The 144,179-nt window shown below is 39.2% G+C and overlaps 2 protein-coding genes across 9 annotated transcripts; both read left to right on the forward strand.

The window, feature by feature from the left end:
• Positions 1-19,924: 19,924 nt before the first annotated feature.
• LOC113589082 (uncharacterized) lies at positions 19,925-25,041 on the forward strand. Its single transcript, XM_035530024.1, has 8 exons — positions 19,925-20,441; positions 20,553-20,685; positions 21,614-21,748; positions 22,047-22,921; positions 23,177-23,302; positions 24,370-24,499; positions 24,609-24,728; positions 24,861-25,041. The coding sequence occupies exons 1-8, from the start codon at positions 19,925-19,927 to the stop codon at positions 25,039-25,041; spliced, it is 2,217 nt and encodes a 738-aa protein (XP_035385917.1).
• Positions 25,042-32,734: 7,693 nt separating this feature from the next.
• Positions 32,735-120,230, forward strand: hectd4 (HECT domain E3 ubiquitin protein ligase 4). 8 transcript variants are annotated; one of them, XM_035530083.2, is made up of 76 exons: positions 32,738-33,341; positions 35,994-36,604; positions 39,031-39,120; positions 39,415-39,542; positions 44,750-44,858; positions 45,246-45,384; positions 45,741-45,911; positions 46,286-46,478; positions 47,139-47,300; positions 49,422-49,535; positions 49,696-49,836; positions 50,872-51,107; positions 51,213-51,355; positions 54,284-54,354; positions 54,537-54,642; positions 54,777-54,897; positions 55,325-55,453; positions 57,031-57,155; positions 57,937-58,090; positions 58,188-58,291; positions 59,307-59,511; positions 60,157-60,276; positions 67,348-67,452; positions 75,729-75,892; positions 75,993-76,238; positions 77,277-77,469; positions 77,689-77,793; positions 78,043-78,131; positions 79,109-79,278; positions 79,543-79,678; positions 79,969-80,113; positions 86,615-86,781; positions 87,333-87,479; positions 87,821-88,005; positions 88,497-88,650; positions 88,935-89,215; positions 89,686-89,875; positions 93,330-93,411; positions 93,667-93,869; positions 94,686-94,821; positions 96,294-96,476; positions 96,592-96,756; positions 97,137-97,306; positions 97,419-97,534; positions 98,045-98,148; positions 98,456-98,617; positions 98,919-99,067; positions 99,200-99,279; positions 99,414-99,577; positions 99,843-100,080; positions 100,514-100,650; positions 100,738-100,864; positions 101,115-101,252; positions 101,778-101,914; positions 102,903-103,063; positions 103,231-103,412; positions 104,399-104,604; positions 104,906-105,036; positions 105,235-105,440; positions 105,755-105,934; positions 106,031-107,415; positions 107,496-107,703; positions 107,982-108,205; positions 108,371-108,516; positions 111,737-111,840; positions 112,094-112,223; positions 112,587-112,777; positions 112,958-113,104; positions 113,317-113,436; positions 113,518-113,673; positions 113,788-113,891; positions 114,000-114,221; positions 116,052-116,218; positions 117,029-117,224; positions 117,467-117,689; positions 118,306-120,230. In XM_035530083.2, exons 1-76 carry the CDS (start codon positions 33,195-33,197, stop codon positions 118,440-118,442), a joined length of 13,413 nt encoding a protein of 4,470 aa, XP_035385976.2. In that variant the 5' UTR covers positions 32,738-33,194; the 3' UTR covers positions 118,443-120,230. The 8 variants fall into 8 exon arrangements, with proteins under 8 accessions (XP_081570297.1, XP_035385976.2, XP_035385978.2 ...); XM_035530085.2 differs by having other exon boundaries at positions 93,333-93,411; XM_035530086.2 differs by having other exon boundaries at positions 55,325-55,447.
• The last annotated feature ends 23,949 nt before the right edge of the window (positions 120,231-144,179 follow it).

Consider the following 144,179-nt stretch of genomic DNA (forward strand, 5'->3'; position numbering starts at 1 on the left):
TTAAAGAGGCAGCACCTTGAATGTGAAGATGGCTCACACTCCCAGAGCTCCAGATACCTCAGCACAGGCTGGACCTCAGTGCGGGCCAAAGCCAGAAGTTCCTCACCCTCGGTGTGACTCATCGGTGGTGAACCACTGCTTATCAGGAGGGTGGCCTTGCATAAGAGAGAGAGCAGCACTGTGTGCTTGGCTCCGCCTCACTTCGCCCGGTTGCCGCAGATCAGCCAGGACCGTATGCTCCTGGTCTGCCAGGCTGAAGGTCAACCCAGGAGGCAAAAAGGTTTTGCCTGTCTCTGGAGGGTTGCTCCCATCACGGAGGAAGGTCTTCTTTGTATTAGAAGCTTTCCTCATGATGATAACATTTTCCATGGATTGCTGGAGCCTCTATGAAGAATTGTGAATCCCCACACTTCCTTGTTATAGGACAGTGCTGCACCTTAAGTGTTAAAGAGGCAGCTTGCAAGAGCAGCACCTTGAATGTGAAGATGGCTCACACTCCCAGAGCTCCAGTCATCTCAGCACAGGCTGGACCTCAGTGCGGGCCAAAGCCGGAAGTTCCTCACCCTCAGTGTGACCTCACCATCGGTGGTGAGCCACTGCTTATCAGGAGGGCGGCCTTGCATAAAACAGAGAACAGAGCTGTGTGCTTGGCTCCGCCTCGCCTCGCCTGGTTGCCGCAAATCAGCCAGGACTGTATGCTTCTGGTCTGCCAGGCTGAGGGTCAACCCAGGAAGCAGGACAACAGTCAGGCTGGCAATGCTGCTTCCAAGCACCCTGGAGCCAGAAGAGCATATGGCATGAAGGTCATCACTCTGGAATTGCCCTTCCAAGCTCCGCTTCACTTTGCCTTCAAGGTGCACAGAAAAATCTTTGAATAAAGATTTTTTGAATAAAGATCTTTGAATAAAGATGTTAAATATATGCAAAGAAGTCAGCCTGAGATATTGTTTTTTCTGTCCTATTCTATCCACCTCAGTTTCCTGTAGGATGACTAAAGAGAGGGCCCCCAGTACAAATGCAAAAATGTGTTATTTGATCTTTTTCTTAACAACTGCTCTTACACACATGGACACATGTTCTTATTGTTTTATTTCTTTCTACTGGACAAATTGGTAACTTGCTATGTTCTTCTAGTTATCCAGCCAGTTATGTTTTGCAGTGTCAGATACAAGGACAAACATAACTTTCATGATTGAATAGACAGCAGAATGTGGCCAGTATCTTTGAATAGGATAATTAACCAAAGACTGCAGGAATACAGCTGCATTTAAAGACTGTATACCCCTACAGCTCATGTTGTGTAAATGACCACATTCCTTACAGCCAGTATATGAAGAACAGTAAAATACGCAGAATAAGAAAGGAATTGATTACTTTAAAAAAAAGTAAATATTCTCTTGAGACTCTTTGTGTGAGACTGGAACTGGCATTCATGCCTGATTCTTTGTCATTGTTGTCGGCATCAGGCGATTCACAGAATATTTCTCCCTCATTGAATACAGCCCACCTGAAACATGGCCACACCCACATTCCCCCATGGGGTCTGTTAAACGTGCACATGTGCAGTGTTCTGATGTTTCTGAGACAGCTCGCTGTGAGATACTGCTCCTAGCATTGTACGCCTTATGGTCTAAAGCAAGCAGTGACATATGGTCCTCAACTACATTTCAAATTAAATGTAAGAGAAAAATGAAAGTAAGAGAAAAATAATGGTTTTGGAAAGCTCCTAGTCACTTAATCTGGGACAGAGCATTTTTCCCTCACCTTTTAATGAATCTTTGAACTTCAGTGGGCACATGATCATTATAGAACAAATCAAGCATTGACACAGTGATTCAAAGCAACTAATGTCATTTTTTGACACATGCCTCGAAGCTTCAGTTTCAAGGGTGACACCATTATAAGATTTCCCAAGAGACAACATTTTTAACTTGACATTAATTCACATAATGTAAGCCTTTTATCATCATTAAATGCATTCTGATATTAGGATGTACTTCCTCCTTTCCATCAAAGGTAATTTAATTCTGTCGATGAGTGAAACCCTGTTCTCTTCCTTTTATGATGCAATTCTAAAATGTGAAGATTCTAAAAGCCCGTTGCTAGAAGATTAGTGGTTGAGTGACAAATACAAGTGAACACCTAAAATATGTAATAATATTCTCACATTGTTTCATGTAGTTTGGTTAGTTAATCTTATTTACTGCCAAATGACTGCACAGATGTTTCTACAGCATCCTCAGGACAAATTTCCTGGATTCTGCCATAATACTATGGACAAGTTTGATTCATTGTGAAATTGATCACATTCCAGTGGACATTTCACCAACCATGAACTGCATGGATATCCTTTGTACTGTTCAGGGCAATGGCAGAAGCCCCAGGCTGATGACACAGATGGGAATTGAGGTACCAAGAGAACCAGCCGGTGGCAGCACCACCAAGAATGCACTGAGCAAGCTTGCGTCAATGGAAAAAAAGGTGTGTTCAAAAGCCCACAGAACTTGGGTGTAAATACATTGATCAGCAGAATATGGTTCTCCCATTGGTTTTCTCTTCAACAAGCTTAGACCACAAAGAGAGGCTCCCTCTGCCCTTTCTCTGGTTCTTTCTTCATTAAGTACCATGTCAATATTTGGAGAGCTAACAGCAAGCAGATGAAAAGCATATTTTCTAATTTGGTTGAGTAATTACCCAAAGTAATAGTGGAATCCAAAACTAATGTCTGGTCACATCTCCTGAAACAAAGGCAATCAGTTCCTCATGTTACATTTATGGCATTTAGTTGACGCTTTTATCCAAAGCGACTTACAATTATGACTGAGTACAAGCTGAGCAATTGAGGGTTAAGGGCCTTGCTTAGGGGCCCAAGAGTGGCAGCTTGGCAGTGGTGGGGCTCGAAGTCAGGTACCATAACCACTGAGCTACCACTGCCCATTGTTAACTTGTGAATTAAACAAAACTACCACTCCTGGATTGTAGTGCCAAAGGAATGATTCCCAGTACACCTGGATGACTTTGGGTTTTGTCACCAATCAACCAGCAGTGAAAATTCCCTCTTAAGTTCTAGAGGACTTCAGCATTGACAATAAGCTTAGACAATCAGCAAAATCAGCAAAATGTAAGACTTAACATCTGGGCATAGTTCATATCAAGAGCATAGTCATTTAAAGTGTAACTAAACAGTTTCATTAATAAACATGGTTTGAATAGTTAAATGCTATTTTGTATGTATTTGTGCTTTGTGTTCAAATAATTTTTGTTTAGAGCTTAACTTTGAAGAACTTTCTGTTACTTCATGTTAATGTTTATTTGCATCAAATCTACTATTTTAGTTTTTATTTTTGTTTGGTTTTTATTTTATTTCATTATTGGGGTTTTTTTGGAAAACATGATTTTCGATATTCTCAATTATAATGTATTCTATAAAAGCGCAAACTACAATAGCAATTAAATTTTGCATGTAACATAATGTCAATGCAGCATGTGTCACGTCTACAGACCGGCGCATTCCCCGTTTCCCAGGCAACCTAGTAACTTCTGGGTTTTCATCATTCTCTATTGTTCTCTAGAGTTTTCATTTATACTCTCCCTCTGTTTGCTGTCTACGCTGCCTTTCCCATTAATGTTTACCCGTTATTGCTGTCTGTCTTTGATTCTGTTCAGTGTTTGTTTGTTTGTTATTAAAACTAAGTATTTATTTATTCTATTTGTCACGCTCGTTATGTTCGTTTCACGTAACATCCAAGGTGTCAGCACTTCGCAAATGTGTTCGTCCTTGTTCACCACCCCTTCCGCGTTACAGAATAACCAAGCCACTAAGAACACAGCGAGTGCACACCTCTCCGGTTCATGGTTCACGTTGCTGTGATGACGAGTTCTCTCGGCAGGACCACCCCGGGCAGAATAATAACCCTGGCACTATGGGGACACGGAGTTTTCAACATAAGTCCAAGAAGTCTGCCAAGGGTAAGAAAACATCAGACGCTAAGGCAGTCAAGACTCCAGGTAAGTGCTCACAGCCTACCAATCACCCCACTAGCATTACAGATACACTTACTATAGAAGGTTCTAGCAGTGTTCAGGTTTCCTGCAAGGTAGGTGCCATTCAAGTAATGGACAGTGGAGCCACGGATTTAAAGACAATTTCTTGGGACTTGTTGGACAAGCTAAAGAGTGGTGAGCCTTGGTCTCTCCCTTTTCAGATGGGTCCACCACATGAGTACAATCGGTAGGGTTACTTGGAGGGGTTCATACTGCAGAGTAGGAATTATTTTAAATACCTCCTCTGTCCAGATCCACCACAATTCCTCAAAGTTTGATTTTTGTTAGTTTTTAGAAGGGAGAGCATTGCAATGAGCGGATCTTCTAATGATTCATAGAACTGAAGAGATGGGTACTTTTTTGGTCTATTAAGGGAGAGGGTTTCAAGGTCAAGACTCCCAAAATCCCCTGCCATCACTGACCATCTCCATACTCCATCAACCATCATTACAACCTCCCAGCCAATTCCAGGACCTCGTTGCAGTGCCACTGACCGGCATAGCTACGCCTCCAGACTTGTCCCCGGTCCCTCCGCTGGCCACTGCAGACCCGCCAGTGACTGCTATGATTCCCGACCCACTGCTGCTGAACGCCACAGTCATGCCTCCGGACACACCCCCGACCACCGCAGCCACACCCTCGGACCCGCCGGTGACTGCTGTGCTCCCGGACCCATCGCCGCTCACTGCAGCCGCACCCACACTGCAGCTGCACCCATGGACCCCCCGGTGACTGCTGCGCTCCCGGGCCCTTCGCCGCTCACTGCAGCTGCAACCACATACCCTCCAGTGACTGCTGCACTCCCGGGCCTGTCGCCGGTCACCGCAGCCGCACCCACGGACCCCCCGGTGACTGCTGCGCTCCCGGCTGCATCACCGGGCGCCGCAGTCCCATCCAAGGATCCATCACTGGCTGCTGCGCTCCCAGACCTATCGCTGGTCACCGTAGATGCACCCACGGACCCCCTGGTGACTGCTGTGCCTCCGGATCCTCCACCACCGCTGATGGCTGCTGCCGTGCCATCCGGACCCACCTCCACCGCTGATGGCCGCTGCCACGCCTCCGGACCCACAGCCACCAAATGCCATAGCCACGCCCCTGGATTCCCCACTGCTGAACGCTGCAGCTGCACCTCTGGGCCTGCCTATTCCTGGAGTAAAAGAAGCCACTCCACAACTCCCCATGGCTCATGCCAGACCTATCCCTGGGGTTTCCACTATTGACTCTCCTGGGCCCAAGAAGGCCGCCGCAGGTGGGCTCCTTGAGACGCTTAGGACTCCTTTGGTGGCCCCTCTGCTTCCTGAGACTGCTGTGCCAACCCCAAGTTCTGCCCCAGTGACTCCTTCATCTGTGTCTCCAGTTCCGGTTTTGCCAGCTTCTTTTCCTGCAATTATCCTCATGCCTGTCCAAGTGTCTGTGCCTGTTTATGTAAGCTCCATGAGATTTGTGACCCTGCCTTGTGGCCTCAGTGTTACCCTGCTTGTGTCTGTTCCTGTGTCCATACTTGTTGTGTATTTTGTTCCTGTGCCCATGTCAGGCGTAGTTCACGCTATTTCTCCTGTCTTTGCCTCTGTCCCGGTACCCAGTTCCTCAGCTATTCCCCAGACCAGCAATTCTCCTCTCCTTTCTTCTCGTGTCTCAGTACCTGTCTATAGTCCCAGCCATGTCTCCAGTTCTACTCTTTTTTCCAATCTGGCCCCTGTTCTCCCGCTTGCCATGACCTATGTTCCTGTCCAGGGTTTGGTCCTGAGTCCTGTGTGTGCCCCTAATTTCAGCACGAACCCTGCTTATAGTCTTGCGCCTGGATCCGTCCCTACTCCTGTGTCTGCCTCTCGTTTTGCCTCTGCCCCTGTGTCTACTGCTGGTGTTGGTCCTTTGTCTGGCCCCTCCTCTTGGGTTGGTTCCGCGCTTGTGAAGTCGCACGTTAAAGGTGGGGTACTGTTACGTCTACAGAGCGGACCATTCCCCATTTCCCAGGCAACCTAGTAACTTCTGGGATTTCATCATTCTCTATGGTTCCCTTTGTCTCCAGCTGTTTCTAATTTATCTCTGATTGTAGTCTTATAAAAGCCTCGTCCTTACATATCTTGATTGTCCGTTATTGTTTCTCATCGTTTCTGGTTAGTTTTCGTTTGTCCTCGCGCCTTCGCTGATATGTTTCGTAATATGTCTCTCATGGTTGTTGGTTAGTTCTCGCCGGTCTTAGTCTCGCTTTGTTTTGGTGAGTGTTTCTGTCTTTCATTGTGTTTGTGGTAAGAACTCGTGTTACACCTAGCTCCTTGCTCCTATTTTGTTTGTTTAGTTTTCATTTGTACTCTCTTTCTGTGTCTACGCTGCCTTTCCCATTAATGTTTACCCGTTATTGCTGTCTGTCTTTGATTCTGTTCAGTGTTTGTTTGTTTGTTATTAAAACTAAGTATTTATTCTATTTGTCACACTCGTTATGGTTTCCCTCGTTAGTTCCATTTCACGTAACATCCAAGGCATCGGCACTTCGCACGTGTGTTCACCCACACTCACCACCCCTTCCGCGTTACTGCATGTAGATATAGTGGAACTAACATTTCGAATTAGAACAGGGCGAATAAAAACTAAACTTTTTGATCAACGCCTATAAAGGTCCATGTACTGACGCAACGCATATAGTAGGCTATAATGTTGGTCGTCATTTTTTCTGGTTTCTTTTGATTACATTGGGAGTAGTCTAAACAAGTTGAAAGATATATTTTTACAGATCTTGAGACATAAGAAAAGAAACTTTCAATCATTTTTGTTTTTCTTGCTGCAGATATGTTTCTGCATACAAATCTAACTAGCGTACATGACCTTTCTAACAACATGACCAATCTAAGTCTTCATTGTTTTAGAGGTCAGCTCTCTGAGTGCCGCCTTTTTCACCAGTGCTGTTTGTCACGAATGCCTGTGTTTGGGCCCGTTTGTACTGACACCGAGTTTGCTGGAGCATAAGGCTGTAATGTATCACATGTAATGAGTAACGTGTCTGCCACAGTGGATGGAAAATTCGCCTCCACACCCTCAGAGTCTTCTCCCCTCCCCTCGCTCACGGAGAAGCTCGAGCACACTGCCCAACCTACCAGCACTGCCCTTCCTCCTGTAAAGGTGAATGACTACCCTGAACAGTACATACTCAAAATTATTTAGGGAAACGTAATGGAATTTGCATGTCACTACTTTCTGTTTTCTTTTCATCTTCACTTTTGTCCAATGCCTGAACCACAAACCTGCTCATGCAAATCAGGAGCCAATCAAAGAGCTTAAACACATCCACATATAACATCAGCAAAGGTGAGTGCATGTAATGGCTTCAGTTTTAAAACTAGTTGGCCCAGCAGAAGGCCGAGGGCAAGAGGGAGCACCGAGGAAAGCTCGAAGGTGAAGATCTGTCCATTCCAAACAACCTTTACAGAAACCTAGAAAAAAACTAGTGAAAGAGACTCATGATCCAGATAAGAAAAAAAAAGCAAAAAAAACAAAGGAATATTTAAGAACACTTCAAGTCGAATGACTTGGGCATCAAGGTACAGAAACATTCAGTAATCTATTTGGTTGACTTATTGAACAGACTCAAGATTCAGTCATGCATTTTACTTCTAACACATGTAAACTTATATTATTGCTCTTTTATATTTGCAGACACCATACTCATGAAGTTCCAGAGTTTCTAAGGGGGAGCAGACCTGAAAGGAAAAAAACAGAAAATGTAGTTCAATCAAGGAGTTATGTCATTAAATTTTTTAAACTCCATGTGGAACAAAACAAAAGAAATTGTCAGAGACCTCTCCTTCATAGGAAATGAAAGACTTAAGCTATAAATCCTTCCGTTATTACTTAAAGATTTTTGGCAGCTTAGTATGTCCTGTTTGTGTACATCAGCCAAGCTTATTCCCACTACAGATGCAAAGGGACAAATCCACAACCACTCAGAAGCACTGTATATTTAGCATACAAAAATTAATTCAGTACATATGAGAATACGACACCAGCAAATGTGTCCACCTCAACCAAGCAGCCTCCGAATTTGTCCTTTCTACACTGTCCATGGAGCTCAAATCACTGGACAAAGAAATCGCAGTTCACCAGCAGACCGTGCACGAGGAGAAATGGGGTATGCTCTCTACCTAAAGTAACACTTGTTAATTTAGCTCTTTGAAAACTGAAAATGCTGGAATGTGTGTTTTATTTTCCAAAGGGAAGCATCTAATGCCATTCCCAAAATTTTGGGTGAGTAGATCATATTACTAACATGAACCCATTTTCTTTAACATTCTGTGAATGTTATGTAAGTGTATTGGAAAACAATGTATATTCTCTGTAAGGACATAAAAATATTCTATAAAGGTTCTCAATGGGGGGGGGGGGATTTTCTACAATGCCATATAAAGGTTCTGCAAAGTTTCTGTAATACACGTCTGGTCTTTACCAGAGTTCTCCAGTGGGGTAGGTCAGACAAATTGATCCTCCCCTCATCTTAAAAAATAGGCTTAGGGTTACACAGTACAGAAAACATATTCTCTATAAGGAAATAGAAAGATTCTGTAACATTTCTTACAGTGTATAGTAAAATATGCATATTCTGTATAAGGACAAAGATTCTATAAACATTCAGTCTATAGGTAAAATATGTAAATTCTCTATAAGGACATAACGCTTTTACAGAATTTTTCTATCAATGCATAGAAAAAAAATATGCAAATTCGCTACTACAGTTCCATAAAACGATTCTGTAAACATTCAGTAATACAAGTCCAGAATTAGGGCAACACCTCTTCACAGCATTAACATGTCACTGATCCCATCCATGAACCTCCTGAAAATATCCAAGAAGAGATGCAACTGGTATGCCTGAAACACTAAACCCAATTACATTTTATTCATCCATAACTACATTTTCTTTAAGTTCACAGCTGTATTCACCCATACTGAAAATTCCCCCTGGGCCCAAAAAGGTACAGTTAACTCATCTTCATGGCAACAACAATTAACACACACACGTATGCAAACTACTCCATGAAACCACTAATATACGTACTTATCTTCCTACATGTATGATTCCAGATCCACACTTACCTAAAGAGAATGTACTTTATTCAGGTGCAGTGAGACCCGGAAAATAATAAAAAGAGAACTGATTTGGGAACTAAATTAGGCTTACTAAAAAGTCCATTACACAAATACATGTATGGATGCTTCTAGCTAAACTGCAAATGAATGATGATGACGACAACTTCAAGAGAACAATCAGGATTGCCTTCATGGACAAATGGAACGAGAACATCACTCATGGTTTGGTACGAACACGAATAATTGAAGACTTTATATTAACTTCACACCCAGAACTGTTAAGAGTGCAAAGAGAGAGGAAGGACCATTTACAATTTTGTGAGACTTATGAAAGCAATCCTAAAGTTAGTATATGCTTCAAACATTACAATGTCATATTGTTACATGCCCCCAGTTGGTGGCAAAATTGGCAGGGCTGTAACAGTCCTAAGAAGAGTGTGTGTGTGAGAGTGTAAACTAGCCAAGGATGAGACCAACACCAATAACCGTTTTTGGGGTTTTTTTGTATTTTCTTGTACCAGTAAAAGTCAAGGCCAAGAGCACATAGTTCAAAGCATAAGAACGATTCTGGTAACTGAACACAACGTACGGGTGGACGTTGTGGACGTTGTGGACGGTGCCAAAGAAATGAAAATAATAAACCAGCTTCCCTGCCTACCGCATGCCTTTCCTGATCAACAATGCAACAGAGTGGCACCCGCCCCTAATCTACCGCCTATAAATTGAAGTCACCTGTAACCATGTTACCTGACAGACAGCGGAAACGTAACAGCAATCTCGTAAGTAAACTGTCACAAGATCCCTTTAGTGATAACTCTCAAGCATGCCCCCAAATCAATGCCACGCCGCATGCTCTAGCAGGAGCTCCGCCTTTAAAGCAGTAGCCCCGCCTCCGTCTCGGCCCACAAGGCTTCTTATTGGTTTACCTGTAACAGGGATACGCAACCGATACAAAAAACACAAACGTGCACGCCTGGCACGTAACACATATTTACATGGGAAAAGTTCATTATCCACCAGAACAATAATGAATTCATTTTTAGCCTTACAGTGAAATGGATGAAGAGATCAGTGAGGAATGAGCAATTAAGGTTTTGTTGTTTTTTGCATCAGTTGTAATCTACATGTCTTGTAGATGTTCAAAAAGTAAAAGGTCAAAGTCCTTCAATATTGAAAGACTCCTGTGTCACCAATTACAGAGTATCCCTACAGGATACAGGAAAAATATGTATCTATAAGGAAAAAGATTATGCAAAAGTTCTGTCAGTGAATAGAAAAATATTTAAATTCTCTAGACCTGCTTAGAAACATTCTATAAAATTTCTGTAATACAAGTCTGTTCTTTACCTAAACCCCAGAGATCTCCAGTGGGGCAATCAGGCCATCTGGCTCCTCCCTGTGTATTGGATACTAGGGTTAGGGTTACAGAACATAGAAAACATGTATATTTTATCTGTAAGGAAATAGAGAGATTCTGTAAAAGTTAAGACAGCATATAGAAAAAATATATAGATTCTCTTTTAGGACACAGAAAAATTCTGTAAAGGTCCTGCCAGTGTGCAGGGAAAAAAAAGTATTTTATCTACAAGGACACAAAAAGATTTTGTAAATGTAAAAAAAATTATTTCTAACCCTGACCTTAAACTGTTTAATTTCTTCATTTCAACACTTGCACTTGTGGAGGTAAGACATTTTTTGTATTGCTTGAGAAATTAGGTTTTTTTTTCCCATAGTCTCAGCAAACATATGTAACCATTCTATTTTTTCCAAAAAGTATGTAATTTCTCTACTAAAGGTGATTTTTAAAAGCAGAAACATTATGTCATTCCCTAGTTGTTCGCTAATTTGTTCCCTAAACATTACCAGAGTTCTGATGCTGAAAATGTTTAGATTTTTGCCTTTTTTAGGTTTCTCAGGCATAAACATATTACAGAATGGGCTGGTACTGGTGAGGGTGGTGTTCCTTATGCTGCTGTCAACAGTAGCACTGAAAATCTTTCCAAGTGGTCCCACAACTGGTTCTAGGGCAGTTGGAAGCAGGGCTATTTATTCTTGGATGACATTTTACCTTGAAATGTATGGATCACGGACCTCTGGAGATAGACAATTAATAGACCTTCATAAGGAAGATCCTACCATACTTCTTTATACCTCTGATAAATTATATTCGAACTTCTATTACCCCTTGATGGACAGAGTTTACTTTAACTCTTCAGATCCATGTCAAGCAGATGCATCAGTTATCATTGAGGGGCTCATGTGGTCAGACACAGGGACCTACCAGTGTCAGGTGAAGAAGGTTCCAGGTATTGAATGCCAGAGACAATTCTCCTCAATTAATTCCAGAGTCTGCATCTTTATTTCTATTTAGTGAGTAAACAGTCCTGAAATTAGGAAGATCTAGGAACGACATCAGCAAAACCAAATGATAGGGGAACAGATGCAGAGGCACAGTGAAGAACTTAGCAGGCAAGCACATCTGCATTCTTAAACTACATGTTACACAAGCCAAGAACATTTAAAACATTGTGTTACCATGTGCTGTTGGAGGATCTTTGGCCTTGATTCTGTTTACAGGGCTCTTATTCAACTGTTGCCACAAAAGAAACAAAAATAGCACACAAGATATGGGCAGTGATATTTTGGAGGATGCATTGCCTCCAAAAAAAAAGTCTGTGACCCTCAACATTGAAGAGGATGACATATACTGCTCAATACGGGACATTCGGTTGTGAGACGTGGACGGTGTGACAAATCCCCCTGTATATACTGTATAATTGTTCTGCACGAGTCTGTTCCTGCACATTACATATCCGTGATTCCCTGTGATTAATTCACTATACAGCAATTTACATTCTACCTCACAATATTCCAAATCAACCCTGAAAAAAGGAGAAAAATTGCAGAAAATTGTATGTGATGTAAATTTCATTAAACTTACAAAACCTTTATGTTGACTAAATATGAGAAAAATTACAATGGTTACTCATCATATAAAATGTTTGAATATTCTCTATAAAAAAACAAATAAATATTCTGTAAAAATTCAGATTATATAAAAAATTTAAATTCTCTAGAACTCCATAGAAAGATTCTGTAAACGTTCTGCAATACAAATCTGGTCTTTATCTGAGATCTAAGGACAAAATACTACATAACGCTCCCATCTGGTGGTGAAAATGAGTCCTACAACAAAAAAAGTATTAATTTTAAAAAGAAGAAATGTGTAATTGTTATATGTTTGTTGTAGAAATATTACATCATTTTCAATTATGTTGATGTCATTTATTTCATGCAATGCTTGAGGAGCTTTCTCGTGATTATGTAAGTGTTCAAAATTACATTAAAAATAAAAAATGCCACAAAAAAAAAACACTAATTGCCTGACTGGTCAGATCGGACAATAGTCAATTTTTAGTCCCTGTTTTAAAGGCTGATATTATCTATGCAGTCAGCCCATTACTTACGCGTCCCATTAGGGTCTCTGGCCTGCCAAAGCCAACCAGGCTGTCAGGACGGCCAAACCTCACACAGTGTATCACGAACATATCCTGGTTAAGAGGGTGTGGTCAGATCTGACTCTCGTCCATTTTTAAACCATTTTTGAAAGGCTGATATTACCTGTGTGGTCAGCCTATTACTTACATGTTGTATTAAGGTTTGTAGACAAGACCAAATGTCATGCTACGTCAACCAAATTTGACACAGTGGGTCATCAGGCCATGCTGGATGAGTAGGTGTAGGTACCTCTGATATTGGACTGTTTTTGGCAGATTTGGGGCCAGTTATTACCAATGAGTTCCAGGTATTAACACAACCTCTAACCCTAGACATGCCAAGTCTCCACAGGGTCTGTTTCAAATAAAGCCATTGAAAGTGAATACAGTGGATGAAATCTTTTGTATTTCTGTTCTCCAGGTTGATAATATGCTACTAATCCTGTTCCCTTAATCACTACCAGTGTGCATATAAAGAGCACAATCTGGACCCTTGAGTTGACAGGTGGCCCCTGCATGCTTGTATTAAATAGCTACATGCAAAACCATCTTGCCTGAAGAGTTATTGGACTAAGCTGTACAATTCCAAAATGTGTAAAATGGGTAAATTCATTTACATACAAAGATGATAGCCGCTGGACATGGTGACGCTGTTATAAAATACAACATTGCGCAAATTTGACCGATGTGATTAAATGACTAGAATATTAAGATGGATACACAGACTACGAGGTTGTGTAGCATCACAAGCTACTGGACAACTATTAGCACTGAGACTACATATTGAATACATGCTGCAGTGTAGCTCATACTGAAATCAAAGAGGCTTTGTTAATGTCTTCACCATTTCCTGAACTCATCAGTTCAAACAGTCAGCTTGTCCTTCACAAAGTGGGTTGAAGGAAACTGCTTGTACCTTGAATGCAAAACAAAATAAACATTAATCATTTATAATCTTTCCTGCCCCATTTTGGCCAGAAGTGTTATTATATTAAGGGGTTATCAAAACATACAGATGCAGAAATACATTACACACCCACACCCATCTATTATGCACAAAATACATAAAAGAGTGTCTGTCTCTGAAACCAGTGTCTGCACATATCAAGGCAGTGCTTGGAGGTTTAACTAGACAGTCCTCACCACAGTCCAGCATTGTTTTAGTAACCACAGTTGTTTGTCAGATAGATTAAGGACCGCAGGTATAATAGCCAAATGGGTGAACAAGGTCTTTGAAGTTGGTTTGAGTCACACAGGTGAAGGGTTTGGGGTCAAGTCATTGCCTTGGGTCACTGTAGTCCTTAGATGCTTCCAGTCAGACCACACAACAAAGGATTGAACAAAAAAAAAACTGTAGACATAAACATATATAACAAACAGCACCAAAGTCACACATTCTTCTATTAACCTTCATCTGGTACCACATTGGTTTGAAGAGAATATTGTAATATTATGAACTTGTAATATTACAAAACAGCCATTCCAAACAGTAAAAAATATGATAAATCATGCAACCCTGAACAAACATTAACCAAATGTAAACCTACACCAAGCAGTAGAACAAACAAGGAGATTTTCACCAAAAAGGAAGCCATTCCTATTTTGTACTTTGCCTCGTTTCAATATGTACAGAGACATCCTGAGCTAATGTAACAGTGTTAAAAATTATATATTTATGAAATCCCTGCAAAGTGGTATCAGCGCCACCTATTGGTCAGAAACTCTCCAGCCTATATAAAGAAGAGTGAACTGTGGGTAGGTTCATCTGCCAGTCATGTTCCAAAGTTTGTCGTATTACTTATTATGCTCCGTCTCACCGTTTTTGGCAGATTTCACCACGTTATTAGGAACGTGGATACGTTAACTTACACTCAGTCTGAGATGTAAAGTTAAGTGAATTACACGTGGAGAATTTCTAACAAATAGCCTGTTTTGTATAGACTGGCTAGCTGGTTTCTCACTGAAATTAAATGTGGTTGCTAAACTTGTTGCAGGTGGGGCAATTTCATTTGTTTTCATTGTGTTTAATTTTTTAACTCAGCTGTTTGCCATGAGACACAAGTTAATCTGAGCATTTTTGTTCTAGCTGCGAGCTAGCGTTGACTTATTCTAGTTATGTTTTATAGTTAGCTTGAAATAATTAAGGTTCATCGCTAGAGGGTGCTGTTCTTTTTTTGTATTATTGATCAGGAAAAAACTATCAAATGGATGATGTGGACGTTTCCTGTGTATGATATGGAATTTGAGTATATGAGTGAATGTTACTATGTAAATGTATGATTATATGTAGATAAGATTATTATGAGATCATAATTTATAATCAAGCAACTACACTATACGATCACAGCTTCATTTTATTTAGATATATTTATTATATTGTTATAATGTTATAATACCTGCTGTGAGCTGGCTAGCTGACCCCTCAGTGAAATTAAATGTGGTTGCTGAACTTGTAAAAGGAAACCCCTTTCATCCACAATCTGGTGTGCATCATTGAGTGGGATGTAACACAGAGGTCACACTGGCTACTATTTTACAGTCCCATTCCACCTAATGAGATATTGTATAATACAACTCTGGTTTTTGACTAAACACCTACAATTACATTGCTATTAATTTCAAATCACATTTGGTATGCATGTAGCTATAAACATCACACTTCAGGTAAGATAAGAACAAGATAGTTGACCAGCATTACCAATGACCAAAGTGGTCACCCAGTATAATCAGATTGACATTTCACCAGTATGACCATGTTGCTCGATCATACTGGTTGGATAGCTTGGCCAAGTTGCTTATGCTTCTGGACCCTCTGTCTAGTTGGTATTTGTAGTGTATCAGCTAAGCCATCCAACTTGAACCAAAACGTAGCTTTTGCTGGTCTACCAGTTTAATCAGTTGGTTTAACAGCATAAGATGTGTGTGTGCGTGTGTGTGTCTGTGTGTGTGTGTGTGTGTGTGTGTGTGTGTGTGTGTGTGTATACATACATACACACACACACACACACACACACACACATAAACACACACACACACACTGCCTGGCCAAAAAAAAAAAAAAAGGTCACACACTCTAATATTTAGTTGGACCGCCTTTAGCTTTGATTACCGCACAAATTCGTTTCCACAAGCTTCTGCAATGTCACAACATTTATCTGTCCAGAGTTGCATTAATTTTTCCCCAAGATCTTATATTGAGATTCGGACCACTGCGCAAAGTCTTCTCCAGCACATCCCAAAGATTCTAAATGGGGTTCAGGTCTGGACTCTGTTGTGGCCAATCCATGTGTGAAAATGATGTCTCAAGCTCCCTGAACGCTTTCACAATTTGAGCCTGATGAATGCTGGCATTGTCATCTTGCAATATGCCCGTGCCATCAGGGAAGAAAAAATCCATTGATGGAATAACCTGGTTGTTCAGTATATTCAGTAGGCACTAGGCATGATGGGTGCATCACTTCAGCCGCCTCTCTTCTTACCTTGATGCAACCATCACTGTGGAACAGGGTAAATCTGGACTCATCAGACCACATGACCTTCTTCCATTGCTCCAGAGTCCAAGCTTTATGCTCCCTAGCAAACTGAAGCCATTTTTGCCGGTTAGCCTCACTGACGTGGTTTTCTTAAGGCTGCACAGCTGTTTATTCCCAATCCACTGAGCTTTGCATTGTGTGTGTGGAAATGCTCTTACTTTCACTATTAAACATATCCCTGAGTTCTACTGTTGTTTTTCTACTATTTGATTTCACCACACGTTTAAGTGATTGCCAATCATGATTATTCAAGATTTTTTTCCGACCACGTTCCATCCTCAAAGATGATGTTTCCCCACTGTCCTTCAACTTTTTAATAATGCGTTGAACAGTTCTTAACCTGATTTTAGTAGTTTCAGCAATCTCCTTAGATGTTTTCTCTGCTTGATGCATGGTAGTAATTTGACAGGGGACTGATAGTAGTGTTTATTGTAGGGTATTGTTTATTGCACTGATTGTTGTCTGAGATAGAGCTTATGTACTTTGCACTTCTAGGCATCAGTATTGATCCCTGATTTTCAACAGTATTCTAGTTCAATGGTACCTTGGACTCTAACCTACTGTACTGGTTAGGATTTATTCTTTGAGTAAATGAGGAAGCACTTTTGTAAGTCGCTCTGGATAAGAGCGTCTGTCAGGTACCGTAAATGTAAATGTAAATGTTGGGCGAGAGTCTTGCTACCTTATTCCTCCAATGTGCATGAGGATTAGTGTTTGCTGAACCAATCTCACGATGATGTGCGAAAGAGTCAGAGAAGCAGAGTAAAGTCATTATAAGAACCCAACCGAGGAAGATCTCTACAGTGGCAGAGCAGCTTTTAAAGTATTGCCATGCAAATGTTTCCTCTAGAGTGTTGTTGCTGCCTTCCTGTTTTGAATGCATAATGATGTACTCACAGCATGCTTGCTCTGGAATAGTAATGATTAGACATGTACCAAATCTGAATTGTTCTTTTGAGAACATGCACAAATTATCATATTTAAGTAGTCAAGTAATACTTGGAACCCTACATTTGACACTCCACTAAAATGCTCTGCTGTAAAATGCTCTGCTGGTGGCAAATCAAAAGAAATCAATCATTCAGTAAGTACATGAGTGGTTCTTAAATCGACTGCCACAAGACAATACAAGAAATAAGGTATTGAACAAGTTTAGGTAGCTAAATGGTAATTCCATTAAATTTATGTATGTTCAAATTGTACCTTCCACCAGACCTGAATACAACCCTGATCACCTTAATCATGTTATACCCTTTGAGATTACTTGAGTTGCTTTGTACTTCTTTGAAGTGTTTAGAATGAAAATCCAGATCATTTAGCCTCCTCTCAATGTTTCTTCCTCATGCTCTATGGGGTTTTCCTTGCCACTATCACCCTTGCTCACTGTGGGCTTGGACTTGGACATTTGTAAACAGTGACACCATCTGTTATAAAAAGCGCTATATAAATAAATTTAGAATTTTTTTTTTTTTTAATTTTGAGAAAATGACACCAGCCTCAGTCTTCTTTCCTTTTTGTCACTGAGTCCAGAAACAATGTCAGTGTATTGCTCCTGAATCATGAATCCTGCCAGGTTTGCTGAATAGTTGGCCAAGAAGATAATAGCAAAGAAGGTCCACACCAGTACCATGATCTTGCTCGTGGTGCCTTTGTGGTTCTCAGTGGAAACTGAATTATTGAAGACATTTCCCCACAACAGCCACACTGACTTCCCAATGGTGAACGTCGGCCCGCCTGGATCTTAAATGAAGTTTATTTTACACGTATGTTTCCATACGTATCAGTCTATAGGATATCAGTAAAACATAAACAATCCCATTTTCATTTTTTTATTACGTTCCATAAGCATTTAGTTATTTGTTCTTAGCACTTAGCTAAATTTTAATTTGGTATAGGCCCGATTACTACTGTTTTTCTACTGATTTTGTGTTTCTCAGACAAAAGGTTCCGTTTCTTAAATTCCAAAATGACAAGTTTTTCTGTCTCACACCCAAACCATTAATAAGAGGAAAATAGCGAAAATCTACAAGAGCTAACCACTTGAGCACTACCACATGAGCACTACCACATGAGCACTACCTCATGAGCACTACCACATGAGCACTACCTCATGAGCACTACCACTTGAACACTACCACATGAGCACTACCACTTGAGCACTACCACATGAGCACTACCATTTGAGCACTACCACATGAGCACTACCTTTTCAGCCAGACTACAGGCACTTGTTTTGTCAGGCCAGTCATTAGAGAGTGATGCAGCTCTTTTAGGGTGAGTCTTTGACTATCTGTCTCTGTTAGACAGAGGAAAAGCTCACCTTTGACACTCTCCAGGCTGCGGTTGTACCCTGTGAGACTGAAATACTCAAACATGCAGTCACTGCCACCACAGTCAAACACATCACAAAGATCATCACCCACAAGACAGGGCTCTGTCACAGAAAAAGAGAAGAACCTCATGAACTGATGCAATTTAGACTTGGGGCAGATTCTGCACTATATGGGTAGAGCATCGGGCTATCAATCAGAGGGTTGTTGGTTTGAATCATAGCTCTGCCATGCAGCCACTGTTGGGCCTTTAAACAAGGCCCTTAACACTCTTAGCTCCAGGAAGATACATTGGGAAGCCATTTAGTGCTGTACAATGGCTGACCCTGCACTCTGACACCAGTTTCCAAAAAAACTGGAATATGTGAAGACTACATTTCCTTACCTTGTAGTTCTTCTGAGTGAAGACAGTAAATTGAATCTGAATCTTATCTTAGTGCTATGATATGAGTTTAGCCTCCAGTTTCATGACTGCAATTCCAGGCACACTTATAATGATTTGTATTGAGACTAAAGCAATGTGACTGGTTGCAAGCTTAATTTATAACTAGAATACCAGAACATTTCATCAAGAGTAAGTAAAACAATGTTACTTCTAGGCAATGATATGCAAATCAGAAGCAAGCACTAATGCCTATGGTATATCTGTGGAATACAAGCTTCATACCTAGAAAGGCTGAGGGAGAGACTATTCTATTGTTCCTGGACACCATCACACTGATCCCTGTCTCGATGAAGGGCACAGTGATTTCAGAGCGCTGTAAATTTTAATTATGAATTAGCAATCTGCATATTAGAATCTATTAGCATTAGAATCTAACCATAAACATCTTTTCATCTGAGTAGTGATCTTTTCATAAGGTTATGAACTCATTAAGGAACCTTGCTAGCAATGCACTTATGTAATTATGTACAAATAAATTGATATTCTAGGCTAAGAACATCAAAAAGACACTGACATGAGCAGAGCTGCACACCTCTCATTGGTAGATTGGTGTGCATACACCCACAGGCCACACCCATTTGATCCTATGTTGAAGGTGGGTGAAAACTTGTCCAGTCCGTTGGGAAGTTTAGTGCACGTCTACGTTGTGCTAAAAGTGGGCAAATCTGCGTTCCGCTAACTTGTCATTATGTGATCCATGTGTTTGGCTCTAGAATATAAAATAAAAGCAGTTTAATCCTTGCTTTGGCGTTTTAGGTATGCATTTTGTGGCTAATTTTGGACTTATTACCGTACCGTTGCTGGGACTATATCTTCTGTACGCGCTCTCAAAGCCCGCTGCTAGATCAGTGGGTGAGTGACTAAAATACTGTGGAGTGATTAAAAAGTATCGCGCGCTTGTTAACACACGTTTTTGTTTGTTTGTTTGTTTTGTTTTGTTTTGTTTTTTTTAATGTCCGTTGCTCTATTATTTATTTAACAGATCGTTATAATATGAAAATCGGAATTCATTGTCGTTTACTGCAAATTGTGGTGATGCTCTCTTATTTCAGAGCTGTAATTCCAGATGCCAGGAACAAATATCACGAGCCTTTCTGTCTTCGCACGAAATCAGCTTTTGGGCAAACTCATTGTAGTTTTCTTAGAAGATCAGCGGCGTTAGCGCCTCTTCTTTTTTACTGGACTATTTGGACAACAGACAAACACATTGAAAAGTGTTCGATAAGCGCCGAGCCAGGTTTAATTGAAAATTACTTTACTTTGTGTCGTGAAAGGCGCACCTGGGATTTAAAGGAAACGCAGTATCTGAATCTTAATATAAGTCAGCTTTTGGAGCCTAATAGTCCATGTGAATTTCTACCGAATACGCTTAGACACTTGAGGTGGAATAGGAGGGACTTGGACCTGCTCCATCATTCTGGAGGCAAAATTCGACAGAAGCGGGCTTGGATATTACCAGGGACATTGTGGTGCGGCCTCGGAAGCAGGGCTGGGGACTACGAGCAGTTGGGTGAGTAGATTTGAGACTACTGTATGACTTTATCTAAATTAATTCTGACGAATGTCTGTCAAAAGCAGTTAAAATGGTTCATTATTGTCATATTTATTTACTCTCACCTAGGGATGTTTGAGCCTGTAGACAGATGCTGCAGAGAGCATGATCACTGCAACCACATCATTCAGCCCTTCACTCTTAATTTTGGGGTGTTCAATCCTACCTTATTCACCATTTCACATTGCGACTGTGACCACAGGTGATTGCTGCTAGCTGGAAGGCATGGACTTGCATTCCATTCCTATATGATATGTGTTTGTACCCTACAGGAAGACTCTTGAGAATCATAATTTATCCTCTTACTTGTATATATTCAGTCTTTCTCTCATTGGAGGAGCTAGGAACATGGGAGAGAGCAAAGATTACACATTAAAAACTTATTTTAATAGTAAAACAATTAACAGCAAACTGTACATTGCAGGGATCTCACAGACCAACTGGGGAAACAACACAATGCTGCCAATTGTCTTTAATTGGTACCTATAAGAATATTCTCTGTGTGCATATATTGAAAAAAGTTACAGAAAAAGAATAACAAATAGAGATAGTGAAAATATTTTTTTAATTGTGTCATTGCAGCACTGAATTATAATCTTTACAGCATAATTGCCAGTTACTTACTATAAAGCAACGACTTATATTACAAAATATGAGCATTGCATTGCATTGTTTTTACAGTGTTGAATCTCCTATTAATTGCTGTTGAATTTACAGTTTTGGGGTGGAAGTTTTTATGTTCAAGTAGTAATATATATTGTAGCTTGCTGATATATTTGCTGCCACTGTATTACTGTGTATTATTTAGCAGGATCCTTTTTTACAGTGTGTGTAAACCTCTTTTGCCACATTGAGTATTGGTATATGCATGAATAGCCTGAAGATGAATATTTGTTGAACTATGTTTTGGCATGTACAAAGTGCAAATATACATGAAGGAGTTAATTATATGTTACATGAAGTGCTACCAGTCTGGGTGGCATTATTAATTCTGTTTTGTTCTCATTTCAGGAGAAGAGCACATTTTTAACAGCACCAAATGTCTCTCTCTCTCTCTCTCTCTCTCTCTCTCGCTCGCTCTCTCTCTCTCTCTCTCTCTCTCTCTCTCTCTCTCTCTCTCATACATTTAGGTTTAAGCAATGTCTTCTAGATATTAATGGCACAGTATCAAACATGGTGGGATACACTTTTTTCAATATCCTTAAGATCCGCTGCTTTGATCTTATCAAGAAGAAAGGGTGCACAAAGATAAACTGGTTTGGAATGTGAGTGTTGAAAATACAGAATGCCAACAATTAATCAGTCCACTCTGTTCTGCAAGGAATTTTCTATGTAGATGTATATATACTGATGTCAGACTTTTAGTATCTTTAGTTGAACTGCATGTGTTAACTTGTCTTACACCCTTGTCTGTCTTTACCTCCGGTGGCAACACAAAACACACCTCTGTTCCATTCCCACAAACTGTGCCTTTCTGAGTTTTGGCAGTGGTATCTTTTGGCATAACTATTTCTAATGAGCCATGAATGTGTGTTGCTTCAAGTCTTCACTCTTCTCTTTCAGGTGCACATCAGTTGAGGTTGCCCCCTTTGCAATCCTCAAATATCCCACACCATACAATGTTGTGAGTTCAAACCATGAGAAAATTGTCATTACTGAGCAATCAGTTTATCATGCAAAATCATCAATTAATAGCAAGAAAATAAATATCAAACCTAAACAAAGAAAACGACCAGAATCTCAAGGGAGATATGTTCATCTAACACATTTAAGACGGGATGCATTGAAGTTGAGTGAAAAGTTGAAGCACCAATATGGTACAAGCAAGACAGCCTTAACGAGAACTACAACTCTGTCTTCAGTTTGGAATACCACAACACACCTCAGCTCTCTCACAACCCATAATTCCAAGTTGGTTCATCAGAAGACGCAAACAGTTAATCAGAACAGATCTGAACTATGCCCAACAATTTCCACTCATGAACGCATGACAGGATCACAGCGATGCCATGATCAAAAACCACTTATAAATCAATTTTCAAAGAAAAAGTCTACACATAGGAGAAAGATGTCCGCATCTCAAAGCCACACCACTGCAAAACAAAATGACACAATCCAAAGTTCTAAACCTCTGAGGGCAAAGATCAATTGTCTTTCTATTGGGCCTCCAAGAGGTGATAACCTCAAGCTAAAACAACAAAGAGGAAAATATTGCAAGGGATACAGTGCATCGAAACATAAATTAAATACAACTATATCTCCAAAGTTTTCAACCTCATCTCTGGCAAAAATCAGAGGGAAGAAATCAAAGGAAAAAAATCAGAAGCAAAAAATTAAAGTGAGCTATCCATTTAACATTAGCACATTTGTAGAAATAAAAAACAAACTAACGTACGTCACCAAAGTTTCTAAAACCAGGAAGCCATCTTCGGCAAAACGTATGCCATTTATCAAACTTAGAAACACATTCTGGAGGAACATTACTTCACACCCAAAGATTAATGAAATATCATTACTCCAAGGAACTTCATGGCCAACTTCTAGGTTTAAGAATTCTTCATCTACAAAACAGGAATCAATGTCACCAATAAGGAAAAACACTTTGTTAAAGGAAATGTATAAATCTCCAAATAAAAACTCCGCAGTGATGAATAATGCTTGTGAGACCAAAACCACATTGTCTGGATCTGCAGCTCTAGTGCAGAAGTCCATGTCCATTCTAAAAGAAAACATGGTATTTGCAACTGAAACAACAGGAACACCAAACTCCTCTGTTTGGAATATCACCATCTTCACTTCTGAAGATTTTAAACCAACAGGTAATTAGTTTCATGTTCTCAATCATGTTCTTGTGCATACTCTTATTTATTACATTTTTATAAAGCATCAATCAAATACAGTATTGGAGCTACATTACTTGACAACATTTATTGTGCAATTAAAACAATTGTGCAAAAAATATGACATCCGTTTTTGTTTAGATCGTATTGTAAGTCGCATTGGATAAAAGCCTCAGCTAATTGTCATAAATGTAAGTGTAAATGTAGCTCTTGTGAGAACCGTTTAGCATGACCTAATTTTGGCAACAGCATACTGTAGCTTTCATATATTAGTAACAACAGTACGATTTATGAGTGAAGTTTTGCTTTAATGCCGCTTCAACCAGAAAGTGCAATGTAACAAGGCATTTGTGTAAAAATGAAAGAAATGCCTTTAGGCCTATAACTGCTTCAACTACAGCTGCTGTGACCAAAGGTTACATTCATTATGTATCTGAGATTCCTGAGATACCACTGAAGTGTTGAGGCAACTGAAGAATGTCCATATACTAATCCCTGGAGAGAAAAATTAAATATATACTCCTAAAAGGTGAACCATTTTGGGCTTAATTAGCATTTACCTGTAAGGTAAATTCAGTGTTATATAGAGCCCCTGTGTGTCTGCAGAGAACTATCAATAAAGACATTTTCTGAAATAAAATGAATCTTTGACTTTTGCTGTAGCACTGCCAGCTGCTTTCAACATTCTTTATTGCACAATCCTATTAATAATCATTTAATGATAATAATTGTAATTTAATTATTTTATCGAAGAATGTATATATGGTGGATCAAAGCTTACCAAAATCATCAATTTAACTGGTGATCAATTCTAAAATTACATAAAATGCAAGACTTTGTTTCTATAACATTGTTACTCTAGATGAAGCTGAATATGCATACATTTATTTTATTTCCTAGAGCTTCAGCACAAAGATTCCAGTACTGCTCATATTTAGGTTTCAACAGATACTAGTGAAATAAACACTGTTTTAACCTGTTGTTGTGTTTACAATAGTGTATTTTTTGTGAAAAAAATCTGTAAGGTGGACTTGCACGTTTTCCAGAATCTCCATCAATATGTGATGCAGCTAGATACTTGGATGACTGCAAGTGCAGAATCCGTCCCATGGAGAAGATATATGGACATTATAACACAGAGTCAAGAACAATTTATCATTGTGACTGCATACACAAGTAAATAAATACATAGTTATTGCAGCCAAACATTCCAGGACATTCCTATGTGCCCATTTATGTATATTTTTTTATCCACTCTTCTTGTGTGTTTCTCATTTTCTTCCAGATTGACCAGTCATTTAAAACAACTTAAGAAAATCAAGAAAGTCAAGTTTTTTCTTGCAAAATTTGTATCCCTGTCTTGCATTGAAATACCAAATATCAAAGAATGCAACAAACACACAGGGTTTGTAATAATGCATAAACCAATACACAAATATTCTGCCAAAGTTTAAATAACAAGAAAGATTTTAAAATATCAAAATTTTGCTTTTATTTTGAGAGTAATGTATAATTGGTTTTTTTTCTTTATACATAGTTGTCCTGCTGTCCTCACCAAGGTGACAGAACTAGAGTCAACGTTTGTGAATAAAGAAGATGAAGTTACAGCAAAAGATGAAAGAAAGTCTGCAACTAAAAGAGCTTCTGATCAACTTTACAAACATTGCCTTGGGATTTTTTATCCTAGAAACCCACTTGTTGGAAATGGTCTATCTTGATGACTACAAATACTGACAGGAAAATGCAAAATTCCAGTATCTGTATTCTTCTGGTATATTTGCAGTTATCAGAACACCCAGAGCCTAATGATAAACTGAGATTGTGCCTTATTGCCTCAGAAATGAAAAATATATTGACTACCCACCAAGGATTAGCAGAACAAATGACAAATTAAACAACTTTATTAAATATATGCTTCTAAAGGCAATTGCTTGGATAAATGTACAGTAAAGGTGGTATATATTGTAGCTTTAAGTAGACAAACATTACCAAATTCAATAATGTATTCATCTTGTCTGGGTGCTCTCTTTGTCATAATGTTGATGAGTACAGTTCATTTAAAGCTTCAATAAGAGTTTATTGTACTGCATAAGAAAAGTTATAAATACATTTGTTGCAATTTTTGAATAAAGATACATTTTGTCTGTCAGCTTCTAGAGTGCATACTTTTGCATAAAAGTCCTTATAACAATTAACAATCATAGTCTAGTAATTTTCCTTCAATATTGAACTTTTGTGTGTGTTTGTGTCATTATTAAAAAATTTTCTTGTGTTCTGTATAGGCATGTTTATTAATGTTTATCTAATTTTATCCACAAATACAAAATTGTTACTTTACAGTTCTGTTTACAGTTCTGTTTACAGTTTTCATGTGTAAGAGACAATGTTTTTTTTAATGCAATTCTGGAAACAAGGAACAGTGTTTAATGAGCAATAGACAAAAAGGAAAGAGCTGGCAGAATGCTCAGACAGAAGAGCGGCAGCATCGACAGAAGGATGAGTATACGGCTATGGGGGCTCAAATGCAAAGCGCTGGAGAGAGGTGCCCATGGGATTTAAATAAGGAGAGCAGGCGATGAGGAACAGGTATAAGTAATAAATAATAAGCAGGTGATTGTGACGTGTGATTAGTGGATTCCTGGCATGTTCCCAGGATGCTTACTGAGGCTGTCCCTGTCTCTACTTTTATTCCTAGCTGTACAAATTAAAATTGGGTTCCCTGGTAGACAAGCTTTCACTGTTTCTCAATTGTTTCATTTAATAGTATAGTTCAATTCCTTTAGTTTAGCTGAGAGGCATTTAGTTACTGGAGTGTATGTGGGTGCAGTGTTCTCAGATTTAACAGGCTGTGTTTGAAATGGCTTTCACAGGAATAAAGGAATGGAAGTAGACACAGGTGAGGCTGATATAAAAGTGATAGTCAAACAACGAGGAGATCATGACAACACAAGAGGAGGCATGTACACATAAAAGCTGACAGTAACAGGAGGACAATAACAAAACAAAATGCTGGCAAGGGGGCTGTTACACAGTCAAGAATAGTTTTAGACTTATATTTGGAAATGGAGTCCAACTTCAGTACAGTTTTTTAAAGAAAGAAATTAAGGAAAATTGCAAAAATTACAGTCCTTAGTCAAAGAAAAGGTTTCACACTGTGAATAAATGCCTTTTTACCTTGGGTATTGTGGGAAAAAAATCAATCAATTAATTAATTAGATATATATTTCCTCTGCACAACCATTTATAATGATTATGAAGGCTAGGCTCTCCTGTCTACTCAGGATAATGTGGTTCTACTATAGTCCACTAGTGATTAAGCCTACTATCTAATTATCTCGTTTCCCTCACACTCCAAGCTTTAGTAAAATTATCCCCTGAAAACAATAGATATCCAGCAAGCTATCCCACACAGTGAAATCAAAAAGAAAAGGGTATAGTACTTTTTTCACCAATTAACATATTTACTGCTTAAACCACACATATTCTTTAGTATAAATGCATTCGCGAGAACTCACATTTCAACAAAGGAAAAAGAAAAAGGCCCTAGGCCTTACCAACTGCGTCTCCCCAAAATTAGATATACATAAACATTCAAATCATATATGTCTAGCAATGAAGTGTGTGCCCACCTCTATGTGCTCTGGAAACTGGAAAATGGCAATATAAAGGGATATCATGAATAAACTCTGGACTATAGTTTATTATTTTGTCCTACGTTGCGTGCCCGAAGCGTTGCCTGGGTGCATGAAGGCCGGAAAAAAACTAAAATGGCCGATCCACTCCTCACGGAGCACCACAAACAATTTACTATAACTCACATGTGTAGAGGTGTGGGGAATCCAGGTCAAGGGTGCGTATGGAGTTTCAGTATGTAGGAAAGAAAGGTGAATGTCCCTGGAAACCCAGAACTCAGTCCAGATATTCGTATCTCCTTTCGTCGTTTTCTACACTACCTAGCCAGCTATTACGCTACCTATTCCAGGCAACTCCACCTAGGTTAGCTTATTAGCCTGTGCAGTAACCTCTTGAGCATTGATTAGCTCATATTGCAAGCCCTCAGCCTGAGACATTCGCTGAAAGTGACAGTCCGTGCTGGAGTTTTCTTCAGCTCTCCGGTGTCCTCAGCAGTGGGTGGCCAAGACTCTCTATCTGACCATCCAATTCCACTCTATAGTTCAGACATTTACCATGTTCTCCACGTTATAGCCGCTGCAAGCTTTTCTACCTACTCTTCTTTACCGTTTCCTCTCTCTTTCCTTTCCCACTCTTTTTCCTTCCTTTCCCCAATCCCCCTGATTGGCTCATCCCAACCCGCAATGCTGCAATCAATAATGCTCATAAATCAAGTATACAAATGGAAAATCAAACAATTTCACCATTTCTCCTTCAAACACCGAGAAGAAAGGAAAGAAATATATTGTGATGGCCCGAGTGCTGCAGGGTGCGGAACAGGATGCACAGACTCCCTCAACATGGTGAAACATTTAATAACACAACATGTAACAGACAACGGTGGCACTCACACATGACATTAACAGAGAACATAAACACACAACACTAAAAACAAAGATTGTAACATGAGCACAGGCTAGACAAAAATGGATATGCTTTGACTGACAAACAAACAATGACCCACAGTGAAAGGCGCACTGACCGGGGTTTAAATAGCCTAGCGAACGTTAACGCTTGTACAGCCTCACGGGGGTGTGGCTACAAGCAAGAGTGACACCCCCCCACCCCCCGTACCACATGACTTGGGGGGGGGGGGAGCGTCCCATGGCATATATACATACACATGTAACATCATACACACATTCCTTTCCCCAGCTTTTTTCAGATTGTAGATCTGGTGCCAGCATTCCTCATCTTTTTTGACCTTTTGACCTTGACTCCACTTCACTCCTCTCCAGGTCTACCAGTGCACTGGCACCTCTTATATAAAGACAACTCCCAGTGGCAGAAGAGGAGAAGGAGGTAGTTAGGCAGGAAGGCAGTTGTTGATGGCTATTGCAGCAATTGGTTTTGGCTGGTGTTTGTATTTGAATTTGTATAATTTGTGTCTATGACCTTGTTTTCCCCATTTCTATATTCACATTAACATTCACAATAAACTGGAGATTTTCTACCTCACCATTGCACCCCAGTAAAGTAAATGCACTCTGCTAAGTTTTTTCTACTCTCATAAATGAAAAAATATTTATGGTCTTTATCTTTAATGTTCTTAACAAGTTACGGGTTTTACTAGGTTTCTCAGGTGTATACCAGAGATTTGTCTGAGACTGCTAAAATAGCCAGACCCGTGAATGATTTATTGAAGGAGAATTTTCTACAAGAAAAAAATTGCTTTGAGAAGTAGAGGAGGATGCTGTTGAGGGAGCCATTACCATTACAGTATCCCCCCCCCCCCCCACACACACACACACACACATAGCTCCAGCCACGCATCCAGGCTGGTGAGTGCATCCAATGTCACGAGGCCGGTGTCATCAAGCAGGGACAGGAACCTTGATAGACTGGAGAGGGTGCTGGACTTGGACATGTGGAACAGGAGAGAACTGGACTCAAGAATGAGTTACAGTACAGACAAGTAATTAGACAGGAGGAGTAGGCTGGAGCAGGAATGCTTCGTACCTGTCCAATAGCACAGAGAGGTCTGCAGGAAAGAAAGCCAAATCGTGTTATCTTAAACCAGTGGTATCTGTACCAGTGATCTGATCCACCAAACTGTGTGCCATGAGTAGTTTTGACTCGCAAGCCTGCCCTGAATCGGCGGGTAGGTCTGGTGTTTCTGCCTCCTTAATAACAGCTATCGTGTCTCTGTTTTGACGTTTCCGGGTTTAGTTCCTTGTTTCGTTTCTAGTCTCTGCCACTAATTAGTTCCAGCTGTTCCTTGTTTGTAGCCTGTTTAGCTGTGTATTTAAACCCAGTGTTTGATGTGTCTTTTTTTTTAATTAAAATAAATATATAGCCAGTTCGTTTTTTCTCTCGGTTTTTGTGTGTTACTTTCTTTTGTAGTCATGCATCTCAGTAGTGTTAATATTAGCTGTATGAACCTGGACCGCTGTATGTATTTCTGTACAGTATCTCGGTATAGCCAAGAATCATTTTCCTGCAGTGCACTGAGGATTTGTTTCAATAAAAGAAGCCACATTTTTGCCACCATTTTAAAACATGTATACTGTTGTGATTCTCATTGCATAATACTGATTCTTTCTAAAGTAAAAACGTTTATCATACCATATGAGCCACATGGGGGGGGGGGGGTATAAACTTAGTTTTATCAGCCTTTATAACTTATTTAGCATTCTGAATGTAATGAAGGAAATGCTTACACAGTGGTAGGGTTCATGTACATGTTCATTTTACTGAATCATATCTGGTAGGGCCAGAGGTAAAGGTTGATAACCAAAATGTACAGCAGGTAGGCAGCAGTACAACAGCAAGACAAAACCCCTTTAAACAAGGAACAGGCAAAGAGTCATAAACCAGAGACAAACAGACTGAGATAAAACTGGCAATAAGTACTGTTTCTTCTGTTGAGCTCTGTTGTTTTGAATCTCATCTGTTTAGGTTTCTCTTAGTTGTGCTCAGGTTGTTTGTTCTTGATTTTGTTTTGCACCTTTTAATAACTTAAACTTGAAATTGCACCTCACCTTCACTGCAAGACAAGACCTGTTATAATATATGCAGTGAGACCTCAACAGCAACATAATTATGAAAGATTGGTAGTAGAATGGTATGTAGAATGACTAAACAAATGACCAGCAGGTAAGATGGGACTTGAATTAAATAAAGAATTGTGAACATGGATATATACTGATTAGAGCTTCAGGAGTGATTTGAATGCCAACATAACAAACAAAACCCACACTACAAAAGAAACACCTACACTACAATCCTGCACTAAATCTCTGACAATAAACAGAAAATAACACTGATCCCAAACAAACAGACACCACTCCCTACAATCAGTAACTATATACATATGAATAGACCAGATTATGAGATTATCCATGACTCACCATTTTACCAAGGTGGCTAATTATGCTTTTTACAAATTCTCACTTCTTTAAGAGAATTGCACCTTGTAATCTAGAGAATATAATCTCAAATGGTGTTCTCATATCTCTGAATATACAACTTGGTCATCAAGATACGTTTCACAATTCCGTACCGCTTTCAACACAATAGTCATAAGCCTTTGGAGTGTATATACCATATATTGTACAAAATTGTCCGGTGTGGAGATTTCTGATGCACAAGCAGTAAGAGGGACCTGTCAGTAACCTTTTAGTAAATCTAATGCACTGACAAACTTTGCAGAACCCACTCTATCAACACAATCTTCCATTCTGGGAAGAGGGAATGAATCTAGTATTGTCATTTACTTTCTGGTAGTCCATACAATATTGGAAAGTACCGTTAGGCATACAGTATATGGTATACATATGGTGTACATATTATACCATACAGTATATTGTATAATACAATATAATACCTATTACAATGTAAAAAAGCAGATTTACAGAAATTCTAGATCCAGTCCCCTCATGAGCAATCAAGGAGACAATGGTAACACAGCAAGACGAAGAAACCTTAAGAGAACACAAGGCTCAGATGGGGAATCCATCCTCCTCTACTTGGCAAACTAATAGCACAAAATGAATAAAGTTGCTTTTACTTTAGATTTTAACTTCCTATAAAACTTCTATGAGCATTTTTAAGCCTTAAGATACTATACAAATATTTGGCATACAATGACAATCAAATTAGGGTCTGCAGAATAAGTAAATAAACACAGTGTAGTAGGAGAGTCGATGGCAGTGATGATGGGTTTTTTGGTAAAGTTTCCATGGCACCCAAGATCTATTTTTGATCTCTTCAGGAGAATAGGTGTAACATGCAGATTGACAGCTCAGGTTCAGTTGGAGAGTGCCTGATGGTCAGCTGGTCTGAAGGAAGAAGTCTCCTTTACATCCTTTAAGTTCCTGTCACTGGCATGAAGGATGCCATTCAGTTTGTTCCTGTGGCAATGCCTCCAGACCTCCTGGACCTGCCAGTGAACACCGCAGCCACACCCCCGGACCTTCCGGACCTTCCAGACCTTCCGGACCTTCCGGACCCGCTGCTGAACCCTGCAGCTGCACCCCCAGACTCCCCATATCCTTCGCCGGTCACCTCAACACCCTCAGACTTGTCTCCTGACTCGCAGGCTCCGTGTTCCCTGCCCGTCTCACCCAGCCTGTGTCTCCTGCCGCCTCTGACCTGTGGTTCCCACCCGTCTCACCCAGCCTGTGTCTCCTGCCGCCTCTGACCTGTGGTTCCCGCCCGTCTCACCCAGCCTGTGTCTCCTGCCGCCTCTGACCTGTGGTTCCTGCCCGTCTCACCCAGCCTGTGTCTCCTGCCGCCTCTGATCTGTGGTTCCCGCCCGTCTCACCCAGCCTGTGTCTCCTGCCGCCTCTGACCTGTGGTTCCTGCCCGTCTCACCCAGCCTGTGTCTCCTGTTCCCTGTGGGCCTCCAGTGTCTCGGTTGTTGCCTGCTCCTGCTGTTCCTTTGTTTTTGCCTTCACCTATGCCTGGTTTTGTTTTTGCCCCTGCTGTGGTGTCTGTCCCTGCGCTTGTTTCTGTGCCCGTTACAGTTCCTGTGTGTCTCTTTGTTTCTGTCTGTCCCCGTCCGTGTGTTTATTCCAGTGCCCATGTCTGTTTTTGTTCCTGTCCTGTTGTCCCTTGCCTGGTCTGTGATGTGTTTTTGTTTTCCTGGTACTTTTGTGCCTCCAATTGTCCCTCATTGTTTGTCATGTCTCCTCGTCCTCCCTTTTGTCATCCTCAGTCTTCTGTTCAGTGTTCTGTTCCTGCTCCTGCTTCCGCATCTGTTCCTGGTTCTTGTGCTGTTCTGTCTTCTTCTATTGCTTCGCTGGTTTTGTGTCTGTTCCCGCATCTCTTTACATACATTTGTAAACCTGCTTTGTGACAACAACAGTTGTAAAAAGCGCTATATAAATACATTTGACTTGACTTGATTATGTAGTGCCTGAATGATTTCACATGGCGCTGTCCATTAATTTACCATTTATTTTGTAAATGTGCAGTTTAATTGGTGTTATCGCCAATCTTCCACATGATGGAGCTACTGTTTCATCAGAAACCGTAGAATACTATTGCATATACCATTACCTAGTTTGGTATTAGAGACTACGACATCGTTATTCAAACGTATGCAGTGATCTTAGAGGCAGAAAATGTTTCAGATTACTAAAATAAATCTGAAATTCTGAATTTTCGTACACTCAGTAAAACGCATACTCAAACTACACAAAGTTTGTCTGCATTTGATCTTGGTTATCCTGATTTCTCATTGGCACAGTGTGCTGTGTTTGTCCAAAACCGCGTTGTACACTGGGAGCACTTGGCTTTGGAAAATATGGCGTCTCACTGAAAGCGGTGCAGTTTCATTATCTATCTAGTTGCCTCCTAATAAACTAGGTTTGATAATTCAGTGAGTGTAAGGCAGTGGCAATTTAAATTGCTTGCCCGGAGTTAGATCTAAACTGAAAATGGCTTTACTGACATAGGTGTGGAAGTAAAGAACATTTGCTATCTGTCACGCCCACCTTTACGAAAATACGAAAGCATAGCCTGAGCAGAAGAGCTATTCTGCAGTGCCAAGTGAACGCTAGACAGCTTCTAGAAGCTAACGTTTATTCTAGCTGCTTTAGCTAGCTAGCTAACGGGCGTTGTTCAGCTAACACTGGTGTCGCGTTTTTGCTGACGGATAGTATTATGTACACTGTCGGATAGAACTTGGTTGAAACGTCGAATACATCATTTTAATGTTCGTCAACTTCTTCAGTTTCCGAAGGGGGAGAGAGAGATGGGATCTGGTTCTGTGGATTCGTCTCAGTGGTTATCCGTGAAGGAAGAGACTATTTTCCTTCACGATGGGCTGATTCGGGTCACGGACCTCGCAGAATTACCCAGCGAAATTGGAGTCTCTGAACAGGGTGACACCGAGCAGGAGGTAACCTTAAGACTTTGATTCTTTAAGTGAACCAATGTGAACGATGACTAAAACAGCCAGCATCTTAATAGTCTCATAACGTGTTAGTTGTAGGCCAGGCTGTTTGGTTTGGCCCACATTTAGGTTAACGTTATAGCATCGTGTTCTTAGTGTAGGATTCTCCCGGTAGTCACTGGGTTAGCTAACTAGCTAGCAAGCTAAATTAAATGGTTGTGCTGTCAATAGAGTAACATTTGAATACAACACAACTGGATAGCTATCCTACAGTATAGCCTAGCAAGCTGATTTATTAAACGCCCTTCTTTTATCGGGCTGCCGAGCAGGTGTAGCCGGCCAGCTAGCTAGCGTTAGCTATCTAGTTAAGATTGGCCAATCATAACTAGGTAGACAAGCGATGACAGTGTTAGTTATAGTCTCTGTAACGTTAGCTAGTATTAGCTCTAGCTATAATTAAAAATGGTTAACGTTAGGTTCAATAGTTTGATTCGTATTTATATGCTTATTTAGCTAGTTAGGTAGCGAGAACAGTATGAAATTCGCTGTTGAGATAGCTAGCAACGTCATTTATTTACAAGCTACCTGGTATCAAAACTCATTTGTTATTGAATGTCATTGCGACCTATTGAACACATGGGAAATTAGTTAACGCTACCTAGCTAATGCAGTAACTAGCTAGCTAGCTAACGCTCGGTAATTACAGGTTATATCTAGCTAGGTATTAATGATAATGTTAAATAATTGTGTCGTCTGCTAGCTACTTAGGAAACTAGTTAGCTAACCCAGCTATGTTTTGAAAGTATTCTTGCAGATAAATTGGTTGATTAGCTGGATACATTAGGTCGCTCCATGTATATCATAACGGCGGTTGAATATCTTTGGACTAAACTTTGGCTAGCATTTGGCAACTAATGGCTATATGTCGCGATAGTTTTCGTTGTTAAGATTAGTTATCATTTTGCAGCACTTGGAAGGCCTGCGAGTAACCAGATATGGTTTGCTTCTTTCAAAACAGAAGGGTCATGAGACCACTAATCCAATCTTCTTCCTTAACTACAAGATACAGGCAATATGTATTAGACGTTACAGTTGAATTGTACTATGATTAGCTTAGTATTGGCTTTTGATTGGTCAGTATTGCTACAGCCTGTTTCAGTGTGGCTTCTTGTATACAGTTATTGTGTATTTTGTATTATGTTTTATTGAAATATTTAATCTTCATATTTTGTGGGACTTTGTACATTTGTCATTACAGGCGTTTCAGGTATCTCATTCCAACAGTGCTACACACACACACATACACACACACACACACACACACACACACACACACACACACACACACACATATATATATATATATATATATATATATATATATATATATATATATATATATATATATATATATATTAGTGTTAGGCTAATATCAGCCCAATGGAAAGATGCTCCATGTAATAACCTTACTGCAGTTTGACCATGGCAGAGGCTGCAGTGATTTGCAACCTGAGCCTCCTGAGGACTACAGTAACCTAATGAGAGTTCATCCACTGAAGACAGAGGGAACTTGATGATTTGCCAAAGGAAAGGACATGTGGAGCAGACAGAAATATTATTTCTAGGCTCAAATAGAAATACAGACAACCCTATAGCATTACCCCTGTAGCCTTTCAGGCAAGGAACGGTGCCACAAATTACATTCTGACTGCATATAGATTTGTAGTAGCAGTAGAAATAAAAATGATGATGATAAACTGAAGTTCTATACAAATACAAATTTAGTTAAAATATCAGTGCCTTACACAAAAAATAAAGTTTACACAATAAAGCACAATTGCAATAAAATGATTATAATTAAAGAAAAAACAATGTATTAAAAGACTTCAGAACACCTCACAATTTAGATTGTATAGTTGATTCAGTAGTATACTTACTGGAGATGAAGCAAAATGATTGATATTTGTACTACTTGTGAATGCATGCTCATTCTTGACCACTAAATGTGATTTATGATTGATTATGTCTTGTTTGTAAATATTTACTCAAGAATGTTTCCACAGTGACCCACAGGAGGAAGGCTATGGGTCAACCTGCATATGGAGATATTCTAAGATTTGTCTTGTCTTTTTTTTTTTTTTTCTGATAAATTGCATTTGGGTCACATTAGTGCATTTGGTATGAAATCAATATGAAATGCTGCAGCTAAAAGGCTAATGGATGTTCTCTTATTCCACTCATATAGTCTTTATGGTCTTACTGCAATTCACATCTGACCTCTTCCATTTTACTTCATCAGATCTTGTTTAGTGCCATCGGGTTGCCTGGTTGCCATCAGGTTAATGTCTGACATGGTCAGATGCACTTAAATCATTGTGACTCCCTGTTTTTGATTTGGGGAGCTAGACAAGGGTCTGATCTACTCTGTATGAAAAGGGTTAACTGGTGTTCTCCAAAGCGGAATAGTTATTTCCTAAAGCATTCATATTATGGACCATATTTATTGTCTGTATGTGTCCAGATCGTTTCAGTTAGTATTGTCTTGTTGCTGTTTTTTTCTTAAGTGCGTCTTTATATATAAATGTTCATGCTTGTCTTAATAAACTACCTCAGCTATAACACTATCGCATGTTTTTCTTTCTCCCTAACCTTGTGTAGATACTCACCTTTGAGACCAAGAACCCTGTGGAACTAGCTGAGCGCCTGCGTGCTGTTTGTGGTACTCAGAGTAATGCCTATGCTCGTCTCCTGGAGTACCGGCTCAATGCTTTACGTGGCCTGTGGGGGGCGCAGAGGCAGCTGGCCCTGGAAGAGCAACAAGAGCGAGAGGGCGCTGCAGCAGTGGCCGGTGCTGGAGCCGGGGCTGATGAAGAGGCGCTGTCACTCTTGAAGCGGCAGGGCTTCCTGCAGCAGCAGCAGCACCACCACCACCACCATCACCCATCGTTGCCCTCTAGCTCAGACCAAGCGCCTTTCACATCCCGTGTGGGACTGCTGCTCGTCTTCCCCCTGCTGCAGTCTCAAACCCGCCATGACCCAGCACTTGGTGGTGTCACTGCCGAAGTACTGCTGGCCTGTCTGCGTGACTGTCAGCCACTTAGCTTGGGTAAAGAGCCTGCAGACTGCCTCAATGGTCTAGAGGGCCTGCTGTGCACCTGGTTGGAGCAGGGGGGTGAACAAGGAGAAGTTATAGCACAAGAAAAACCACTACTAACCCAGAGGCAGAGGGAGAATGCAGCTGCCGCCCTTGTGGCTTTGGCATGTGCCAGGTGTGTACATTAAAAATTCTTGACCATCAAATTTTAAAGTTATAGATTAGAGATGGTTGTTGGCCGTTGAATCTAGCATGATCATTGTAATTGGAAGTTTATATTTCATGGTTGGGATCTTCTATGGTCTTTTTTTTTTCTTTTTTTTTGATGATTTTAGTATGGTTCAAACAATTATTATGAATGTCATCAATTTAATTACTCTCTAATCATACTCACAATACTGTTGCATCTGTGCTTGTAATAGATTATTTAATTTACCTTTATAGTGAAATATAGAATTGATATCAGTGGTTTGGCTGTATAAGTTAACTCGGCCAGAAAACTGCTATTTCTTCTCAACCTCAAGATTACTTTAAAAAATTATTTTTGCCATGTGACATCTTTCCCTCATGTTCTTCTAGTAGTGTGAATCTTGTCCTTGGTGAGTTTCCCACAGTTAACTAATGTATTTATTTATTTTGGAAATTTCCGACGATAACAGAGTTGTCAAAACCAGAGCAACTATACTATTCAGTTTCTTTTTTGTCCTCACTAACCCCTCATTATGTCACTGAAACATCCAGCCTGGGCTGCTTCAAATGCCCCTACTGAAAAACATGCATAGACCTTTTATCCTTTTAAAAACACTATTTACTCAATTTGATTCTAGAGACATTTTGTGTGTGATGTGCATGTTTAGGTATGTGTACTGTTAATGTTTACCAGTCTATATTTCTAAAAACCTAAGAATCTTTCCTGTAAAGCACTTTCTACATACCACCCAAATCTTTGTTCTTTACTGCTGTTATTTGCTTGCACTCACTGAATGTTGTGTTTCACATAAATTCTAAAAATGGAAGACCAGGTTTAATGCACTGCTCAAAAATTTAGGGAACACTTAATCATCTAAATATAACACAGTCAGTTGAACTGCAGGGATATCGATCTACCCAGTTAGGAAGTATAAACGATTGAAACAGTTTCACATGCTTTGGCACAAATCAAAGTGACAACAGGCACACTGGTTTTGCAGGTGGTGGCCACAGACAATTGCACTTTCCTTATCCTTTCCGACTGATTCTTCTCTACAGTACTGTAGTTTTGTGTTTTGCTACTGTCACTACTGGTAACATGAGGCAGTACCAGTAGATAATTCAGGTTGCACAGGAAGTACAGCTCCTCCAGGATGACACATCAATGGGTGTCATCACAAGAAGGTTTGCTGTGACTCCTAACAGTCTCAAAAGAATGGAGGAGACACCAGGAACAGGAGAAGCACTGCCAGAGCCCTATAGAATGACATCCAGCAGGCTACTGGTGTGCATGTTTCTGACTCCATGAGGGTGGCATGAAGGCCCAACGTCCTCTAGTAGAACCTTTGTTCACAGCACAGCACTGTGCTGCTAGATTGGCATTCAGATTTGGCAGGTCTGCCACTCTCATGCTGTTGTTTTCACAGATGAGAGCAGGTTCACACTGTGCACATGTGACAGATGTGAGATGTGAATCTGGAGATGCCATAATGAATGTTTTGCTGCCTGCAACATCATCCAGCATGACCGGTTTGGCGGTGAGTCTGTGATGGTCTAGGAAGGCATATCCTTAGAGGGTCTACGTGACGAAATCCTCAGAGTGATTGTCAGAACTTATGCTGGTACAGTGGACCCTGGGTCCTGGAGCAGGACAATGCCCAGCCCAGTTCTTGGATGATGAAGGCATTGATGCCATTAAATGGCCCTCATCTTTCACAGATCTGAATCCAATTGAGAACCTCTGGTATCAGTGCATCTGATGCCATCCATTAGCACCACAGACTCTACAGGAGGTCACTGATGCCCTTATCTCATCAGGAGCATGCCCAGACATCGTCAGGAGTGCATACAGGGCATGTCGGTGCCATATGCACTACTGAGTCACATTATCAGTTGCCATTATGAAATTCAAACAAATTGGATCTGTCTGTGATTTCAGTTTTTTACATTGATTTTTGGTATTATTTTGATTCCCGCCCTCAGTGGGTTGTTGATTTAAGGTTTCCATTGACAAATATATCATTTTATTATGACCAAAGTACACAATTGATATCAGTAAAGCTTTTTGACTTGAGTCTTTCATTAATTGAGATCTGATGTGTGATTTAAGAGTTCCCTTTTTTGTGCAGTGTATATTCCCTAAAACCCACTTAATGAATACTTTGGAAATATTCTCAAGGGGATACATGGAGACACACAAGTTGTAGCTGTTCAATGATGTGTATAGTGATGCATTTATTATGGAAGCATGCAGAGGGTTCCCCATTATCATGCTCATTTAAATTTTCTTTGATGGTTTTTATTTATGTATCCAACTTTCCAACTTCCATTTGCAAAGCCTTGCTAAGCTGTTGTTGTTTTTTTTGTGTGTGTGTGTATGAGCTCTACTCTTATTCTTTTCTCTGCGTCTAGGGGATCTCTAAAGACATTCATTCATACTGTTCACCTGCTGCAGAAACAAACAGACCTAGGGCAACTTCCTGTGGCAGATGTCCTCTACAGGTTAGGCTATACACCTTTTTATTTTTAAATAAATGGAAATCTCAGTTGTAAAAGAGCCATTTTACTGTTTTGAACAAACTTGTCTTATATACTGTGTTTCTCTTTTATCATATTGAATGTTACTGTTTTTTTTATAAGTGCTATGCAAAGATTGTTGTTTAAATTTGTATTTTATATTGTCATTCAGTATTAATCAGTATGCATAGTGTTAGTCTCTAGATTGAAATTAAAACCATTATTTCTGGTGCTATAGCTGTATGATGGTACAAAAACTGCATTTCTTCTTTCTCTCAGACTATTACTTCTGGAAGGTGGTCCAGGTTCTCCATCTTGTTTGCTTGGAGGAAAACACAGTGTCTCATGGGGTTTTGAGGACATGCTCCCTACCCCAGACAGCAATGCTGCAGGATCTGAGAGTAAAGGTAAGGACACATTAAGGATTGTGTCATTGTCCTTCCTGTTATTCATCAGAAGTGTTAAAAGAAGACAACTCCTTTTCTTGCTGTTAAATACACTGGACTCAGATAGTATTCAGACCCATTTATGCATACTTAATTCAAAATATAATAAACATAATTGCTAATTTTACCCATTAATCTACACTTAAATATTCGTAATGATGAGGTGAAGACATCTTTTTAGAGTTTTTGAAAATGAATTAAAAATTAAAAACTGAACTCTCTTAGGCTCTGTTCATACCTGGCATTAACATGCTTCTTGGATGTTAAGATTCCCAAAATACCTAGTCGTTTACACCGGCATTTTGAATGTGTCTCAAGTGACCACTTCCATAATTTCTGCTGAAGAAAGCCGATTTACTATATCTCTCTTCCACTTTGTTTATTTTGAGACAGAAAGGTCCAGTGAATACTCACAAATATTCCAGTATGGCCTTTACAATCTTTGAGTCCTCAGTGCAAATGGAAATGAGGCTTCTCATTTCTCCGATGCATCAGCCACAATTATCACTTTTATCCACTAGCCTGACTTGCTTATCTACATGCAGAGTAATCACTGTCTTATTATTATTACAAAGTTCGACACTATTGACATGGGCAGTGCTTTGATGCTTTTGAGGAACCATCAGGATGCATTACCATTCACACTACAGCTGTAATGTGGCCTGATGCATCTCGACCCACCACCGCTAGATGTAGTTTGAGTGGTCAGATTACAATGCATCTCCAAGACGTCTTTTTACCCTGTTCACACTTGTACTTAGAGCTGGTCACTTATGATCTGATTAACCAGGATGCTTGTTAATGCCAGGTATGAACAGGGTCTTATTCACAAATATACCCTTTGCTGTGTCACTGAACTGGAATCAGTGTTAAACTGTATGCTTTAATTATTCTTGGGATATGTCTAGATCTCAGTTGGGGTCCACCTGTTGCAATCTGAATTAACTGGACATAGTTTGGCGAGGCACAGACTTGGGTCTATAAGAGCCAGCCATGAAGCCATGATGTCCAAGGAACTGTCTGTGAATTATGGCAAAACATAGATCAGTGCAGGGATATAAAACTTTAAGGCTTTGAGTGTTCCCAGGATCACAGTGGCCAAATGGAATAAGCTTTGCTTAGAGTTGGGCATCAACGTAAGAAGGGGCTTGGTCAGGCAGGTAATAAAGAACCCAGTGATTGTAAAATCATGTGCAGAGTTGGGATAATATAGCACTTCATGAATCAGGTCTTTATGGCAGAGTGGCAAGACTGAAGCAACTGTTGAATAAAAGCCATATAACCACCCACTCAGAGTTTGCTAAATACCATGTAAAGGACACATGTAACAAGGGGAATAAGATTCTGTGGTCAAATTAGATGAAAAAATGTACTCTGTACTCATGTAATGGGGAGCTTCTCAGTGGTATGTATAGGGAAACGTAACAATTGAAGGACAGTGTGCAGCTAAATGCAGCATAATTTCTGACAAACTTTGCTGCCAAAGGGCTTCTGCAAAGCATTGAATAACGATTCTAGAAATAACAGAACCTTTCCCTTAACATAATTGAAGCTGTGTGTTCAGCAGCAACAACAACAAAAAAAGAGTCAAGTTGACAAGAATTTACCATCTGTATAACTTTTTTTGTAGTTTTTCCCCTATTCTTTGTTGTCAAGGAAGCTTTTTATGAAACTACTTGTGGAGCAACGTTGTTCTACCAGTTTTTGAAATACGAAAACTAATACTGTCTGGTCATTTGACTTGCTGGATAACTATAGGTATGGATAACTACTTTTTGTAATGGCTTAATAATTACACCTGCTTATGAGTAGTAAGAAAATGGTTATACTGTTCAACCATGACAATCTAATGCACCAAGTCAGCATTACCCATAGCAGGAGTTGGCGAAAGCAGAGGTATGGACATCAGAAGTATATGCATACCTGAAACTGCACCTTTTAAGAAGGTTCTGAACATACTTTTCTTGAAAGCAGTCTTGTACTGCTTAGCATTAGAAACCCATTTTATGTTCCTTTCTTTCATGAACACTGATTTCATTATCAAGATCCTGATGCATAGTTCTTTGCTGAGGTTGCTTGGAACTCTAGTAAATGAAGCAACAATAGATTTTTTTTTTTATTATTATGCGCTACATGCTTCAGCACCCAGCGTGGTGTATCACTTTTTAGCCGAGCTGTTGTTGCTTTTAGATGCTTCCATTTGACAGTACTAGCACACCTGTAAGTGTGACCTGGGGAAGACCAAACACCGCAGAAGTTTCATGAACTGACTTTCTTGAAGTGTCCTGTGAGCTCATTTACTCCATTGTCTTAATTCTGTTTACTGTTTCTGACTCCATCCAGAACTACTATTATCTTCTTTTTTTTTCTCGACGTGTACCAAGCCTCTGTCTCCACTTTCTAATTTGGCATGAATTAGCAATAATGTAAATTGTTTTTTAATGGCTTGATTTACCTGATATTACTGCCTGTCACTTTTTTAAACTCATTATTCTGTAAAAACTTTAGACAATCTTGGGTGCCGATGAAAAATGCAAATCATTGTTTTTCTAGGACTGGGGCACCTGGAACTGTGCAACGAATTGACAGTGTACTGTATTCTGCTTATTGGCATTGCCTTCTTGATTGATATAGAGCAACAGCAGACTGATGTGCCATTAAAATCATTAATGATGGTACTAAACCGAGCATAACAGTAGATTTTTATATATGGGCTTTTACTAGTCGTTTTGAAATATCAACCCTGAAGTGCACCTCACAATTTGAGAAGGTTGTCTTCCTTTAATTTATTTATGCATGAAAAAAGCCTGCATGATCATATTTTATTTTAATCTTGTTATTCTAAAATTGTGCAGATGCTTTATTTTCAGTACTTTAGTAGAAGTAGTCATCCTTCCACCTGTGTATTTTATACATATCTAATTAAAAAGGGTAGATGCAAATGTCAAACTAAACTTGCATAACAATGAGTGCATTTATATGCACTTAATAATCCAATAACTGCATATAATATGATTTTGTCAGTAATATATTTACTTGGGTATTCAGACAATGGGAAAACACTGGGTTACATGAGTCAGGCAGTAATCAGGTTTCTACTTAGCAACCAGCCAATAATCTCACAAAATTATGTGATGTAAATTTCAAACTTCCTGTTGTGGCTTTTTGTAAATATGGCTGCACTTTACTGGCAAATATGGATCTTTTTTTTAATGGTTATTAATAGTGTGCAATACTGCCCATTTTACAGGAAATAAGATTTTATCCCCCCCCCCCCCCCCCCAACAAGCCAGAACAACTTTACACTCTCTTGTTTGTTAGGATATACAAACTGAGAAATCTGAATGCAATCAGAGTAAGGGTATACATGAACTGAGAAATCAGATTACTGAGCTAAATCCAGCTCTTTGTATCAGATTTCATAATTTGATTTCTGTTTATGATTGGATTATTAAGTGCATGTAAACACACTCACTGTTTATAGTGATAACTGACTGATGTATATAATCATAATGTCTTTGCCCTCGTCAGCAAAATTGATCAGGAAATAACTCTTTGGTTTGGATAGTTTGGATAGAAGTTTGAACAAGAGTATACACAGCTGGATTGGTAACTACAATTAATGCAAACATATTCTTTCCAGTATACAGTGCTGCAGGACTACAACAAACACATGAGGACAAATGATAGCCTAATGTTTAGTAGTTACTCCACTAACATTTAGCTTGGGTAATGTTGCTGTGTGACATGTGTTTCCATGGAAATGTAATCAACACTGACAAAAGATTTCTTTATTAAGCAAGAAATGCAATTCAGTTTGATGCAATTTGAATTTTAAAGTTCTTTTAACAAGAATCATTGCCTGAAAAGATCTTTCAGAACACTTTTGAGACATCTCTTATTAGCATTAACCTCAACCAAATGGTTTCTGTAAATGCTGAGTCCTGCATGGCATTTAGACATATAAGGATTTGGTATCATTTGGATTTTGTCAATACTTGTGCTACCTTTAGTATTGCTTATTGATGTTGGTTGGTATTTATGGGATAGACTGGGGCTTATATCCCCTATGTTGTCTCCATGTGTTAGATGCTTTGTGAGAAGAATAGAACACGTAAACCCAGGAGATAAGAGAAATGTACCTGTCTCAGTTCCATCCAGTTCCACTTGACTCTAGAATGCTTTTTCTGAATCTATGGACAAAAACTCTTTTATATAACTCTTGAGGAGCCTACAAACATGGTGAGATGGGCAGTAATCAATGTGAATCCAATCTTAACTGTTGCAAAAGATTATGGGCATTTGATTGTCCACTCTAGAGGCAAAACACTTGATTTCTTTTCCTTTTTTTGTTCAGCATTTCCTGTATTTCTAGTATTTCCAGTTTTTTAAAGCAGTCAGATTATCATTCCAAAAAAGCTAAAAAGCACTTTTTAAAATGTTTTTGATCACTCAAGGATCTGCTTCTGCTTCTTGAGGGCATATTATGAATATTTGAAATGCAAATGCCACTTTACTAATTAATGAGCTAAAAAGCAAAGAAGTGTCTATTGCCATAGATGTGATTTTAAAGAAATCTTTGTCTGCCAGTAACTTCACATTCAGTCTTGAGGTGGTGTGATGTGTTCAGTTGAGAGAAAAATGGATGTTCAGAAGCTGGGACTAGGTTTTGTTACCTTTATTATTATTTATTGGACTGTTTTCTGTCTTTCTTTTCTCAGACCAAGGCATAAGATGGCATGGCTGGTGTTATTTTAAAAAGGATTCAGAAACTTTTTTCCCACAGCAGTACATAATCAATGTAGTCAGTCTCAACCCCTTAATCCTTGTCTCAAAAATGCATATCTTAAAAGTACAAAAAACCTTTTCTACCTTTCATTTCCACTGATATTAGTGTTTCCACTGAAGTATAATTTATAGAGGAAATCAAATGGAGATCCTTGTTTCAATTATGTGTACTGATAAAGAAATCATACATCGTAATCAGAGTAAGAGTGTAGATGGTTGTAAAGATCAATATTCAATCTCAAACAATATCATCATTGCACTATTTAGTGATTTGGTGAATTTTAGACAAGCTGTGAATTCTAGACCATTTGGTGAATTTTAAATGCTTCATCTGACCTTTCTCTCTCCTTCTCTCTTTCCTTTCTCTTTGTGTCCCTCAGACACAGACCTGGGCCGCTGCTTGGCTACAGATGGCCTGTATCTCTACACCACTAACTCTTTTGGTAGGGGCTTGAGCAAGCTGGGCTCGGGTCTTCATGGGACCTTAAGGTAAAATGAGATCCCTTACTGTGTTTCCTGCATTAACATGCATGCAAACATGCAGCCATGGTCACATTTAACCTTCCAGTCCATCTTCCCCTTTTGCTCTACCTCATTTCCCTGCCCCAACATCTGTTTGCACTTGCTGTCTGATCACTTTCTCTCTCTTCTGTAATAGATTCTACTCTTTTGCATCAAATCTTTTTTTTTTTTAATTATTCTTTTTCTCACCCACTTCCAGTCCTCACGTAACTACTTCACTGTGATAAAGGTTTCTCTTTCTCTCTTTGTGTGTGTGTGATCTCCAGTGCTTATTATGTTGACTTCTTTCTCCCTCCCTCCCCTACTTTTTTTGTTTATTTTTTTCCATTTACCTGATATAACACTCTCTTTCAGGGGTTTTGTGTACTGTCGAAATGAGGACTTGGAGGCTGGTTGGGTAGTGCACAGCAGTGGTCAGTTGCTCCACCGCCCTGCCTCCTTTGACACTAAACCCCATCAGCTGTGTCAGGTTATAGACCCCTTCACTTTACAGGTTTGCACGCATGCACACACCCCTCCTATATATTCCTGTCAGAGCTTTAGACCAGTCTCCCACAATATCTCAGCATGTCATGAATGCTACATAACATCTAGCTTTTCATTTTGGCTATGGTACTGCTTCTGGAACAAAGCACCATGCTGCTCAAGCAAACCATCTAAGCTTTTTGTGAGCACCATAAAGAAAAGCAGTGCTCAGGCTGTGCTCAGGTCGTATGTGTAAAACAGCCATAGAAAGGACTTTGTGCATATAGGAGCAGCATATTCTGTCCATATTTTGTTGAGTGTGTTCTATCTTAGCTTGAATGTGGCTCTTTCTAATTCTCTTAACTGGTACATGCGTCTATGAAGGTTTGCCAGATTGTGTCCATGCCCCCTCACCACTTCCCCATGGGCAGCAGTTTGACCACACTGCACATTTGCTCTGATGGTACCTACCTCTACTGGGTGTGGTCACCTGTAAGTCTCAATGAAAAGACCCAGAAAGGCCATTCTGTCTTCATGGATGTCTTCCAGTTAATGGTAAGAGACTGGAAAAGGGGAATGTGGTTTAAGCATGCACTCTTTTAGTTCAAGAGTTTTGTAGTTTTTATTTTATGATCTTTATAAATACATTTTTCAACTCAATGGCTCCCAAAATCTCAAAGCTGTTTTTCTTAACTCATCCATAAAAAGGCAATGTCACTATGCAGAATAAATAGACATGTAGCTGTGCTGTACGACTAAATAGTTATTATTTGAAGTATAAATATATTGAATGATGATTTTAAATATTGCTATATGTTGGATAATCCTCAAACATTCTCAAATAACCCTGAAACAGTCTCAGTAAATATTGTGCAGGCCTAATAATGATAATTTCCAAGATATTTATAAATAATAATTTTGTCCTCCAGAATGACTCTGGCCCGTGTATTGCCAGTCCTCTGCGGGAGCGGGTGATTTTGTCAAGGAAAGAGGGCGAGTCATCCAAATGTCTGAACGAACTGCTGATAAGCCGCATGTCCCGTTTTCGTGCGTCACACTCAGCAACACTTGCTGCCCTCACTGGTTCAGCCATCACCAACCCAGTCAAAGAGGAGCAGTCTGGTAACTCGTATACCATTTTAAACTTTTATCATTTTATCATTAAACTTTTAAAGACCCAGGTCCAGGCTTTCATTATTTCCTCTTGTAGCTATATACTTTTCATATTAGTTTCAGTGTAGCTAATGAATAATTTACAATGGTGACATCATAATGCTGTCAGGTTAATCACTGAGAATTTAAAGGCACAATAAATCATTCTTTTGCAATGATTTTTGACATTATGAAACAGCCATTATACTGGCACCTAGTGGCCTGGATGTATGAGTGTTTTGTACTAAAACTATTTAAAACTAAATCTATTTTAAAACCACTTGCATGTCGGGGACCATGGAGCAAATATTAGTTCATTTGAAGACTACAAAGAAATCTGATTCTTAATCTAATGTGAACTGCACAAATATAAAAAATGTCAAATTAATAATTATTTTCGTAAATTGTTTGCCATTTTATAGTGGTAATTTCGGCTCCTTTAAGAGTTCAAGATAAGATGAGAATAGTATTTTAATGAAAAAGGAGAAATACTAAAGTGTTTGGACAATTCTGCCAATTATGTGTTTACAGTTATGCATTGTACAATTTGGCAGAAATAGAGGTAGAGTAATTAAGCTTTTACGGATATCAGTTTGTTTACTGTTCCACTATGTTTTTTTTCTTCCCTAGCAGTAAATGCTAGCTGTGGTCTCCCTCTAAAGACTCTGAGGAAAACACCTATGTATGTGTGTGGGACCTACCTGGTAATGCTGGCTTCTCCTCCTGGTGTAGCTGGTAGTTCTGCCACTCGCTCACTCTTTGGTGGGTCCAGCAGCCTTTCCTCCCTTAAAAGTAAGTTCATTATAGTTTCAAATGACACCAATCATTTTACAATAGCATTAAAGGTTTTCAGTAAGAGTATTTCAGACTGTTTTATAGTATGTTTAGGGGTGGCTATTGATATTGGCTCTATCTGGCATGTGCAAGTATATGGTAATTCTGTGGATACTTCAAAATACCGTCACTGCCTTTAAAAAAAAAGCTGACTATTTATTTCTCCAGAGAGGCAAACCAGCCCTGCTTTAATAACCTCTCGCTTGCACTGCTGTGTGGTGCTCTGATTGTGTCACTGTCCTCTATGCTGTGAGAGATGCCAGAGCACAGTGGAAGGTGGCATGACCACAGAACTTTTCTCTCCATCCAAAAAGTTTAAACCAGAATTATGGAAATATTGCAGCTTTAGATTAAATGATTGATCACCTCTCCAAGATCGCTGCTTCCTGCATCATGTATATTGGCCAGCTGTGTTGGCCAACACAAGTAATATGATGGCACAATTCCATGATAATCACTGAAAGCAATTTTGCTAGCGTACATTCCCATTCCCATTTGATCAGTGTGATGATAGTTTAATGGTCACATTTTCTGATAACATTTTGTGTAAAACAAAGTTCTGGTTAGTTGGAATTGGAGGTCTGCAACCTGACCCTAAACTGACGGGGCTGATGGGTATCAGGATTTGGGTAGGGCTCTGATTTGAAATATTATGTACTTATCCAGCTAGTAGAAGTCCGCCTGAAGTATGCTATCTATCTAAGTATTGTTAAGTAACAATTTTATGGCAAGAAACTTTAGGGCAGTGGCTAACAGTTGTTCAGAGGAGGAACTGTTCTGAAATCATCAAATGGGGATTCTGTTATCTTACTCCAAAACATGAGCTTAGATTGGGAACTTTCAGATCTTAATTACTACTAAGCAGTAAGGCTCAGTTTTTATTATCATACAATACACTGATGGGTCACTTTGCATTATTAAGATGTAGCTATACTGTAATTAAATGTCCTGTAGACTATTCAAAAGCATACTACTATACTACTATAATTGCAATCATGAATCATTGGAATTTCCACAAGACTACTAACAATACTGTTAGCGTATGAGCCTACAGATGTGTATAAGTATCTTTCATACAAACTGCACCATTTCATGCTAGATTTGCCTGGCCAGGAAAAGTGAAACACAACAGAGTTGTTAGCAACAAATTAATAAACCATTTCATTCTCCTGGGAAACTAATAAATGTCCAGCGAGTATCTTTCATTAACAGTTTCTGTTGTTACATTTAGTCATATATAAAATTTAAATTAATACTGCATAATCAATCAAATCTTAATCAGCAGTAGCATACTTTATTGACAGAGATGGCCAATCAAGTATCTGAAAATCCTGGATTTCGGAAAACTAACGAAAACTGCTGTGCCACTACCAACACAGTTGGTGGTGCTTTACAAAGAAAACAATAAAATTAGTTTTCTTTTTAAGATTTTTTTACTTTATTTATTTTAATATGTTTTTGAGGCAGCTCATGATTAATTGATGCCCATGTCATCATCGATTCCATTAGTCCAATTCCTGATCAGTTATTTTGTTGATTCCTGATCAGTTTTCCCTGTGGTGGGAAAAAAGTAGACCCACAGCATCAACACAGATGTTTTATTATTTCTGAGTCTGAACACAGGTCCAAATGTGTCTGCCAAATAACATTTGAGCGTGTGCCTTTCCTTAAAAAGTAAATAACTTGGAAAACAAATTTAAAACTGATTGATAAATAGTTTTTTGAATATGGCTTCAAAGCTATCAGTAGCAAAATGCTTCCTGTCATCATCTAAAATGGATGAAATGAGAGCATTCTTTGATTTAAGTTTTCACAGTCAAAGAAAAAAATCTGCCTGCCTACGTAGTGTCAGAGTTGTTATAACACAGGATGCCGTAACTGTCCGATGGAATACGCGTATCTTAAAAATTCCATTTTTTTTCCCCCTATGTTGCATTGAAAGATTTTGAAAAACCTGGGGCAATAATGACTTTATTTTTGTCTGTTTGTTTGCTTGCTGCATTGCTTTCTTTCATTCATTCTTTTTTTCTCTCACACACTCTCTCTTCCTCTCTCTTTCACTCACTCATTACTTCATAGTCCTGGCTTCTAGTCTTGTGTTCAACCTGGCTGATGGTCAGTTCATCAATCGTGCAGATCTCATTGATGCCCCTGGCAGCTCTCTGGGTCGTGGCGCTCAGGTAGCAGGACTAGGTATGATCGCCGACTGCTTCTTTTTGGTAGTCTAGTAATGTTTTGCTACAATTGACACCAATGTGTTTTGTCAAGCCCTAGTCGGTTAACATTACCATAATGTTTTTAAAGCTCTTGATCATTCATTTAACTGGCTATGGATTTCTTCATAATGAATTAGGGGCATGCTATGATGCCCTGAACAACTTGATCTGGACCTGCTCAAGCGACTACATGGACCAGTGGTGTAATCCTGGCAACCAAGCCTTTCATCATGTGTGCCAACGACTTGGTGTAAGCCATGTCATCAGAGAGCCCAAAGGTAAAAGACAGTTTGAGGAAAATGCTTTGCAGCACAGCATGAAACTGTTTTTGACCAAATGCAGATGTATAACAATTCCGTGTGTTCTGGAAAATCGCAGTGCTCTATAAAAATATTGAGTGTGTTTACATGCACTTAATAATCAGATAAAAGATTTTGTCAGTAATCCGATTAACGCATTTATATGTACTTGGGTAATCGTATAACATGAATACTCAGCATTTACTTGAGCCATGCAATAGATTTCTACTTTGCAATCAGCCAATAATCTCACAGAAGGATGTAATGTAAAGTTCAAAGTGCCTGACATCTTTTTGTAAACATGGACCCACTTTACTGATAAATGGATCTTATTTTTTTATGGTTACTAATGGTATAGAGTGTTGCCCTTCTAACAGATTTCTCTATATTAATGCAAAGTGTTTGGTAGCCGTTTCATGGGTGCATATAATATTGCTAACCACTTTCTGGACAGCTCTACACTCTGCCTAGTTAAGTTGGAGTGCTTGCGCAGACTGAGAACACCGAATCAGGATAAGGGTATACAGAAAAATCTGATTACTGACTTAAAATAATAAAGCTCTCTTTATTGGATTTCTTAATTGGGTTTCTAGGTCTTAAACCAATCTAAGAAATCAGAGCATGCTAACTACTTAAATAATCAGATAAATATAGAAGTCTGATGATAATCAGATTAAGTGAATGTAAATGCACTCACTTCTACCCCTCTTTATTGCTCATCCTTTTGATCTTCACAATTAAGAAGTAATTGTTTCCTCCAAAAAGTTGCAGTATCAAGTTATTTTTGAAATTGATTTTTTTTTTTCCTGTAATGTGTTTTGGAATCAAATTGCTTTGTCAAATTTCTTTCAACCAGTTTGTGCGCCATAGAGTGGGTCCCCACGTGGAGTAGGCCATGTTTAAAATAGATTTAGTTATTTTAAATTGAGAATTTGGGATTATCTTTCCATTTGTTGAACCAAAATTTTTATTTTGCTTGTTTAATAATTGAATGGATCACATCTCTGGCTACAGAAGAGATGATGGAGACAGGTGAGGTGATCAGCCAGCTGCTACACCATGTTGGTGCCATGTGCATCCACCAGCTGAACCTACTGGCTGCCAGCTGCAGTAGCATGCCACTGGGATCCTTCCTAGGAAAACAGCAGCCAATGGAAGCCCATCACTTTAGCTCCATCTGTGACATAATGGAGAAGGCTATGGTGCATTCCGACACGTGCATCATCCGGTGTATCCTTGTGGTCTTCCAGGTGATTCCTTCATTTGCGGTATCTGGTAGTTTTAGAACAGACTAAATAAGATGAATTGTATTCTCAGAATTATATGCTCTAACAGATCATTTGCTGTTCTTGCAGGTGGTGTTTCGGTTCTTCCGTCCCCACTCAGAGCAGAACCGAGAAAGTGTGAGGCGTTCTGGACTGCTATTGTGGCAGCTGCTTATGGCTCCTGTGGATCAGATAGGGGCAGAAATCCAAAGAGAAGTCTGCATGGCCATCAGGTCAGGCTTGCATGCTGCACCATGTGAAGTATGAACTGGCAGCTCAGAAACAGTGATTGTGGAACAATTGTAACAATAGTTGTTTGGTGGGTGTGAGTTATAAAAGATGATGGTTTTATTGGGAAGGTATGGGTTATCTTGTTTATTGTTATTGTTCATTATTTTTGTAATTTGAGAGGAGTAATCTCTTAGGACCATAGGTGCAGTTATTTTTACTTTTTGTAATTTTATTGTCATCATCAATATACTTTACAATATACTATACTTTTGTATATTCAGTAATGTATTCTGCATTTTCATTTTTAGTCATGGAGCAATTGATTACAGAATCAATTATGAAGTAATAATCTGCCGGAAAAGTGCATAATGAAAATTATGTTGATTTGGCAAGTGTAATCTAAATTTTATGGAATAGATATGTATTCTGTTTAACAATAGCAATAATAAAAATAAATAATAATGCTAATAATAATAGCACTAATGTAAATATATATAATATAAACATAAGTAATATATAGTATTTAATAATAATAATAATAAAATTAAAAAATAATAAATGTAAGTGCTAAATAATACATAATTTTATATAGTTATTTTGTATTTATACAATGTGCAAGACAAACAGTATAGATGAACATAAAATAAAAATACAACAGAAATATTATACCAGTAACCTAAGAGAAATGGTAACAAACATCTAGTTAAATGGTAAATAAATATGTTTGAGTTTTTCTAAAATCTGAAAATTATTGGTAATGTGTTCTAGATCTTTGGTGTCTTAAAAACAGAATGAATATGGAGAACATTTGCACTACTTGATCTTAATGTTCCATGATTTGGAACATTAGGCATTCATATGAATGTGCTAAACGTTAAGAGATTTAAAAGTAAAAATCTTTTAATCTCTAGTAGTAAAGTTTTGTTGTCAGTTCTAAAGGAAACGGGCAGACAGAGTGATTTTAAAACTGGCCTAATATCTTGTTTTCTAGTCTGCATTAATTTCTGCTGCGTTGTCATTCCAGGAAGTCTCATAAACAGTGCATTACAGTAGTAAAGAAAAAACAAAGGCATGGATCAATTATTTAGCCTTTTGCAAATGGAGATGAGGTCTCATACTATATTCATTATCCCTCTGAAGTCTCAGGACATTTTCTCTGTTTTTGCATATTTTCTTAAATTAACTTTAAAGGTACTTATGCAACCAAAAATTTCAGAACAATCTCAGCTCTTTTCCTAATGAAGTATTATTTGACCTAGAGCACTGCATAAAGACATAATATGAAAATCTAAAAATGTGAGGACAGGTTTTAGAAATGTATCATATTTTTTGTGAAAACATTACTTACTTTTAGTTGTGAACCGTTTTATTTGAAATAAGTTTACCAAACTGGTTTACAAAAGTAGTGACACATGAATAAATATGTGTAGAAATTTGTAATAAATGTCTAAAATGACATTTTGTATAATCATTTATTGAGTAAAACTAGTTTCACACTACTTTCACCAAATCTTATAGGGACTGGGATAAAATGATCAATGACTGTATTTTAGATATGAAGCCTCATAGATTATCAAAATATAAAACTTTGAGTGTGCAAGTGAAAAAATTAGCATTACAGTTATAAACAAAATATGGCAACAAAGAGAAAAGGCTCAGCTTTTAGCTAGCTGGCTATTACCAAACATTGTGCTTAAAGGTGACCTTAGCTATCTATTTACATTTACAGCATTTAGCTGACGCGTTTATCCAAAGCGACTAACAATTATGACTGAGTATAACTTGAGCAATTGAGGGTTAAGTGTCTTGCTCAGGGGCTCAACAGTGGTATCTTGGCAGTGGTGGGCCTTGAACTCACAATCCTCCAATTACCTCTGAGCTATGTCCACTGTTATAGTGATATTGTAAAATAGTGATATTGTAAAAAGGAGTCAAACCCCTCAGGCTCTGAATCTGTTATTTTTGTCACTACTTTACAATCTTGTTTCAGTAAACTTTAGCAGCTGTAAACTTTCTGCACAACATTTTAGCTAGCTAGCTAAATGTTGATTGAACAAGAAAGGAAATATTTTCAATGTGAAGGGTAAATTCTTAGTGATTGTTTTCTGGTTAGATTCACACAAATTGACACACATTCATCAGTTAGACACAGTGATTTAGATGGATAAGACCTCAGTGACACATGAACACATAAATCACATGGTGAGAGGCAGATGATGTGTATCTTAACTGTTATGAATAACCTCTCATAGGCTCTTAACTGTTAGTATTGTCAAAATTGAAAGGGCAGGGAATGTTTGAACAATATTTCTTTGTTGTGTTTTTGCAAACATATTGATAAAAACATTGAGAAATATTGACGCAGATGCTCCAGTGCAAAATATTACAGAGAGATTAAAAGTGGTCCAAGTACAGAACTTTGTGGTACCCCACAGCGAATATCATCCTTATGAGACATGTATTTATATATACGTAATACGTGTGTGCCTGTGCGTGTTTGTATACACATGTACTCTTAAATACTTAGAAAGAATATTAATATATCCACTTATGTACACTTACATACTACATTCACTTATACTTAACTACTATACTTTTATACTATATACCTATAAGTTACTGTTAAATATGTAGAAAACCATTTTAACACAGTTGCAGGAAGACCAAACAAATTATAAAGCAGGTTAAGAAGCATTTTGTGATCTATAGTATCAAATGCATCAAAGGTTATACTTTTCAGATATCAATAAATGCATCATACTTTATTCCATTCAGCACTACTAGTATTGAAGAAAGGATCAATAAGGTAGAAAAAGAATAATAAAAATATAAATCAAAAGGGATAAAAGTGAAGTGTCATAAATCATGTTTTCAAATCTGCTTAGATTACTAAACAAGATTTTTGCTTTGTTTATTTTACTTCATTTCAGCTCTGGGTTGAATGTCTTGTATCAGGGCGAGTCCGAGCTGAGCAAATTGTTAAAACTGGTTCTCACTGAAGGTATGATTTACAGATTGTTGGATTCTAAGGTTTACATCAAGTCTCTGTGGAATTGCTAGAATGTCACGATGCTAAGCCATTTGCCCTGTAGAATGTAGCAACTTTTTGTACCAATCTTTAACCTGTTTCCCTGTATATAATGTTATTAATGAATTTGAACTTTTTTCTCTATCATCCATTAGGTGAGAGAAACGGTGGCTTGTCACAGTTGCGTGATGTTATTCTTAATAATCTAGCAGACCAGTTACAGAAGAATCGCTTTGGAAGTGAGGATGATGACCACTACAGGTTAAGAGCTCCATATTTTCTTCTATATCTTGCAGTTTAACTCAGAGATATATTTACTATATTACTGTCATACTTTGGCCTGCAGAAAAATGGCTAAAGTAGTCTTGTCAGTTCCTCATATGTTTGGTCTACAGGCTGAGTGATGAACTGCTGCATTACATCTTGAAGACGGTGGTACGTGAATCCTGCCTTCTCATCACTAAATGCCAAAGAGTTGCCAAGGACGATTTCCAGAAGCTTCTGTCCACCGTGCCTGTATGTCACAATCTAAAACACAAGCATTTAAAATTATTTATTTAAGCCATTTATTGTTGTTATTGTAATAAACCTTATACCTACGATCATTTGTAGGTAGTAAACTGCCTGTTTCTCTACCTGTGTTAGAATAGGTATAGTTAATTCTGTGGTGGCGGTATTTTTTAAGTTGCTGTTTTGCTGACTACATGGGTGTGTTGCATGGAACACAAAATAAATTCTATAATAACTAGTTTAAATACTACTGGCTCAGGTCAGACTTACTAGCTATATTAAAACTTTCACTTTTTTTTTTTTTTTTTTTTTTTACAGTTTATTTTATTGGCTAGGATTTAAGCACAGCAATAGTTAAAGCAGTTCAGACACCTTATATTTGTGGAGGTACACAAATCAGAGGATGGCTTTAAATGTGTGTATTTCACCTCAGGTGGCCTCACCCAGTTTGCACTACCTTATGGCTGTGCAGAACCATTTACTCAGCAACGCTGTTCTGATTCGTCCTGATGACAGTGATGACAGCGACAGCTCCCTTCAAGGGGAAACAATGAAGGTACAGGTAAACATCCCCTTTTAATACCCATAACACTTATTTGTCTCTATATGCCTGAGTATCCATACATAGTGCTCTTCCTGGAGTTATTGTTTACTTCAAAATGATAATGTTTTCATCACTTTATACAGTCATGGCCAAAAGCTTTTAAACTAGCACAAATTTTGGTTTTCACAAAGTTTGCTGCTTCAGTTTTTATGGTGGCAATGTGCATTAACTCTAGATTGTGAAGAGTGATCCAATGAATTGCAATTAATTGCAAAGTCATTCCTTGCCATGACAATCAACTTGATCACAAAAATTACTGTATTCCAGCCACTGAATTTCAGCCCTACCACAAAATGGCCTGCTAACATAAATTCAGTGATCTTTTCGTTAGCTCAAGAGAAAGTGTTAGGAAATATAGGGATTGGACTGCAGAGGACTGGGGTAAAGTTTTTTGGGTTTTTTTCTGATGAAGCCCCCTTCAGACAGTTTGGGACATCTGGACAAATGATTGTCTGGAGAAGAAAAGGTGAGCGCTACCATGAGTCCTGTGTCATGCCAACAGTGAGGCATTCTGAGACCATTCATGTCTGGGTTTGCTTCTCATCCAAGGGAGTGGGTTTGCTCAAAATTTTGCCTAAGAACACTGCCATGAATAAGGAATGGTATCAAAAAACATCCTCCAAGAGCAACTTATCCCAATGATCCGGGAGTTATTTGGTGATGAACAATACTTTTTCCAGCATGACGGATTACCATGTCACAAGGCAAAAGTGATAACTAAGTGGCTCGGTGAACAAGACATTGAAATTTTTGGTCTATGGCCTGGAAACTCCCCAGATCTCAATCCCATTGAGATCCTGTGGTCAATCTTCAAAATGAGTGTGGTCAAACAAAAGCACAGAAACTGATCAACTCAAAGCACTTATTAGGCAAGAATGTCAAGATTTTGCTGAGAAGCTGATATCCAGCATGCCAAGGTGAATTGCAGAAGTCTTTAATAAAGAAGGGTCATCACTGTAAATATTAAGTCTTTGCTTAAACAGGATGTATCTGTCAATAAAAAGTTAAAAAACTTATGAAATGCTTCTAATTGTGCTTCACTATACCATATAAACAAGAACAGAAGGAAAGCAATACATTTGTTGCAGTAACTAGAATTATACATTCATTAAAGCATTACAGGTTTGTAATAAACAAAAAATTGACTAGCTAACCCTAACCCTAACCCTAACCCTAACCCATAGTTTATTGCCATTATTCAGTAGTACAAATACAATATTGATATCAGATGGTGGAGGCAACATCATTTTATACATCTGGGTTTTAGTAGATAACTATAGGTATGCTTCTAGGTCTTGGACACGCATTATAGTTGGTGTATAAAGGGCAACTTAATTTTGACCAGTGTGGTTTACAGCTATGTGATAGTGGAATATTAATTATGCCCACTGAAAACCCTGTTTGGATTATTGGATAAGTGAGCTGCACATATTTGTTGCTTTTCAAAAATATCAGTACTATCTCAAATTTTTATTGTATTTCTCATATTTGCAAAGTCAAAATTTCACCTGTGTCTATAAATATGTTCCTATCAGGAACTGCAGACTAGCATCTTGTCCTTGGCCACCAAGATCCTGATGGGCTGTGATGAAGTTCTAGAAACTCTTCAGCAAGTCACCACTGCCCTTATCAACAGTGACATTAATGATCGTGAAAGCAGGTGAGTTTGTAGATATTTACTGTTTGAGTATGATTGCGTACAGTTTGTGATACCCTAACATCATTGATAAAGTGTTAGAACAGACATGAAGTGAAACAATATTTACCTTTACATATTGAGCAGTGGTTACAACAGACATTTGCTTACCTGAAAATGTCTGGCTTCAAGTCCTTGACCTGAGTGCAAATTAATGCATTTTTATTTTGCACCTACACATCAGGAGTGTCTGAAAAGAAAACATCCTCCATGTTCAGTTAGAGAACTGGAGAACTAATTGGATTACTAAATATTAAAAAAAATAAATCCAGGTACTAGTGAATAATCATTGGCTTTTCTTCATAATATTAAATTTAATTCTCTTATTAGGCCTACTATACTATTGGCATAATCTGAGGGGAAAATGGTTAATTACAAGAATACATTGTTAATAAATATTATTTCTGAAATGAAATTCCATAGTGATTGGTTAAGACCTAGGAACACAGCTAAATGCTTTCTTAAACTCATTATTTATGTATATTTTTGCTGTACATTTGTGTGAAATTTTGGTCAAATTTAATGTATTATAATCCTATATTGAGGACATTTTTTGCAAAGTTATTTAAGCAATCATTTTGCAGTGTGGATTCTCAGACAAAGCTTGTTTAACTTATGAGAAATTTGGAAAACTTATTTTATCATGTATGTATACACACACACACACACACACACACTTTTTTTTTTCCCCCTCCACTTTGTTGCTGTCTCTCATATGCACAATTTCAATGTTTTTACTCCCCAGACTAAAAGGACTGGAACAAGCGACTAAAGCTACCATGTTGGGCCATTTGCTGCCAGTCTTGTTGACCTCTCTTATGCACCCCAACCTTCAGACTCTGTCACTCGCTGATGCTCTTATGCCACAGCTTGTCCAGCTCGTCCTCTACACCAGTCAGGTATGTCTGTGGGTGTGTAACATAAGGGAGTACATACATGCAAAATATTTTGCAGTTTAATTGATTTACATTTACAGGTTCCTCTCTGTTGTTTTAGACTGCTTTACTTTTGAAGACCCAGTCCCCACTATTTACTGAAGACTCTCCACTGAGTGGTGGCCCACTCACCCATGGACTGAAGATGCCTTGTAATGATGACAAGTAGGTTCATATGTTGTCCTTTATTCTAGATGTTCCACTTTGCTACCATCTGCAAACTGTTAAACTCTGTTTAAATATTTGTTCATGGGCATTTATTTGGTCTCAGTTATATAACCTTTTCAACAGTGTGTTTAAAAGTAGGATGTAAATAAATGTGAATTTGTGAATGAATTTCAGTTGGTCTTGCGAAGCCCATTCCAAGTGCATGGAAATAAATAATCATGGAATTGCCTAGCATTATACCTATCAGTATGACGTGCAAGTATTTTCTTTGGGTCATATTTTTAAGCTTTTTTACTGCCATAGCTTCAGAATTTTAGGAATATCAAATTGACCTTTTGTCTTTGTGAGGAAGAAAGTATTGAAGGGTTACATAAATAAGTAATACCAATATGAAAAGCAGTTATATGCTCTTGCTTTGAGGTTGATTCCTTATGCCAGGTTTGATGGCTGTAGTAGTAGTATTACATTGTATTTCGTTTTTTCTCTCAGGCTAAAATGAAATTTGCCATTTGTCCAGACTTCTTGTACAAGATATTTCATTAAGCTCAATTTGTTTGATATATAACTGTTAAGATTGTCCTCTTTGAAAGAAGTATCTGACTTTTTTTAAATCTGCTATTTAAACAGAGTTATTGTAGTGTCTTTAATGAGGCAAGTTTATTTATATAGCACCATTCATACTCATTCAAAGTGGCCATTGTATTAAAGACACAAAGGTATCGTGGGTAATTACAAAATATGAAAAAGGAAGAAGTCAGTTTTGCAGAATTGCAGAATTAATGCCTTAAATGGTTCTTAAATATAATCTTAAATATAATCCCCAATGGTTCTTAAAATCCAATCTCCAAGCAGGGGCAGACTATTGCAAAGTTCTGCCTAGGCTGCTGCCGAGAACCTCCTGCAGTGATCAGGGCCTCCTGATTGAACAGAAAAAAATCCCCCAAAAATGTATTTACTGTTTTTGGTGGCCAGCATATGTAAAACCAACGTATAATACAAACCTATCCCTCAGTTTCCGGATTCTTGATGAAAGGGAAGAGCCAGGGTTCCTGACCGGTCTTAAGATCCCTGCACCATGGGCTGCTGGAAAAACTGTTGAGACTGTCCATCCAGTACGGGACAACTACAAATTTAAAGAGACTGTCCATATCCCTGGCGCTCGCTGTCTTTATCTGCGTTTTGATCCTCGCTGCTCTTCTCAGTATGACTATGATAAGGTAGCTATAATAGTTATGTATGGCACACACTCAATGTCATGTTTTAATTAACTTTCTTTAATCATATGATAATATTAATAGCATAATTTCATGAGGCACTTAATTTCATGTGGGCACCACCACCACCATGTAACATAACTGTGTGTGTATATATACGTATATATATATTCAATTACCTTGTAACACAACTGTAAATGTTATTCTACAAAATGGATCTGTACATTCTGTACATTGTGTACATATATACACAACTATATACATTGTATATTGTGTATATAATCATAATATACATATATTGTACATACATTGTTGATATATTTTGTACATAGAATATATATATTTCTCTTTGCATATATATATTTCACATATATAGAATATCTATATTTCTCTATGCACCCCTGTTTTATTTTCCTCAGTTTGGACAGAGCACTCTCAACCATTTCACTGCGAGTTATACTGTGTATGACTATGTATGTGACAAATAAACCAAACTTGAAACTTAAAACACTTTTCTTGCTAATTAGTTTTTAATTTGTACTGAAATAAAAATATGCATTTTATTAATAGGCTGAATGTATGAAAATGGTTTTAGTGTAATATTTACTGTTTAAAGTGTGCTCTCCTTTCTCTCTTTTGTACTTGAAGCTTGTTATATATGCTGGGCCTAACACAAACAGTCGCAAAGTGACAGAGTATGGAGGCAACACTCTGGGGTATGGCAGCCGCAGCGTCCTGGGTACTGGCTGGCCAAAAGACCTAGTCAAGGTAAGAGAAATAAACTCTTTGGACTCTAAAAGATGCATAAGTAACTCATTCTTATGTGCTTTATTTAAAATCCCAATTATTTTTCAAAAAATGGAGTAGAACAAAGTCAAATCTCTGCACTCTAATTACCAGTTTCTAATGAATGTGCATGCAAATTATTTTAACTGCTAGTGATCGATGAGTCAGAATTAGCATCATTTTATTTCACCAAGTACACATGTTACACATGCAAGGGATTTGTTTTGGTAAGTGCACACATGTATACAGTATACTGTATACAGTATCGGAGGTTACTTTTAAGGTTTAAAGTTTAAAGTGCCCACTGTGGTAGATGAGCCCTACAGGTCTTGGAAAAGGCTATTGGTATTTCTGGTTGTGCTGGTTTTGATAGCCCTGAATCTTGTAAGAGAGGGTCATGGCTGGAAGAGGTGATTTCCAGGATGAGAGAGGTCAGCTATTATTTTGCTGGTGTACTTCATCACCCCACTGTTGTAGATGTCCTGAAGCATTGGCAAACTAAATCCAAAGATCCTCTCTGCAGTCCTCAACATTCAGTGGAGTTTGGCTCATTCAACCTGCTCTGTAGCAGGTTGAATTTTCTTCAGCTGTCTCAGAAAGAACATCCTCTGCTCTGCTCTGTCGTTGTTGGAGACCATATTCCTCACCCACTTCAGGTCCCTGGATGTGGTGGTGCCCAGAAACTTGAGTGACTCCAAAGTAGAAACTAGGATAGAATACAAGATTGCTAAAATTATCAAATACTCAATCGAGTAATCGGATAAGAAATACTTTATTAGAGATCAGTAGTAAATATACAAAAGACAATATGACAAGTCTCTTAAAATGAACAACTAATTGATTTCTATTTTTAAAAAATCATCATTTTTATTGCTTAAATTTCTGTATCTGTCAAAACTAAATTGTGTATTTAAGAACCAAATTATGTTCTGGGTTTTAAATAAAACATTTTCTAAAATACAGAAATGATTATGTGCTGTAGTGAAAAAATGATTCCCAGATGAAGTTCTAACCTGGTCAAAAGGGGGGCTCTCTTCCACCTCTGGGCCACAGACTAGACCTGGGATATGCTGGTGTCCGGAGGTTTAGCAACAAAGCCATAATTGGCCCAGTTATGAAGATGGCCTGGTCCCTCAGCCCCTTCCTTTCCTAGGTTCATAAACTGATGGATGGTAAGGTGAGAGCCTGGGTATAGTAAGGAAGACCATAAATTATATTAAGCTCAAATTCCTACCAGGGCAAGTAACTTTGCTCAACCCACATATTCACAAAGTAACAACTTACCATTTAATGTATGATGTTAAATAATCAACCAGTAATGGTGATTTTAATATAATTTCCAATTTGTGATGTGTGCTCCTGTTGTATATAATTAGCTAATGTCGCATTATTCTCTTCATTACTTGTCCTTCATTAATTTGTATTATTCACTCCTATTACCTCATCTGTATACTGCTTAACCTCATGCATATTGTAAACTAATTGTTACTCACTCCTAGTTGTGTTTACCAAAAATCCTATATGAACCAATTAGGTAGTATATTAAAGTTAGTAGTCTGTAACATCTAGAAACCAGGAAAGTAATAAAACTTATTATCTAAATGCGCTGCTCTCATTCTAAGACCAGGACGTAGAAATGGATAGGAAACTTTGATTTGCATTATTATTATTATCCCTTTATTGCTTTATTTTCTTTATAATTGATTAGTGGTGGACCCTATGTATTCCTGTATCCCTATATCTCTTAAATTCTTTTCTCCCAATCATGAACAGAAGTTAGTGAATATGCATGACCTAGGCAGGCCTCATTTCTTCCAAAAGATATCTGATAAGTTCTTCCCCCTCAGTGGAGTACTGTGGAGAAGTTGGGTTGGTGAGTGGAGTTGAGAGGTGAGGAGAGGAGTTCTTCTTTTGGGTATGAGGTGTAAACTGCGGCTGAAACAAAGAAGGGGGGCAAAAAAACCCAAACTTCGGCGAAGACACTTTTTTTTTTTTTTTTTTTTTTATTATTATTATTTTTTATCGTTTCTTGAACAAGTCAATAACTTCTGGAAAAGCAGCTAACAATACTGGATTGTTTTTGTTTACCATATTTTAATTGGATACCGTTGTTTCTTTTATTGTTATCTTATTAATTTCTTTTCGCTATTGTATATTCATCTTAATTGACCCATCATGGCTCTTGTTGAACAAACCCGTCTGATCGAGCCCGGAATTCCAATAGACTGCCGATAAAGAACACACACTAATTTCGGAAAAGGTCTGCCTGCAAAGCCCTATGTGACTTTCACTAGACCCAGGGGTCCAATACCTTGGGGTCCAATACAGACCCGAAGGTCCAGTACTTTGGTATAATAACCCTGGTCTCCACATCACCAAATGTCAAGAACTACAAGGAACAGTGGACCGTTTCAGTCATTGGACAATTTCACAGGAAGGATGCTACTCTCCCTGCCATTCAGGCATTTGGATGAAAGACTGATCATGCTGGCCTGATGCCTGAAGTCAAATGGACTCTCCCTTGCACTCGCCGCACTCTCTGGGTGATCCAACAGAACACACTCATGTAGCTCGAGACTGTTCGCCAGTGAGTCGTAAGGGCTGACATTTCCTTCAGATGTTACCAGTTGATACCATTGTTGGCTTTAGTGTTTATTAATCAAATTAGATTAGTTCATTTTTTAACCTCACCTGTGACACAGCCTCATAACTCTTAATTTGTTCCCCACTTCAGTTCACAATGGCTTTCTCTCCTGATCCTCCTATTCGACTGTAGGCATATTTTTATTACAAATTTGTTGATTCAGTTTCGTTTGTTGGTCTTGATCGATAAGTAGATTACCTGTTGATTCCTCCAATAGATTGCGTAAATCACTCTGTTTAGTTTGTTTCTCAAATTTGTATTTGTAAAAAAGTTATTAGCTTATCTAGTTACCTGTATCCACCACAAATTGTTTGTATTAACTTTAGCATGTTTACATTGTTAGTCTATTATAATGATTCTACTGAACTAGCCACTTCTGATCATTAATATAATCTTAGTCACTGATTGTGGTGCATGTTTTCTTATCTCGGCTTATTCGATAAACATACCTTAGTTATTACGTCTGTGAGCCAATGATATAATGTTTGGTAGGCGAGAAATAATCACGTATCAAATTGGCGACTTTCATGAGTTGAGACTGAATTAGTCTAATTTAAATTAAATTTGTTTAATTTTCCGTGTTAATCAGGGTGGTGCCCAGATTAAATTTAACATCTGTAACTAACAATTTTTTAAAAGTACAAAATTCACTACAGTGCTGAACATCTGTTTGTGAACTGAGTCATTAAAAGTTATTTTTACAAATCTGGTGTAGCGATGCTAAGTGGTTGTTGATACGAATGGCAAACACAAAATTGTTCGGTTTACATAGAGGAAAAATATAAACCAGGTAAAACTAAGTAATTTGCCATTTGCTACTTTCCCTAACCTTTACAGTGCACTCAGTGAACCTCATCATATGTGTAAAGCAAAAAGAGTTTTGAAAATAGAACATAGAACAGATTATTACTTTCCTAGTGTGCAAAAGGTGATTCCCTAAAAGTATATTTGTTTATACATTTAATTTGATGTGTCTACCAATAAACATGATGAGAAATTGCTCTGAGAGAATTCAATAGTCCTGAGTAGTTTTGTAGGTTTATGTACTTTGTCAGCTAACATTTCATGAGCTAGCAGTGACATGAACTCCTGAGTCATGCGCGGACACCCTACTGTGTGATCCTCTCCTGTCTCTGCAGTCATAACTCATGCATGATGGTACAGACTCTGCCTAGGCTTGGTGTCTGCTCTTAAATAAACATTTTCACCTGTGGTCTTCACTAGAACCTGCTCAACCTTACTGCTATGAAGATACGGGTTCTGGGAGTTTATTCATAGCCTCTTTGTTGCTTGCTAATGATTCAATAAAATATGCAAAAATGTAAAAAAAAAAAAAGAAAAAAAAAGTCAGGATTGGCTTCTTGATATTGACTTCATATATTGGCTTCTTCTTATTATCACGCTTGTGTGGTAGAAAGTGTAGCGGTTTTAATGGATTGTCAGTTACAACAGATAAAATTAATAAGGGCACCACCCTGATTAATAGGGACTTTTTTTTTTTTAATTATTAAAGATTAATAGTTCAGCCTCAACTCATGAAAGTCACTAATTTGATGCGTGATTGTCTGTCTCATCTACTAAACATTAGAATATCATTCTCGACTCACAGACGAATCCAAGGGATATTAATTGAATAGGTATGAAAAACATGCATGACAAACATTGACTAGAATTTAGAATTTAATGCAGGTGATCTGTGGTGGATGAGTTAGCTAATTGGGATTAAAAAAACTAAAGAGAAAGGAAACTGTTTTAACCAGCCTCTGGAACTGACCAACTGGATAGTCTACATATCGACCAAACAAGAACAACAAAGCAAACTTATCAAACAAAATTTGTGATGCAAGCATACTTGTACTCTAAAAGGCAGCTCAGAGGAACAAGGGCCAGCCTTTGTGGCACATATCACAGGCTGCATCACAGACAAGAGGAGAGAGTTAACCTTATTTTGTTATTTGGTTACTATTGATTCCAAACTGATTGGGATTGGGTCTTCAGAGCTGTCTTGAAGGAGAGCCATTTAGGCCTCCTCTGGCAGACATTTCCAAATAATTGGTTTGTTTCTGGTAGTGTATTGAAACACCAGTCTTAACCAGATGGGTTTGCTCAGTATAAGACATGATGGACAAATTCCGACGAATACACATGAACAATATGAAATTGGTAAAAATTAAAATATAGTACAACAAACCAAGCAAATCATACATTAATACCCAATTGTGCCTCCTGGTCTTCGAATTAGGTTTGTGAACAAACCCTGGGAGGAGCAGAGCAAATGGATAATTGATTTAATTACTTCCCTAATTTCTAGTAGTTACGACTAACTTCACGATATTGTCTAATTGGTGCATATAGGATTTCTGGTAAGCACAACTAGGAGTGAGTAACAATTTGTTTAAAACATGCACGAGGTCATTAATCTGGGTGAATATTGCAAATTAAAAAGGAACAACTAATGAACAGAATAATGTGACAGCAGATATTTATAAAATAACAGGAGCAAACATCACAATTTGGAGATTATATTAAAATAACCATATCTTACTGGTTGATTATCATTTTACATCATAGTAGATTAAATGCCAAGTTGTTACTTTGTGAATCTATGGGGTGAGAAAAGTTGGTTGTCCTGAGAGAGATTTAAGTCTTGGAATTTATGGTCACAGTGTCTTGAAATATAAACAGACTGGTAAGCTTTTCGCCTTCCCATCCATGAATTTATGACTCCTAAGGAGAGGGGGTTGAGGTTCAGAAAGGCAGGCCATCTTGATAGCTATGCTGTTTATGGCTTTTTTGCACAACCAGGTCAAAGCTTCATCAGGGGAATAATTTGTAGTCTGTACTCAGACTCAGTGAGGCCCAGTAGTGTCATCTGCAAAATTCAGGATCTTGCAGCTGGTTCCTTAGAGACACAGTCATTGGTATAGGGGTGAGGAAGCATGACCTTATAGTACTCCAGCACCGATGGTTCAGGGATCTGATGTGTGTTTACCTAGCCGCACCTGCTGTCTCCTGTTTGCGAGGAAATCCACAGTCCACCTGCAGCATCTTTGGCACTATGGTGCTGACAGCTGAACTGAAGTCCACAACCAGAACTCTAGCGTAGGTTCCAGGACTGTTGAAAAGCTGTAGCATGAGGTGCAGGGCCAAGTTGACCACATCAACAAACCTGTTAGCTCTGCTAGGACCAGACGTTCAAAGACCTTCATGATTACTGGTTTTAATAACTAAAGCCTTTAGCTCTGACCTCTGTAATGTTTGTTTTTTGTCTACTTTTCTTGGAAGAGATTTATGGCCAAATTCCTACGACCTATCACTAGTGCCGCAGTAATGTTTTGTCGTGCATAAATGTGGATTACAAGTGTATTTATTTGCATGTTATATTGTGCCACTGTCCTCATTTGCATATTAACAATCCATAATAGAAAACCACTCTGAAAAAGTACTAATTTAAACCTGTCTGGTAGTATTCTGAAGAATCTGAAGTGGATAGGGTAATCTTTTCTCTTTTCTCTTTGTTTACACATGCAAGTCCTCAACAAATTCTCCACATGCACAATTTAGCTAACAAATGTATTTAAAAGTCGTATTTTTTGTTTGTTCGGCGTGAACATGATGGCAGACTTTACAACTGCAGTAATAGAGCAGGATCTCAGAATGCCACAAACAGTTGCCATAAGAAATGCAAATTTAGGCATTAGAGTAAGAAACTATAAATAAATATAGACTGTTGATACAATGTTGCTGTTCTTTTGTGGTTTATTATTGAAGTCTTTAACTCAATGCAAGCAATTAGTTCCTGTATTGATGAAACTTAAAAATGTTTACAGTTGAGTTTTCGTTATACAATTGGTCTCATAACTGGGGCTAGTCAGTCATTTCTAGGTATGGGTCTTTAATAATTAGGGTCTCGGTTACATCGATTTTGATTGGACTGGGTATAGATGTATTTAGTGCAGCATTAATAATCGCCACTCTAACTGTATGAATAGGAATTAAATACAATGCTGCACATTTTGTTTGGCATAGTGCCATTACAGTCAAGTGTTTTGAGTCTGGCACTTGGTCATTTAGTCAAATTTCTTATATTTTTTAAAATTGAATACACAAAAGAACTTAGAAATGTGTGTGGGGGGGGTATTGATTGTGGTTGTTTGTTTATTATGTTGCCTAATCATGCACAACGTTATGTGAAGAGAAGTTCACATGCATTGAGTAAAGTATACAAATGGGAAAGTATATTCAAATCATTCGTTTATATGCTCTAGACAACAATAAATAAATAAATTCACGTTTAAATGTGAACTTGACCTGAAATCAAACAGCAAGTTTTAAGTGCAGAATACATCAATCAAAGTCTACTTTCCGAACATACATAATCACTGTCGCATCTTTTTGTTGTCATCCAGGTGGAAGGAGACACGGTGACATTCTCCTTTGAGATGAGAAGTGGCCGTGAGCACAATACTCCGGACAAAGCCATGTGGGGTTTCTCCTGCACTGTCCGAGCACAGGCAAGCATGTTTTTACATTTTACTAGGTGGTAGCATTGGTCTCAAAACAAAGAAAGTTTACTTATGTTGTTACGTTCTTTGACTTGATGGCAAGTTTTACCGTCTTTGGATAGTTCCAAACTTAGCCATAAATTACCTGGAACATGGCAGTCTCTCGCTCTCCTTTTCTTTCTTTTCTTTTTTTTTTTTTTTTTGGTTAAACATTTCTGGACTGAAGTTAATCTTGTATACTATCATTTTGATTTGTTTTTAAGCTTTTACAGAATCAGCTTGGCAAAATTGACAATTTGTATTCATAAAAATAATAATACACTTTATTTCTGTCACCTTCTTTGTTAATTATAGCACTTTACAAGTACATAATGGATGAATAACGAATAAATGCACTTATTAAAACCTCATTCTCCACCTGCTCCCCTTAGCCATTCTGGCATACTAAAATGAATCACTTCATAGCATCAAATATGCTTAAAATACAGTCCATTCAGCCACACATGTCTTAGAACTAGTGTAACTACCAGCATGCTAGTTATCAGCCGTCCACATGCAACCAACCCTTTGTCAGAAATCCCACACTGAGTACACTGTTTTTCTTTGTTGTTTATACAGTGATTGCACAACTCCCTTTTAAAAGGATTTTTTAAAATGAGAACTTCAGATTTTGTCATAAATTTATTTACCGCCAAAGCAACCGTGTGATGTTTAAATAGTGTATAGAATGTAAGTAAAGTTCTTTATATCCTTGCTTCATTTCCTCTGTAACCTAACACAAAATACTCAAGCCTTTAGTTACCAGACAATACATGTTAATGAGGTATTAAAAAGTGTTACGAGGGAAAAGAGGCCTAATAGTGCATTAGACATCAAATTGTGCATGTTAGCAAAAGTGTTTACCAGATGCACCTGGAGCGGGTGACAGCTGGTTAAAGAAGTGGTGGTCACTCTGCTGACACTGTAGACAGCTCATTTGCCTTGTATGGTCATCCGCTGAGTAAGGGAGTGACCAACGTGCAAATCAATAGACCTCTGGTACGTGCTAGCCGGATAAGCTGTAGCGCGTACTTGTAACACTGTTTGGTGAAACTGATGCAGTCATGGATATTTTTAGTAATTTGATCACCAATACTTTTGGACACAATGGAATGGAAGAGGCTTACTTTAGCTGAAGTTTATGTGGAGTTGTTTGGGTGTAGTTATGATCTGGAAGCAGAGTGATGGCTCAGCGGCTTCTAGGGTAGACTACGATGTTTCCATCACAAATGCTTCCTGCTGGAAAAAGTTTGTAATGCTTCCTGTGTGAAATTTTGTAAGTCTAAATAAACATTTGTGCACAAGAGAAGGCATATTATTTATTTGCAGTATTACAGTATATTCCCCAGTATAACATTTTAGCCTATTAGCAGTGAGCTTAATATCGTTTAGTCCAGTCATTTATTTATATAGCGCTTTTTACAACAGCCATTGTCACAAAGCAGCTTTACACATGTCCGAGTCCAAGCCCCCAGTGAGCAAGCCAAACATGACAGTGGCAAGGAAAACCCCCCTAGAGCATGAGGAAGAAACCTTGAGAGGAACCAAGACTCAAAGGCGGGGCCCATTCTCCTCGCTAATGGACACTACAATTGTAAGGGTTGGCACCAGGCCAAGGCGCCCTCTGGCCACCAGAGGGAGGCCTCGAGTCAACCACACTACTAATCAGGCTTGATGCCCAACAGCTGGGCTAGATCTATAAAAGCCCAGTGACCTAGTCATTCAGTGCTGGGTCTTTGCTAAAGTTTTGAGCCAAGCTCCTAGCTGGTAACTTCAGGTATTGAGGTCTGTGAGCCCTTGTGTTAAACATCATTTCTTCCCTGTGAGGGTGTCGGTGTTTTTACATGTCCCCTCTCCAGTTTTACCCTCTTGAGTCTGTCTCTCTCCCGAGGCTTCCCTTAGTCATTAAAGTTCCACCCCGTTTTCTGGTTTTGTTTGGGAAGTTTTAGTTTGGTTTTCCCCAGTGCACCGGGGTTGCCATTCTTCCCGTGTTGTCCTTTGTTCTCTTTTTCCCACGCTCGGCATGGTGTTTAGTTTTTCCTTTTGTTTTACCTGATCCAAGATCTAACTGTTCTGCACACAGGCCCACCATCATTAGAGCATGGTTGCTCACCCAGTAGGCTGTTGGTGTCATCACCTAGCTGACCTGGGTTTGAGCCCACCTTACAGAAAGACCCAGCCATGGACCCAGCTCAACAGTTAGATCTGGAACAGGTAAAGGTGACTCTGACTAATCAGTTGATTGACATGAACAGACCTCCTGGCACAAACACCAGTGCCTCCGGCTGCCCCTAGTCAGGAGGCAGTTGGGGCTGTGGCAGCAGCAGCAGAGCCAGCCCAAATCCTGCCCACCTCATGTTCAGAGCTGTTGCTCCCTGCCCCTGAGCGCTATGCTGGTGAGGTTCCCCCTTCAATGCTCACTGGCTTTTGAGCAGCAGCAGCCACCTCGGTTCCCCACAGAGCAAGCAAAGGTGGCATACATAATCTCCCTTCTGACTGGGCGGGCTCTGACGTCTGTTCCACTGCAGCAGAGTTTGCTGCTGCCCTTAAGCAGACTGTCGACCATCCAGTCACTGTAGAGGAGACGGTTTCCCATCTCTCTAATATATCTCAGGGAAAAAGAGCAGTGGCTGATTACGTGAATTGAATTCCGCACTGTGGCAGCCAAGAGTGGATGGAACCCCACAGCGCTGATGGTCGCTTTCCACCAGGGCCTAAGCGAGGAGCTTAAAGACGAACTGGTCCACCGTGATACTCCCGCCTCTCTCGACAACCTGATTGATCTGGTATTGCGTTTTGACAATCGCATGTGGCAGAGGCACTGAACACGGGGACCAGAGATCAGTCGAGGCGCTCGCGCCCTGTTCATGTGCCTGACAAGCAGGGGGAGTCCGGATCCCAGCCAATGCAGCTCAGACACACCCGCCTTTCCTGGAGTGAGTGCCACGTTCATATGCGGGAAGAGAGGTGTCTGTACTGCGGAAGCTCGGATCATCTCCACCCAGCTTTTCCTTAGCTCCAGGGAAAAGACAACGTTTGTCAGGGAAGGGAGGACCTCTGACAGACTCAACCAGTCCTCCCTGAGCTCAAGGGTTGTTCCTCAGCACCACAATGGCTTGGGGAACGTCTCAAACACGTCTCCAGGCATTTGTAGACTCTGGAGCAGCAGGCAACTCTCTCAACGCTGGGTTGGCCAACAAGTTAGCCCTGCCGCTGGTCCCACTGGACAAACCCATTTGCTGCCATTGATGGCTGGTCCCTCGAGCCAGCAGTTGTTAGTCCTCAGACCAGTCACGTTGCAAGTTGGTGCACACACCGAACACATTGTACTGTGCATTATCCATGCTTCCATCTTGCAGCTGATTTTGGGGTACCCCTGGCTTCAGTAACACAATCCTCAGGTAGACTGGCTGAGCCAGTTGGTGCTGTCTTGGGATTCAACATGTCAGGCCTCCTGCCTGCAGCCACCCAAACCCCCGTCTGGGGCTGATCACAATCCCGACGGTCTAGACCTGTATCGAGTTCCCCAGGAATACTGGGACCTTAGGGAGGCATTTAGCAGACAGAAGGCCCAACTATTGCCCCCCGGCCATATGATATGGCCATAAACCTCCTCCTGGGCTCCAGTCCCCCTAGAGGCCGCTTGTTCTCCCTTTCGGGGCTCGAACGTCAGGCGAATGGAAGAATATATCCAGGAAGCCTTAGCCCTAGGATTCATCCGGCCATCTGCTTCCCCGGCTGGCGCAGGGTTTTTTAGTTGTTGTTTTTTTTGTTTTGTTTTTTGTCGTGAAGAATAGACTACCGGGGCCTTAACAAGGTGACTGTTAAGGACCATTATCCATTGCCTCTCATGACCTCAGCATTTGAGGCACTGCAGCAGGCCTCCAGTTTTACCAATTGGACCTGCGCAGAGCTTACAACCTAGTGAGAATCCAAGAGGGACACGAATGGAAGATGGCGTTCATCACAACGAATACCTGGTCTTGCCATTTGGGTTGATGAACGCATCTGCCGTCTTCCAGCGGTACATTAACAAGGTCCTAAGGGAGGCCCTTGATAGATATGTGTTCGTCTACTTAGACGACATCCTAATATACAGCCAAACGGTAGATGAACGTCACCCATGTTAGGCGGGTCCTCCAGGTTCTGCTCGAGAACCACCTCTTCATCAAGCTGGAGAAGTCAGTGTTCCATGCCTGTACTATCACCTTTTTGGGATTTGTCATCTCCCACAATAAGTTGTGCATGGACCCCACCAAGATGCAGGCTGTAGAGAACTGGCCTAGACCCACCTCGGTGCGTCTGGTCCAATGTTTCCTGGGCTTCATGAATTTTTACCGCAGGTTCGTTAGGAACTTTAGCACAGTTGCAGCCCCACTGATCACGTTGACCAGGAAGGCGTCGGGTCAGTTCTGCTGGTCCACCCAAGCCCAGCAGGTGTTTAAAGAATTGAAACGCTTCAATTTGAATCCAGCTTCTGGACACGAACAGAGACGGGACTCGTGCAGTATAATGGGTGCAATTTCATAGAGAACTGGAGCTGTTCAAAGGCATAGTCCATGTACATACAAAATAATATCCACAGGTAGCAGGATCCAATAGGGAACAGGCAGAGAGTAATCCAGAGACATAGGCAGTACCTTAATTATCATTAAGGTCAATTAAGTACAGAAGTTTCAAAGCTGTATTTTACCAACTTTACACACTTTTTTTTTTACAAACCTTTGTTTTCCAACAGAAACATAATGACCAGAAACTAAAAAAACAGTTATTTAATTATGTCCACAGTAGAACTTGGCAGAAAAAGACAAACATGTATGTGCAAGTTAAACATATGCCCAAGGCAAACTCTTCACAGGGGCAGAACTAACTGTGCCCCCAATATACAAAGTCACACCAAAAGCCAATAAGGCAGTGTCTTTGCTACAAAGTAAAAGAGACTGTCTCTGTCAGTATCTTTCAAATACTATGATTTTCAGCTACTAAATTATAATTTCAGTAATGTAGCTGGCATAGTTTTGTAAAATTGCCTCACAGCTGTAAATTTCCTCATTTTTGATTTGTTTCAAAGATAAGGGTAATACAATTTCATGACACTTTTAAAAGAGCTTGCTTTTCCAGTATCATTGTTAGTACTCACATTGTGGTGCTTAGTTTCAGCCCATCACATAAAACAAATCTGTTTAACTGCTGTAAACCACAAAAGAATAAAGATGAATGCGGTGACAAGCATGGAAAAAAAACTTACAGACATTACTGTCCTGCAAAGATGGCAAGCCTCAAAATGAAACAGATGGCAATTTAACCAATTAAACCCAGGGCTTCAGATAAATGTTGCGAGCTGTGTGGTTTAATAACATGTAAAAATAGATTTATACTAACACTAAATATTTGACAGTCATGAAAAACAATCCATTACTGGCCTATAAATTTAGGATTTGTTTTGTTTCATAGTAGTCCATAAACTTAGATGAGTAAACTTGTATACTCATTTTTATTGGTCTTTAACACTGGATTGCTGAATCTAGCTGAAGAGATAAGTGTATCACTGATGTAAATGAAAGCCAGTATTATCTTTCCAAAGGTATAGTGTATATTGCATTGTTGTCGGTCAGAGATTCTAATCTCTTTCATCTAGTGAAGGAAATATGAAACAACTGTTGTGATCATCTTCGGTCATGGGTAGCGGTGTCTGGGTTCTCAAGCTTGTCCATTATTAGTACATAGTTGATAATATAATGATCGGTAGTGTTACATGTTGCACTCAAGTTCATGTTTGTTGACTGTCCATCCAGGGTCAGTAAAATCCTGGATTTAATGTATTCCAACATTAAGGACACATACAGCTCCACTCTTTATGACCTCCACCTCTCCCCCCAGTAATCTAGTTCAGCAGCAGCTTGCTACCCTCAAGACATTCAGTAGATGCTCACATGATGTACCTGAGGCTCTGAGAGGCCATTTCAAAGCTATGGACTGGGAGGTTCTAACTGAACCACATGGACATAGATAAGGACATAGATGAGCTGACAGAATACATCACAAGTTATGTTAACTTCTGTGTGGATAATGTCATCCCCACCCACACAGTGCATTGTTTCCCAAATAATAAACCCTGGATTACTAGAGACCTAAAGGCTTTCATTAATGACATTTGATAGCACTCAGAGTGGGAACAAATGGGGATTAAAAGGGTCCAGAAAAAAATGTAAGATCAACAGAAGGGAAGTGTGGAACTGGCTGGAGAGGACCAAGAACCTAGAGGCCCTTTACATGAAGGGCTACAGTCATCTCTACTTACTGCAGTGACTACTTTCTTTCAATGTCTGCAACAAGGTTCTGCAGATGTTTGGTCAGTGGTATCCTGTGTCATGTTCTACACAGTGGTGTGGTCAAGAAGTGAGAGACACTCAAAAACTGAACAACTTGTCAAGAAAGCCAGCTCTGTCATAGGAGATGGAATTCAGCTGGACCTACTTAGGTACTTAGGTCAATGGTGGAAAGGAGGATGCTTTCCAAGTTAGTGATCTTTCTAAATAACACCTCTCATTCTCTCCACCACCAGCTTGTTAAGATGACGAGCACCTTCAGCAGCAGGTTAATCTCCCCAAATGTTCCAAGAGGCACAGAATGTTGTTTTGCCTGCAATCGTTAGACTGTTCCATGTTGTTCTTGCATGGAAATCACATATATTTGTTGTCCACCCTTTTAGCTGCATGAAGTCTAGCTATCACCCAATATATACCATATATACCAAAATAAAAAAGAACAGCCTTTACAAATAACAAATACAATGTAAATATCACAGATTCATTAGGAACTGCTTTTTGTTTTGTTTTGTTTTGTTTTATAATGTGATACTCTTACCTGCTTAGCTTTACAGTAGATTTGAATATGACTTCAAAGTTTTGAATGGTAGAATGCAGGCATTGTGTCTATCATTTTTTGTTTGGTTTTGCTGACATCTTAAGACATCGAGTGTTTATTGTTCAATAAATGTAGCAACAATTGCTATATATAGATGTGTTTTTGTTAACTAGGAAGTCAAATGCTTAATTTTTTTTTTGCATTTAGTTTAAGTGTATTATACACTGCCTGGCCAAAAAAAAAAAAAAAGATCACCACTTGGATTTAACTAAGCATATAGGTAAGAGCCTCCTATTTGGATAATTACTGCATGGGTGATTGTTTCAGCTGGCAACAAGTTATTTAACCCTAACTGATGCAGTGAGTAGCTTCTCATTTGTTAAACAACCTGTGGTTGTGTCAAAGATGTTAACCACAGTAGAACTCAGGGATATGTTTAATAGTGAAATTAAGAACATTTCCACACAATGCGAAGGGAACCCAAGCGATTGGGACTAAACAGCTGTGTAGCCTTAAGAAAACCTTTTGTCTGTGAGGCTAACCGGCAAAAACTGCTTCAGTTTGCTAGGGAGAATAAAGATTGGACTCTGGAGCAATGGAAGAAGGTCATGTGGTCTGATGAGTCCAGATTTACCCTGTTCGAGTGATGGGCACATCAGGGTAAGAAGAGAGGCGGCTGAAGTGATGCACCCATCATGCCTAGTGCCTACCGTACAAGCCTGTGGGGGCAGTGCTATGATCTGGGGTTGCTCCAGTTGGTCAGGTCTAGGTTCAGCAAAGTTATGTGCCCAAACAATGAGGTCAACTGACAACCTGAATATACTGAACGACCAGGTTATTCCATCAATGGATTTTTTTTCTTCCCTGATGGCACAAGCATATTCCAGGATGACAATACCAGGATTCATCAGGCTCAAATTGTGAAAGAGTGGTTCAGGGAGCATGAGACATTGTTTTCACACATGGATTGGCCACCACAGAGTCCAGACCTGAACCCCATTGAGAATCTTTGGGATGTGCTGGAGAAGACTGCGCAGTGGTCCAAATTTCTCATCAATGCAAGATTTTGGGGGAAAAATTAATGCAACTCTGGACAGAAATAAATGTGACATTGCAGAAGCTTGTGGAAACGATGCCACAGCGAATGCATGCCATAGTCAAAGCTAAAGGTGGTCTAACAAAATATTAGAACGTGTTACCTTTTTTTTTTCGCCAGGCAGTGTAACTTTAATGTTATTTGGTACTTTTATTTCTGTGCCTTTTAGATGGCATTAAATGGTCATGCTTTTTAAAACATTACCATTATTTTATTCTTCTGCTTGCAGATGAGGTGAATAATTCTAATATTGACTACCTACTTATATGGCTGTGTGTTCCAGGAGTCTTCAGAGGATGTCTCTGGGGGTCTGCCCTTTCTGGCTGATCTGGCTTTGGGCCTGTCTGTTCTGGCCTGCTCCATGTTGCGCATTCTCTACAATGGTCCTGAGATTACACGAGAGGAAGAAGCTTGTCATGATCTGCTCTGCTCCAAACTTTTGCAGAGGTGACCTGATTTGGGATGTGACCCGTTTCTCAGTTAATAAATATGATCCTTAAAAAATTAAAATTGATGCCTATTCTTTCATGGCTCCTCTCACTTTCAGATGCCAATGGCAGGTGGAAGCAAACGGTGCCATCTCTCCTGCTCTCACGCCCTCTCCCTCTCCCCTTCCACTCACCATTGAGGAGGACCGGGAGTTCACCTACCCCACAGATGTTCTCATCCCCACGCCAGGACAAATTCCTGGCGTGTACTGTGACTTGCCACGCATTCGTCTTCCACCAGGCATAATGGGCCGCCTAAGGGAACTCTCTGGCAGAGCGCGTCCTCAATTTCGACCCAGCATCAAGTGAGTGTATAACATAAAGACGGCTGCGAAGACTGAAAGGTTTTTAACTGTAATTCATTGTTTTTTTAACCTGTTAATGTAAAAAAAATAATAATAATAATTGGTAACAGTTTTGTGCGTGTGTGTGTGTGTGTATATGTATAGTGTGTATGTGTGTGTGTATATGTATAGTGTGTTTGTATGTGTAGTGTGTGTATAGTGTGTGTGTGTGTGTGTGTGTGTATGTATAGTGTGTGTGAGTGTGTGTGTATGTATGTGTATATATATATATATATATATATATATATATATATATATATATATATATATATAAAATATGTATATATATATATAAAATATGTATATATAAAATATGTATGTATGTGTATATATATATATAAAATATGTATGTATGTATATATATAATATCTATGTATATATGTATGTATATGTGTGTATGTATGTGTGTGTATATGTATGTATATATATATATATATATATATATATATATATATATATATATATATATATATATATATATATATATAAAATGTGTGTGTATATCTCCAACAGTGCTCTGTTCTCCACTCTAAGTGGGAACATAACATTAAAATGTTTCCATTCTTAGAACTTCAGAAGCACCTTCTCCTGTTTCTCCAAGGTTTCTCTAAGAACCTTGGAGAAAAACTACACTGCTATTTTTACTGCTGTATTTACATTTATGGCATTTAGCTTACACTTATTTCCAAAGCGACTTACAATTATGACCGAGTACAGTTGGGGGTTAAGGGCCTTGCTCATGGGCCCAACAGTGGCAACTTGGCTACCACTGCCCAAATATTTACCAGTGTTCTGGTGTCATTGTCAAATACGGTTGCTGTTTATACCAGTATTCTGGTATCACTGTCAAATATGGACATGGAAATATCAAATTGTTGTAGAATTTTCGTGTTTGTTCCAATTACATATTCCATCCAATACTACCTTACTATAGATCTTTCTTGTGCCTTTAAATACTTAAACTCTTTTCTTAATTGCTTCCTTCTGTCCCTTTTCTAGAGAGGTAATACAGCCAGACATAATGGAAGAGGTGATCGTGTCATGTGTCATAAAGCACTTGGGTCTAATAGATGCACTGCAGTCTCTGGTAAATTTTCAGTACCGAGATGAGCATAGAGAGGAGCATGATTTGCTATGCAAGATCATGGTTGAGACCTTCAAGAAAATCAATGCTATGGAAAGACAGCTACAGGTATGCATAGAGTATGTGTGCTTATGGTGGTCTGTTGGCATTTTTCTTTTGTAATTGTTTATTTTGTCATTATTTACTGCAATTATTTATATGTAATTATTTATTATTAATTGTAATTGTGGTTCTTTTCTTTCTCTCTCTCTGTGTGTGTGTGTGTGTGTGTGTGTGTGTGTGTGTGTGTGTGTGTGTGTGTGTGTGTGTGTGTGTGTGTGTTTCAAGAGTGTGGCTGAGCTAGAACAGAAGTGGCAGAGTGAAGTTGGTGAAGCTCAACAGGGCAAACTAGAGAACAACACACCCTTTTTTCATGATTACCACTTCTTTGAGGTAATGAGGGGGTAGCATGTCAATCAGTCATGCTTGTAATGGACATTTTATTGTTTCCATATGAACTTTTATCCAGTTTGAGTTACCCAAAATGTTTTCTTATAATGATGAAAAATCTAACATATCTAGAGTGCTCACCTGAATAGTTTGTTGGTTTAACAGTAGAGTAACACTATTTCGCAGTTAACAATTAAAAAGGTGGCCAAGTTGATTAACATTCAGAGTGTACATTTTTGTCTCTCTTTTTAGAGCAAAATAAAGGAACTTGAACTTCTTTGTTCTCTGAAGGAGATTCCATTAGACTGGAGTGACCTAGAGAATGCAGTGATGGCACTGCGGTAAGATTTAGTCTGTACATTCACATCTTTTAAATCTTGTAGATTTCTTGTTATATTTAAATTTAAGTCTGCTTTCTTCTGCCAGTGATGGAACATGGTTGTGATGTGTTTGATAATCTAATGGCTGAATTAATCTGACACCATAATATGTATTGGCTATGCTTTCATTTTTCTCATTATTTCAGTTGGCAAGATTTTTGTCCCACATGCAGGAGACAAATATTAAACAATATATATTATTCACTTGCCAAAAGGTGATGGATATCAGATGTCTATTTTTCAGTTAGAGTTAACATTTGTTAAATGTAAAACACTAGAAAGCAATAGGAGATATTCAAAAATAGGTGGTTAATAATAAAAGATCAGTCCTTTTTTTTGTTTGTTTGTTTTGTTTTGTTTTTTTTTGTTTAACCATGTCAGCTTTCCCAGTCACTGCCATCAAAGATTTTGGATGGCAAAACATTATTGTACATTCTTATATTCTAATATTTTAGTAACAGTAGTATAAGTATCTTTTTTTATACTACTGACTCCCTATTTTTAAAGTATGCATAAATTACTGAAGGCTCAGTGGTTAAGGTACTTGACTAGTAATCAGAAGGTTGCCAGTTTTAGCCTCATCAATGCCAAATTCCTTAACCCTTGATTGCTCAAGTTGTGTTCAGTCAGAATTGTAAGTCACTTTGGATAAAACTGTCAGGTAAATGTGCAAGTGCATGGACTTTAACTATTGCTAAAGCACCAAGAAAACTAGGCAATGGATGTTGTGATTTGGAATCAGAATAGCTTGCAAGCTAGCAGACCTCTAGGAACCAAGACTGTTTTCTCAGCAGTAAGACACACACTTGTCCCAAATAGATGTCTCTTTTTCTAACTTAGATACTATAACATTGACACTTGCTTGAAAACCTATGCTGTGGATGTGAACAAGTAGTAACCATATTAAAACGTTGTGTGTGTGTGTGTGTGTGTTGCAGGGAGAAATTTTTTCAGGAGGTCAGTTCTATGCAGCAGTCTAGAAGTGCTGTCCCTCTAGCCAAAACCAAAGCCCTAGTGAAGAGCCTAATGAATCGCTCAGAGCTACTGCTACATGTCACAATTGCCCCGCACTGTAGGAGCCTCACCACAACCCCTACAGGCACACCAGGTAGTTAACTTGTACATACAAATATACAAGCACTCAAAAAAAATTCACACTTGCTCTGTACAACTCAGAATCACATACCATTGCAGGAATGTTGCCAGTTACAAGCACTGTGTGTAATAACACACAGGGAAACTTATTCTCATGCACATCTAATTAAATTATTCTGATACACATCTATTGCATATTTGCACACAGGTGAATTGAACTCCCATGCATTTGTACACGTACATATGCAAATAATCAACTGGTGTCTGTCATTTTCAGCATGTAAGTCAGTATCTGACACCAAGACCATGGTTCCTTTGGTGAAGCAGCCAGTTTTCCTGCGTAGTATGTCTGCTCCATCTGACCTTGAAATGATAGCAAACCAAGACATGGAGTTCACACATGGAACACAGCGGTGAGATGACATTACTTTCTATAGACATGGGATTTCCTAACTGCAGCAAAAAAACAGTGAAAAATAAAATTTGGTCAGTAAGCTTCACTGACATTAAGATATTTAGTTATAGTTTTCTAAGTTAGTCGAAAGTTGATGGTAAAGACATAGGAAATTCAGTGGAAAAGAATGGAAACTCGGTGAAGACATAAAGGGAGAGTCAAAGTGAGATCAAAGAAAATGTGATGTGCAGTTTGTTCAGATCAGTACACAATGTGACAATTCAGTTAACAATGTCCCTTATTCTGTAGGAGGCGGCATCATCCCACCAGTCACAGAAGCAGCTCATTTACATTGCTGCAGTCTCTAGCCATTGAAGACAGCCGAGACAAACCAACATACAGCGTTTTGCTGGGACAGCTCTTTGCCTTTATAGGGACCACACCCAACCAAGCAGTGAGTACCTTTACCTTTACATTTTATTGAATAGTTTACTATGTCTAATTTTCCAATAAGAGCTAATCATCTGGAAAATATCTTGATGGAGCCTACTAATATAAAATGAAGTGTGCTCATGTTAGAATAAATTGGTTTAAATTATGTACCAACAGAAAAGGTCTGTGCCTGTTCAGATCTGTGTTACGTTTGCCTTAAATCTGTATGATCAAATAAGAAATGACCATATTTAGGGTGTGAAAATTGACTATTGAACAGGATCAGGAAAGGCCTAGATGTAAAAACCAGGTATGTTTAAATATATTGTCAATTTAAATGTTGTAGAGGGAGTTTGTTAGGCAGTCTTATTTTTATGTTGATCACTGTTGGTCCTTATTTGATGTTTCGTGTAAAAGAAGACGGAGCCATGACTCTCTTATGGACTAAATAAATTAACAAATTCATGCAGTCTGTTGGATCTTTTTGGGCAAGACATGTCAGGCAGTACTTCCTTTCTTAGCCACTCAGCGATTTTGATTAAATTTACTAATTCATTGTCAACAGAAAACTTAAGCATGCATTGAACCACATGGAAACGGATGGAAATGGAAATGACACGTGATGATAATTTTAATTCCGAGTCATATCAGTCAGTTGAATAAACGGTCGAGCAATGCTTTAATCAGTGCAGCAAAGGTGTTATATGGAATTCTTATTTTATGGATATACTTTGAAATTTGTGCTGCTGCTCCTAGTGCTGTGAAGTCTGTACATCGCTGAGTTATTACTGCTGCTTAAGTAATTGAGACTGCATAGAGGTGGTGCTAAGTCTGTGTTGATTGTCTGAGTGATCACTCTGAATATGAAATGGTGCTTTAAGTTACATGCTTTGCAATGTTGACGATATAATGATATAGGTTTGAAAGAGCTGATGAATTAAGATTATATTTAAGTACATATTCAGTTGAACATTCTGACTTAAGGATTTAAGTATGCAAACACTTTGCATGAAATATTAATGCTTTTATTACTACCCAAGGAGAAACACTATCCATGATTTCTAAGTGTTAGTTTTTATATCCAAGGTTATATTGAGGATGTAAAACTGGGATACTCTAAAGGAATGAAGACTCCATGGACACTTTGGAAAAGCTTCACAGTTTAGAAAAGAACAAGCAATCGTCTCATGATCAAAATCAATAATATTTAGACCAAAAATTGTTAACCTCCTTTATGACATTAGGCTAAATGGCATTTTAAACAAATGCTACGGATCACAGTCCAGTTTCTAGTAAATCATAAAATTATAGCTATACATCCTCTGCATGCTTAAAAGCCAAAACTGAAGTTGCTGCACTTACAGCTCATCAGGAGCTGCTAAAAAAAAAAAAACCTGCTCTAGAAGAAAATGAAGAGCAAATGAGAAAGCAAAAGGAGCAGCTAGAACTGGAAACAGAAATAGCAGCATTGATGTCTAAACTAAAGATTGTACTGTCCAAAATAATTATTGTCAAGCACTGTGTCTCACTCAGCAAAGTGATGGCGCAAATGCATAGGAAATGGTAAACACCTTTTACTGAATGTAGATGCAGATCAACTTGCACCTAGAACGTTTGTGGAAAATGATTAAAATTATATTTCAGCAGAAGGCCCACACCAGCACCTTCGTCTTGCTGGTGTTTAGCAGCAGGAGGCATCAAAATACAAAGTGTCACTTTCCCTCATTACCTACTCATTCAAATACATTTGCTCCAGGTGTTCATGATAACTATGAATTTAACTATAAAGGAAAAACAAATTGAATTGCTTGTATGAGGTCAAAGCAGCTCTCTATCATTTCTGACAAAACCAAGATATTCACATATTTGATGGAGATCCTCTGCAGTATCATGCCTTTATGAGGGCTTTCAAATAAATGATTGAGACTAAAACAGACAACTGACTCCCTGCTCTTCGTGGAGCTCTTGGAGTAGCCAAGAAAGCTTGTTAGAAGTTGTCAACAAATGGGTGCAGACAGAGGATATTTCATAGCAAAGGCACTTCTGGAAGAACACTTCAGGAAATGATCAGACAATTGCTTCAGCCCATCTGCAGAAGGTCCATACATGACAAGTGATTGTCACTGTGGCCTTTAAGATGTAAAGGCACTACAAGCTTAGTCTCCTTTTGAGAAGGTATAGCAATGCCATCAAAGACGTTCAGTACTGAGTCGTACATGTGAGGTAATAAAATGAGTATTTACAGGAAAAAGGTTTAAACATTGAATTAGACATATTAATAATCTTAGAATGTAGTGCTAATGGGTCACATCTGGTGTAGATAGTCAATATATGCAAACTGATATTCAATGTTGTATGGTTTGGATGTAATGATGGGAAATGTAAACACTAATATATAAAAGAAGGTGAGGTAAAAACAATCAATTCTGAAAAAATGTAGCAAAAGTGGGTTCTTTATGTGATTGTTAGACATTCTCATGAGGGCGCCTCAGTAATTCTTGATGGCGTTGATTTGCAATAAAATACGGGACCAGCTATTCTCTTCAACTAATTCTGAAGTTTGCATCTTTATTTTAATGTTTAATTTTAAAACTAGCTGATTAGGGATTTAGGAACAACACATGCCTGCTTATGGTGATAGAGGTTCCTTATAGGTTGACAGATAAATGAAGGAGGGTGACCTGTGAGATGCAGGAGAGGATCCACTGGACATCAACATTTACTGATACTGTACACTTCATGGAGTCAATTTGAATTGACTCTATTTGTGGAGATATTTGTGAAGAGGTTCCATCTATTAAAGAGGGCATTAAAGCAATGTTTAAGATCCAGGTTTGGCCAAAAAGAAATAGCTTTGCTATAACAGTTGACATACTGGAAGGAAAAACTCCAGAAGGAGCTTAAACGAAAGGAGAAATCTAGATTTGACAAGGAGTATCTGTAATGTTAAAGTCATGCACTTATGCTCTTTATTGGAAAGAAGAGCTCATAGCGATGGAATTACCTTTTTAAAAGAAAATTGCATCTCCTTTAGTTGTTTGTGTATAGGGCAAAACTAAGTTGTATATGTAAGGATTGTAAGAGGAGTTTAAGTATGTTGTTCCAGTCACCCATGCATGTTTCATATTTAACAAAATGGAAAGAGCACTGAGGAGGAGCAAACTGAAAAGGCTGAATCCAGTTCTGTCATTGCAGTACAAACAGGTGGTCTTACTGGAGCTGATGAGCAGGAAAGTAAACGTAACAGTTGTTCCAGTAAAGGTGAAGTCCAAAAATGGTCTGAGGTTTGTGGAAACCCATACATTTTAGATCAAGGGAGTTCAGCAGAGTGGGTCTGATGAATAAATTAAGTCTTTCAGGAAGAGGAACAAACATTCTTCTATGCACTATGGGCCAAGAGAGAATCATACAGAGTTGCAGATTAATTTATGAGTGGCTGGATTAAACAGAGTGAGATTTAGAGGTAGCTGGATTAGACAGTGATTTTTAGTGTCTTCCAGTCCTCATTACACAGAAATGTCAGTGACTTTGAACAGTATATCTCAGCAGTAGGATCGTCTTAGATGGCCTAAACTGTGGGAAGTAATCATTCATTATCATTCACTTTGGTCAAATTCAATCTGGAATCGGTTTAGGAGATCTTTTTTTCCGTTAGGAGTATCTCACAGGTAGTGCCACCTGCAATCAAATATTTGTTCCATCAGTGATGGATGATGCCTTTACTCTCTGGTATAAAAGGGGTGTGGTATCACTGTCTGCTCTCAGTATTGACTGTAGTTTTGCATTCTTTGAACAGTTAGTACAGATAAGTGATTTTTCCAGATCACACTTTTATAGGTATGGGACTTTAGCCTTGAATAGGTATTGGATTTTGTATCTTTCTGTTAGGCCCTCCCACAACTCTGTTAGACTCTTTAGAATCTGTAGCTATAAATCAGTAAAAAGCAGACTATAAGTGTAATTTACAAACTACTCAATATTAAAACCAATGCCTTTAGACCTCCTTAAATGGGAGATGAGCCCATTTCAAAAGAAATTTGGCACAAAATATGAGGAATTTTTTCCTCTTTCATATTAATAAGCATGGTATTGTACAATTTAAAATTGTACATATTCTGCATTGGTCTACAGTTAGACTGCAACTCCAGAATAGACCCATCCCAGCTTCTCTGCTACACGTTTTGGACATGCTGTTCACATTCAGGCAATTCACCCTTCTCTCTGGGAGGAATCTGTCATGTTGGCCTTCAGCTCCCTCTTTTGGCCAGAAGAATGCTCTTGTTTAAATTGAAACATCCTATTTCACAAACATCATCACTGAATCAGAGAAGTCATGTGCCATTTCAAATTGGATTTCAAATAATTTAAAATTACAGTGTTTATTATTATTATTATTATTATTATTATTATTATTTATCTTTTATGGAAGTCTGGCTATGTATTACATTTACATGTTTGTCTCATGGGAGGGGGATGGATATTTTTTTTATGTTGAATATCTGTTACAAATAAAAAGACAGTGATTTAAAAAAAAACATTTGTTTCATTCTTTGTTTCATGCTGACACTGCTTTTTATGAACGCCATCACTGATAAAGGTCATTCTGAGAAAGTTCCTGATGAAGAACTGCAACAAAATCTTGGCAAAATATGATACATCATGCATGATGCTGCATACCCTCAGAAAGATGATCAGAGTAGTATTTGACTGCCTCATTTCAAGGAACTTCACTGAATGCACAGTTGTTGCAGGGACCTGATTTTGCCTGGGGTTTGCTAGCTAGATTCTGGAAAGAGCCTATTGTTTTGAAGACAGACATTGGTGAAATGTTTTACCTGATGCTAGTCCTAGCTGAGGATTGATATCTGCTAAGGTTCCTTTGGTGGCAGATGGAGACTTCAATCAGGAAATGGAGGAGTGACCTACAGGATGTTGTACACTTGTTTGGGGCAACATCACCAAGTTGTGCTAACTTTGGAACTACAAAAGTGCACAGACAATAAAAGGACGCTCTTCAAGTCATAAGTTGTTTTTTGCTATACCTGAGGATGATTTTAAGTTCAAGGAACAATTCAACAATGAGCTCTAATCTGCAGAAGTATTGTCATTTCTTAGATTAATCTACAATCCACTAGGAATCTTGGTAACAATTATTTTAAAGGCTGAATTTGTGAAGGAATTACTTGGTTGAGATGACATGCTTGGGATCGCATGATTGCACAGGTTGCACACTTTCTGATGTTACCTCAGGAATATTGGCCTAAAGGCTCAAATGTCTTGACGTCAGGTGGTGATGAAGATTTAGAAATCAGAAGACCTGTTTTAACCAGTGCAATGCAAAAGAGCAGCTGAATTCAGTGACAGTTAATCAATCAAAATTCATCATGGACTCAATTAAAATGAATCATGAGCTGTATCTTAACGTTAAAGAAGGTTGAGTCCCCATGGTAAAATGAAAGAAAGAAACCACTTTATCAAGACATCGGAGATATTGAATTGTTGATGCCAGTGTGACAAAGCAAAGATTTCTCTCCAAGTGTGTAGTTTATCTGCATGGATTTGGCAGAATGGCAGATTTACCATGTCTTCATACAACAGGACTAAATTTGTGGCTGCTAATCTAGAGTTGAAAAGGACTGTTGCAGAGTGGATGAGAGATATTCTTGAACTATTGCAGAAAGGCATTAAATGGAATTTTAATACTCCTACGGGCTCACATTACAGAGACGCTTGGGAAAGGTTGATCAGCTTTGTGAGAGTTGTTTTTAAATCTATACTGAAGGTGCAACATGGATGAACATCATACTCTCCATAAGAGATGGAGGCAAGTTCAGTGCATGTCTGGAGATTTTTGGAACAGGCAGGATAAAGAGTTCCTACCATCACTTCAGCTGCTAACCACAATTTTAATCCTGAAGATGCCGTACTTGTGGTTGATGATCTGCACCTCAGAATCTTTGGATTACTGGAAGAAATGAGGATCTTATCCCAGATAGACAAGGGTTTATGAAAAGAGTAAAGGTCAAGACCTGTAAAAGCTCCTTGAACAACAATTACAAAAATTTGTATTCAGCTGTGATGATGATGATTCATAATATTACCTTGATTTGACTTTCTCTGACTGAGTGATTAAGAAAATCTTCTAACTCAGATAGCGGGGACATTTGTATGGACAATGGAATATGAAGTGTAAATGACTGTTTGTTTATTATCATTTGTGTATTATATCATTTTTTAATTATTATTATTATGAGCTTATTAGGGCAGGATCCAAGAGGCAGGTGTTACTTTAAATATGATGAGAGTGGCACACAGGGAGTGAGAAGTGGTAATGTACAACTGCCTCTTGTGTGCCTGGAGAGGGGTGCATTAGGGTTCTTATTTTCCTGTTGACTTCTGTTTGTTCTTGCTCAATATTTTGTATACAAAATGTGTACAAGATAATAAGATGTGATGTTTATTCCACCAATCATTTATGTACAAAGATCTAGAACTGCGTAGTAATCATTTTGATCTTGTGTAGGTGTCCAGTAGTAGTTTTCTAGCAGCAGCTCAGACACGATGGAGGAGAGGCAGCACCAGGAAGCAGGCTCTTGTCCACATGAGGGAGCTACTCACTGCCGCTGTTCGAGTGGGGGGAGTAACTCACCTGGTGGGTCCTGTCACCATGGTTCTGCAGGGTGGGCCCAGGTACGTCCCCAGTATACAGCTAACTGATACTAATAATTATTTGGAGGGAGAGGGAGAGGGAGAGACCTTCTGTACACACACACACAAAAAAAACCAAAAAAAAACCACACACACAAAAAAAAAAACAAATATATATATATATATATATTTTGTGTGTGTGTGTGTGTGTTTACAAAAAGGCCTCCTTCCACACTTGCGGTTTTCTCTAACATCAGTAATAATTAAAGCTACTTTGAAACAATATCTCTCATTAAAAGCACTTTAGAGGCTGCCTCAATATAAAGAAAGTCAGTGTTGGTGATTAAAATGATTTAAGTTCAATATGTATTTGTTCTTTCATTAACTTGCAATAATTCCTTAGTTTCAATATCCGTTACAAGGAAGGGATAAATGCCTTTATATTCTATTTCTTGGTCTCTTGAGGAAATGTTCAGTGTGTTCAAATGTTCAATTGCCATATAACATCTCAATTGTACATTAGATCACTGTATTTTATAGTTATTGAGAAATTGTTAAAATGCATTGTGTGTCTGCTTTATGCTTGCTTGTAGGATTGAGGAACTTACCTGTGGTGGTGTGGTGGAGCAGGTTCAGGAAGCCTTTGGCGAGACTATGACCTCTGTGGTGTCTCTGTGTGCTCGCTATCCCATTGCTTGTGCCAATAGCATTGGCTTGCTGTGCACCATCCCTTACACCAGGTAATCACAGCGCTTTCACATAAAATGTTTTAAAGTTTAACATTGGAAAGATTGTGCATAAACTTTTGAAAGCATAACTTAAAGAAGGCAGGCTGCACTGTTATATGTTTACAAGTATTTACAAAGTAATTTGTGATGATAGAATTCAGACCTGCAATTAACCAGTGTGCTTGGACAGGACATACTATAATTTTCTGCAGTTGTTTTTATGATTACAAGGAAAGACCATTTCCATCATTTTCAGCCTTTTGTCATATTGAAGAGGCCAGTAATACAGTAACAAATTTTCTGCAATGTGTCGCTCCAAAGCCCTTAAACATGAGAACTTTTTGCATTTCTAGGAGTGAGGAACAATGTCTGGTACGCAGTGGCCTGGTTCAGCTGATGGACCGGCTGTGCAGCCTAAGCAGCCAAAGAGATTGCAGTTCCAATGAGAAACAAACCAAAAAGCAGAAAGTGGCCACCATGGCTTGGGCAGCCTTCCAAGTGTTGGCCAACCGCTGCATTGAGTGGGAGAAGGTGGAAGGTACTGTCTGATGTGCTGCTACATACATATGTCCATTTACCTAAGACTAGCATGGCAACCAATATGACAACTTTTAAAAGTGTATACTGTTTTTGTTAGGTAGTAATGTTTTTGTGCCTTTTTGTCACTCTTTTGATACTTTTCTTTTCTGTTTACATATAAATGTATTCTCACTACAGATGTAATATAGTGGTACAAGGTAAGTTACAAGGTGATATTTAAAATTACTTCAGCAAGGGGACTTGATTTTTCTGTTTTCTCAGAAATTTGACTTCTCTGTTTTCATAGAGCATCTGGACATTCAGCAGATCTGTTTTTGTATTTTGGCATAAATGCAAGGGACCAGGAGAAAGAAACCAAATAAATTCATCAGTATTAAAAAAGTGATATCCACTCTGAGGAATACAATTATTGCAATCCTTGTGCTGAAGAAATAAATATGAATGCCTAAAAAGAATCTGTAAGGAATTAAATGCATGACTGTGTTTCAGGTGGTTCCACAGATGCAGTTCATTCTGGGCTAGCGAGGCAGGTGTCCAGTCTGTTGACCAACCACTTGGCGAGAGCAACAGAATGCTGTGGTAACCAAGCAGCTGGAAATGATGCCCTACAGGATGTGCTAAGTCTACTCAACGACTTGTCTAGGTATACAAGATAACCAACTTGTCTACTTGTCTAGGTATTCAAGATGACCAGCTTGTCTAGGTCTTCAGCTGTCATTGAAAGAAAGTCCCATTAGCCCTGCTTTGTCTGTAGAAACATTAGAAGCAACGGTTAAGGGCATAATGATTGGATATATTATTGAAATACCTATGTGAGACTCATTATATAAAGTGTATTTTTTAAAAGAAGGATTCTGTTCAAATCGTATGATCCTACTGGACAGGAACGCATTTCATTATCACCTTCAATACCTATGCATTTTCCAGGAGCCATATAGGCAAAACAATCCTGAGCCAACCGGCTTGTGTCTCCAAGCTCCTCTCACTGCTCCTCGACCAGCGGCCTTCTCCCAAACTGGTGTTGATTATCCTACAGCTGTGCCGTGCTGCCCTACCTCTTATGAGTGTTGAGGACTGTGGTAATGTGGCACTGCCATCCTGGAGCTACTCCATTAATGCCATTGAAACAGAACAACAGGATGCCAATGACCCAGCCTCCTGCATTGCAGCACTTCTGCTGGCCAAGTTAGCTGACTACGTGGTGCCAGGTGAGACCAAGGATGAAGATATGAAAGAGTTTGGGCAGTATTAGTGTTTTTATGTTTAGTTTGTCTCGAACATATTTTCTAGGAATTTATTGTTTTACATTTGTTTGTTGTTTTAAACTGTTCCCAATAATAATAACTTAAGGCATGACCTGTGTCCAGTTGAGCAAAAGATGGCTCACTCAGACTGTTACTCTGCTCAGTTTTATGAAAACTGAGTAAAATTCTCAGAACAGAAGTGTACTTTACAGCTGGAATTCTAGTAATGGCCTGCATGGTTGTGTACCAGCACCAGCCATTTAGGATCCTCAGGTGGAGGTGGAATCACTCAGAAAGGTTATTGCTAATAACAATATAAGAAGAAAAAATACATTTGTTGTTTTCTCTCTGTTTATCTGTGCATCTGTCCATCTGTATTTTTTAGTTCACTCACATGAGTATTACTGTCTTCCATGCCTGTATATCATCCTTAGGTTGCCAGACACTCCTTTCTCCTGCTTCTTCTGAGCCAGATACCAGCATTAGCCGGGCTACCCCAAAGAACAGCATCAAGACAGACAAAGATGCTGGAGAGGAGGGAGAAGCTGTGGATGGCAAACTCTCCATTTTCATTCATAAGAGAGAAGATCAATCTTCCCATGAAGTACTTCAGCCATTACTCAGGTAAAAAAAGATATTCCCACGAGAGAAGTTGATCATTGTGTTTACTAGACCAGGAAAGCTTTTTATAGACAATTTATAGGTTTGTAGTGATACAGGGATAAAGAGATGAATAAGGAAATTTTTGTTTTGTTTTGATTAAACCTATGTTTGTGACGATTCAAGGACAAGTAGGATGTGGGGACAAGGCACAATGAAACACAGTTTTAATTCTACTAACAGGCAACACATAAGACAACCTCAAAACGCTCTGCACAACTCAAACACCAACAACACGCACTACAACACAGGAGACATATATACACTCAAGATGATTACACCGAACAGGTGAGCGACACAAGAGGGCGTGGGAACACAGATGAACACACACATACGAAGGTGTTTGAGGAGGGGGCGAGGCCGTGACGTGACAGAGCCCCTCCTCAAGGGCGCGACTCCCGGCGCACCAGACTAATTGGCTGCGGGCCCAAAACCAACACCAAACGGCGAGGCTAGAGGACCGGGCAGTCCGCCACAGGTCAGCACAGGGGGAAATACCGGGACCAACATGACAATAGTTATGGGAACAAACACACTAACAGGGACAGACACAGAGGGGAACAAAGTGACAGGCACATTAACCGTAATGGGGACAGACACAGTGACAGGGACAGGCACTGCACTACATAAATTAAACAGTCCGGGGAAGAGTGGGGGAACCCCAGCTGTCGGCTGGGTCGGATGCCAACCAGCCTGGGGAGGAGTGTTTATCGCCAGCTCGGTTACCGAAGGCTGTCCGGACCCTGGCGCATGCGCGTAGGGAAGCACACCGGTTGTGTTGCCTGGTTGTGGAGCAAGTCCCGGTGCCGCTGCCTTTTTGCCTCCCAGAGGCTTCGGCGTAGGCACATGCGCTCTGGGATTCTTCGCCTCAAGGGGAGGAGGGTCCTCCTTTGACGATGACGCCGCTTCTCTGCCAGTCACCCGGGGCAGCTTGCTTCCTCCGGAGCGGTGTGCCCTGGGTGGAGCTTAAGGTGGGGCCTTAGGTGCTGGGGGCTCATTCTCCTAGGAGCCTGTGATGTCGATCTGAGAGGGAGGATCCTCCTGAGGTACCTCCTCCCCCTTCATTGATGGGTTCTCCTCTCGATCGGACCCCATGTCCGACTCCAGAGCAACATCATTACTTTCCCCTCTCTCGCCATACTCCGCATAGCCCTCTTTAAGGTCCATGCAGGACCCAGCGGATTCCACCTCCGAATACCGATCCACATAGTTAGGCTGGTCTCCGGAAAGCCCAGCGGATTCCAACTCCGAGTACCGGTCATAACGGACAGGCTGGTCTCCGTAGAACCCAACGGGTCCCTCCCCCGCTGTGGACCCATGGAGCGAGGCCAGGATGAGCGATGGTCTCTCAGGGGCACGGTGTCCGACTCCGAGGACTGGAAATCATTATACCAGTCTTGGTAGTCAGATGTAGTCCCGTGTGACTCCTCTGCTTCTGCACCAGGAGCACGCTCCCCTATTGCGGGAGTCAATAGGGTAGCCAAGAACATGGGGGGGCTCCCATGTACGGGCTGGGGAAGTGCGTCTACTCCCCTACTTCTTACCCATCCCAGGCATCCTTCTTCGGTTAGTGTTTCTGTGACAATTCAAGGACAAGCAGGATGTGGGGAGGAGGCACGATGAAACACAGTTTTATTTCTACTAACACGCAACACATAAGACAACCTCAAAACGCTCTGCACAACTCAAACACCAACAACACGCACTACAACACAGGAGACATATATACACTCAAGATGATTACACCTAACACAGAACAGGTGAACGACACGAGAGGGCGTGGCAACACAGAGGAACACACACGAAGACGTTTGAGGAGGGGGCAGGGCCGTGACGTGACAATGTTCTTTATCGCCCTCTAATGTATCATTCTATATTACCTAGGCGTGTTCTCCAAATTCATGGTTTGGTTCAGATCTGTTTTTTTTGTTTTTTGGGTTGTTTTTTTTTTGGTGGGGCTGTGAATTAGAAAAACATGGGCTACATAACATTGTAGATTAATTTAATTGCATATATCTTCATATTAACTACCTAAACAAAATTAAACCAATAAAAAACAATTATCTGAAGACCAGTCTAATTAAACAAAAATTAATTAAAAACCTCTCTGAAAACCAGTCAGAAAGAAAGTCCATTCAGTTAACCACACATTTTTGTGGACATGCTTAAATTAAGTTTAAAGCTCTTTTTCCAGAACATCTTTTCCACATTCTCAAGTGAGAAGCTTGCTTTTTGTACTGTAAATAAATTTTAAAAATGGGTATAAATAGATAAAAGCAGTTATCTTGAAACTAGGAGCATAGGCACAGGCACATTTGACATTATTCACAACTGCTGATTCTGAGTCACTCTGCTTTATGAATGCTAGTATTGTGTGTTTCAGTGGCATTATCATCGGAACTGTTTTAAGCTGTTCCATGTTTTTCAGCTATTTTTACATCATCAGATGTATTGGTATTAATGTTCCTCTTAATACTCCTGTCTGAGAAGTGCTGAGAAAACTGCTGTCCAAGGTGTGCTGTCCAAGGTGGCTTGACTTCCAAGCCATGGGTATATGAATTGGCTTGTGTGAAGGAAGCTGGACCATCTCGTTTTTCCCTTTAACACTGCTGCAGCAGTAGTAATATGGCTAGCACTATTCTTTAGCACATTTCTAATTCTGCCTAAAAGCCTGGATGTCTGATTAATGCTCATCCCCTTCTATGAAGCCAGCTTAATTGTATATACTAAATCTTTGAATGTATGTACTAAATGTACTAAAACCTTTAACTGCTTTAACTGTATTCACAATGTTCTTGCTGTTGTCCATTGTTATGGGAATAGTGGCATTTGGTCTGTTAATTTTCCACTTTGATACAGCTCCCTGTAGTATTTCTTAAAAATGGTCACTTGTGTGATTTTCATAGACAGTGCGTGTCTTGAGAATGGGGTTACCCAGTTGTCGGAAGTGTTGGAAGCCATGATTTGATAAAACTCTTTTGTCAACCCAACTGTAGTTAATGCAATAAATGTTACATTCTGCAAGTCTTCCAGCAGTTTAGTCTGTACTTCATTGTTAAGCTTAGGCAGCACATTTTGACGGAAATGCAGTCAGTTTGGCAGTTCCATCGCACTGAGCAAATGCTTAAATCTGTTATTTTCAGCAACTGCAAAAGGGCACTGGTCTGATTCTCTGATTTGTCTGTAGCTTCATTTGAAAAATTCTAAGAAATGTTATCTGTTGTGGAGGTTTCTTTTGCAAACTGCAGAGATCAATGTCGGGATTGTGTCTTCTGATATGTACTAGCAAATTTAAAGTGTTACTGCCCAGGGACGTTTTGCGAAACAACTTGAATGTGCTTGGGGGATCTTAAGTTTCAGGGTTATTATCTATATTAGGCTCTCTATGCCCCTGTTATTTGTCCCTGCCTTTATGCAGCAGCTCAGAGGGACGTCCTTTTCGGCTTGGTACTGGGGCCAACATGGAGAAGGTGGTGAAGATGGACAGAGATATGACTAAGGTCAGTCTTGTATTTCTACTTTTAATTATTATTTACTATTAAAAGTTTTAACACTGTGTTCTATAGTCATGATTAATACAAAGCTACATTTTTTTTAAAGTATGCCTATAAAGCCTTGCACCAGTATTTACTTTCCTGGTGGAATTCTGTAATAAGCATGTTATTGAGCTGATTACTGATAAGAAGAATGATTACTGTTTAAATATAAGTGGATCTTACCAATGAATCTCCTTCACCTCATTCATCTGCTTACAGACTGGGAGCTGTGAAGTGATCACAGAGGAAGCTTCAGCAGCGCTGCGAAAGGCGAATAAGTGGGCTCAGTCTGGCCTCATTGTGAGCGTGGGCCCCCCGGTAGACACCCTTGTTCAGGAGACTTCAGGAGGAGCCACGACTGGAGACAAGAAGAAAAGTGCCCAGACGGTGGTGTGCAGGGACAGGAATTCTGAACTGGCCAGGTAAGAGCAATAAAGCTCTAATCTGGACTCCAAAGTTCTCTAAACTCACAGGCTACCAAACTAGTTATAACGTCTATATGGCCTTAGCAAAATATGCTGACACAGCTCTTAGTCAGATGTTGAAACCTATGCGAATTTTTTAATCCACATGTACATCACTTTGCTCAGACTATTCTTTCTTTACCATGTTTCTCTATAGAAACCAGACTTTTACAACTACAGAAAATACAACACCACTGGTTAGAAATGTGCTAAAGAACAGCAAGTCCTTTTGGTGCACACACCAACCTCTCATGTTTTGTAACATGCTGTCTGATTGTTTAAGTACCATTTGCTTAAACAGATTAAGTACTCTTTAAATTTCACCTGCAGTTGTGGATGGACAACAAATTGAAAGTAATATTTCCACTTTTCCCTCAGTCTCCTCCTGTAAGAATTTGTGAAGATTTCTATGCTCTAAGTCCACATAGCTCCACAGCTATAGCAAGAAGTGCATACATGTACAGAAAATGGAAGTGCACTCTATTAGGGTTTATATTTTGGATACATTCTGCGTAATTGATATTAACTATTTAAAAACATAAGAGTAATGCAAGTACATTGTTTTTACTTGTAGTCAAGTACAAGCATCATTATTATATTAGTTTTACTTATAAGGGTCAAAGTTGTTAATAAACCACACAGAATGACATTTAACAGATCAGTATTTAAAACAGATCAGATAAAAGCGGAACCACACAGTTCTAAATATGGTGGTCTCTCTCTCTCTCACTCACTCCTTCCCTCTCTCTCTCTCGCTCTCTCTTTTTCCTACAGGTCTGACCCGATCCGTCCATTCATTAGTGGCCACGTGGCTAATAGCATGGCTGCTGAAGTTATTGCTCTGCTACACAGTCTTCTTACCGCACCAGAGTCAAACACTGCTCAGATCTGGACGACAACTGTAGAGAAGGTGAGCATCTTTTTCAACATTGGTTTAAAACCTGTTGATTGATTGTATCATCACCACCACCACCACCACTTTTACGTATAGAGTACCTTTCCCATGCTCAAGTTCACTTTCAGTTCTTAGAGCAAACACACTAAACACGATCACAAATGTCAAGGCTAACGGATACACAACACATTACATTCCAAGACTGAAGTATTGATAGCATAGTATTAGAAAACTAAACTCCGAACAAAAGCTTAAACTGAAAACAAAACTAAAAATATTCACTGCCAAATCAGGTATGTTGTTTTAGCATGTACTTTCTGATGCTGTCAGGTTTATGCTGTTTGGTTTTCATTTTCTGAGGTTTTTAGCCATTCCTTTTTGTATTATTAGATAGGTTTTGTGACCCCTAAGGTCACAATGCTTGAAATTGTTTTGATTGATCAAATTGTTACTGAAATTTAGCTCCTGATATAGAGCCTTAAAAAGGTTTTCCCTTTTGTTGTTTGTTTATTATTTATATTGCTTTGAGGTTTTTCAGAAGTTTTTAGTTTTAAATGTATTTACATTTGAGCCTTCTTACATTTGAGGCTCAGAACACATGTGCAGTAGCTAACAAACTCCTAGTGCACATGTGCAGTAGCTAACAAACTAGGCAACTAGCCAAATTGCACAAAGTAGATAACAAGACAGCAGTAAAAACCTTGTTGCTTGTGAGGAGTAATCTTTTTTTGCTGCTGCTGTTGTTTTTGTTGTTGTTGTTTTTTTGAGGGGCAATAATTTGTTTTTTCTCACATAATTAAGTGCATAGTTATGTGGGTGCTTTATCTCAATTTATTGTATATAATAATTCTTAAAATATCGTGTTCATTTTTACCCAGTTTCAAAAAACAAATGGTGATTTTGGCTGCTCAAGACTTAAATGCAAACTGCTATTTGTAAGCCACAGGCATTTGTTAGCTAAGATTAATAACATTTTAACATATCAATGACTTGTCAGATTTTTTTGGGGGGGTGGACTTGCCTTATAATATTTTCGCTAAGGGTAACTTTTTATGAATGATTACCTCTGCATTGCTTGAAATGTGTGTTAACATGAATTAAGAGTTTAACATAACACGTCTAACAGACTTCGTTTGACCATTTATTATTAGCTGTAGCTATAACTAACAGGGAAAAGTAAACTAATAGTTTGGCACTTTATTCAGCAGATTATATTGCAAGGTTTCTAACCATTTCTACCTTGAAAGATGTCTAACCATTTCAGATGTCAGACTGTAGACATTTACATGAAGGGTACTGCTAGTGTCCCGATAAAACCAAGCTTGCCTAGTGGTCTTATTTAATATCAACCCACCATTGTTGTTTTTTGAAATATGCTGATGATTTCTTTAACAACTTTTATCTTACCATAATGATCTGTCTGTCTTCCCAGTTTACATATGCGCACGCACACTTGCTCGCTCACTCACTCACTCTCCATCTTACAGGTGTTGTCCCGAGCCTTGATGTATATACCTCAGCTGGGGAGATATGCAGAAAGCATCTTGGAGAATGGGAGCAGCAGTGGCAGGAAGTTGGCCAAGTTGCAGGCAATTGGAAGACAGGCTGTGGCAGCTTTATGCGCCCTGGGCGGCTTCAAGGAGACTATCAAGATCGGTTCAGAGGTCCAGGTGGGACTATAAAGTGATGTATGAGATGGCTCAGTGACAGACATTCCATAGGCTTTTTCTGGCCCACATCTTAATTTTTGCTTGCGATTTAGTGTTGCATCCACCTCTTTTAAAGGTTGGGGGTAAAGGAGTCCTGGGAAGCATTGGTATTGTCATGTCCATCAATGAGCAAGAAGGCATTGCCACAGTTAAGTTCCCCTCATGTGAATATCGGCGAACCTGTAAGGCCTCTGACATCTTGACCGTACCCATCTCCCGCCTCTGCACACCTCGCTCAGAGGTAAAGCTGTTAAAGAAGCTGATAAACTTGCAGACTTGCTTGCCTTGTTGTTAGACAACTTTTCCTAAATTTAATGATGAAATGGAAAATCTACCTATGGCTAGGAGCTATTGAGCTATTGCATGTAGCACAATCATTTGTGAGTGTAATTTATGAATTTTTTTTTTTTTTTTTTTTTTACACATTAATTAAAAACAAATTCAATTTAGTAAGATCAATATATTGTATGTATATATATATATATATATATATATACAATAAATTACAATACATTTCCTCATGTTTGGGGCTTTTTGTGGCTTTTCTTAAATGTTGATATTTTATTTGGCATTGATAATCTTCTGTAATACCGTATATGGTCATGTCCCGCTCTGTTACAGGCATTGCCACTTTATAAGCTTTCAATCACTGAAAAGGTTGTGCAGGCAGTGCAGTCCATGCTTCTGCCACAGGAGGGCAGCCTCTCCATCCATACTTCCTTACCAGCCTCTGGAGACGGCGCCAGTCCAGTCATGGCTGCTGTGCGCCTGCTGGCTGAGATAAGGACTAGGTCAGAACGTAGAAATTTAAAGCAGAACTTTCACACTTGTTTGTTCTTGTCTTATATGTAAATGGATCTTATAAATGGTGTGATTGTGGCTTTGTTTGTCTTCCCTTCACAGAGCATGTCTGGTAATGGCTCAGTTGCTGGAGGACAGTTCATTCTGTGAGGAGTTTATCCAGCAGTGCCCTGCTGCTGTGGAGGTTCTCAACCTAGTGGCACAGGAGTGTAGCCCTGGTAATGTACCAGACATGTGGTAGAACAAATGCACACAATTTACATTTGGACTTGTAAATAATAAATAAACATTCATGAATGTTTCTCAGTAGTTTCAATGCTATGCTACTCATTGACTATATCTTATTGACTATATCTGTAGTCATCTCACTATATCTGCAGTCATCTTGCAGTCTTCAAGTTTGCTTTGCTGACTTCACGGACTTGCTGGCTCTTATGCAGTTGATGTTGTAGATACTTAGCAAGTAAATCAGCAAGTAAAACCAGATACTCTCTCATATCTAACATTCAAAATAGATTACTCGTCATATTTCTATGCTCCTCAAAAGATAATGTTAATCCATATGCCTTTTTCAATGTAACAGATGCACACTTTCAGCTATCTGGAAATGTGCCCAGTTTTTGTATATGATTTGACTCTTTGTGATGCTTTGCTTCCTCTTTTTTAATGCTTTCTTCTTGGTTGGTTGCTCAGTAGGTTCTTTGTGTTGTGTGTGTGTGTGTGTGTAGGTGAGAGGTTGGGCATGGTGGAGTGTCAGTGTGAGAGAGTCCGAATGTTGTATCGAGACTGTGCCCGCCCCCCACCTCCTCCTCTGCAGACAGACAGAAGACAGGTATGTTTTTCTGTTCCTTAGGAATATTGTGTTATCATAGTAAAAGAGTTTAGTGGCATTATCACGTTTTTGTAATTAAATATGTAAACAAGCAGTGAATGTGTTCCTTTTGGATTTTACGTGTTTTCATGTTCTGGAAGTTGTTGTTTTTGCCAAGCTGATTTGAACTTTGCTATTCAATAAAAGCTCAGCTTTTTCAAGTTAGTGGATTTTTATCCTATCATGTTTTACATAATATAAAAAAGTGAAATGTATTTTACTTTAAAATATTCTCTTAGCACGTCTTTCTGTGGGTCTTTCTTTGCAGCCAAAGGAAATTACATGGTGTCCGTCACGTGTCTTCCCACCTGTGCGTGCCTGTATGTTCTCATCCCACTTGACTTCTGTGACCTTTCTTGCGGACCCCAGTGCTGGGGGTGGCCTACCCAGAGGCACTTTCATCTATGCCACTTCAGCAGTTCCTGTTCAGGTATAGAATATGAAGAACATATAAACAGCATACAGCCTTAACTGCATACATCATCTGTTTGCAGGGTGTTTTTAAAAATCTTTTCAGTAAGTTAGCCTGGCCTAGCAAAGGCGAAATTAATGTTGCAAATTTATTACTATATATGTACGAAATGTAAGATTTGTGTCCTTTATAATTACAATTCAAATGCTTAATTTTTTCCGGTGTGTTTGTTTTGGAAAACAAAGGAGTGTTTTGAAAAGAGTCTCACTTGTTTGCCTCACTTCATTATACTTCTTCATTGTTCCTGTATCTTTCTTAGGCTCCATCCTTTTATTGGGAGATAGAGATAGTGACCTATGGAGATTCTGAGGATGACAGCGGTCCAATTGTTTCTTTTGGCTTTGCCACAGAAGCAGAAAAGAGAGATGGTGCATGGACTAATCCTGTTGGAACCTGCCTCTTTCACAAGTACTCTTTATGTCCTTTTACTCTTTTTCCATTTCTTCGCGTTGGCTTACACTGAGTACTCTTTATCACTCTAGATTAGACCCGTTGTTTGATGTAATACTCGTATGTTTTTTTATTTTCTTCCTTTGTCAGTAATGGGAGGGCAGTACACTATAATGGCTCCAGTTTGCTCCAGTGGAAAAGTGTGAGACTAGATGTGGCGCTGCTTCCTGGTGAGATGTGATGGATGTGTTTTCTGCTTTGATCGTACACTGGCTTTTTTTGTGTTTATAATGTTTTGAACATAATTATAAAAGTTATGTCACAGGGTAATATCATTTTTCTCTCTTTTGCTCGTCTTACTCAGGAGACATCGCTGGGATAGGCTGGGAGCGTTTGGAGGGCACACCACCTCCTCCAGGGCAGGCCCCTAAAGGCAGGGTATATTTTACCTACTGTGGCCAGCGCCTCAGCCCCTGCCTGGAAGATGTGGCTGGAGGCATGTGGCCCCTAGTCCACATTCAGAAGAAGGTGAACTTTATTTGCAGTTGGTTCTCTATAGATTCAAGCTATTTTACTTAGTCAATTGAGTAGATTAGAACTGCTTTCAGTCTGTAGTTAAATTACTCTAAGATTAGTGATGTTTATGATTTCTGTGATACTGTTCTTTCTCAGTATGTTTTTAAAAGCTTAATGCTTATTTTAGTAGCTGAAGGTTTGTGTGACATATCATGAACTCTACTTTTTCCCCCTCTACGTACCTAAACGATGTATTTGTGTATCTGCCCATTTCTAGAACACAAAGATCCGTGCTAACTTTGGGTGCCGACCATTTGCATACGCAGAGGGGCAGGCTCACCGGAATGCTGCTGATCTGTGTATAGACCTCTCAGAGGAAATTAGTGCCAACTTTGAGGCCCTGCCATTTGCAATGGCCTCAGACAGTGACAATGACACTGGTGCCAGTGTGACATCTGATTCGGGCTCCCATGGACCTCCCTGTCGCATCGCTGCTGTTGCTGCTGCTCAGCAACGTAAGGCTCATCTCATGCAGTTAACGCAACAGTGACAGTTAGCTAGATTGTAGTGCTGTTTGTAGCAATGTAGTCCTGTAATGTGCTCTAATCTAGTTGTCAGAGACCTCCAGTTACACTAAGTATTCCTATTCTACTCTCCCAAGAGCACACCTAACCAGTTATCATTAGTATTATTATTATTATTATTCATATTATTATAAATGTTTTTATTCACTTTTGTTTCATAAATGAAAATGTATCTGTTTCCTGCCTGCCTCTGTAGTCTTCCTCTGCTATGCTACAAAAAACTATTTTCTCTCCTGTTCTTTTGGTAATTCATTAGGTTATAAGGTGTTGCTGGGATTCGTATTTCAAAGTCTCCATGATGTGCAAATGAAGTAAAAGAAGCCTTTACACTTATCTTTTCTTACTTTACCTCCTCTCTGAGTAGAGTATAACAGTGATGCTTCCTGCTACTACAAAGTTGAGCTTAGCTATGAGAATCTGGTGACCTCAGGCCCTAACCCACACCCCCCACATCTTGCTGATGATGAGAGTGATGATGAGGATGACGAAGATGTGCCAAGGGTGAGGAAAGAGGTCTTACTGTCATTATAGACACTTATTTGAAGTTGACCATCATCCCCAATCTTATTCTACCTCTCTTTGTCCCAGGAGGATCACTATGCCCTTCTTGTGAAAGCCTGGGAGACCAAAGTGTTCCCCACTATTCGCCGCCGCTTCAGGAATGAAGCTGAGAGGAAATCGGGTCTAGATCAGATCAAGGGAGCCCTCCAGCTTGGTGAGAACAATCTTTTACATAGGCAGTCAACACAGGTTTATTTCCTGAGTACCTAATACAATACAATACAAAATTGAGAACACAAAATGTGTAATAAATAAATAACTGGATAATTGCAGGGTCTTTTTTATGTTTAGGTGAAATTTTACTTGAGTGAAAAAATATAAGGGAGGAGAATTTATTTGTTTGTTTGTTTGTTTGTTTGTGCTTTTTTTTGCTTTGTCTGCATGTATGTGTGCATGGTGGACAGGAATGGTGGACATAGCAAGACAAACAGTGGAGTTCCTATATGAGGAGAATGGTGGTATTCCCAGAGACCTCTACCTCCCCACTATTGAGGACATCAAGGATGAAGCTAATAAATTTACTATAGACAAAGTTCGTAAAGGTACACACCCACACTTAAAGTGAACATTTTTATTTTTTATGTCTATGTCACCATTAGTTATGTGCATCATGTATGCTTTATTGCTTTATTATTTTGGAATAAGAGCACCTTTTCTTTTCAGACTCCCCTTTTAAGTAAGTGTAGATATTAGGACAAAGTAAATTCATAGAGATTGGTCCCTTTTGTTTTGGACACAATGTCTGCATCAGGCTCCTATACTCTAACATTGTCTCCCCGAATTTATTGAGATCCTTATACCAAGCTTGTGTGTCACTATTTACCATTTTAATTAATATTTACTATGAGCTCAACAGATGTAATAGCAGAAACTAGTAACCTGCTACATGTGGGTAATAGTCTGTCATCACAGTTTTAATTTGTTCTATTTTGTCTGAAAGAATGCCTATGTTTGAGAGATTAGATTTTCTGTAAATTAATAAATAAATAATTGTTGGAAATTTTTCATTGAATTCAAAAGTGGAAATTTTCCTCAAACCCAGTTGTGGTGGTTGTAACTTCCTCTAGGTTTGACTGTGGTTATACGCTGCCCTGAAAGCAACAACACTGGCAGCAGCACAGGAGGAACAGCCTTACCCAAGTTTGCAGTCCGAGGCATGATAAAAACATTTGGCCTTCATGGAATGGTTCTTGATGTTGACTCTGTAAGTTTACTGTAAAAAAAAATTTAATTGTGAAACAATTCTTCTAGAATAAGTACTTTTATTTAGAGAGAAATATGGAGCAGATTTTCATTACGCTAAAGAGAATATAAATATGGCTGACAATGCTAATATTAGCCTGAGATGATTGATGTTGGTTTAGCATGACTGCATTGAGATTGGTTACATTTTCTTCTTAAATATGCACTATTTTGCAAATATAGAAGCCAGTCCCCCCTGCCCACATCCATATTTTTTCCCTTCAGAGTTTCAATGCCAAGGAGTAAATTGCTGGGCATTCTCGTTACTTTTCAAACACATTGAGCTTCTTCTAGTCATTATAATACTCAACACCCACATGTTTCATCATTACTTGGACAATGAATGAAATGCAATTGCACCCATACACATGACTGATATACTGTTCTACTAGACAAACACACATTGTCATAAAATATTTAAAAAACATGAAAATCTGCTAAACCTTCATTTAAAATATCTGTGGATCTAAAGTCTGTTGGCCTAATTGTTAGCATCTATTATGTTTACATTTATCACATTTTGCAGATGCTTTTATCCAGAGCAACTTACACATTTATCAGAATAACAATATTTGTGCTTCTTGGAATTGAGCATTGGTGTTACTAGCACCATGTGCTACCTGCTAAACCAGATGCACTAAAGGATGCACTATAACCTCATGGGACGTGCCCTCCGGAAGATTGTTACTGTGTTGACTGTCTCTCAGTCTTTATTGCAGTGCAGTGTTTCACGTGGCATATTTGTCCACATTTCTACCAAGATTTAAATTCTTACATTTTATGAAAAAATATGAAAGTCTAGTCCCAGACATCTAGGAACACCTCAACAAAGAATGTACTACTTGGGCCAAGACAGATTTATGTAGATGATTGTTGTTGTGTGTTTGCCTGTTTGTGTGTGCTTGTGTTTACTCGTGTATGCATGTGTGTGCATGCACACATTTGTCCAGGTAAATGAGTTGGTCCAGGTGGAGACATATTTACGCAGTGAAGGTGTACTGGTTAGGTACTGGTACCCCATTGAGATTCTGGAGCGCCCACCTGCAGGTTCTCGTAGAATTGCAGCCAATGGCCTTGTGTCTCTGGACAGCAGCAACATTCAGATTCACAGGTTAAACAAACGCCACCACTATAAACTCAATGACTGCAGCATAATAAGTTACTTTACTATTTTATTTGTATATCCTGCTTATTTTTTGTCTATCCCTGCTACCAATGAAATACACATTGGTGGCCTTTCACTCTTTGTTAAGATATTTGTGTGTTTGTGTGTTTCAGGGAGCTACTGCGTTGTGAGAGTGCTCTTGCACGTTTGTACTGTCGCATGGCATTACTCAATATCTTTGCCCCAAAGAGCCCTCACACCTTCACACGCCTCTTCCACATCCCAGCTGTTCGTGACATTACCCTTGAACACCTGCAACTCCTGTCTAATCAGTTGCTTGCTCCACCACTGGCAGGTAAAACTATATTTTGGAAGAACAGTTTTTAATGTAACAAAAGTGAAACAGGGTTTCCAAAATCAAACTGCTTCAGACCTTCTTAGGTTGGGACAGGGGTTTCAATGTTGTTTAGGGTGATGAGTGACAGCTTAACTCAGCGATGTAACATTGAAATGTAAAATGTTTTGTATGTATGTGCATATGGGTGTACCAGGCTCGTCTGTCAATGCTAAAGCTACAACGTTATTTCACTCATGAAGGTTTAAATGAAATGCTGCATTTTTCCTGTCAGTGATGCTGGTGAATTTTAAAAGGAGAAAATATTGTTTATTCTATTTAGATCTACATGATCTGTATAGACTTTGTTAAACTAACAAATTGGTGATAGTACAAGCCCATTATTTAGTTATCTGAAATTTTGCATAACAAAAAATATTCTTTAAATCAACTCTTACCATTACATCATTACAGCAACACACTGATTTGTTGACCCGTAGCTGGCTGAAGCATTCAGTAGATACCATATATTGTACACGTAACCGAGGATCAGTTACTACAACTATCCAAAGAATGCATCATTGCACCAATTATAGAAAAAACTGGTTTACAATAAGTATTATATTAAACTGTAATTTTCATTAGAGAGAAATTAACAGAAGTATTAGTATTCTGTGTAATTTGTCTTTATATATGCTCTTAAGTTGCTAATTTGTTTAAATGTTGAGTAGTTCCAGATAAGGTAAAGACAGCTAAAATACACACACTATTTTTTTTATTTCTGACTTTGGATGAGTTGCTTTCATTTTTTTTGTGTTGAGTAGTTTACCCATGTTAACTCATTAATGAGCCAGCTCATTTGCATAAGGCTAACTAGCAGCTGCTACCTTTTACACATGATGAGCATTAAAGAGCATTGGGTGTGCTCTTTTGTAAGTTCATTAATTTCGTTAATTCTGCTGTCAGTTCCCCCTGAAATATTTCCTTCTTAATCTCACCCCTTTTAGATGGCTCCATCAGCTCAAACTCTATTTTGCTGGCCCAGTCTGTGCTTCACAACCTTCAAGGGCAAAGCTGCTCTCCAACTGAGCTCTTTTATCAAGGTAACGCACAGACCATTCGTGAGTGGTTGACTGTGGCTATTAGCAGAGCCTTGCACCAGGGAGAAGACAGCTTGCTGGATCTTACCAAGCAGATTTGCTGCTTTCTCCAGGTACTAACCCTCAGAGTCCATCACTTGGTCTGAGATCTTAGTCTAGTGAAAGCTCTCCAATATGACTCCATTGGTTTTACACTGTAAATACTTAATAATTTGTAGTTAAACTTAGAATATTACATGCACCATATGATTTTATATGAACTCTGTATTCCCACATGCTGTTATATTTACTCATTTGTATAGGGCTCACCCATACAAACATATCAAACTTATTTAAAGTGACAGTGAACGTGCAATAATAGACAGATTTTTTCTTACATGATGGGTTTTTTTTTTTTTGGGGGGGAAACTCAAGAGTGCTCCAGACCAGTTCACATCAGAGGAGTTCCCAATCTCGGAATCAAAAGTCAGCATGGATGTCAACTTCCCTGGTGCTGCATTTGTGGTTGTATCTTGTAAAGAAGGACAGCTTGGATGCCGCAAAGAGTGAGTAAACATTACAATTTGAATAATTCTATTAAACAATTTGAAGCTTCTATTAAAAAAAAAAACTGCTTGAAAAAAGAATTCAAGGACATTGTACAATAAAACCTATGATTCCACCTTAGATGTGAATATAAGATTAAAGGTCTGTTGATATTTCTGTACCACCTCTTCTCACTTTCATTCTTTATTTTCCTTCAGCTCATCTCTATATAAGGCTCCCTGGGCCCGGATCATGGTGTATGGGTTGGGGCACAAGGTGCGGCGCAATGGCCAGCTGAATCTGATGGAGGCCGTCTGCTACCCACTGGATGCATCTCCCTCTAATACAGGCCTTACGCCTCCTCCCACAACCAACCAATACCCCAGCATCATCATTCCTACTGACAGATTGCATATAAAGCTAGGTTAGAACAGCAATACATTGTATAGTTCAATATGTTTCTATTATAGATAATCTAACTTGGTTCCCAATTTGTTTCATAGATCAAATTTACTGAATGATTTGTTTTTGAAGCTGCTATTTTGGGAAATTAGACTGTGCTGAGGAATTCAAAATTTAGAGGCCATTTATTTTTATTTTTATGTAATATAATTTTACATTATACATTCACATGTAAAGGAACTAGGTTCCAACAAGTGTCCTCAAATGTAACTGATCATGTGTATGTGCTTACATATAAGCATCTCTTGCTAAGATTTCTCTGGACTTTTCTCAAAGGTGTGTCTCCCCCCCCTGGGGTGGTGCTTGTACTGCATGCACTGCCTCTGGAGTTTCCTTTGGCCATGGCCTTTGCCGAACAGCTCCTGACGTGGACACTGGATGAGGGCAGTGAGCACTCAGAGGAGGAACTAGACACTGTGCCATCTTCTGTGCTACTGCAGGTTGTGGAGTTACTGGGTAAGAAACATCCTCTTCACTAACTGGTTGGTCTGATCATTCTAGCCTCTGCTTTTTAATCAGTCAGTTTATTCATCCATACTTTTCTTCCATAAGGTGGTCTTCTGTGGACTACTGATCTTGCACCTTGTATCAAGGAGCTAATCTTTCACCTGCTTGCTGAGCTCTTTCGCAAGATCCATCATTTAGAACAGTGCAAAGGTCCCTCAGGCTTATCCAGCTCAATTGCACTGCTCCTGAATCCTTGCTTGGCAGTTCTCATGGCTCTACAGACAGAGCTCAGAAAGCTTTATGACCGGGAGACCCAGGGCTGGGGGCTGGCTACTGCAAGTTCTTCTACCTCAGGAAGTAGTGGCTCTTTGGCTCTGACTGCTGAGCAAAGCCGCTTCTCCACGTACTTCCATGCCCTAATGGAGGTATGCCTGGCTGTAGCAGAAGTCACATTGCCACTAAATGTGGGTGGTGGAGCCTCCTCTGTAGGCACTCTTTCATCATCCAATGCACCAAACCTTAGTGATTCGTCATCATCATCATCATCTTCACCAGGCCAAACCCCCCAAAGTCCAAGCTTGTTGACTAAGCGTAAGAAGGTCAAGCTGAAACGTGAACGGGCAGCTGCAGCTGTGGTTGCTGCAGCTGTAGCTTCAGGAAAACGGGGCTCTGGAAGTAGTTCAAGACTATCCGAGAGTGATAGTGCTTTACTGAATGTGGCAGGGGGAAAGCCAGAAGACATGCTGTGGTTCCACCGTGGGCTGACATTACTCATGATCATACGGCACCTAACTAACAAGGACCCTCAGGGGCTGGCCGTGACTGGGGATGCTGTAGCTGATGCTTGCCAAGCTCTGGTTGGTCCTACTGCTCATGGGCGGCTGCTGGTGCTCTCTGGCATTCCAACTCACTTGGAAGAAGCTGTGGTGCGTAAGGCTATCCGAAGGGCTTGCAATGCACACGGAGGCCTTTTCAAAGATGAGATCTTCATTCCGCTTCAGGTCGAGGACCATAAGAAGACTAAAGGAGCTGTGGTTGGGACTCCAAGCACTGCCCAGGATACTAAAACAGAGAAGTCTCATCCAGGCACTATGGACAGTCCAGATAGTTCCAGCAGTGCCACCCCAGCTATCAGCATGAGTGCTTCAGCTTCAACGAGCCAGACATCCATTTGCAGCTCCTCTCAGGGTGTGTCCCGGACTGCCAGTGAGCTGTCTGTGGACCAGGAAGTGTTAGCATGCACTGTGACTCCACAAGTAACCACTGCTCAGCCACAAGGACCTCTTGATCCCCACAATATCTCCAGTCAAGAAAGCCTTGATATCTCACTTTGTAGCACAGGAAGCATTGGTAGTCTTGGTAGTCTTGGGGAGCAGCTAGATGGGGGAGAAACAGCCTCAGTGTCTGATGGGGGATCCTTGTACACAGTCAACTCACTTGGCAACAACACCACTATGGCACGCTCCATTAAAGGTTATGCTGTAATAGAGGTAGGTGGAGAAAAAACAGATTTGAAAGGATATCATATTGGTTATTGCCAGCTGGTAGATCGCTTGTCTTTGCTTTACAGGTACGGGCCAGGGCCAAAGTAGAGAAAATTCGTGCCAGTCTCTTCAACAGCAGTGATCTCATTGGTTTGTCCAGCCTTGAAGGAGAGGAGGAGCTAATGGAAATGACCAATGAAGAAATCCTGACTGCTTCCAGTGTTAATCAAAGCCTATTTGATACACAAGGAAGCTCTGCACTTGAGGACTACTTTCTTGATAAGACAGTCAGAGGTTGTTTTATTTTATATTTTCTCTTCTGTTGATAATTATTGTATGTGCTTTAGAGTAAAACACAAAGTATTTGTTATTCTAATCTTAATTTTAAAATATCTTTTTGATATCAGTCCAGTTGCTATTGGTATGCATGCTATCTGTTAAAGTACCCAGCTGTTGCAGTAGTAATTAAAGCCAGTTAACTAAAATCAGTTCAACTACAGTTGAATAGTATGTTTAATTTTTAGGAGGCAGACTGCTTTGCATGTCTAACTTACATTATGATATTCTAACAGGAGACAAGCTTGTTCCTGGGGCACGAGATGTGTTGACAGACATCTTTAAAAGTTGTATTCAGTCAGAGCAGATGCTAAGCCTAACCCCAACAAAGCCAGTGAAAGTGTCTGACATTTATCTCAGCAAAGAACAGATCAACTCTCAAACACCTGGCAACCTGTTGTACGTGTTCTTCAACCATGTACGACCTCCTAAGAAAGTGCTTGAAGATCAGCTTACACAGGTTACTGCTAACGTATATAATTACATATATGGAATGTTTCTTATGCACCAGAAATCCATTTACCATGTACATGTAAATGACTCAGAAGTCATCAACCAGTTTTCATGTCAGTCTTCTATTGAAATGTGCTAAAAATGACAATATAAACTACATTTCTATCACCAGATTCTCCGCAAATATGGCACAGTCAAACCAAACAAATGCAAGTACAGTAAGGCAGGCAAGGAGCAGCACCAAGGCAAAGTGGTCAGCACAAAGAGACCCATTACCAAGCCCCCCATCAAAGAGAAGTCTGTACTCAACAGTGTCCGGTGAGTCATCACACACACTGCTCGCAAAACCAGTTGTTACAAATGCTAAATGTTATAAAATAATCTGGCAACAAGAAGAAAAAGTAAAAATTCCTCACAAATTCTTCTAAATAATTAAAAATCAAAATCAAAATTTTGTAACATTTATATCTGTACCAAATCACTTATTTGCACATGATCAGATTGTTTTCTGTAGTCACCAATACTATTTTCTCAATCTACAGTCTACATTACTGACTCCTTACAGACTCTTGGCTTATTTCTGAACATGCACTGTGTGTGTATATTGATTGTAGACCCCATGCATTGTACCAAATTTCCAGATATGTTTGTTTTGCCTCAAGCATTATATTCCTCCACTCAGCTCCTCCTCTCCCCAAATAATTAAAATTCTTCCAAATAATTGATGCAAAAGTATCTAGGACCCTAAAATATATATACCAGTGTGGTTTCTCCAGCTTCTTTCTGCAGTTCTGTTACAATATAAGTATTTGTATAACAAATAATCATTAGTTTCTGAGGTAATTCTAATTAATTGCAGACTTAATGATAATGGTTGGGGACTAATTACAGGATTGAGGAGACTGTCTCAAAGATGAGAGGGAAGAGTTATTCTAGCTAACTTCCCTCCCTTTGTAACCATCCAACTTTATTTATCCTGTCCAGATGATATTGTGATGCTGTTGCTGTATATCCTGGTGTGATGGATAAGTGAGTCATTGTCAATCACTTCTGGCATACAGCTTGATGTCATGAAATTACTTCACAAGGGTTTTCACAACGCACCCAGATTGATTAGCAGCTGTTCCACTCCCATAGGTGAAAACGTTGACAGCTCACTTGCCTTGTATTGTCATCCACTGAGTGAGGGAGGGCAATGAGTAAAACAATATATCTCTGGTGTGCTCTAGCCAGATAAGTTTTAGCGCATGCATGTGATCCTGTTTGGCAAAACATATGGATATCATGGATATTTTGGCAGTCAGGGTTTTTTTGTGGATAATTTGATCGCCAGTACGTTTGGACATCATGAAAAGGAGGAGACTTACTTTAGCTGAAGTTTAAGTGCAGATGTTTGGGTGCATTAGCTGGAAGCTGAGAGTGATGGTTCAGTGGCTTCTAGCATGGACTATGATGTTTCCATCATATATATATATATATATATATATATATATATATATATATATATATATATATATATATATATATATATATAATGGTATTTTAAAGTGATATTTAAAGTAAAATAAAATGGTAAACTGCTGCTGATTTGATTATTAATTTTCAGATATAACTCATACTTGTCTACTGTTATTAAACATAATTATACGAGCAAGGAGAATTAGAACTTTAACATACAGGTACAAACCTACTGATGCAATTTTGAGAATTATTACAGGAGACTGCTCTTGCTAGGTTAGCCTTTGCTCAATAGATTACTCAGACTTAAAGAACTGTTCAAGTGCACGTTTTAATTGTAATAAATGGTATGTGGGAGCACCATGTGACATCAGCATTGTGATTGTGCTGCATAAAGCGTTGGAAAATAAAGTAAATTGGAAGGTCACTTATTAATAATTTGATACAACATTAAACTAATTAGAATGAAATCACAGATTTAGGTTTCTTGGGGCTATTAGTGTCAATTTTTAAATTAAATAACAGTGTATTTTAAATTATTCATTAATTTGACATTCATTAATTTTACATTTACAATCAAATTAATTAAATCTTAATCTACCAGTTTATTTACTAAATACATTTTCTGTTAAATATACATTTTGTGCTTTTGCTAGACCACACAGTTTCTTGAAATGGAGAAGTTCATCTTTCCACATACCTACCAAGGATGTACTCTGTAGAAAATATATAGGATGCATTTGTTTAGCAAAAGTTGGGCTGTGAGGTGCGAGCTAAATGAAGGGTGCCTTTGTAGCTAATGTAACAGATAATTACTGGCCATATTTCCCCTGACCCTTATGTTGATTACTTTCAGGAATGGTTTTGTAGTAGTTATTCTTGTAATTATTATTGATCCAGAGCATTACAGATTGCCCAGTTCAGTACTATTAGCAAGCCAAGCATATTTATTAACTAATTAGCATTAAAAATGACAAAGATTACATAAATTTGTAATATAACAATTACACATACACTGTAGTCAAACAGTGTCAGTGGGACTGTGTATAGCCTTATTCAGGGGAATAAATTCAGCCTTCCTTCAGGGAAGCCAATTTGTGTTTATGTCTAAAGTGCAGCTTGGTTTAAAAGTGAGCTTGCAGAGAGGTGGGGCTGAGATGCCAGCCCTCACTGTTGAGCCTTCTTGAGGTGTCGTCGTCTTAATTCTGTGAAACACCAAAGGAATGTGCCTACCTGATGACCCCTGGAAGAGGTTGCAATGTTTTGGTTGCTGGTATGAAGTGAGAGGGATGGGCCCTATATGAAGGTCTAATGCACTGGCATAGGATATTTCAAATCATATCCTGTGTAAAGTTACAATTGAACTTCTGTATAATTGGTCGTCTTTTCTCAAGGTTAGGGGGTTTTTTTTATGCAAGCAACCTCTCCATTGCTGAAATATGCTGAAAGATCATGCTTCATATTTACTGTTACCTGTGCCTATATTTGACAAGTACAAACTGGACTAATATTTTAGCACACTATACAGCAGTTTAATTATTACTGTAGCAGGGATATGGGAAATTATTTATTTGACACAGACCATAGACAGTCCTTTATGATCATTTACAGGAGATTTACAAGCATTTCAGATGTCATGCTGTTGACAGTTGCATGAAAGCTCGTGTATTTCCAAAAAAAAATTGGAAATAGTAAAAAAAAAAAAAAAAAAAATCATAAAGTGGATTTTTTAATCATATTAATTGAGTGTGACAGTAATTTTGGAGGGCAGCATATATGTAGCATGCATGTATGAGAATATAAAAAAGTTACTGAAATGAACATATTGAAGTATTTAAATGATCTCCATGTTATATTAGTTTGCCTAAGAAGTCACTTTAGCCAGTGTTCAACAGTGATTAATAGTACTGTGATATCTTGTAGTGTTGTCTAAAATAGCAACAGTGGTTTGCTCTGTGTTAGATCAGTGACAAACTGTATTGTGTGTGAGCTTTTGGTACAGGTTGTCATGGATTAAACATCATGGGTATGCATCAAGAATTTGTCAGTCATACTTCTCTTCCATTACTTTTAATTTCAGGACTGCATTAAGTGAGAAGAAACCAGTCCTGAAGCCTAAGTCTCCAGAGAAATCCAGGCCTGATGAGAAAGACCTTGAAAAGTCACCTACCAAAAAGATGGAAGGTTTTTACAATAGAATAGCAATAATGAATGTTTGCTATGTTTAGAAATGTCATTTTACGTATTTGTTGGTGTATATCTAGATGTACATGTGTTTCTTTTTTTCTTTCTATGCAAAGAATTTACCCTTTGCACAACTCCACATAAACAAATTGGAACTTTTGTATGTCAAAAATGTCCAGGTGCCTGTGTATAAATGCATTCTGAGGTCCATATATGAGAGATCAAACTCCCCTGTTCACTCCCCCACTCTCAGTTTCAGTCCCAGAAGAAAAATATTTAACTCTGGAAGGTTTCCACAAGTTTACTGTTGATCGGTCCAAGCAGGACATTCGCAGTGTTTGGCGAGCCATCCTGGCATGTGGTTATGACCTACACTTTGAAAGGTTAGTAAAAACACTATCCATTACCAAATGTTGTATAGAATCCAGGTTTTTCCTCACTGTGGAAAGCAGGCACATGGTGGTGGATGAGGGTGTGGGTGGGTGTGCATGTCTGTCTGTCTGAGACTGGTGGAGGGGAACCTTCCAAATTAGTATATAGGGATTTCAAAGCACTAGCAATATGGTAACAGCAGAAATGTAATGTTGTGCTGAAGCTTGTATAAACTGCATGTATAGTTGTTATATTTAATTTGGGTTGGGGGGTACGGGGTTGCCTGTTCTTTTTCTTTTTTTTTTGTCCTTTTAAGTCTGGAGTAAATTGGGTATAAATTCTGAATATTACTACTGGTGTGGTGTCTTCTGTAGATGTTCGTGTGTTGACACACGATATGCCCAGAAGACAAGCAAGAAATGGACCTTGGAGATGGACATCGCACTAGTCCAATATGTTAATCGCCTATGTCGTCATCTGGCCATCACACCTACACGCCTCCATCCACATGAAGTTTACCTGGACCCCACAGATGCAGCAGACCCCAGAGTCTCATGTCTGTTAAGTAAGAACAGCTGTATACGTTACACTTTTACATGCTGTTAATGATGCATTTTCATTATTTATTCATGGGAATAGTTCAGGCTTTTTTATTTGAGCATTTGCAATAGAAGTGGGTCATACATTTTTATTTATTTTTTCCCCATTTTTACTGAATTTTTAATATCTAAAATTTACTCTTTAGGTGTACCTGTGGAAAGTTTGCGTCTGCGATTTGCCTTGTTGCAGTCTCTTAATAACATGCTGGAGAGTTTCTTCCTGCCACTTGTAGAGCTCAGGCAGACACATGCCTATCAGAACAGTATTGCTGCCCTGCTGTGTGAGGCCAAAGGTGGGATCCTGCATATGTTGTTGTTGTTGAGGTTATTTAAGTCCTTTTTTTTTTTTCTCTCCAGTCTAAGTAGAAACCTCCTGTTTAGTATAAAATCTGTTTTGACAGTGTAAGTCTTAATTTTAGGCCTGGCAACTAGTGGTAGTAAGTTATAAAATATTTTGCTGTTAAAGCCCTCATATTTCTTATGCTTTACTTAATTTCTCTCTCAGGCCTAATTTTTTATGACACCAAAGTGACATTTATGAACAGAGTGCTGAATGCAACAGTGCAGCGCACTGCTGACCATGCTGCCCCTGAGATCATACTGGACCCTCTAGAGATAGTGGGAGGTATGGAGAACAGAGCAACAGTTTCAAATAATTTCTCAGTCTTGTTATAAACTCTCATATGCATATGTTCATGTTGTCCAGGAGAGATTCGGTCATCAGAAAACACCTATTTCTGTCAAGCAGCCAGACAGCTGGCTAGCGTACCTTCATCTCAGCTCTGTGTGAAGCTCGCAAGTGGAGGAGACCCCACCTATGCCTTCAACATCCGCTTCACTGGGGAGGAAGTTCATGGCACTAGTGTGTTCAAGGCATTCGCATTTACAAACACAGTCAAAATATTTTTTCATATATTTAATCCAATCCAAGATTTTATTTAAGTCTGTTTAGTACTTTTAAATTGTTTCTTTTTAGGTGGTTCATTTCGCCATTTCCTTTGGCAAGTCTGCAAGGAGTTGCAAAGCAGTGCCCTTTCTCTGCTTCTCCTGTGTCCCAGTGCTGCAGCTAACCACAACAAGGTACAGTCTTCTTCATCTCATACAAAATGGAGGTAATAGGAATTGTATGTTTTCCCTTTATTTATCAAGTTTATATGCAGCATAAAGCTAATGCATGTCTGTGTCTAGGGGAAGTACATCTTGACGCCTTGCCCCATTAGCTATGCTGAAGAGCAGCTGTTACACTTCTTCGGCCAGCTGCTGGGCATTGCCATCCGGGCAGATGTGCCTTTGCCACTGGATTTGTTGGGATCCTTCTGGAAAGGTCTAGTGGGTGAGGTGCTGGACCCAGATGCAGATTTGCAGGAAGCTGACCTCCTCACCTACAACCATGTCAAGAAGTTTGAAAGTGTAAGGCATAGCCATGTTTTTTCAGTGACTGCCCAAGCAAATCCAAAAATCTGATTTTAGATATAATCATCCTTTTGAATATGCACATTTATATTGGGGGGGAAATTAAATGCAGGATTTTCTCTCCTGAATGTTTAAACTCATCCTGTTAGGGGTACCGTGAACTAAAAAGCATTCTTCTCTATATTGTTATTATAGTATTTACTCTTGTTATTTCTATATAATGTGTTATAAATTACATCCATATTTTTCACTGACTCTGAACAAACCCTCCACTTTTTTCACTGCCACTGATGCTAGCCTGTGTGTGCCTGATACAAACTGTAAATTTCTCCTTTATTTTTAAGTTTCCTGGTGCCAACAACCCTAGCCTTAGCCAGGCTATTTCTCACATGTATTTTCATGAAATGGTGGGATTTGGGAATCATGGACTCTTTCCTCCTACTCTTTCCTACTCTTTCCTATAGCATTATCTATATTTGATCATGACGTGTGCACACTACTGCATCAACAAGGCTTCCACAAGTGATAATGTCATGTAAGCTGAGCAGTAGTGTTTCTGAAATTTTCAAAGTTTTGTTGTGCCCACTGTTTTAGGTATGCCACATGTTGATTTTATTTTATTTTTTTACATTTGCTTAGAGCAATTGTTTTAGCGTTTTTCAGCGGTCCTGAGTTCTCCCATGTCACTCTAGCACTGCATTCATTTCAGTGGTGTTTTGTAGCTGCTCATATCAGATTTAAAAGTATTGTCTACAAAGCTAAAAACTGACCTGCTTCCTTCTACTTGATGACAGTTGTCAAAACCAAATTCACACCTTGAGCCTGTCAAGCTACCATTACAGCATGATTTGACCAGTCATTCTTCAGTTCATGGAAAACATGCATGAAGACATTGTAGCCAGCTGGTGGAATGAGCTTCCACTGGCTTTCCAAACAGCAGAGTCCCTCGCTGTCTTTATATGCCGACTGAAGACATCATCTCCATGAAAAGCACTTGAACTCTGTTTCAGCACTGACAACAATACATGCAGTTTATACACGCTTCAGCACAACATTAAATTTCTGCTGTTACCATATTGCTAGTGCTTTGAAATCCCTATATACTAATTTGGAACGTTCCCCTCCACCAGTCTCAGACAGACAGACATGCACACCCACCCACACCCTCATCCACCACCATGTGCCTGCTTTCTACAGGGAGAAAAAAAATCTGGTTTATTACAGACAATATTTGGAGATGGATGGTGTTTTTAGTGCTGAAACACTATCTCAGCAAAGGGATAACACTATTTCTAGCACTCTCTGAGTCTGGAGGAGAGTGCCTCCTAAATGCCATACTTGTAATGGGATTTAGTCAGAGTGTTCTTAAAATAAATTGCTTATGGCAGCTATAACGAATTCACTCACCAGACATTTTACCAGAAATAACTTGTAGAAGTATAGATCAAGTTTATATGCCATCTGTGCACCCCAATTAATCTTTCCAGCAGTGGTCCTTTTGTCAAAAACTGACCAGTTATGAAGGAAGTTGAAAGTGTTTTAGGAACAGTGCATGCTAGCAGACTAGATTGCAATTGTATAGTCGTACACAATGCACATATATACCTTCTAAAGTGGTCAGTGAATGTAGATACAAAGCAGGTTTTTCTACTCCATAGCAAGTGTCAAGAAACTCTTGCTATGGAGATGATGTTTGCCTAAGAAAAACTGATGCTAAAAGAATATTTTTTTATTTACTTATGTGCAGGATTAAGGAAATAACTTGTATAAGTTTTATGCAATTAGCAACTGACCTTGGTAGGGAAACTCTTCTACTTTTCCTTCTAGGTGATTGATGAGGCTGAATTGGAGGTATTGTGTGCAGAGATCTCATCGCAGAACCAATCTGGCGAGAGCCCTGACTCTCCCAGTCGCCCATGCTGTACTTTCACCTACATCACCATGACAGGCGAGGAGGTGGAACTGTGTCAGGGTGGATATAACCTTGCTGTCAGGTACCATCCAAAAGAACTTTGGAAGAATTGTGGAAAGAAAGATACATGATCAGAATGGGTGTAGATTGGAGGGGTTTGGGATTAAAATTGGGATTTTTTTGTTTGTTTGTTTGTTTGTTTGTTTGTTTTGAGCAGAACCCATATTTTATTCCTGCATTCCAGCCTGTTCCAAGATAAAAACCACTATCAACAACAAAAAAAAATTAATGAATAAGGTTAATTCCTGCCTTTTTAATATTTGAATATGGGTCCGAGATAATTAAATTATTTCAAAAGCTTTTATATTTATATATTTAAATATATATAATTTGCATGGGGGATTAAATTAACCCATATGTATCGCATTGCGGCAACCGATGAAAAGCATTTGTGCACAGTAACAACTGAATCTTTCATTATTTTAATATTTTGCATTGGCCTATCTCTTTGATCTATTATTGTCATGGTTTTGGTAGCTTACATTTGTTGTTGTAATTTGCTTATTTGCATGTGATCGGTGACTGCTCAAAGTCTGCACAGAAATGGCTCATAAACACATAGCCTAAATAGAGCTGTTACCTCTGATTTTAAAAGAAAAAATCAAACTTGGCTATAATGTAGCTACCTCATCCAGAGCCATGCATAAAATAATACTCTGAATACAAGACATACAAGGCCTGTTTATTCAAAAACATGTTTTCATTACCGTGGTGACTGTCCTATCCTTGCTTTCTTTGGTTAAAAAAAATGGAATACTTTCTTGAAATCACAAAACCACCCAGTCCTTTCTGTGACTTACCAAGATCTACCATTTGTCCTGTATGTTTTCAGTTGGGAGAACAAAGATATGTATGCACTGGCAATACGTGCTCTACGCCTGCGGGAGCTGCAAAATGTGGAGTGTATGAGTGCTGTGCGTGCAGGCCTTGGTTCTATCATCCCTCTGCAGCTCCTTACCGCACTTAGCCCCTTAGAGATGGAACTACGTACCTGTGGCCTCCACTACATCAACCTGGAATTCCTTAAGGTGAAATCTCTTGTCTCTGTACCTAAATTACCTTCATTAATATTTATTAAATGCAACCAGTATGCCTTATTATTCCAGTGTAAAATAGGCTTTTTGGAGTTAAATATTATTTTCCTACTGGTAATTGGGTGTTTTCTATTACAACTGAACCATACTTCCATTCCCCGAGTCCTCATCAAAGTTCACATAGTTCAAAGTTCACAAGTTCACAGCCTCCATTTATCATAACATTCTTTCTTTAGGCTCACACTATGTACCAGGTGGGGTTAATGGAGACTGACCAGCACATTGAGTTTTTCTGGGCGGCACTGGAGATGTTTACACAGGAGGAACTCTGCAAGTTCATAAAATTCGCCTGTAATCAAGAGCGCATTCCCTTCACTTGCCCATGCAAGGATGGCGGACCAGACACTGCTCATGTACCCCCATACCCCATGAAGATAGCACCACCAGATGGGGCTGTAGGTATGTGCAGTAGACTACGTTTACATGCTACTTTGTGGATGAGTAAAATAGGACATTGCAGACGAAAGGCAAAAACAAGCTTTTTCCACTCAGATTGCATCTAGACACTGATTATTGCCCTGTTACTTGTGATTGTAAAAAGATGCTTTTTTGGAAAAGCTATATTGCATGTCACTATAAAAAAAAATTTAAAAAAAACCCTCAAATGGTATCCCCACTGTAAAAAAAAATAAATAAATGTTGCAGTGTGTGCAGAGTACATAAGAAATAATAAAAGAACAAGAATCAAGTTTCATTCATTGTATAGCTCCTTTCATTTTTGCATGACACCCTTCACACAAAAACAATATACAAAATTTAAAACAACAAAAAAATATGAATCCAGATCTGAACATTTGGGTTTAAATGTGGTTTATTTTTAGCTATCAGTCTGAGTAATTTACTTATTGCTTGGGAACTGCTCATATTTCGAGCAAGCCAACCAATGCAGTGATCCAGTCCACATTATATTCTTTATTATATTCATATTTTACGTTTTACACTGGAAACTTCTTGTACTAATATAATTGTTACTAGGGATCAGCAGAAATTAAATATTTGTGTGTGTGTGTTTTAGGTTCACCAGATGTGCGTTACATTCGAGTGGAAACCTGCATGTTCATGGTGAAGCTGCCCCAGTACTCTTCGCTTGATGTGATGTTGGAGAAGTTACGCTATGCCATACACTATCGTGAGGACCCCCTAAGTGGATAGTCTCCAAAGCTCTTTATGTCACATCACACACACAAAGCGTCACCTATATTAGTTCAGTAGCAAACAGATATTATCACCATGGCTGATATCCACTGGAAACTCCTCAAGTCCTTTCTTTTATATTAGACCAGAACTGACTGAAAGCAGCCCTGCTCCACTTGCCGTCATAAAGATCAGAGTTTTGGTGGTACACATTTTGTACTCGGTGGTATTTATCCCTTGGTCTGTCGACTGGGGAAGATTTTCTTTTCCTTTTCTCCTTTTTTTCACCTCTCTGGTTCTCCACTCCTCACTCTCTGCAATTTCTCTCTGCCATTCATCTCCTTTTCCCGTCTAATCCTTCTGTATTTTTACATCTTCCCCCTTTCTTTGCCCCTTTCTTGTCAGCACCAGTGGTGCTTGTTTACATGCCTTCATTTACAGCAATGCTGCTTGAGCTTTAAGAGTTTAGCAGTCTGGATTCAAAAGACAATAGTATTCACATGTGTATTTACCGATGATAGGAAATGACTTGAGAAGGACTACCTCCTACATCAAGAGATATTAAAAACTTATTACCATTCACATAAATTTTTGATGCTACTAGCTCAGCTCTACAACAAAAACTTAGCATGTGCTATGACAAGATTATATAAATAGTTCGACTCTTAAAAGCAAGATTGGACTGCTTTGCAATCTCTTGAGGGTTTATTTGCCTGTATTGGTAAAGGTGCATATATTTTGTTTGAGCCTATAAAGAGTATGTAAGGCATGTATAAAGTCAAGCTATAGTAATATATTAAGTTGTATTTTGTTTTCATGTAATGTTTGCCCATTACATGCAACATGTAGGTTGTGACTTTGCCAAATGAGCAAAGATTTGGTCCAGCCTGTGGAGTGCACTCATATCTGTGGTAATGGAACTGCCACAGCCTCTCAGATGCGTTTTATTTTAAAGGTGATCTCACTTGGCATCTCGCCCTCAATGTTTGTATGCGATTACACTAATCGATTTCTTCCTTTCCCTTTTCTGATGGGGAAAGCCCTGCACGGATCATTCATTATAGCAACAGGGTTTGGAGAAATCTTTTTAGTTTGTTTGCTTGTTTTTTGCCTGCTGGATTTGCACAGACAAATCTACATTTGTGTTGGTCTGTTTTAATTTCCTTATCCAACATGCTTTAGCTATGTAGAAATGTCTGTACTTTGTAGCTATTTAATAAGCTTCTATGTTGAATATGGAAGCATTTTTTTTTCCCTTTTCAGTCACCACTCTTACTTTTTGTTCTTCCAAAATGTGCACACAAACAGGTTTTATTTTGAACATGGATGTTCATTGTGGGATTTCCAGTGGTCCTTTTTTAAGTTTAAAAATATTAATGCATTACTTAAATTGATTATAATTCAGATGCGTTACCTCTAATGGATATGAAGAAATGCTTTCTTATGTTTTCTGGATCCATTGTAACATAGACATGACAACCTGACCCTATGTTCAAAATAGACTTCAGACTTTGTTCATGCTGTACATTTTGATGTGATGCTGTTATCAAGGATACTCCTTCTGTTTAGTCTATCTTTAGGAGGAAGCATTACTGGTTTGTCTACAGGGCATCCACTGAAGCAAAGTAAAAATCTGCTATACATTTACTTGATATTTATTACAATAATTTATGCTTGCATTAACTTTTTTCCTGTTTTACCTCTACACGTCTAGAACATAATGCAGATGTATAAATGTCCATTGAAGTGAAATTGATTTTGAGATTTGTGTCACAATTAAAACATAATAAAACATCTTGATGTACACTTTTTGTAAGCAGAGTTGTTTTAGAATGCAATGGTTCATTTAATATTTACAGTGCGCTGCAGAATTATCAACACCCTTGTTGGGAAAGGGTACATATGAATTTATATGAACTCACTCACTCATAGAATGGGGTTTGATTTATTGCTTTTAGGTATGTGGAAGCTGCTTAATAGATGACTAATGTGTGCTGCCACAGGGAGCCAGTAAAGAGAGCGCAGCAAGGGTGTGGGAGAACTGGTGGAAGTTGAAAACAAACCATGCAACTGCATTCTGGATGAGTTGGAGGGGTCCGATGGCACAGAGGGGAAAACCTGTCAGGAGAGTTGCAGTGGTCCAATCTCGAAATCACAAGAGACTGATCAAGCACCTTAGTAGAGAAATAGTGGAGGAGAAACATGCATCCAGATCATGTTAGCCATATGAGGTGAGAATTACCCAGAATTTGAGCGCTGTAGTGAGGTATCCTGCTATTTAGAGGTTTATTGGTCACATACTAAAGTAATCTCATTAAATTTATTCCTGCGACATAATTTGTATTTTCAGAAAAATTGTACCAGTAGAGCAAAGCCCCTTACAGTAAGATCTGAATTCATTTTGGATCTGAGTTCACAAACATTTCATAGAGAAAGCACTAATTTCAGGCTGAGCCCTGGGTGTGTGCAGTCTAGTTATGACCACTTCTGTGAAGTATTGAACTCATTATTCTAATCCTTTTAAATTTCATATGAAGCACATCTTCAACATAAGATATTTAGGCATATGACTTGGATATTTGTTGTAGTGTTGATTGCTTCATTGTTTGTATGTTGTTTGTACTATATGGAATTATTCACTGCTCAAAAAATAAGGGAACCCTTAGTCATCACAGTATAACACCAATTAAACTTCAGGGATATCAGTTTGGAAGCATAAGGGATTGTGAATCACTTTCACCTGCTTTGGTGCAAATGAAAGTGACAACAGTTGCACTGTGAGACAACAAAAAGGGGAAGGTTTTGCAGGTGGTTGCCACAGACTTACACCTTATCCTTCCTCACTGATTCATCTATACAGTACTATAGTTTTGCTAGTGTCCTTGTTGCTACAATGATTATGTACTTGAAATGCACTTTGTAAGTGATGTTACAATCCTGTCTAGGTATGATGCCTTTGTTTGCTTTCAGCTTCACCCAAAAACAGACTTACAGGAATAGCTGGCAGTGAGAAAACACTGTCTATGTACTTAAGTGCAGCTCTTGTTTTGTTCTTTAAAAGGGTTTTAAAGCATTCACAGTTTCAGTGCCAAAACATAGTGTTTGCACGTAAATGTAAGGCATGATAAGAAAACACTTTCTAAGCTGTATTTCAAGAGAAAACAATGTGTGTAAGTGGAAAAAAGCTGTTGGAACACGTTTGCAATATGCAAATGAAATATGTAAGTATTTGCAACTCTGTTCACTTCTGCATACTATGAAACAGGTTCCAAGCATTCAAATCAAATTAAAGAGTTTCAGTGCAAGAAAGAGTTTGCAAGTAAATGTAAGGCATGATGTATTTCAAGTGAATACAATTTGTTCAAGTGAAAAGCTATTGTAACATGTTTGCAATATGCACATTAAATGTAATTGCAACTCTGTCTGTTCAGTTCTGTACACTATGAAACAGCATTTCCACCCATGCTATTCGCCATAAACACTGTTTCAGAACAAGACATGGTGTATTCAACCATAATGTAATGCATGTAATGTCCTCATCACTGGATTGTTCTGTATGGCTGTCTCTTGGTCTGGATTATGTTCTGCACCATCTTCTGACATTCTCCTCTATTGCATTGTCACTGTCAGTTTCATGGCCTCTATCCCCAACAGTGTCTTGATTGACGATATAATCAATAGCCTCACGTGGAGTATATCATTTGGCCATTGTGCTGCCACTGAATGAATTGTGAGCAAAGGCACAAAATAGCTTTATATAGCTACACATCAAAGCAAATATCTTGTATTTAATTACGCTAACATAGCCTAACATAGTAAGGTTAGATTCAACAGCAACTTTTGCCAAATGAAAATATAATTGATATTTAAGCAAATATACATGAAATAACCTTTAATACATTAAATTACAATGCCCTTTTTAAAGTAGTGGAATGCGCATGCGTGGAAAAGGCCAGTTCAGGCAACATGTCTCTCATTAAAATTACGATACGGGTTGAGTCAAGTAAAATACTGTAAAGATGTTGGTACAAATGTTATTTTAAACTTTTACAACATTTAGCAAGTGTATTTTTGTACTATACACTATTGGTAGAAAAAGGGTAAATTGATTTTCTCACTGTGTGAAAACAACTCAGCAGGTTATGCATGAAAAAAACATTAAGAAAATTTGAGCTAACTTGTTACCTAGTAGAAATTCAATAGATTACTATTGTCGAGGGATGCCACAATAACAGTGGGAGACGGCTAAGTTTGCTTCTTGTGAATTATATTTGAATCAACATTGAATCATTACTGATATGATCGATGAGATCACAGTGGTCTACAGTTTAATATGTGGTCATGACTCAACCGATTTGTAGTGCAGCACGTCCTCCCTGGGTCCAGGCATGCTGCCACAGACTGCTGCCCACCTATTTCCAACCGCCCAGGGAGAGCCCCTGAGGCAGTTCTCCTCTAGGGCTTTGGCGGACCCATCCAGTGCTCATGGCCTGTACTAGGAAGAGGGAGAACCCAGGCTACTACATCGCTAGCCTGGGACCTAGCCAACTCCACCAGACCACCTACATAGCAGTCTCAGTGGAGCCCTTCAGCTCTCTGTGGTCCCGGCTCGGTAGCCCTAGGCCCCCCCACAGGAAATTCCAGGGGGCATTCCTGTCCTCGGCTCTCTCATCTTCCTCTGGGATGTCCGCGAGTAGAGAATTAGAGATGGGATGGGTAGAAAGTTTTGGGTTTTTTGTTTTGGTTTTTTTGTCAAATATACCATTAAGCCAATAATGCTGATACATGAAGCAATAATAATAACCATATTTGTTAAACATAAATTGGTGGTACAGGGGATACAGTATGTGGTGTGCCACCAGGAAGATTAATAATCGTTAATTTAGCTTTTTTGTTTACACAACCCTTCTTACCTTTTCCTTTTCAGAGGCTTTGGAAAAAACTTAAAAATACATAATACATGTCATGAATTAAAGAGATACTGAAAGAAGTACCATATGGAATATGTTTATCCAGCGTCCGTTTTTCTGCCGAAACACCCACTTTGTTTTTCTGTTTCTTTACAAAGAGGAGACAATTTGATTAAAATCATTCAAAATATGATAGTAATATATGGTTATATGATAGTAATATATAAATGTACAATTGGAATTTTTTTCAAAGACCAGAATCTAAAGCTACTGATGTCACTGGGAATAAATATAATAATTTTTAAAGAATAAAACAGATACCTTGAATCTGAGCTTCAGAAACTTGGGCAACCTTAACCACGAACTAGACATTTTCTCACCAAGCCCCATACCAACTTTCTGTGCAGAACTATTCAGATTAGAGCTTGCGTATTCCTGCATTGACTGATAAGAGGAGATGTCAGCGATGTCAGCTGAGATCACTGGCTGAGCCACCCTACAGCTTGTTTGTGCCTTCACACTATCCAGAGCATTGATCCTTTCTAGCATTAGGTTCCCCATTAAGGGGATCAGATCCTGGGAGAACTGCTTGATCGAGTCTTTGGACAGTATCCTGTCCATTGCTTTCAAGGAAGACTCAGATTCCTCAAGGGCTGCACTGTTCGTCACTTTTTCAGCAATCCTTTCAGAAACATCTGCAATAATAAAGTCACTGAGGGCTTCTAAATGTATCACAGATGGTGTTAAAAGCTGTCCTATATAAAGAATGTCCAGATTTTCATTCAAAGATCTGGAAATATGCACTTCAGAGCATGGTAGTATTGACACAATACATTCAATAATCTTCTTTGTTATGTTTTTTTGCGCTTGATAAGAGTTTGTAGCTCAGGCTGGCTCTGTTTTTGGCTGACATATCTACTTCAGCTCTCATGAGGAGGTTTGTCAAGAAACTTTCCCTGAGTTTATCCTGGGTGGACCTCAGGTTTTCGGACACCAGTTGAACTTGGGATCTGTACAGTTCTGGGTCAGGTAAGGATGAGCCAACTTCATGTCTAAATCCCCTCAAAAGTGCATCTGAATACATAAGTAAGTTCACTTACAACTGATGCTGCTGAAGCAAATGTACTGTTTTTCATCTTAGCTTCAGACACTTGAGATGTGCTCATATATGAATTTTTAAAGCTTGAGTCTTGGGCTTTGATGGTATCTGATACTTTGGTTATCTCTGGAAAGTCTCACAGGACATCCAGAAGAGTGCCTGTGTATTTATCTCAATAGTTTCTGTGCCCCAGATTTGATCCTCATTTGTACAGTCAAAAATGATTGCCTCCAAGACCCTTTCACAACGGATTTTTGGCTTCATATATTTCTGCACTGCCATACCTGATTTTGCAGACCAGCTGCTCTGGGAGAATTGGAGAGATACTTGACTTGGTGTCTCTGTAGCATCAGTCTCTTTATATTCGGAGCACAGCTGGGTCGAACGTTCATCAGATGAGCCCTCATATGACAAATAACTTGGCACAATCCTAACTAGTTTCATTGGGTCATACAGGGCAGAGGTGATGTTATCAGACAGCCTGTAGGAAGTGCCACAGGGGTATGTCTGAGCCATATTCATTAAAATAACATGATGTTCCCTCACTGCAGACATTCAGCTTATTAACAACAATAACTCCCATCTCTTCCAGTTTTTCGTGATTGGTTAAGTGGCACTCAAGGTTTTTCTATCAGTCAGACAGTGTGCAGAGCTGCACAAAATCTTGCATCTTGGCCAAAGTCGCAAGCAGCAGGTTTTGGGCAAAATCCTCAGTGGAACTTCCAGTCAGAAAAAGACCCTGAGCGTTGGAACAGATCTCCACAAGAAACAAATTAATCTAGCGTAACAATAACACATACAAGAGCAGTAAGCAAGATTATAGTCATTCATCACAGCTCTTGGTCTTAACATTTATAATCTTGCTTCAGATTGTATATACTGAAACAAGATTATATACTGCTATGGAGGAAAACATTGTTTTGAATAATGAAATAAATTAAATCAACAAGGTCCCTCACCTGCTTTAGGGAGTTATTCAAAATAGCAGCCGTGAGACTGAAAGTTGCTTTCCTGCTCAGATATTTTATGTTTGGTGGTAACATTTTCCATTTTTGACCAGGTGACCTCTATATGGATCCTGTTGAAAATCCTGTCCTTTTTGATGCCAAAGAAGGTGCTGAGGGGCTCTTGTTGAGATGTTCTGCTGTTTCTTGAGGACACATATCAAAACCGGTACTGGAATTAATGTTTGCCAATAAACTGCAGAGTGCATAAGGCAATTATGGGCTTAATTATATTAGAAATCCAGCAAAAACTATTATACTATTGTACTGATGGATTTTAATTCCAGTGCCTCTGGATTTAACTGAGCTAGGTTTTCATTGTCCCATTACTACTTAAATAAATACTCATTTCCAAGCTTCAGACTTAGTACAGACATACCTGCATGGAGAAGTGGACATTTAAAGAGTAGAGGTGCTGCAACTGCTGCTCTTCTTCTCAACATGTCTTCCTCTCACCTGAGAGGAAGAATCATTTATCTCTCTGTGCACCACTTTACGAGGGCTGCTGGAGATTGAGATTCTTCCTGAGGACTTCAACCCTAATAGGCCTGACTCAAGAGCTGGAACCCTCTTTAAAGCTATTTTGACCCATCCAGAGATTTCCACAAAATCCTCCTTTGTCATCTATTTTAGGTTAAAATCAAATGTATAAAACAAAGGCCAACAAAATCATTTCAGTTATTGCTTGACTGCACTGAAACAGCTGATTTTTAAACAAACTGATGACTTGTTTAAACAAGTCAAATGCAAATGCAAAGAACATGTAGTCATGAAATTCTGAACAGTCACAGCTTAAGGCACGGGCTGCTATTGTAACTCATAAGAGCTTGATTTTGCTTTAAAGAGCCAAAAAACTAGTCCCTCTAGTTAAAATGTTATGCAACTCTCGAAGCTATGTTTAATAAATGTTGCCTTTAAATGTTCATTCTTACAATTATGCACACTTGAGTATTGTTCAAGTAGTAAACACACAAACAAATTGACAGAGGATTTTGTACTCACAAAATGTTCCCTTGTTCTTGCCATTGTCTGAAGAAGATATTCAAAAAAAGTGTTAATATCCAAAATACAGATGTGAATAATGTGTAAAGAGTGTACTTACTGTACAGTTAGAACTGCAGAATCAGTTCCAGAGGCTGAAGTTACTCCACCTGCTCTCCCACAGGGAGACACATTGAGATACTGTCTCACTGTCTCTTCCACTCCAGCACAGCAAAGAGCTGTAGTGAAAGACAGACAAAATATTCCCTTTAAGCATGAGGGAGGCAGACACTAATGATTACACATAAACAAATGCCACTATAAAAACTCAATTATATAAAATTATACTGTTGTCAATAAATAACTGTAACACATCACATATTTGGTAAGATATTACCACACTAAAGCACACCTGGAAACCATTTGCTTTTTGCTTTTCTTGTCTGCTTGCTTTTCGTGCTGGGGGCAGACACATCAGCAGGAAGCTGATCTCCTGGGCAAACTGTGTTAATCTGTAGTACAGAAAATGAAGAACACAGCAGGCAACAGATTAATCAATTAGTTGTAATCTATGTTATGACAAGAGGCTTTAGATTTGAAGCACTCCATGGACCTGACTTGTACATCACTCATTCATGTCTATAGTGGCATCAGTTCTCAGAAAGTTCTCAGAATTTTCCATAAGGTAGGAAAATGATGAAGCTTCTTGTCAGTGAATGTGTGTCCTTGTTTGATAGTAAATGGCTGATTTTCTCATATAAACTTATAAAATAGTGTCTTACTCTGATGACTTCATAGTTAAGTAAACAAGACTCAATCCTGAAATATAACCTAACTTGAGGAAATCATTAACCACATTGTTTCCTTTTATGATACATCATCGAATTAATTAACTGCAGTTTTCTAGTACATTATGTAGCCCTTGGATCAAATGTAATCACTTGTAGGGTACAACTTGTTCTGTTTACAGTTAAGATAATCTGCGTGCTTCCTGGGATCGGAAATTCGATTTGTCAAATTTTATTTTGATTTATGAATCATTGAGTTTGCTAAATAACTAACGATCGCTGATTTTAAAAAATCAGTCTAACGGCATGAAGCACATGGCTACTTGACATGCATGCACATGGATACTCAATATGCGAAACACGGCCCACCATCTATCACCATAGTCCTGCATCCTTGCCGGGGAGGTCATGGAGGCCACCTAGGAGAGAAATTGGGGCAGATTCTGGTTTCTGGGTGAATCGTGTATCCAGGAACGCCGGGGATGGCGCGAATGAGATCAGGTGCCTCGAAAGGACCTCTGAGGGTCTCTTTAGTTTTTTCAGTTTTTGTCATGGTTGGTCCCTCCTATCGTCCATGTGCCATGGTTTCCTTGTCATGTTTCTTTCTCCATTCTGTTCCAGTCCTTGTTTTGGTTTTCACCGTTCATGATTTGCACCTGTTAAACCCGGTCTTGTTCCCTGTGTCTTGGCTGTTCAATGAATCTGTATGGATGTGTTTGAAAGCCCGTATCTGATAGTTTGTACTTCGTGCTTCCTAGTCTGACTGTTTTTCCTAGCCTCTTTTCCTAGCCGCCTGCTTTTTTTTTGTCTGAAGGATTTTAAGGGGGCATTTTGGGGTCAAGCTGTGGTAGACAGCACTACCTTTTCACAGCTGTTTCAATAGGCTAATGCTTTTTACAAATAAAGCATATGTTTTCAAGCACTGTCATATGTCTTCTGAGTCAAACACAATCTTTTGTAAACAAATTAACTTGTTAAATGATAAATAAATGATAGGCATTCCTCATGAAATGAAGCTCATTCCAAAGAGTTGGTTCTGAAAGACATCCCAAGGTTAAACCTAATCTAAAACGTGACCTTCAGCTACCCCATACCATTTTTCTGGAATGTATATATTTGCCAGAACCTACTCCATAGGCATCCGTCTGCCCTCAGACCACTCCTCCCTTGCAGTCAGACAGGAAGACTATGTCATGGCATTTGTGCCAGGGTCTGAGGGAAGAAGAACAGATCTGCCCTCTCTTACAGGGCAGATTCTGCATCTGCTGCTCTGCTGCAGACCCATCTAAACTAACATCTGGAGGCCCTGACTGTCAGCATGTCTAGCTTGTCGTGTACCTGGGTTTCTTTCATGAACTTCTTAGTGTTCACATGCTACATTGCTGACTGTGGTTCCCAGTATATCATAGCTAGGTTTAGCAGGTTCAAATCCTGGAGAATCAATGGCGTCCCTTAGAATTATAACTCACCCAGTGTAATTCTTGTTCTGTAGATTCACATATCTCTCAATGGACAAGCTCTCCGAGACTCTCCCAATTGTGCTCAAGCATTTTACGTGAGTGAATCAGATTAGCCATTTACTCTGAGATTAAACTGTCCATCCTTGTTCTAAACTGAAACCTTGTCCTCTAATGGTTCAAAGTAAGGCACATTTTTTCTCTCCACAGCATTAAGAGTGTTATTGGTATGGCAGTTGGAGCAGGAGCAAACATCCTCACACGGGTCGCTGTGAGGTGCAATACTTTCTTCCCAATGTATTTCAACACATTGATCAAACCAGGATTACTCCTCAGTGAAATTCTTGCTTCATAACAGAGTGTTAATACTTGCAGCATAATCCTGATCATTACACTGAGCAAGCTAGAGAGACATCTACTCTCCAAAACACTGACACTTCACTAGTGCTCCTCTGCTTGCACATGTAAACAAACCTTTTTCTAAGTGCAATGTAAAAAGCAAGAACTCCAAATATGGAGACTCCTAATTGCTCATTTAACTACAACAGTTTGACATCTAAAGTGATTTTGCCATGAAGGTTTCTCTCCTTTTGACTGCTCGTGCATAAATGTCTTGCAGTTGAAGTACCCAGACTTGGTTGAGGGCCTTGTCCTGATGAACATTAACGCTCAGGCAGATGGCTGGGCAGACCAGGCAGCATACAAGCTATCAGAGCCTAATGCAATAATTATCAATCTGTGAACACAATCTGCTTAAACATCATGATCCCTGTATCTCCAGAATTATGTCTTTTAGGAGACACATCAGCAATCAATATGTCATGGTTTGTCGCACCTAGCGTCCATGTCCCTATGGTTTCCCTGTCTCGTGTCTTTTGTTTTGCTTTACTTCCTTGTTGTGGTTCTGATCCTTAGCCTCATTTTCTCCACCCCTTATTATTTGCACCTGTTTTGTTTAACCCTTATTACTTTGTGTATTTAAACCATCTTGTTCCCTGTGTCTTGTATGTTTACTGAAAGCTCGTATGTGAATTGTAAGTAGGTTCAGTGGAAGTCTAACCCATGTATGTAAGCCCGTATGTAATCTTGCTGCCATGTGTTTATCCAAGCCTGTTTGTGTGAGTCTTTGTTGTTCGTGTTTCCTAGCCTTCGTTTATCCTAGACTTTGTGTATAATATCCCAGCCCTTGTTTTTGTGTTATCATGTATTCTCAAACTCTCCATATTGGCTCTATCACCCTGGACTATTCTAATGACTATGACTCTGTAATGTTTGCGCACACACAGAAGAGGATCCAGTTGCTAGAGGTTTTATTTTAGCAAACAAACTAATTTATGGAACCAGATGGGGAATCGTGGTCAGGTCGGTCCTGGGTCTTAACCTCGGGGTAGCGTCCGGGAGGTATCCAAGGGTCAGGCAGGAGTCGAAGTCTAGAGAACAGGCAGGAGTCAATAACCGGGAAAACACTCAGGATAAGGAAATGCTCGGTACACCACATAGGTAAGCAATACTTCGTGATGTGTCCCTGGGGAAGGGAAGCTTATAAAGGGGGTTGGTCATGAGGGGAATGGGAATCAGGTGTCTGCTAGAATTCCGGTGAGCCAGATCGGGAGGGGGGTGTGCAAGTGGGTGTGGCTGTGCGGGGCTGAGGGTTGTTCCTGGGGTTCGTAACAGACGCTGGATCAACCCATAATAAATCTCGCTCTTCTCCGCACATGCATCTGCATCCTCACTGCTCATCGTTCCACAATAACGACGAAAGAAACCACCACTGCACTACTTACAGCTCTAATCATTGCCATAAATACAAATAATAGTCCTCTGGTGGCGGGCAAAAAAAAAAAATCCATAGAACCATCAATGTGAATACTAAAATAGTTCTCAGCATATTACTCTTAGTTTTCTGCTGTTTGCAGGTAATCTTTCCTGCCAAACCTATGGTGACAATTGACCCCATATTTTCATTCTTTTGGGATGCTTATAAAAGTGTCAAACCTCTTGTAATTTATTTGATCAAAGCTTATGTGTACTCTACCCACTAATGATCAACCCACGCTTTCCACAGATTTCCAGCTGGGCCCTTGGTCCCCCCAGTGTAGTCATCTCCCACCTGTTCAGTCAGATACGAAATAACCCCCAAAATAAAATAGGTATTGCATGTATTATTGAGTAGTATTTCTCAACCCAGTCCTTGGGATCCATCAGACATCCCACATTTTCCCTCTATGCCAGCTGCCAACAACATCATCCTAGCTCCTTAACCAAGCCATTAGGAAACTTAATACCTGGAATAGGTGTACTGGGCTGGGTTAGAGTAGAAATGTGGGGCATTTCATGTGTCCTTTGGACTGGGTAACTAAACACTGATCTAGAATACTTAAAAGTTAGAAAACGTATTACAAATGATTTGTTCCATATGATCTATGCTGAATTTAGACTATTTGTAACTAAAGAACCAGATGCCTACATTATGGTCCATCAAAAGGTTACTATGTTTTTTTTTTAACATAATCTTTTTATTAAACAGTTCTGTCTCAAGTGCCCGTGTAGACTGTGCACATAGAGGGAGAAACATTTAAATCCATATTCACATCAAGTTTTGATGTTTTGGTTTAGAAATGTATGGCACTGCCTGTGGTAGACCATTTGGCTTTCATAACTATCTTCAAGTTATGCATGCACCTGGAGATTTGTTACTTCACCTTGTCCCTCTGCTTATCTGCCTCTGCAGGCATGACACGTCTGTCTCGTTGGTGCACCGCATCCTCCACCAGAATGGCATCCTTCCGTCCCAGGGCCATCACTTCCGACACTGAAGACGAGGCTCTCTTAAGCCTCAGCCTTCTCCCCAGACACACGCTGCTCAATCTGTGTTCCCATGCTCAGTTCGGCTCCATTTCAAATAAAAAAAATTGTCCCAAATTAAGGGACCATTGCTGTGTTAGCATTTCTGTGTGAGTGTCCCAGTGGACCTATTTAGACTTGCACAAAATGAAAAAACATAAACAATAAAAAGCTGTTTAACTCAGTGTTTTACCTTTATTTAGTAGTCATAAAATGTTGATGCATCGATCAATGTATAATACTCTTAGTTCTTATATGAATCAATGTGTAATACTTTTTAATAATGATCATATATGAATATCATACCATTTGTATAGTAATGTGTTATGAACAGTGAAAAGGCTGTGATATATGGGATAATTGTTTAAATTGTACCAGCAGTGTGTGTTGATAGGTATAAATGTGAGCTGAGGGTCTCACTTTTTATGATTTCATAAAATATATATTTATTATGGTAGAATATTATGAACCTGTAAGTTACAGAAGCTAATACTTCTTGTGGTTTACTGGAGCATTCTGTTATAGCTTACCAATGATTGCAGAGGTATAGCATGGACAAAGTAATCTGTATATGAATGAATGGTAGAAGTGTGTGCAATGTTTGTAACAGTCCCAACAGGTGTGCAACACCTTCTGCATACATCTCATAATGTATAAGAAACGATATATGATGAAAAGAACAAGCAACACAAGTTCTTTTCTGAAACAGCATAGGGACAAATCCTTTAGGAATGACATTTCAATTTTTTTTTTGTTTGAAGCCAACATTTTAAAGTTTAGTGGGAGGGTTTTGGTGTGTGAAATAATCCAGTAACGAAGACAATAAAGTCCATGTGTTATGTCGCCGTGCTTGGTAACGAGTCTGTAGATCACTTATGGGTTTTGTAGCGTGTGCTGGATTTTAGACATTTTATAATATTAATTTCATAATGTCACGCTGTCTCCCACAGTTTGTAACTCCTGGCTTCCCTGGCACAACCTCATCACCAGATTATTAATGTCACCTGTTTCTAACCATGATAATCCTATTTATTCTCTCTTGTTCCGTGCAGTTTCTGCAAGGCATTGCAGCTGCTATTCTGCATGTACCGAGTGGCTTTCTATGTATTTTCTGACTGCTTGTTACCTACCTGTTTTGTTTCACTTGTGCTTTTGATTTTGCCTGCTCCTTTGATTGTCTTCTGGTTTTGACCCCGGACTGGTTCTTCTCTGAGATTTAGTTTATTCCCCTTGGATTTGCTCACCTAACTGCTCTCGCTTTGACCCTCAACTGTTTGATTATTACGATTGTTGATTACTCTGCTGTGAATAAAAACCCCAGTCAAGTGTCTTCATGTATTCTTTTACACTTACTTTAATTTAACAACTGTAATTAAAATCCATGGTTTGGCCTGTCTGTATTTTATTACCAATAGTCCATTATTATCATGTGTTATCATATTAAATTCATATGGGAAATATATTTTTACCCCAGGATACATTGCTGAATATTTGTATTAAATATTCTCATTTTTGAAACATTTATTTTATAAAATCAAGCTCCTCACTGACTACCTCTGCATCCTGCGAGTCAAAGTCAGTCTCACACACTGTGCTCCAGGACTGAGGGGACTTCCACTTCCACCTCCACTCTCCCAGAGCAGAATCCAGCTCCACCCTGAAGTCTCACAGAGTCTAAGAAAACACAGGCCAAAAAAAACGAGTGAAATGTGAAAATGATAAACTACATCAATTATTCTAAAATGTTGAATCAAATTTCATAAAATAATCAACAACCAAAATATGTGGTGAAAAGGTTTCAACTCTCATCTGAACAGAGTGCAGCAGTGCTGATGTTTAGGAACTTAGAATGGGTGTGATGGATGGGGTGGCACTGTGGTGATTCATTTCCATTACAGTAAAATGTAAACTTTCCCATTTCCCCCATATTCATCCCCAGCTTCACTTCCAGTTGTAACGCTGACTGCATTCTCATAGTCCAGCTGTCTACACAACACCACTGCGGAGAAAGAAATGACTCTCCACTCTCTTCCACCCTCTCTCATATAGAACCTCTAGTCTCCCAGAGCAGCAGCTATCACCAACCACCAGTCTGACCCAGTGAAGAGGAACTGAAGAGGAACAGAGAGCAAGACAAAAATCAATCACATTAATTACATGGATTTTAATTACAGTAGTGAAATTAATCACAATAATTGCAAAACATACAGACATGTTTACAAACATGAGATAATATTCAATAAATACATTTGGCAATGTATCTTGAGGCAAAAATATCTTTCCTTTCTTATGAAATTAATATAACACATGATATTCATCTGTGATAATAGACTGTTGGTAATAAAATACATGGACTCCTGCACTGTACATTCTGTAGATTGTGTACATATATACCCAACCATATACATTGTACATTGTGTATATAATCATAATATACATATATTGTACATACATTGTTAATATATTTTGTACATACATAGAGTATATATATTTATCTTGCATATATACATTTTTCTCTATGCACCCCTGTTTCCTTTCCTCAGTTTGGACAGAGCACTCTCCACAATTTCACTGCGGGTTATACTGTGTATGACTATGTATGTGATGAATAAACCGAACTTGAACTTGAACTTGAACTTGCATGAGAATAGAATACTTCACAAGTATGCTATGGGAACCAGGAGGTTATAAAAGAAACTGAAATGAGGTACAGGTGTAGTCAATCCATATTCAGGTGAGGGTGATCTATGTCTGGGTGGGGAAAGGCTAGTGGGCAGGACTGATGCTGTTACATTAAACTGATAACTATGATTAGTTGAGACATTTTAGGATATAATAAGTGAATCATTTCCATCACACTTATTTCACCTGAGTCTCCCATGTTTCTGAATAAAAGAAAGTCAAAAAACACAATAATATAGAAGAAAACAGTTATACAATTTCCCAAAGGAGCAAAAAAGCACAGTTACGCGTTAAAAACTCCATAAGTTAAAAACTTATGGAGTTCCTCCTCAATTTAAGTGTAGTAGGTTGAGGAAGCTTGTTTCAGTCATTGATGTCTTTGGCAAAATAAATGTAACTAAAATGCTTCCCCCATGGGTCCTAATATCCAAGTTATTTTTTATTTCTAAATAATATGCCTTTGGGAAATTAGCATGATGGAAATTTATAGAATGTTGGAAGGAATTCAGAAATCTTTTACTGCTGAAACAGCAGAAATTATGTAATTTTACACCTATGAAAAAAACTAGGTGTAAAATTACAGAATTTCTGCTGTTTCAGCAGTAAAAGATTTCTGAACTCCTTCCAACATTCTATAAATTTCCATCATGCTAATGTACAGAGGTTTTAGTATGGAGATTGTATCACGATCTATAGGATTAAGTCTAATGGAATACACCAGTTTTGTACAAAATTGGTGAGAAAGAAACTCAATTTCACAGCAATATGGCCAACTACTACTTTCCTCTAACGCGTAACTGAACTCTATGTGTGGAGTAATTTCTCCTTTTGTATCCAAATTAATAGCTGTCTGTTAAACTCATTAATGGGCATGTTTTAAAGTGCCTTCAATATTGCCCTAGTGGTAATCTTTTGAATCTTGTAACCATGTAGCACCATAGGTATAAAATACTAGTCGTGTGGCATCATAACTGGTAGTCAGAAGTCAAGCCGTAATCATCTTAAAAAGATGCGCTTACAAAACTGGCTTGAATCTTTGGCGGAACAGCATCCATTCCCTTCAAATTAGTAGCAGCAAGTTGTCACATTTTAGATCCAACTTAAATTGTAGGACAACCTGTTGAGCTAGATAGTGTTTTAAGCATGTTTCTGTTTTGTAGGAGGATGGTAAGCAGCTGGAAGATTCCATCTGTCATGATAATTTCTAATAAAGAGTCAGAGTCATCCTTACATGTTACAGAGAAGGTTTACTTAGCAGAAGAGAAGAAGCGAAAGCATCAGGAAAGAGATGAGAGCGCGCTCTGCCCGATGTGAGTGAGGCGCGCCTTAAAAGATACAGTAAAAAAAGACTAACTGATTTAGTCTTATCTACTGGCATGTAGCTTCATTAACAGCAACACTTTTGTTCTGTATCAAGGACAAACACCTGCAGACAGCTTCAAGTTCTGAAAATAAGTTTCTATTTACTGGCACATTTAAACACAATTCACAAACTAAGACAGTGCATGTTAAAATCAATCTCTACATATTTGACTCATATATGAATTTATCTACATATTTGACTAATTATATATTAATTTCTTTCACATTCCCCCCCTTCTGCCCCTCCTGAAATACAATGTGTTGAGTTACTGGCAGCACAGGGCTTAGGGTCAGGAGTTGGAACGAAGCTGCCAGGGAGCCATAGTCGTTTGCATACTATGTATCAGTGGAAATGTAACTCCACCTGGATAACACACCTGACAATAATGTCTATGACCAAAGATTTGACACAATGGTATTGCAGGAGGCCAAAATCTAGGTATAACCTGTTTAGGGTAGAACCTTGCCCTTCTTGATGTTTATTGGTGCTTAGAGTGCAGGTATACCCAATATGCACTCTTCCCACCTTACTGGGGCTTAGTGGTACCCAAAGCTAGCTGTTAACAAATACACCCTTATCTACTGTTCTGACTGACTCAGTTCTTCTGATTCGGATTGTTCAGTTGGTTCAGGGACTCTCCCGCACTGACTGGCGTGGACCCACGTTGTTCTTCCTGCTGTCTTCACTGCTGTGTGTGTAGTAAGTAGTACTTGAAATGGTCTGGTCCACCTTGTTCTTTGGAAATGTTTGATTACCACCCAGTCCACAGGTTTCATGTCATGTAGGGGTCCTGCCACTGGGGCTGGTAAAGATGTTTTCACCTGCTTGTGAACAGATTCAAGAGCACAGGACAGGGTTACACAATAATTCAACATTGCATCATCACACATTGATATATCAGATATGGAGGGTTTCACAGGGCCTATGCCGGTGTTAGGTGGCCGTCCGAACAAAATTTCAAATGGTCTTAACTTGTACTCATGCAAATGAGATTACAGATCAGACCAAAACACAACGGGGAGGACCTTAGTCCCTCCTAACCCCGTTTCTGCGCATGCCTTGCTCAGTTTTATTCTTCAAGGTGCCATTTTCCTTCTTTTTTGCTTCTGAACTAGGTGGGTGGTAAGCACAATGCTGTCTTAGATCTATTCACAAGGATTTTTCCACCATTTTTAATGCTTCGCATACAAAAGGTGTACCATTGTCTCTAGATATCTTATTAGGTATACCCCATCTTGGAATGATATCTCTCCAAGGCACTTTTGCCACAGCATCAGTCTTGCTTTGCCGTTGGAAAAATCTTGATCTATTTGAAGAACATATTGACTATCACCAGACAACATTTCTTTCCCTTACTAGGTGTCAGTTCTATAAAGTCCATTTGTAGATGATCAAATGGCTTGTCTGGTATAGGGTGTGCCACCTATTCCACTCTAAAACCCTGTCCTGAATTGTGTTGTGCACAAATTACACATTATTTCCAAAAACTTTTGGAGTAATTACAGAAACCCTTAGTGAACCATCTTTGTCAAGAAGTGTGATGTCTTTCATTCCAGCAGAAGCAGGGAAACAGCATGAGTAACCAAAGGAGTCAAATCATAACATCCTACAGTATCTCTGGAAGCCGCCACTGCCTTTCCTGCTGCAGCCACAGCTCTGAGGCACACCGGAAGACCAGCTGCCAACAGGTCCAACTTGCTTGAAAAGTAGGCTACTGGTCTCAGCCTGTCCCCGTGTTTCTGCAAAAGAATAGAAGTCATACGTCCTTTCTTTTAATCAACAGTTTGTACAAATGGTTCACTAGGATCAGGTAAGCCTAACATAGGAGTTGCCTGCAGAGTTTGTTTTAGTTCTTCAAAAGCTTTACTTGCTTCCTCAGACCAGGTGACTTGTGAGGATGCGCTGAGTAAAGTGCCATGCACCATCTCTCTAATAGGAGCTTCCAGGATGGAGTAGTTAGGAATAAAGGTCCTGCAGTAAGAACACATGCCCAAGAATGATGATACTTGTTTTACTGTGACTGGGAATCTTTTGAATTGCTGACACGTTTACCTTCCCCCGTGATATCGACCTAAAAAATGCACCTCTTGTTCTACAAACTGCAGTTTGGATAGGCTAAGTTTGTGGCCCTCTTTAGCGAAGTGTTGCAACAATGCTACAGTATCATCTTCACACTTCTTTTGTGGGGGAACAGATCATGAGCTCATCCATGTTTTGGAGGGACAGTTACTCTGGCTTTCACTAGTGAGTTAAACACAGGTCTAATGCCTTCAATGGCCTCTGTCTTCAGTGGATAATGGGTTTGTCCTGGCCTAAAATCAGATTTTGGGGAGTTTACTCCTTTGATTAAGCCCACATCACATTTTTCTCGTACCCATACTGATTCTGGAACTTCTCAGAGTCTGGGATGAACTTCAGCTGGTGTGGTTGATTCTGAAACAGAAACAAATACTCCTGTGCTGCGCTTGTCATGAGAGGTTAATACAACGCTGAACTCAACATGTACAAATGAGGCATGACTTTGCTTAAAGTCCCCCAGTGATGCATTATACAATGAGGAGGGTCTTTTGTGGCAACCCAAACACTTCTTGTGTTTGAGCATTTCTGCACCCAACGGGTCACATTCTTCCAGTCCCTATAAGAGAGCTTAGCCAGAGAAATGTGGGGTTTGGAGCCCATTGCATTAAAAAATAAATAAATAAAAAATCATCTTGACAACAGCCATGAGGGGGGATGGTACTCCAACCCCCGGACAGCCTTCAGTGCATACAGCAAGCTGAACCTGTATGGCACAGTAATGGGCAGACCAGAATGTGGTTGTCAATCATTCACTAATGTTGGAGTCTTTAAACCAACCTCTCGTACTTCTCATATTGTGTATCCTGATTAATGTGAGCTAAATGATTTTGCTGGTGTTTTGTGTTACCTCCCCTACTCCCAGCAGAGGGCCCATTGCCATCAGTCTGCTTGATCTTGTGTGGAGACTGGGCTTTCTTCTCCCCCTTTCTTGGAACAGTTCTTAGCAAAATGTTCAAAGCTCCCACAGGTGAAACAGGCCCCTTTCTGTCCACCTGACTTATATCCTCCTCTCCCCCTTCCTTTGTCTCTTCCTCCTTCACCTGAATGTGCAGCCTGGAACGTGATGAGAGTGGCTGCATCAAGATCTTTTTGCTGTTTCTCGTTCCTTTGCTTCTCTTTGCCCTTTAACAATTTCTCAGCATGCACAGCATATTGTTCTTTGTGAGATTAGCAGTTTCCCACAAAATACAGAGTTGCCTCACTGTGCATGCAATATCTTGTTGCAGGCCATTCATGAAGCTATTTCAAAGATGGGCTTCCCACACTCCCGGAGCTGGTTCACCCGCTGCCAGTTCCTCTGGCCTTTCAGTGCCACAGTGTTTCTCGTGCAGCTCTGTAAAGCGTCCAAGATAGCAGGTCACCGTTTCCCCATCTTCTTGCTTGCGCATGCTGATTTTGGTTATACCTATTCTGATTGGGAAAGCTGCTTCCAGCCGCTGGTGAAAAGCTATGATCTCAGTCACATTTTGTCAGCATGGCCCCAGTCTGGATTGGTCATCATATGGTCTTCATGGGGGCAGCCATGTCATACCTTGCTAAAGTCTATGCCCATTTTGGCCATGAGGAGGCGATGGAGTTCATGAGTTGTCAGGTGGAACTCCCTGCAGAAGATTTGTAATTCTTCACCAAACGTTCTTCCTCCCACCTCTTGCAGAGTGGTTGTGCTCTCTTTGATATCGCTCATAGTCCATGGCCTGTGGATAAGAATCACGCCTGACACCTCGATCCTGGGTAGTGAGAATTCTTGGTGGACATGACCTTGTGAATTGGCTCTCATAGGACTACTTAGTATGCACCCTTCATCATGCCTCATCTCCTCTGCATGATAAGCTGTCCCGGAGCAAGTACATGGCGGGGAGAGTGGGGGGTGATCTTTGCAGTCACGAGGTAGAGCTGACACCTGATGTGTAAGGGGGAGGCTCCTGGACTTGGGAAAGGTTAGGATAGAGTGATGGGACTCCTCCTTCAGGTGTTGGTCGGTTCACAGGTGGAAGTGGTTGCACATTGTGGTGACTCTCGTCTCGGCTGTACAGGTGGGGCGGAGTCCAGGTCGGGGTCCCTCTGTAACTTTAAACACTGAGAACACTGTGCCTCCATCTACCATGCCACAATGCCTTCCTGTCTGCTAAAAACACTTTATCTACCCATACTTTCTTCTCCTTTTGTTCTAATTTCAATTTGATTTGTTCTATCTGTCTAGTGCTCAGAGTTCCCTTATTTGGGAATCCACAGTCCTGAACCCACACGTTAAACTGTGCTAAACATTCCTCTCCATAATTGACCTTCATGTACTGAATATTTGGACTGACAAAAGAACACCCTGTTCTCTATCTCATGATGGGGGAGGGGGGGTCCTGACCCTTAACTGGCAGAGTTGGTTCATTGGCCTTTTTCTTTGATTTTTACTATGGATCTGTCCCATCTTCCCACTATCAACAATAGTAATCAATAGTAATAATTAATCATAATTTATTTAAAAAAAAAAAAAAAGACCCCTACAAAATTCAGTTTCTCAGTTCTCAATTATCAGTTCAATTGATGGGTATGTGTTTGACCAGGCTGAGCAGTTTTGTTTTAGTCTATAAACAACTGGCAACATTTCGTGCAAATTCCAGATAAAAATATTGCATTTTAGAGTATGCATTTTTATGAAAATAACAAAACAGTTACAGAAATGTCAGACCACAAATAATGCAAGCTCATATTCATTTATAAACAACATAGTACTAATATTTCATCTTAGGATGAGTCAAGAAATCAATATTTGATGGAATAACCCTGATTTTTAATCACAGCTTTCATGCATCTTGGCATGCTTCCCACCAGACTTTCACATTGCTGTTGGATAACTTCATACCACTCCTGGCACAGAAATTCCTGGAGCTCGGCTTTGTTTGGCTTGCGACTATCCATCTTCCTCTTGATCACATTCTAGAGGTTTTCAGTGGGGTTCAGGTCTGGAGATTGGGCTGACCGTAATAGGGTCTTGATCTGGTGGTCCTTCATCCACACTGATTGACCTGGCTGTGTAATATGGAGCATTGTGGTTTTGAAAAAAAACAATCATCAGAGTTGGGGAACATTGTCAGAGCAGAAGGCAGCAAGTTTTCTTCCAGCACAGTTTTGTAACTGGCTTGACTCATGTGTCCTTCACAAAGACAAATCTGCCCAATTCCAGCCTTGCTGAAACATCCCCAGATCATCACCGATCCCGCATCAAATTTTACAGTGGGTTCCAAACACTCTTGCTTGTAGGCCTCTCCAGGTCTCTGGCTAACCATTACACCACCAGGTGTTGGACAAAGCTGAAAATTGCACTCAGAGAAGATGACCTTACTCCGGTCTTCTACAGTCCAATCCTTACAGTCTTATGCAACTTCAGTCTGGCTCTTCTTTGCTTATCATTGATGAAGGGCTTTTTCTAGCTTTGCACGACTGCAGCCCTGCCTCCAGAAGCCTGTTTCGAACTGTCCTTGCTGTGCAATTCACCCCTGCTGCTGCACGCCATTCTTTTTGTAGGTCACTTGACGTCATCTTACGGTTGTTAAGTGACATTCGAATGAGGTGGCGATCATGGTTGGTAGAGAGTTGTTTTTGATGTCTGCCAGTCTGTAGCTGTTGTCCCATGTGTTTGCTGCTTGACCTTGTTCTTATGAAGTGCAGTTTTTTAAATTTTCAAGATGGAAGCACCCTGACGCTCACTGTATCCCTCTGCCAGTAAAGCTACAATTGAACCACTCTTTTCCGCATTAAGAACTTTTCTTTTCAACTCTTTTGGTATGGCCTGTAGATGTATTTTGACTACACTTAATTTTTAGGTAGTCCTAGCACTGCTTTTCCCATCCAGCTGGTTCTATAACAAGAGAATAATAATGACAGCAGTAGTGGTTTTTAATATTGTTGCTCGTTAGAATAGGATTTTGTTAAGGTGATCACCTATTTAGCATCTCATTAAATAGAATGAGGTGTGCCTGAAGGAATTCAACAAACACTTGAATGGAATGGCTGCTGTACATGTGGAGATGCTGATTTAAGAAAAAAATAGAGTGGTCTGTTACATATGCTCGTCAGACTGTTCCATTGGCACTGCTGCATCTTCACTAAACACAAATACTCGTCAGTATAAGGTTCCTAGTTCACTGCATCCACTAGCTGAACAACTGTGATCGTTATCACAGTACATTGAACACTCACTGACTATCTCTTATAGTCTTTTAAGATTATCTCCTATAATCTTTTGGAATTCTCATAATTCCTTGTTCATTGTCTCAACTCTGACGAACATCTGCAACCACACACTACTATACTCATCACTTCAATATGCCAACTTGTATTTCATCCAATTCAAAATAGAAGATCAATTCTAATTACTACTTTGTCATTCCTTGTTGTTCTTTGTTGTAATTCATGGGGGAACGACAGTCTGCTCCTTGCGTGAAAGTCCGAACTGCCTGCCTCAACGTAGATTTCATGAGCGTCCTCCGGTTCTCCACTAGAGGAAAGCAGAACTCTTGTTGCCCACCCAGGGACACAAATTTGTCATGGTACTCTCTAACAGAGTCAGCATCATCCTTGCGTGTTCAAAGAAGATTTACTTAGCAGAAGAGAAGAGGTGAATGCATAGCAGAAAAATCAGGAAAGCGATGAGAGCACGTACTGCCCGATGTGAGTGAGGCACTCCTTAAAATACATAGTAAAAAAAGACTTGATCTAACTGGTTTAGTCTTATCTACTGGCTTGTAGCTTCACTAACAGTAACACGTTTGTTCTGTATCAAAGACAAACACCTGCAGACAGCTTAAGAGTGCGATTTGAAGTTCGGAAAAGACGTTTCTACTTACTGGCACATTTATACACAATTCACAAACTAAGACAGTACATGTTAATCTCTACATATTCAATCTCAGACTCATTATATATGAATTTCTCCCACAATTTGCAGTGCAACCGTAGTATGTGTGGAGTGTGACTCACACTCCAACTCTGCTAATATGTAAATGTAAAAAAAAAAAAAAATTAGCTCTCTTAGGCTTTATGTGTTCTTATATGTATTCTTTAGAAAAGCCCTTCTTTCGCCACTTTTAGATCAAGCACTCATACTTAAACACAAATGCATTTCCATAGCGATGACTTCTAGGAAATGTAATTGAAGTCCAACAGAAAGGCATGCTTTATCCTATTTTATACAAAGCAGAATTGATTTGCAGATCGATGCCTACTGTGTTTTCCAGTGTAAGCTCATGTTCTCCAGTGGTCAATGCAGGAATATGGTTGAATATTTTCATGAATGGTATGCATATACGTGAATGCTTGATTTGTGTTTGCCATAAGCAACATGACACGATTCTAAAGATGCGTTTGCCAAACTACTGTATTCCCCAACTAATACATATATGTAGTCCTATCTAACAAATATTTCATAGATATAAAGAATAACAGCAAAACCTAGTGGAACCTACACAAAGGTGACTGGCACAAGAGGAGTGAAAAACATCACATTATTCTTAAGCCTCATTCTTTCTGGATTTATAGAGGAGTCACAGGTGAACAGCCTCCACCAGAAAACATGACATCCATCTTGTTAGAAAGAACAAACACAAAGGTGCTTGACATGAGTAGAAGTGAAATTTGAAATTAAACTGCTTTTAAACTTGTTATATGTGCAGCATGTTCAGATGGTAACACTACAAGTTTGCTGTATATGACCTTTGTCTTTTTTCTTTTTCTTATCTTTTATTCTCTTCCCTTAGATGTAGAGTTTTGCTGATGTTACATTATGGCCTGATTAAGAAGATGTTGTCCTTCACAGTCAAACATTTCATCATACTACGCTTGGGTGCTGTGTGTGCGCTTTGTGTTGAGCAAAACTTGGCAGGCCACTGGAGGTGTGGACCGGGAAGGAGAGTGAGCTGAATTTGAACCCAGTGATGAGTCCCTGTCAGGCCTGCACAGCTGTCTGTAACCCTGTTCCTCATCTATCACTCTGCAAGGCAGATGAGCCAGCGCTGTAGAAGTTGAGCTGCATACCCACATCCACATATCTGTTATGTACATTCAAGTGCTTTACAGAGACAGTGTGCTGCAAATACAGTAGTTTTCAAAGTCTAAAACAGATTGCATAAATTCAATAGGCATTTAACCAACCTTCTAAAATGCACTTAGGTCCCTAACGTTTAATTTACTATTATTTTTAGGGGGTCATCATCCAATTGTAGTACAAACCATTTATGTTTTTCCTGAACTAGGACTCAGAAGTTAGGGTTATTAGGGTTGTATAATTTGTCCAGGATTTGTCCGTCAATATAACCGTGGTCGTTGGTAGCAGAGAAGCACCTGGTGTCGTTTGAAATCTGGGGATCTGAATTTTAAGGCTGTACAGTTTCAGGGGAATTGGACGTGGCATGGCCGAGAAATAAGTATTTAAAGTCGAATTACCCTTTACCGTTATATTGCATGTGTGTGTGTGAAACGCGCTATGGAATCCATTTCTTTAATATCTCCAGGGTCCCTGGGAGGAGAGATTCGAGGGTGGGCTCGTTGGAAAGGTC

The sequence above is a fragment of the Electrophorus electricus genome, chromosome 5 (assembly GCF_041902795.1).
Source record: "Electrophorus electricus isolate QZ-2024a chromosome 5, ASM4190279v1, whole genome shotgun sequence".
Taxonomy (NCBI): domain Eukaryota; kingdom Metazoa; phylum Chordata; class Actinopteri; order Gymnotiformes; family Gymnotidae; genus Electrophorus; species Electrophorus electricus.

What these genes read in the sequence shown, in the direction of transcription:
- LOC113589082 (XM_035530024.1), top strand. Translation starts at nt 19,925, where the DNA reads ATGAAAATCGGAATTCATTGTCGTTTACTGCAAATTGTGGTGATGCTC. An exon ending in CATTGTGACTGCATACACAA is followed by an intron (nt 24,500 to 24,608) that starts GTAAATAAATAC and finishes ATTTTCTTCCAG; the next exon opens with ATTGACCAGTCATTTAAAAC. An exon ending in GAATGCAACAAACACACAGG is followed by an intron (nt 24,729 to 24,860) that starts GTTTGTAATAAT and finishes CTTTATACATAG; the next exon opens with TTGTCCTGCTGTCCTCACCA.
- hectd4 (XM_035530083.2), top strand. Translation starts at nt 33,195, where the DNA reads ATGGGATCTGGTTCTGTGGATTCGTCTCAGTGGTTATCCGTGAAGGAA. An exon ending in TAGACCCCTTCACTTTACAG is followed by an intron (nt 45,385 to 45,740) that starts GTTTGCACGCAT and finishes GCGTCTATGAAG; the next exon opens with GTTTGCCAGATTGTGTCCAT. An exon ending in TGGTTCTTGATGTTGACTCT is followed by an intron (nt 101,915 to 102,902) that starts GTAAGTTTACTG and finishes ACATTTGTCCAG; the next exon opens with GTAAATGAGTTGGTCCAGGT.